The 144179-nt window shown below is 38.6% G+C and overlaps 8 protein-coding genes and 1 non-coding gene across 11 annotated transcripts in view; 3 read left to right on the plus strand and 6 right to left on the minus strand.

Annotated features, from left to right (window-relative positions):
• The first annotated feature begins 4866 nt into the window (after positions 1-4866).
• LOC122641841 lies at positions 4867-15384 on the plus strand. The gene is made up of 8 exons (XM_043835144.1): positions 4867-5440; positions 6081-6449; positions 6549-6808; positions 8016-8157; positions 8422-8793; positions 8952-9083; positions 12525-12653; positions 12766-15384. Exons 1-8 carry the CDS (start codon positions 5297-5299, stop codon positions 15094-15096), a joined length of 3879 nt encoding a protein of 1292 aa, XP_043691079.1. The 5' UTR covers positions 4867-5296; the 3' UTR covers positions 15097-15384.
• A 6372-nt stretch (positions 15385-21756) lies between these two features.
• LOC122643858 (DNA (cytosine-5)-methyltransferase 1-like) lies at positions 21757-38958 on the plus strand. The gene is made up of 19 exons (XM_043837430.1): positions 21757-22053; positions 22854-22961; positions 23047-23166; positions 23281-23380; positions 23508-23689; positions 24151-24216; positions 24315-24563; positions 27425-27483; positions 27600-27666; positions 27832-28161; positions 28234-28302; positions 28383-28469; positions 28570-28657; positions 31573-31703; positions 31807-31911; positions 32016-32059; positions 32146-32215; positions 32345-32448; positions 38735-38958. The coding sequence occupies exons 1-19, from the start codon at positions 21757-21759 to the stop codon at positions 38925-38927; spliced, it is 2469 nt and encodes an 822-aa protein (XP_043693365.1). The 3' UTR covers positions 38928-38958.
• A 3237-nt stretch (positions 38959-42195) lies between these two features.
• LOC122641844 (troponin C, isoallergen Bla g 6.0301-like) lies at positions 42196-63580 on the minus strand. Its single transcript, XM_043835150.1, has 2 exons — positions 63567-63580; positions 42196-42599 (listed from the first exon to the last, which is right to left on the minus strand). Exon 2 carries the CDS (start codon positions 42589-42591, stop codon positions 42196-42198), a length of 396 nt encoding a protein of 131 aa, XP_043691085.1. The 5' UTR covers positions 42592-42599; positions 63567-63580.
• Positions 63581-63598: 18 nt separating this feature from the next.
• LOC122641842 lies at positions 63599-94178 on the minus strand. Of its 2 annotated transcripts, none has more exons than XM_043835145.1 (12): positions 93866-94178; positions 93223-93751; positions 85588-85847; positions 75381-75534; positions 74395-74504; positions 74189-74276; positions 70902-71237; positions 70731-70805; positions 69900-70606; positions 69577-69694; positions 68942-69121; positions 63599-63839 (listed from the first exon to the last, which is right to left on the minus strand). In XM_043835145.1, exons 2-12 carry the CDS (start codon positions 93388-93390, stop codon positions 63663-63665), a joined length of 2373 nt encoding a protein of 790 aa, XP_043691080.1. In that variant the 5' UTR covers positions 93391-93751; positions 93866-94178; the 3' UTR covers positions 63599-63662. The 2 variants fall into 2 exon arrangements, with proteins under 2 accessions (XP_043691080.1, XP_043691081.1); XM_043835146.1 differs by having other exon boundaries at positions 63600-63839; positions 69577-69685; positions 93866-94163.
• On the plus strand, positions 75775-75862 carry TRNAS-GCU. The gene has a single exon. It is a non-coding gene; the product is annotated as a tRNA-Ser (tRNA).
• A 7339-nt stretch (positions 94179-101517) lies between the features above and the next one.
• LOC122642813 (zinc finger protein 8-like) lies at positions 101518-107086 on the minus strand. The gene is made up of 2 exons (XM_043836414.1): positions 107049-107086; positions 101518-102302 (listed from the first exon to the last, which is right to left on the minus strand). The coding sequence occupies exon 2, from the start codon at positions 102281-102283 to the stop codon at positions 101546-101548; it is 738 nt and encodes a 245-aa protein (XP_043692349.1). The 5' UTR covers positions 102284-102302; positions 107049-107086; the 3' UTR covers positions 101518-101545.
• A 14034-nt stretch (positions 107087-121120) lies between these two features.
• Positions 121121-137564, minus strand: LOC122642508. Of its 2 annotated transcripts, none has more exons than XM_043836007.1 (6): positions 137374-137564; positions 137226-137276; positions 132506-132557; positions 132364-132434; positions 132152-132197; positions 121121-121448 (listed from the first exon to the last, which is right to left on the minus strand). In XM_043836007.1, the coding sequence occupies exons 1-6, from the start codon at positions 137497-137499 to the stop codon at positions 121306-121308; spliced, it is 489 nt and encodes a 162-aa protein (XP_043691942.1). In that variant the 5' UTR covers positions 137500-137564; the 3' UTR covers positions 121121-121305. The 2 variants fall into 2 exon arrangements, with proteins under 2 accessions (XP_043691942.1, XP_043691943.1); XM_043836008.1 differs by having other exon boundaries at positions 132376-132434; positions 137374-137560.
• Positions 137565-141316: 3752 nt separating this feature from the next.
• On the minus strand, positions 141317-141918 carry LOC122642503 (dirigent protein 22-like). The gene has a single exon (XM_043836001.1). It carries the CDS (start codon positions 141902-141904, stop codon positions 141317-141319), a length of 588 nt encoding a protein of 195 aa, XP_043691936.1. The 5' UTR covers positions 141905-141918.
• A 2052-nt stretch (positions 141919-143970) lies between these two features.
• LOC122642507 (dirigent protein 22-like) overlaps positions 143971-144179 on the minus strand; it is a 593-nt gene continuing 384 nt past the window's right edge. The window contains exon 1 of the mRNA XM_043836005.1: positions 143971-144179. This exon is cut by the window's right edge and continues 384 nt beyond it. Coding sequence (XP_043691940.1) covers positions 144003-144179 — 177 coding nt within the window. The 3' untranslated portion in view covers positions 143971-144002.

Here is a 144179-nt window from a genome sequence, read left to right on the forward strand (position 1 = left end):
TCTCGGTTCGATTTTTGGATGTATATAACCCCCTAGCCCCTACCCCCACCTCCTTTTCTCTTCACTTTCCATTCCTCGGATCCTCAGCTCCATCCATTTGACTGATATCGTACAAATTAAAGCCATGAGTTTGGTGGCTTGCTGTGTTAAGTGAACTCTCCATTCTTTAGATTATTTTATCAAAAAAAAAGTTTCAGGCAGAAAATTGACAAATGGTTTGGTTTCTTAAAGAAAAAAAACCTGCAACTCATCTTCCCCAATCGATTTGGGGAAGATGAGTTGCAGGTGGTTTTTTTTTTTTTTTCTTCTTCTTGAAGGGCCATTTTTGTCACTTTACCTTTTTTTTTTTAACAGTGTTAGCCATAAACTGACGGAATGGGTTTATTTGTTACCGTTTGTAAACCTTAGGGGGGTACATATAATTTTCCAAAACTGGGGGGTAAAATCATCCTTTCGTCAAACCTCAGGGGTGGTACGTGTAAATCACCCAAAAATAAAATCCATGTTTTCACTTTTTTTTCAGATTTTATCCTTTTGCCGAATTTGGATCAGATGAATCGCCTGGTTTGAATTAGAATTTAAGAATCAGAATCCAATTGGGTGAGTCGTTTAATTTTAAATGGAATCGGCGAAGTCAATCTTGATTCCAACCGATTCCTAAAGACCTATTTTGTGTCAATCATAAAGGTATAATTTTAATTTTTTTGGAATTGGAGAGCTTTAATAGGGGCTACCGGGCTAGGGGATGGGGATAGGCCCCAAGGTGGTTTGAGCCATGGTTCGTAATCTTGGATCGGATTGGCCGATATCGGTCAGATTAGATCAGTAATGGTGAAGGCCGATCCCGATATTTGACCGATACAGAAAGGTTTGATTGGATCGTTCCTTGGATTGGCCAACTCAGTTGGATCGACCGATCCGATTGAACGGTTTTTTTTTTTTTCAAGGTTTTTAAGTTTATTTTTAATTTTTTATATTATCTAGACCGATCCTGACCGGTTTGAACCGATCCGAAAAGGTTTTGGCAATAATCGATACCGAGTCCGATACTTGGGTTTTAAACCTAGGTTTGAACTCATGACCTCTTATTTGAGGATGGATCTTTATTGTACTGGGGGGCGGTCAAGTGCCATCATGCGGCTGGGGCACCACCCATGTGTGCACGGTGGGGCCCATCTGTGCACACATGGCAAGGCCTCCGCCGCATGATGCATTTTGACCGCCCCCAATACTCGGGGCTTATAATTTTCCATTTGAGGAGCTGGTCTTATGCCAACTAAGCTGACCCTTTTGGGGTAAGTAATGGAAAAATATCACCTCAATTTGCCTGTCCGTCAATTCCCTCTAATAAAGGGAGGTGGACCCCACCTCAGGTAGTGTGTTCGGACTGGGGGAAAAGTAGTCATTTCTACCCCTATTACATGGAATTGAGGAAATTGAAGGACAGACAAATTGAGGGGAAAAAGATCCGGTAAGTCATAAGTCATTTTTTATCTTATTGATTAGAGGATGAACTTCCCTCCTCCCATCACGCATGCTCAGCGGAGAGTTCAGAGAACGAGGTTGGGGTTAGTTTGGTCATACCAAGGCTATATAATAAGGATGTTCAGACCGTTACCAAACGCAGCCTTAGTCAATCCTTCGTTCTCTACTATTGGAAGTTAATGTCTTTCATCAAAATGTCAACATCGTGATGCACGATAACGACAGACCCTCTATTTTACGGTTTTACCCCTTTATTTTGACCATTCAAATAGACAAAATGGCTCGTATCTATCATCACAGTTGTAAAACCAAGGTGTCACGTTACCACACAATGAACCAATGTTAATTTATGTGGACCCACATGCTATGGTAAATTCGGCTGCATACATACCAGTTTTTTTTTAAGGGTAAAAATATAGTTATCGATTACCACCAAGGTTTTACTTGCGGGTACCCGTATCCGTCTCAGCGAATATCAATGCTGACAATGATATGTATGAATTGCATTGGTTTGTGTCGCCCTGTTAAATACATTTTTTATGTTTCTTTGCTAACGGATTGGTAAACCTCAAGGATTGTTGAAGTCATAACATCTTTTTTTTTTTGGTAAACAAGTCGTTACATCTTAATTGTGTGGTGTTAGTCTTGGCCAGCTGAACTATTACCTTAGGATGGTTGGTTGTCGTGTATATCGTTTTTAATCAACTATATCTCTCCATTTAGGTAGGACCCATCTCATCTATCAGTCGCATGATATCCATGTATCCACAATATGTCGTTTTTTTTTGGTTATGGGGGCCCATAAGCTTTTGAATTTAGCTCGACTCCAAGGAGCCCAACACGCCACGGTGTTGCCAGTCGTTGAGTTGTGTCGCACACATCCCTAGATGTGCGTCCAGATGTGTGCAGCTCAGCTTGACTGTTGGATGCCCCTTGGCAACACCCTGGGTGCTAGTCTCCCTGTAGACGATCCTGATCCTAGGCTTTTAGGGGTGATGTCCCACATGAAGGAAGGGTGGCCATGGTGTGGGGAGTAACAGAATGTAGACATCCGATTTGGGGTGGGGAGTCAAACATGTGACTTCTCATTGGACTTAGACCAGCTATTGCATTGGCAGCCACCACTTCCAAGAGATGCTTCCCCACAATATTTCATTGAATACATACAACATGGTCTAACACTTGCATCTTTATCTCTCTTCTTTTTCTCTACATGAAATGACCTTGTTGTTCTCCTTTGTATGATTACATTTTATCCTTTGTATAATTACATTTTGTTGCTCCTCAGTGGTATGTTGTTTTAGAAAAACTTTTCTTTAGATCATTAATCTCAAATGATCCTTAACTTGATTGATACATAATTTTTACCATTTGATGGATAGGGCCATCTTTGGTTGTGTGACAGGTCAAACATTGTGGCGCATCCTAATGGTAAAATTTACAAAAATTCTGTTTTGTGTATTTGACACATGGCAAAATCCAATTAGCTTGACTATATCAATGTGGATGATGTGGATTATTTTTTATTTTTTTTGGGTTAAAGGATGATGTGGATTTTGTGGAGTCTTCTTTTGATGCTACGTAAGCATGATATATAATTTTACTTTTACAAAGTTTTAGTAGGTTGGAACCAGTGCATTGGTGGATCCCACCTCGAATTAAAATCCGACGATTACACAAGGCGGTCTCACGTAAGATAAGCCTGGGCAATTTTGAGCCTAAACGTTTATCTTGACTTGACTAGTATATGCCGGCATCGCACGACGCTTACTTGGGCCACACCGCCACGGCAGTAAAAGCTAGAAACCACGGGGCAACAACCGGCTGTCGCTATGTCGGCCGCACCATAAAGGATGGGTTTGGAAACTGGGGGCTGAGCCCGAACCGCTCAAACCGCAATTTCAATTTGTGTTGTGGGTGTAGGGTAACAAAGAATAATGCCTGGGTTCGTCGTAAGGTGCTCTAGTCGTGGCGAGAACTGGAGGGTCCAGCCCAGCAAAAACAGGGGGTATAGTCATTTTATAGGAACCCACCCACTTGTGAAATGATCAAAAAACCCCTTGTTTTGCTAGGTTGGACCCTCCAACTCCCGCCACGGTTGGAGGAGAGCCAAATTCCCTTCTCCCTTCACCCAATGAAATGATCCCTGCCCTCTTTCGAGATCGGGCTCCTCTCCTGCGACACCAGCGGCCAGGGAGTGCCCAAGGATGCATCCAATGGCACTAGGCTATTGGGCACACATCCTTTGCGGAGCCCAACATGCATCCCAATGTACCAAGGAGCTCAACAACGTTGTATGCCTCCTTAGGCACTGGGCTCGTAGGAGAGGAGCCAAAACCGCTATTTTGTACAATTTCTATGGATTTATTAATGCACGATATTGGATTGGGTGCCGACCATCTAAAAAATTGATGCAGTATTGATACGGATCGACATGTATTAGACAATTTGCCTTTGATTTTCATAAAAACTGAGGGGTTTTTTTTTTTAACTTTACCCTTAGTCTGTATAGTTCCATCAATATATGGCTTCAGTCTGTGCTTATATTGATATGAATCGTCTAATACAGTTGATCCAATACCAGTACCTCAAACCAGGAAAATTATCCTCTCCAATTCCCTAAAGCTCAACAATTTGGTAGTGTTAGGTGGAGATGCCAACATGTGGTAGCTCGGCCATCCAACGGTTCGAGCTCATTGACTATGTTGAGCTTGGCCTGTTTGATGCCTAGCCTATCAGGTGTCATCATCTCCACCTAACACTGCCGCACAACCGAGCTTTAGGAATTGGAGAAGATAATAATCCCTCAAACCATGCCTCCACCCATGCGCCTATACCTTCCACGAGGACATGCAACAGAGCTTTTCACAAAAAAAAAGAAGAAGATGTAACAGAGCTTTAGCGGAATTTTTATCTCTTCCAATTCTGACACCCTCAAATTCCCTACAATCCCTCACATAGGAGCTGAAATGACCACCTACCCACTGCCTGAACACAGGGTAGGTGGTCATTTCAGCTCCTATGTGACGGATTGTAGGGAATTGGAGGGTATCAAAATTGGAGGTGATAATGATCCAGCTTTAGCGTGGGACTGTGGGAGAATGGAAATAATCCTTCCTACAGCATTGTGTATTAAATTTGTTGTATCTGTAATTTTTACTGTTATTCTATATATGTATAAAAATGCTCTCAAATGACAAATGTCATCGTTTCATACTTTAAGAGGACAGAAAGTTCATGCTCCCACCAATCGTATTTTGGTAAGTACATATTATTTATTGTATTTTCCCGTTTAGTTAGTTTACCCTTGTATGTCTATGTAATTTTTATACTAGTTTATAAAGAGAAAAGAGAGCAGAGAGGACCTCTGTTTTAGCTTTTAACCGTGCGCCCATGATAGGGGGCGATCGCTGTTGAGGCTGAAGATCCCTCTCTCGCTCGCTCGCTCGCTAGACAACAATACAAATAAACAAAGCAACAAATCTCAGCAACAAAGCCTCCTCCGCAGCCTTCCTTGTCTCCCCAAAATCTCAAAATTTACCAGCTCACTCCGGTCTTCCAAAACGTCCAGTCTAACGACGAATACCAATTACGAAACAACAGATTCATCTCCCGATCGATTCAATTTTGATTGAACAGGTATCGTATGCGATATCTATCATGTAATCGCGCGTGCCTTCGCCATTTTGATGTCGGATTTGCATCGGTAGAACGGTTTCCCGATCGGATTTCGATATGTATCGGACGGTGAATCCGGTGGAGTTGAAGGAGGGATGGAACAAATGAGGCAAAGATCTTCCAGAGCCTGAAGATGCCCGGTCTAGCGCAGAAGAATGTTCAATTCAGCAATGCTTCATCTACGTTATATTCGTCGACATGCTTCGCCGGATCGGTATCGGCAAACGGAATCTGGTCCAAGCATGGCGGCGAAGTCACCTTCAATCAGCTGCAGAAGGTACTATTAATTTATTCAAAATACTTTTGATCATCGGAATTGTTGCTTCAATTTAATTCCGATTAGTTTTAGTTTATTGTATTGGTCTAGTTGTGAATTAAGGTGGAACGCTTGAGAGTATCGAATTGGATCCTAAGCTTCAAATAACAAACCGAGTTTTTGGCGTGTTTGTTTGCATGATGATCATCTGAAAGAGTGTTTTTAATTAGATTTCTGAGTTTTTGATTCATCAGATCCAGTTTTCATTTACATGCACGCATTACGAGCTTCTGCGGTTTCACTTCTCCGGCGATGCGATAAAAAGCTTTACTGGAGAGCAGGGGATGCAATCATACGTTACTCCTATATTCGTCTACTCCTCTATTGCTAATAGCGGTCCCGGCAGTTGCAAAACCTTCCGCTCCCTTCTTCCTTATTTCGTTCCTCTTTCCTTATAATCAACAATTCCACATGATAACTTTGCAGCTGCAATTAGGATTGGAAATGACAAGTCTTTAACGATTAAACAAACAGCTAATCTAGAAGAACTAGTGTTCACTGCCTTCCTCTTCCATCTTTAAATTAATTGTTAACTTACGGAACACACCGATTCTACTTTGTAGTTGTAACTGACAATTCATTCTCTATACCTGCGATGTAGTTCTGGAGTGAGCTGACACCTCAAGCCCGCCAGGAGCTCCTGAGGATTGATAAGCAGACACTTTTTGAGCAAGCTCGCAAGAACCTTTACTGCTCTAGATGCAATGGGTTGCTGCTGGAAGGTTTTTCGCAGATTGTCGTGTATGGGAAATCTTTGCAGCAGGAAGGTACAGCTGGGTACCAGCCCAGTAACAGAGGAACCTTGATAAACCAGAATGATAGTGGGAGCAATATAATGCCTTCGAGCTGTCAAGATGATATTCAAGACCCAGCTGTTCACCCTTGGGGAGGTCTGGCTGCAACAAGAGATGGGCTATTGACACTTTTGGATTGTTTTCTGGGAGCCAAATCGCTCAAGGCAATCCAAAATGTAAGTGTAGCAAATCTTGATCATGCCATTATATACCTGTTTTGTATGACTGTTGGTCTTTTTGATTGGGATTGTCCTTCTTACTGTCCTTTATTTCAGGTCTTTGACAGTGCACGTGCAAGAGAACGGGAGCGTGAATTGCTCTATCCTGATGCCTGTGGAGGTGGAGGTCGAGGATGGATAAGCCAAGGAGCGGCCAGTTATGGTAGAGGGCATGGAATGCGGGAAACATGTGCTCTCCATACTGCCAGACTTTCTTGTGACACACTGTTGGATTTCTGGTCTGCCTTAGGGGATGAAACTCGGCAGTCTCTTCTACGCATGAAGGAAGAGGATTTTATAGAGAGGCTCATGTACAGGTGGGCTTTTGGTTCGTTATTTAATTGTTTCTCATTTAGTTTTTCATGTCAACGAAGGTGTTGTAATGAGAAATACATGTGACAGGCAGTGGGTTTTAGAAAAATGTGGAGTTTTGCTATATAGGTCTGACAAGATGTCTTCCTCTTGGGCTTTAAAATCTTTACCATTTAGAGGACTTCAAGGTTAAACAGCAACTGGTATCCAAAAAGAGTACACAATACCTAACATGCTCTAATGGATGATTTTTGTTGTAAAAAGATTTGGATAATAGAACAATTAAGCAAAAGTACAGTTTAATAATTTATCCATTTAGGTTCCAGAGAAACCTATCTGGCTTTTGCTACATTTTAAAAGAAAAAGTACATCAACTTCCTCCACCCCCAACCCAAAAAATAAATAAATAATTAGTCGTTTTTACGTTTTTCTTACCGTCATTGATCACATACTACTGATTTACTTTCTGAATCAAAGCATCAACCAAGGTAAGGAATGGAACTTTCTTGGACTTCTACCTTTTTCTTTTTCAATTAAGTTTTGGACCAATTAACATTGAGCTTCTAAATTTGGTTTATTGCCAATTCTATGGATGATCATGTATGTAATTTGTATTTACTTACTAGAGAAAGCTTTGTATTATGAGTTGAAAAGTGTCAAGAGTCCCGCTGTTAGAAACTGTATGCAAAATTTTCTTGTTCTATCGCACCTTTTTTTTAATGTATTATGGGAATAAGAACTAAATTTTTGGTGATGAGCAAATTCCTTGAAATATGGGATTGTTGGACCATTATGTATGATTTTAGAACAACTCATGGTGTTGTGGTACTTCTTCGTAGATCAAATTACTAGCTTTTGTAGCTAGGAATGCATTAATAGAGTCAGGTTCCTCCCCCCCCCCCCCCCCACATGCATGAGAAGGAAGAGAAAGGGTTCTTTTATCTCTGGTGGCAAGAGGTTAAATACACTGATCTTTAATCTCTTGTAGCAAGAGTTTAAATACAGTGATAACTCCCTAACAATCTCAAACTTTTGTTGTGGTGAACACCAGTAGTTCATTTGGGACATCAGACTCCCTCCCCATCTATGATTATTTTGACTTCCTTGACTGGAACATTTGGTGTTTTTATGTTTTGTAGTGCACACCAGTAGTTAATTTTGTTTCATTGTAGAATGTTTAACGGTCTTAAGAATCCTATGTTCATGTCACAGGTTTGACAGCAAGAGGTTTTGCAGAGATTGCAGAAGGAATGTTATTCGCGAGTTCAAGGAGCTGAAGGAGCTGAAGCGCATGCGGAAGGAACCTCGCTGTACCAGTTGGTTTTGTGTGGCTGATACAGCCTTCCAATATGAGGTGCTTTCAATAGAAATTTTTTGCAACAAACTTTTTCCTTCCTACATTGCCATCCGTAGTGGGAGGTGTTTCCTTTTCCTGTTGCTACTTTTTTGCCTTTCCAGGAAAAAAAACTTTTTTAACTCTTATATTTACGAAATTTAATTTTTTTTAACTACTTGGTTGTGGAATTTGATTTGTTATTGAGGCACTTCTTGGAATGGTAAGCTTTAGTCTTGATGTTCTGACCAGTGTGACCTGAAGTCATGCTTTAATGTTTGACAGGTATCTGATGACACTGTTCAAGCTGATTGGTGCCAATCCTTCATAGACACTGTTGGAACATACCATCACTTTGAATGGGCTCTTGGAACTGGGGAAGGAAAATCTGACATTTTAGAGTTCGAAGATGTTGGCATGAATGGAAGTGTTCAAGTGAATGGCCTGGACCTTGGTGGTTTGAGTGCATGTTTTATTACATTGAGGGCTTGGAAACTAGATGGACGTTGCACTGAACTTTCTGTAAAAGCCCATGCACTGAACGGTCAACTATGTGTCCATCGCAGGCTAGTAGTTGGGGATGGATTTGTGACAATAACAAAAGGAGAAAGTATCAGAAGGTTTTTTGAGCATGCTGAAGAAGCTGAAGAAGAAGAGGTAAATTCTAGGACTTCAATGATTGATTTACTATTACTATTGGTTTAACTTATGACCAAGTTTTCTGTTTCTTTTTTAAAATGCTGCTCTCTTTAAATACAGTTTTACTCTTTTGACCATTATTCTTTTATTATGGATGTTATCGTTTATACATGCAGGATGATGATTCCATGGATAAGGATGGAAATGAGATGGATGGAGAAAGCTCCCGTCCTCAAAAGCATGCGAAGAGTCCAGAACTAGCTCGAGAATTTCTTCTAGATGCTGCTACTGTTATATTTAAAGAACAGGTATGTTTTCTTATACTGAGCAGTGTCATACTTGATCCTTCTTGATGTATCAAATAAAATCATATTATTCTTTTTTCTTTCTTTTTTTTTTGGGGGGGGGGGGTGAATAAAGAATTCATTACCAAAGAAGGGAAAAATAAAAGGGGCCCCAAAAAGGGGAAGAGAGCAAATTACAAGAAGACTAAAAACAAACAAAACACTACCGAACCATCAATTGGGAAAGACAGATGGCTGCAGTAATGATAAGGACAAACCCCATGAGACAACAATAATTCTGTTCCTTGGGGAGTAGGAAACAATCTGAGGAGGAACCAGGGAGAGCTTGGAGCTAACATCAAAAGAGATGGACTTCCAAATCTTATCAAAGGATCGGGAGTTGGAGGACCATCTGTGGAGATTCCGCTCCATCCAAATATGATTGATAGCAGCACTAAATTCAAGTTTGCCAACATCATCACAAATAGATTTCTTGGCGAAAATCATACCCACCCAAATCCATTGTCTTGCAAGAGGGAGAATTCTTCTATTACTTGGCCAACATTTCCCCAAGACTCTTTTCCGGACTGCAGAGGAGAAGGACAGGCAGAAAAAAAAAAAAGAATACATCAATACGTTCTTTACGTGTTGCACTATGGAGAAGAGTTTCATTAATATCTTTACGTGTTGCACTATGAAGGACCTGATTCTCTAGTGCCTCCCATTCCTAAATTATGTCTGTATACATCAATACATTGAAGTCAATAAAGTAAGTTTTCTCGTTGACTTAATCAACTGTATTTAAGTCCAATTCCAACTTGGAGCAAATTATGTTCTGCCTTTCCAATCTGCTTAGGCACGTCCTAACAGTGAAAATGGCTTGGTAGCTTTCATGCTTTTTTCATCAATAAATATTTTCAAAATTTCCATAATTATTGTTTTTCATATACTGGTCAAGAAGAATAACTTTGAATGGTTACTAAGTCAATATTCTTGAAGGGGTTAAACAATTATACAATTTGTGCTCATAAGGCAATGGAACTATACACTCAATCCAAAAATATTTACCTGATATCTAAACCTTGTTTGAATTTTGACATGTCAAAAATGGATTACTTGCTATTTTCTATGAGTTCAATCCAAGTGAGACTTAAGTGGAAATGAATCCCTTTTGAAACAACTATCTACCATACTGGCAACATAAACAGTCCTGAAGCCAGTAATGGTGGCACCAACAACAAGTAGGAGTGATCTTTTTGAGGGCATCTTTTTCCCTGTCTCCTTGATCAGCATCTATTTCCTGATGATTGATCTGAAGCTTTAATAAAAGTGCATCTTATTTTAACCTGTTTAAAAACATATGACTGGCCTTGTGGTACCATCAATCCTTGGTACTCGGTCTGGCAGTTAAAATTGGTCATAAACCCGATAGAGAGAGAGAAAGAGAGATCTGGCCAGCAACCATTGCTTTTCCTATGCTAATAGCTATTTGGGGGGGGGGGGGGAGAGAACAGTGAAACCAGTTGATCCCCCTCCCCAGCACCCAAAAACAAAAGCTATCAATTGCTTGCTTTCATCACTCTGTGTGACTTGTTGTGGTTGTGCTGTAAGGAAATCCCCTCACCAAGTCTGTAATGTAGTCCTAGATAGGTAGGAGACCTACTAGGAGCCAAACAACAGAATCAAATAACAAAAGGGGCTGCTGGTTCAAATGGACAACACTAGGATTTAGGTCAATTCCTAAGGTTTAGGTTGGATATTAGGAAAGGGGTTTATAAGGTATTAATGGGCAGGTCTAGGGGGTCAATATGGTATAAAAAGGTTAGGGTTTAGATGAGTTTTGAAATTCTGCAATTTTGGGCAGAATTGAATTTTAGGGTTTTGGGTTTGGGTTTTAATGGAACAAGGAGATGAAGGGGTTAGAGTGGGAGTTTGGGCCTGAAACTTGGATCGAGTGTCATCAATGATGTAAGGGATGTATGCTGAAAGTTTGGTTTGAAACTGATGGTTAGATTCGAAGTTATGGAGGTTTCCTAGTAGAAGTAGGAGAGAGGGGTAAAACTGTAATTTCAGACAATCGGCTGGGTGGATGGTGCTGAAATTTGAATCGAATCTCTCTTAGGGTTTGAGGAAGACTCGATCAAATTTTTAGCAGCTTCTAATGGTTAGATTTGGCTGGGCAGAATTCTCACGAAAATCACCTTGTATGTGACCTTCTAGAAGGAAGAAGAATAGTTGCAGAATTTCTTATTTGTTGCAGGTCTTTAATGGCAGCAGCTTTGAAGATGAACAATGGAGTCTCCCGATCTTCACGATGCAAGGAGATAAGTAGCAACCCTCCCGATCTTCACGATGCAAGGAGTCGATTGGAGATCCACCAATCCCTTCCACCTTGAGATCCACAAGGATATACACTCACAAAGAGCAGCAGCAACAATGGTAGCAAGCATAAAGCTAATTTTTATTAACCAAATTCGTCTTCAATGCTGGCCTCCTTTACAAACTTATATAGAAGACTCAAAACTAGACTTAGACACTAAAAAGGAATGGCCTAACCCAATCCTTAACCTATTAGCTAACTTAAACTGACTAGGAAACTGAAATAGACTCAAAATAGAGTCCTAATCCAGCCCAACTAAACAACTAAAAGAAAAACTAATAAAATCACTTAAATTGAACCATTGGTTGAACCGGTTCAATTTAAAACACCAAATAAAAAGCTAAGTATGGAAATAAAACTAAGTATGGGAGCTAATCCCGTATGCAACCTATTTACCCATATTTTAGGCCCATAAAAGTGGCCTATTACATTAGAAACCCATGGGATCAAAGGCCCAACATGTATGTAACCCAACCCTAGGCCTATTTCTAAATAAATAAGCCCTATTTGGTGATGACTCTGCATCAGTCTGCCATGCTAGAAAATTCTCATTCAATTCTTGGTTAGCTTTGAGTTTCAAGGAACTCTTTGAACACCAGGCTTTTGGATTGGCATAGGGCAGATCATGCCAAGCTTTGGAACCGTCCATTGATGGAATTCACTGTCAATGAGATGAGAACCATGATGAGTGGAACCTTGGGGGAAGGTGGACCAGATTTCAGCCATTTTTGAAATGATCATAAACCTCTTTCTTGATACACTTCATTGTCATACGATTCCTAGCTTTGTGTGTGGTAAACCAGAGACAGTCCATCAATGGTAAAAAAAAGTACATTGATGGGAGTTACATTTTTTCTTGGTTGCTCAATGGCTTATGAAGATGGTCTTGCTCATCAATGGAAAGGACAAAAAATGTTCTACCATTTCTTTTTCAATGGGTGTGCTGACTGAAAGTCTTATAACCATTTATAAAATGACTTGTTTCTGAAATGCCATGTCATAGGTTTACTTTGTTGCTGACTTGTCAATTCTATTTATCCATGTTTGACGTGTAAATAATTAATTCTGGAGTGTGCCCTTTTCAGGTAGAAAAGGCTTTTAGAGAAGGAACAGCCCGTCAAAATGCCCATAGTATATTTGTTTGTCTCGCCCTAAAATTGCTGGAAGAGCGTGTTCATGTTGCATGCAAAGAACTCATCACCTTAGAAAAACAGGTACTTTATACTCTGTATTTTAAGAAAATATTTGCTTTTGGAATTTAAGTGTCAGCAAAAATCCTCTACATTTCCTTATAAATCCTTGCCTGATGCCCATTTGTCTCTACAGATCAAGCTTCTGGAAGAAGAAGAGAAAGAAAAGCGTGAAGAAGAAGAGCGCAAGGAGAGAAGGAGAACAAAAGAAAGAGAGAAAAAGTTGAGAAGGAAAGAGAGATTAAAAGGGAAAGAAAGGGATAGAGAAAAAAAGTGTGATGAATCAAAGCAAACTCCCTTAAGGCCTGATATTTGTACAGAAGAACAATCGCCAGGTGGTAAGGAGGAGTTGAGTAATACTATCAATTCAGGCGATTCCATAGGTGATGCTGGAGATAGTTCAAAAGCTGAGTCTCTTCAAGATATCCAAGATGAACAGTTCTCAAATGGGTCTGTGGCTTTGACAATGCAGAACCATAAAGAGGATAGCGTATGGCACATGTGTAACACTTTGGATGGGGAAGTCTGTGTAAGGGATAGTAATGGTTTATTTACAATTGAGCAATCAAAATCTTCTCGGCGGAAGCTGAGACTCAGGAAAGAATTTCAGTCAGATCCGGCTTCCAAATGGTGCGATAAACGCCGAACTCCAATTACCAGTGTCAATGCGCCTTTTCTTGATGAATCTGGCCCTAGATTACATTTTGCATATGCGGAAAATCCTTCCAGGGGCAGCAATGGGAATAGACAAACAAGAAAAAATCCTGTAAAGTCCGACAACAGAAATTGTGTCCTCAAGTCTGGTGAAAAGTATCAATGCTCCAACAACAGGATGCGTGATAGATATGACTTCCATTCCTGCGCCTGTAACCAAAATAATGGCTACAGATCAAAGGATGGCCCACATGTTTCTGTCATCAGATCGTGCCGGGAAGTCAAAACTGTGATCAAGTCAGATTCTGCATCAGATATATCTAGGCCTTTCTATCGCAGTACCAAGTACAATAATGGGTGTTTCATACCGGATAATTGTGGAATCCTGAAAAGCAAGGTCATGTCAGGCAATGTCACTTCAAGTAGAGATTTTTTACATACAAAGAAAGTCTGGGAACCTTTGGAATCACGGAAAAAGTACCCTCACAGTAATTCAGATTCTGATGTTACCTTGGGAGCTACTTACAAGGTTGATGAAAATGAGGAAGGTAGATGTAATGGAGTTGGGACTTTGCCACAACAATCTGATAACTCTCTGGGGTCACCCAGTGAGCTAATTTCATCTGAACAATCTGTAAATTCTGGAAAATCTGATGGTTTGAAGTACCAAAGTCCAAAGGATGACACTGGGAATGAATCACAAAACGCCAGCCAGGGCGTAGAGAAAGGCTGCCAAAATGGATTTGATTTAGGAGACAAATCTCCTTATTACTCAAAGGATGCTGCTTCCAGCTCGGATAATTGCTCTTCATGTCTTAGTGAGGGTGACAGCAGTTCGGCTTCTTCAAGCACTCAAAATGTGGAATCTTTGTCAACATCAGATTCAGAAGATGCCAGCCAACAGTCAGAGGGAAGAGATTCTTCAACATGTGGTCAGAATGGTTTTCTTAAATGCCAGGATATGGTAGTAGAAAACAAGCAGAATGCTAATGGTAGGGAATCTATTTCAAGCGTGACAATTCCAGGATTTCCAGTGTCTACCTGCACAGTAAGAGGTAGTTTTCCAGAGGATCCACCAGTAAAACATGCTTATAATCCTAATAGTGGGAGAATCACCACTGATATCGGTTCTCAGCAGCACTGTATGCTTCCACCAATCCATAACCAGAGCCTACATTTCCCTGTGTTCCCAGCACCTTCAACAATGGGGTACTACCATCAACATCCAGCTTCTTGGTCATCAGCTCCTGCAAATGGGTTTCTTCCATTTTCCCAACCTAACCGCTACCTCTTCACGAGTCCTCTTGGGTATGGCCTATCAGCAAACCGACCCTCACACTTCTGTATGCAGTACAGTCCTCTACAACCTTTAACAACCCCTGTACCTAATGTTGGCCAAATTCCAGTGTACAAACCTGTGAACAGTGGCAATGGTTTTACCTCAAAGGACCAAAAGGGAGTAACCAAGTTAGCTGATACAGTGGTAAGGGAATGCCCTCTTGAGAGGACAGCTCCAAATGGCCGGGCTCCACCAGAAGCGCCATCACTTGGGGAAGATGGACACTGTGAGCACGCTGCTAAATTGCCTAATGATAGCACAAACTTCTCATTGTTCCATTTCGGTGGGCCAATAGCTGTGGCAACAGGACATGATTCTGATCCTGTGTCTTTGAAAGAGGGAACATTAGGGGATTTTCCTCCAAATTCACCCGCAGATCCTGCTCAATTTGATAGTTGCACCAAGAAAGAGAGAACTGTTGAAGAATACAGCTTGTTTGCAGCAAGTAATGGAACAAGGTTTTCATTTTTCTGACACAGTATTGAGAAGGTGCAAGGAGGAGGCTGTAGAGAATTTGGTCCCCGTTTCTTTCTTCAGTTTTTTTAAAAAAAAATTGAGGTTGTAATTCTGTAGACAATAATCTTCCTTGAGAATCCCAAAGTTAGCATATATTCTATTCCGTTCACTGTCATTTCAATTGCCTTATTTGTTTTTCCCCATGTAGAGAAATATTACGAGAGTGGTACACTGCTTGAAGGTTTTTCTGTATGAGGTAAGCTTTTTACTACTACTGAAGATATTATTTGAGTGGTTTTCTGTTCATATGAACTCAAGAACCGTTTTCTCTACAAAACTTCTCATTTGAGGACAATAATTATTATTATGTTGTAATTTGCTTAATTGAAAGAAAGCAGATTTGGGTGCACTCATTTGTTTAGATACTTGGGATGAAGTAACTTAAGTTCTTTTGAGCATTTTTCTTTTTTATTTCCTTTTCTGTATATTAGCTGTATGACTGCAGCTAATAAAGTATCTTAAGTTCTTTTGAGCGTCTTTCTTTTTATTTCCTTTTCTGTTTATTAGCGGTATGACTGCAGCTAATAAAGTAACTTAAGTTCTTTTGAGGGTCTTTCTTTTTATTTCCTTTTCTGTTTATTAGCGGTGTGACTGCAGCTTCCTAAAGCTAATCAAACTAGTGGTATAAAGTTGATACAACTCGCTTCTTGTTGTTTTTTTACTCAAGGTTTTTTATAAATTGAGATACCGGCTGATAACTGGCCAGGTTAGCTGATCTGTATTTAGATGGCTGGACACCGATACTGTATCTTAATATGATGTTTTTTGTGCTTAATTGTTCCATATGTCTAGTGACTGTTATCTTGACCTGAAACTATTATTATTCTAATGCAGGTCTAGTCCAAAAATTGGTCCTGTTTTAATTGCTGTTAATTCTTTGGGTTTTATTTGTAATGAACTGAATTATAAGATCCAAAAGTGGGAGTCTGAAGGGTGTAAAAAAATAGCTATTTAATTAGTAGTAACATCCATAAGGCAATGTAGTTGGCTTTAGCTTAGTCATTAAAAGAGTACTATTTTGGTTAAGTGTGTGAGGCCTAAATTATTTAGCAGACTTAAGCTTCAACAATTCTAATTAGTTAAGTATTTTAGAATTTTTGTTAGTTTAATCTAGCTTCCTAAGAGTTTTAGATTTAGTAAACTTTCTTTTGTTGTAACCACCCCAACGATGATAGTAATTTAATGGAATACAGAATTTGGATTTTAGTTGGTAGCCAGGAGAGGGCTTCCTCTTTCCTTCCCCCTCTCCCTTGTCCTTTTCAGTCCCATAACTGTCCCCGTCTCTTCTCTTTCTTTCTCCAATGCAGGCTACTGAAAATTATCAGGAAATAGTTTAGATTTGGGCCTGTGGAGCAGCTGATCTAATTTCTGATTCCTTGACTTGAATCTAGGATTGGTTGGCTGCATTAAATGCTTACCTCAGTCATTGTGTATGTGAGTCTCCTTCCCAGCTTTTTTTTCTCCCTTTTTATATAATATATGATATAGACAGTTAAGTAGTTAGAACAACCCACCAGAGGGAAAAACAGCTCAAAGAGCTTACCCCTGGTAGGAAATTTTTCACCAAGTACATAGTGAAGTATGAAGCTTTGTGAGCATATATCTATAACAGTTTCAGCCCTAAGTGAGTCATCATTCTTTTTGGTTCATGGATTTGAACAATAGAAGGCAACTCTGACTCGTGAAGTCCTGCCATGGAACATTCCCCCCCCCCCCTCCCCCTTGGATGCAATTTCCTTTCACACACCATGAAGAGGGTATTCCTTCACTGTATGCGTTAATCGGGGAGGGATGACGATCATAATGAGGGTAGGGGCAATTTCAAACTTTCGTCCTATTGGGGATTTAGTGAACTGTCAGATTGTTGGTTTTCCTTCATCCACAGTGGAGGAAGATGTTCTCCAAGTCAAATATCTAGGTTTTAGTAATCCACTCAATCAAATCCAAGACCATTGAAACATTGTGATATTAGTGTTCATTGGATGAGGTAACCCATCAGGGTCTTGAAAAATAGGATCCGATCAGTTGGATCAGTCAATCCCCTTCCAAAAGCTAGGATTAAGGCATATTTAGGCCAATTCTTACTGATTCCTCACCAAGCTTGACTGATTCTCATCCAGATCAGATTGAATCAGAATCAGACAGGATGAATCCAGATCTCAAATTCAGGTTTTAAACTTTGGGTGGGACACAACATTTCTCCCAAAGATGAATATCTCTAACACTCCATCGTATCCCTTTTCAGCAACTCTCTCTCTCTACCCCTCCAAGCCCAAGATGGGCATCCCCCAACCTTAGCTCGTTTAGTCAGTTTGACTATATAGAGACCCTTGATGACTTGGTCCCAAAGTAAGGAAGGAGTATAAAGAAGCCTTTAACACAGTTTAGCCAACAAGGCCTTCTTTTGAATTTGAAGATCCTTAAAACAGATTTCACCCATATCCTTCCCTTCGGTCATTTTGCTCCAGATATTACTGATGGTTTTATCCTCGAGATCAACAGACATCAGCTAGGGTGAACTCCTTGGATCTGACAAATTTCATCGGCAAAATGAAATATTTTAACTTCCCCTTAGCTTCATCACAATTGAAAATGTCCATGGCCTTCCTTTTTGTTGAATCATTGAGGTGTTCCTCCATTTTATCATCTTAGAAGGAAAAGGAGATAAGCTGGTTAATGTTGAAACCAATTCTCTTAATTTCCAGGCCCTTGATAGCACAAATATTGAGTTAGTGCATGGGACTCAAGACCTCTTGGTGAGTTTGGGCATGAAGCGCACCACAGCTCACCAACTGCGCTAGGCAGCTGTTGTTGTATCTTTTATGTTTTAACAATTCATGTATTAATATGGACCCTTCCATGGCAGTAGATTTTTTGAAGTTTTATTTTGTCACTTGATGAACTCCATTTGTACTGAAGCTTGACATGTGAATATGGAGCTTTTGGACCTACTTGTCCATGAAATTTCATCCATATATGACTTGACACATTATAGAAAATTTGTAGAGAGTATAAATCCTCTTTGTAGATCTGGAATTAGAAATCAAATGTGGGCCTCCAATGCATAGTCTTGCCAACCAAACTTGCAAACTAGGTTAGACTGGTTATTGCCCCCTCCCTCCATTTTGGCTTATTATAATAAGAAAGTTAAATTTTCAGTTAACTGTATTATTGTCACAAGGGTCTGTTATTTTTTTTAAACATCATAAGACATATATTCTGCCATGTTGATAGAGAATTTATTTATATTGATCGTTGGATAGAAAGTACATAGTCCAAATTAGTCACGTGTCAGATTTTTTTTTTGGTACCGGCCACATTTCAAATTTCATGGTATAATTCAATCAATTACTCCACATATATTGTCATGCATTCTGTTTATGTCTATGCATGTGAACCAATACTTTAGCTATTATTGTGCATTGTCTCAACTTCGAACCAAAATAGAAGACTTTGATCGGGAAAACCATGAAAATTAACGGCTCAAGTCAGTCTTGTCACCAGCGTCTGTAACGTTTTCTTGGAAATCACAAGACACCTTTGAGCCGTCCATTTTAATGGGGTTTCCTATCTAAATCATTTATTTAGAATTGGGAGATAACATAATAATGACTTTGTACTGGTACTTTAGTTATTACTTTCCATTATCTCAATTATAAACAAGAATAGACTACTTAGATAGGAAAACCGATGAAAATAAAAAATATGAGTCTATCTTGTCACAATTGTCTGTAGCATTATCGAAAATCAAAAGACACATTTGAACTGTCCGTTTTCATGGGCTTTCCTATTTAAATCATATGTTTAGAGTTGAGAGAATGCACAGTAATAATTGTAATATCGATACACATGCATGGACATACACGAGATGCATGCTAACGTGTATGAATCTATTTGATGAAATTATATATATATATTTTTTTGTAGAATTTGATGAAATTATACTTAAAAATTTAATACATGGCTAATTTATCTTTGTCCTCTCTATCCAACGGTTGGAATTGACACACCATCAATTCAAAGAAGTATAAAACGTGTATTATGAAGTTGAAGGTACTGAGTTCGACTCCTCCTCCCCCCTTGGGGCCACCCGCTTGAGAGGAAACTCCCTAGTGAACATGGAGCCCTAGTATCTCCCGGTTCATATGTGTTGCGGGGTCATACACGAGCCCTGTGGGATTTAGTCGACCAAAGGCCAGATACCTCCTGTAATAAAATAAAAAAAATATATGGGTATTATGATGTTTGGAAAAATAATATACCCTTGTGACATTAGGATTTTACCTTAATAAGATAGTTATAATCCAATGCTTTGATCTTAAAGATGGCATAAGATCATAGAGAAAAAAAATATCACATGGTACATTTTGCAATCTTGTCTCCCTCTTAGGTTTTGAATTGTTAGATTATTTATATAGAGGCTCATGCTTCCTTATTGTTCCATTCCTTTATTCTTTTAAACGAAAAAGTCCTATTTTTCTTATCCAACGGCCAAATTTCAAACACTGAGCAAGATCGCATGAGCCAGGCTTTGATTGAGCACTTGAGCCCGGGCCTAGGCCCTAGGCCTGGCCTTAAGGTGCTACCTTTGCTTTGGTACTTGTGTTAGCCAATTCAAATTACAAAAATATTACCGTTGGCCAGTGATCCACCTCGATCCATTAAAAACTTCATTTTTTTTGGGTTATATATGGAATATGGAATTTGGAATTACATTTTTAGAAAAGGATTTTCTTCCAACTAATAAAATATGAGGAAAAAGATCTTTGTCTGAGAGTGTGCCCTACGCCAACAATTCCATATATCTACCTCTCTCATTCTTAAATTAGGGGGGCAAATATGTCTTTTTATATGGGGAGGAGAGAGATACGCTCATGGGAGTGCTGGCATAGACCACACTCCCGTACAGAAAACTGTTTCCCTAAAATTTAATAAGTGAAGTATAACAATCTATTACTTATCAAATGGCAATACGTGAATCTATCCATGTGATAGGAATTAGACAAGCATCTTATTGGTACAATTTCAGTTTAAAATAAGTAGAGGAAGTAGTTAAATATGTAATTTTTTATTTTTTATTCATCTTGATAGGTGTACTATTACTTTGAATGAGAGTTTGAACAACTTCCTTACTTACTTTCGACTAGAATTTAGGCATTGATATGTATGTCGAGTCTTTTATTACATGGACTAACTCGTGTAAATTACCCACTTTGGTTGCAATAAATTGTTCCGATTTGGTTTTGTTACCCTTAGCCTAGACCAGCCTCGAATCGATCAATTGATGGAATTTAGGGTTTTCTATACAATAATCAGATGAATCAGGTTGGTCGAAATCTAGACCAACCTTGGCTGATCTGATCCCGATACTTGAAATCATAAATCTACCTCAAATCCTCAATCAAGGATGTAACAAGGTTACTAATTTAGTGAGACCGTCATCAGTTCCTCGCAAGTGGGTTTGCTTAATGTGATCATGTCCATATATAACAACAATAACATACTCATCCTTATCCCAACTTAATGGGGCTGGCTATATGGATCAAAACAAAACAAAATAGGGAAAGATGGGACAAAGAGGGATGGAAAAAAAATATGAGAAAATAAAAATCGAAAATGACAAATAAAAGAAAAAGAATAAAAGGAATAATGAAAAATTAAAATAAGAGAAAAGAGACACACCCTAGCAAGTTAGGAGGATCTCAACTATGGGGTCTGGTACATGGATCCTTGCTATTTAATTGGCTCTATTCGCGGTCATACTTGATACAAGACCTAAACAATGCGAGTGTTTCCTAACAATTTCTCCTATGGTCATTTTAGGTCGGTCTATAGCTCTTTTAGTTCATTCAGTTGAGAACTTGAGATCATATCTCTCCTCCTTACTGAGGTGTCCCTAGATGAAATTATTTACACTATCAACACTGGTATCAGTCCGATATACAATAAAAACACCAATTTTTTGTTAAAAAAAGGATTTTTGTAACATATCGACAGATCTGTATCATTCAATTGAGATCATGTCTCTCCTCCTTATTGAGGCATTACTAAAAGGATTTATTTCACATTATCAACACTGGTATCGGTCCCTGGTGATACCGTATCAGGCCGATATAAAATCAAAACACCAATTTTTCATTTAAAAAAAAGATTTTTGTAACATATCGGCAGATCTGTATCAATCAGGTGTTAGTATCGGCCATGGCCAATACTCACACGAATCAGCTTATACAACCGAGCCAAAATTGATACCGAGACCACGGTCCCTAATAACGCAGGTGTGAGGTTCAATCCCGATCTAACGGTCCTTTGTGTCACCCCTTTGTGAGGGTCCACCACATAATCTCTATCCGAATCCGAATCCACAACGAATTAACTCAACCATTAACTAGATATTAGCTGAAGTCACTTATGGACCGGACTCGGAGCGGAATTTAATCCAGTTAATAAATTCCAAAAATTCCGCTTTCCCGCCCACCACTCCCCCCCACCTGCAAGACTATCGACTCCGCTACTATTTATTGAGCTCTCTCTTACAGAAACTCTTTCACGACTCTCTCTCTGCTGCGCCTCCTAGCATCTCTCTCTGCAAATCCCTAATCTCTGTCGTCGGACTAAATGTCGTCGATCGGAATGCGGCGGGCTAGGTCGAAGACTAAGACAGCACCGGTGAAGCCCACGGTGGATGAAACTTGTGACGATTCAGAGAATAGTCCAATCGATATGGAGCTGTCAGATGACGAGAATTATGCAGAGAAGCAGAAGGCGCAGGAGGAGGAAGCGATCTCTTCCGGAGCTTCTCGTCCAGTAAAGAAAGCAAAGAAAGATGTGTCGAGTGGTGAAAGCCGCTTATACGGAAAACCTGTTCCAGAGACGGAAGCTCGAGATCTTTGGCCTCACAGATACAAAGATGCGGTTAGAGAAGACAATCTCATCGCATACTTATTTTTTTTTGTATATTTTCCCTATTTCACATTTTCTTCTGCGACTTAGAAGATTCTGACTTAGCTTGGTTACTTTTTCTTTATTAGTTTTTTTTTTTTTTTCATTGCTTACCTTTATTCCCGACCTTTGTTTTCCTCAGAAGAACCAAAAAGGGAAGAAGGGCGGTGGATCAAGACCTTCTACAAGGTCAAGCCATGATTATAGTTGATTTATGTTCTATTATATTTTTCTACCCATTCTCTATCCTTTTTTTTTCTCCATTTCTCTGTTTTAATGTTCTCAACATACATGAGTACTTAATCTGATTTTATTTCATTATTCGATTGTCTCAGTAACGACAAGGAAGAAGAGGTTCTAGTTGTACGATGTCATTACAGGCAGGCCGAGGTCGATGGAATCATGTACAACCTCAACGACGATGCATATATTAAAGTGAGTTAGCCCACCAATCTTAAGTGGCTTTAAAACAGCGTTGTCCCCTTGTTAGGATTTCGCAACAATAAATCACAAACCTATTCCTCACTAGAGTTTCACTTGACTGAGAAATAGTCTAATATTCTATCCCTATAGTATTTATGCAAGAGGTGCGCCCAGTTAAAAGAGATAGTCCCCGAACAGGGCATGAATAAATGGACTTGTTTGGATTGTTTTATATAGAACTTCTGATCCAAGAGTCATTCTAGTGTTGTTTCTGTTCCGTCCGTCCTACGTCAAACTTGCATTAACAAGAAGATTTGTTGGTTTGTGTTTCTCTGGTATCCTCAATTTAGGGCGATGACGAAGGGCCTGATTACATTGGTAGAATTGTTGAATTGTTTGAAACTGAAGACAGAAAACCATATTTTACCGCCCAATGGTTTTTCAAAGCCGAAGATACTGTAAGTCTAAAATTTTAATTTGCCAAGTTTGATATACATAGATTTTTCTGTTTAACAAGTTTGTGATATTCTGAATGGTTTTTAGGTCATCAATGATCATGCCAGTCTAATTGACAATAAGCGGGTTTTCTATTCTGAAATGAGGGACGACAACCCACTTGACTGTATTGTTTCTAAGCTAAGAATTGTACAAGTTAGTCCAGATGTATGGCTCTTGTCTATTATAATTTATTTATGCTTTCCTGTTTTTTTTTTTTTTTGGAATCATTCAGCGCACAAATTTATTCTGTAATCATGCTAATTGTACTTGGGTAAACAGATAACGATGGGGAAAATAGAGAGAACCTTGCCTCCCTGTGACTTTTATTATGATATGTCGTACTCGATGGCTTATTCAACATTTGCAAACATATCCACAGGCATGCTCTACTCCTGATGAACTAGTAGATTATCACAACCTATGTTTTACTTGTTTGTATATCCAATTTGTGAGTGAATGCGCATGAGGTGCTTCTGTTCTCACCAGACAAATTTGACTTCATGCAGAAAATTCAAAAGCCAGTACTGAAACATCGTCAACAATTTCTACCGATACCAGTTTAGATGGTACAACAGATGAATGCAAGTCTGATGCTGAGATGACATTACTAGATTTATATTCTGGCTGTGGTGCCATGTCAACTGGTTTATGCCTTGGTGCTAACTTGTCAGGAGTAAACCTTGTTACTGTAAGTTGCTTCCACTTATTTCGTTTGAGTTTTAACTGTATGTTTATTTATTTTTATCTTTTGGATTGTCTAATTTGACGTCTCTACAGGTGTATTTACTATTTAGAACTTGTCACCTTTTAATTGCCCTTGTCTTATTCCCAAAAGCTTTTAAAGCAGAGGTATAAAATATGTAAAAGTGACGTGTCATTATCTCATTATAAAAAGTGTTATTGTTATACACATTTTGAGTACACACGTGAAATGATAGTTTTTACCCTCATTGAAAAAATTGTCTCATACTAGAAGTGTAAAAAAAAAGTAAGCTTACACATTACACACCTTAAGGGGTGTCAATAAGAAAATCCCATTATCTTTCTATATCATTCTATTCTATGTTACTCGGGTTCGTCAGGAATCTTACCTTTGTCTGACACATTGCTTTTATTTATTTGCAAATGCACATGGTTTTGAACTAGCAGAAATGGGCCGTTGATTTTAATGAATTTGCTTGTGAAAGCCTGAAGTTGAACCACCCTGAAACTGAGGTACAATTTTGCTGCTGCGCTGTCCTTATCTTTCTGCATTTGTGTCAACAAGCATACCCATCATGGAGATTGGTATGTCTAAATTGTTTAGTTTTCAGGTGCGGAATGAAACTGCAAAAGACTTTTTGGAATTGCTGAAGGAATGGGAAAAGCTATGCAAGAACTTCTCTTTGTTTGGAAAAGAAAAAGTACCAATTTCCAAAGATGATGAAGATGAAGTTGAAGATGAAGACGAAGATGAAGAAGATACGTCCACGAATCATGAAGAAGACTTTGAAGTGGGAAGGTTGCTTGGCATTTGCTTTGGTGACCCAAATAAAATCAAGAAACGTGGATTATATTTCAGGGTATATGCTTTTGATCCAACTGAATTTGATTTTGCATAACTCTAATTTATTATGGTGTATTGCTTATTTCTGTTTGTGTCTATAACTAGAGCTTTTATGTTCTTTTCTTGCTTCTTTTCCCTACATGTACGAAAATTTGGGGCCTTAATCTTCAAACAAATTAAGCATTATTGAATTACATTCGTCGTTTACCAAAAAAAAAAGAAAAGAATTACATTCGTCATAAATGTTTGACATGATGATCAGAATTTTGGATCCCACATTTATGGGTCCCACTGAAGTGATAGATGGGCCCCTCAAGCATTACAAAATTATGATTTTTCTCTTAATATTACCCCCATTGTATGGGCTATACATATTAAATGCTCAATATTTCTTCTTGCTTGATTTTGAGAATCTTGTGGATCTAGTTTATAATGGATCTTGCCCTTCCTAGACATATTAACCACACTTGGAATCTTGTACAAATTCCCTTTGAGTGATAGTAGTTACATGAGCAAGAAACTTATTTGGCAATGAAAAATATTTTGTTAAAGAATACAAACAAATGCAAATAAGTGATAAATAAGGATGGTATGGTTGTTTGGGAATGATTATATCCACAATATTTGTATAGGAATTTGATAACTCATCCACTTCTATAAACTCATCTCATCTCCTTGATGGTATTAACTCTTAATTTCTAGGAAATCGAGTAAGAAAAATGAAGATAAGCCTATTTTGGACTTGAAGAATGTTGGATCTTAATTATTTAAATTTTGATTTTGCTATGGCCCAATACATTTCTGTAGATTTTACTTAATTGCATGGTTGACGTTTTAAAGGCCTAATTTTAGCATTTTTTTTTTTGTATCTGTTGTATTATTATCTTTTTAAAACGATTATAATATTTTAGAGAAGTTACAACAATTTGTACTTGAGTCTAATGGAACACTTGTGTCACATATGTACCTTTTTTTTTTTTTTTTTTGAAAAATGGGTATTAAAAAATATTCCCTTTTTTCAATGCACAAATTGTATGTAAGTCATGTATGATTTTGTTTTACTGTAAGTTTTTTTTGTGTTATTTATGCATTTAATATTCAAATCTCATTGAGAATAGTCCTTAATTTTGATACTTCCCTTTTTTGGTAAAGAAATGCTCTAAATCTCCTTAAATTGTTTCAAATCCCTTTGAATATGGAGAAAATTGTGCTATTATTTCACTATAAGGTCAAATTTTGTGTTGAATTTTTTTTCTTCCCATATTTGGCTAAAAAGTTTATAGTAGGGTTTTTTCGTTTTTATGTGAATTCCTTATTTGATTTATAAGAAGCAAACTCTTTTAAAAATAGTCAAAACATGATATTTTTTCTATAAGCAATGTAGTCTTTTAGTCATTTTTAACGGATTTAGTCTAAAAGTTTGAAAAATTTCTTGAAGTTTACCCTCGCTTTGTGTGAAATATTGAATTTTTAGCACTGGTCAGAAAATGTTATTTCATGGTTTTGAAAAACCAATTTTACGGGGCTGTGATTTTTAAAGTGGGGTATTGAGCTTGCCATCAAAGTAGATAACTGGATGCGACTTATTGAAGTATAGATTAGATTCTTGGACTGCCTTGAAGAATGAGGATTAAAATCAGTGAGTATGAAATCATAATGGCAAGATAGCAAACCAAAAGATTGTGGCTTGGCCCCATGGTTTTGAGGTTTGATTGTGGGTTAACGGATTCTGTATTCATTACCAATATTGCTGTTGCTGGAGTATTACTAATTATTTTTTGGGAAAAAGTTCTCTGCCCGGGAGTGTGGTCTACGTCAGCACTCCCATGAGTCTATCTCTCTCCTCTTTATGTGAAAAGACCTCTGCCCCCTTGTTTTAAGGAGGAGAGAGATAGACACATGGGAGTGCTGGCGTAGGCCACACTCCCGTACAGAAAACTGCTTCCCTTATTTTTTTTAGGTGTTAGATCTATCAAGTTGTTAGTAGAAATAATATTTTTTGTTCCGTCTGGGGGAGACAAATTCAATTAACAGATATTGATGTTGTCGCTTAACCATTATGAATGATAAGGACGTGTGTGATATTCAGCGCTTTCTCATTAATACTCAGAGCATTATGTATCATTGACCCTATTATAGTCTACAATTGCCAAACATAATGGAAATTAAAACTCTAAATGCGGACAACCTTTGCAAGCAGGGAGTATACTTAAGACAGAAAATAAAACGTCTTTGATTATTAGTACCTAATAAATGTTCATACCAATATCTACCTTTGTCACCCAAAATTTTAATTCAAGTTATTTAATTTAAAGGGAAGAGAATGCTGGCAGCCTGCACAGCGTACGCTAGTGCTTCTTTGAAATTATAAATCTGTCCCCTATTGTGGGAGGAGAGGATAGATACAGGGAAACACTAGCATACACACTATACAGCCGGACAGGGAACTCAATCTTTAATTTAAATTCATCAAGTGTTGGTGCATATAAAACTCCGCTACTCACAAATTCATAAAAATGGCCGTACCCAGTGCACAAGGCTCCTGCGTTTAGCAGGGTCTGGGGAGGGTCAAATGTACACAACCTTACCCCTATCTCCAGCACTTGAACCCGTGACCAAGCGTTCAGCAAGTGAGCACTTGACCAACGCACCAAGCATGACCTTCACTACTCAGAAATTCATAGAAAGAGAATTTGTCTTTAACTTAAAACTTATAATTGATGAACTTTCAGAGATGCTTTTGGCTAGGATTAGGATATCTAATGTTTTAGTTTGCCTTTTCTTTATGCTTTTGTGTTACCTTTTGGGTTAAACAACTATGGTACATCAACTTCCATTTCATCATCATCTATTTTTTTGTGCTTGGATTTAACTTAGGTTCGATGGAAGGGCTATGGACCAAGTGAGGACACATGGGAGCCTATTGAAGGGCTTAGGTAAGCTACTTGTTTTGGATTTGTTATGCTGTTTATTTCTTTCAAATCTCTTTGCATTTTTTTTTCTTTCTTGAACTTGAGATATATTAACATGCTATCGTTATATTTGTTTGCAGCAATTGCCAAGAACGAATAAAAGACTTTGTGACTAATGGTGTCAAATCAAAAATCTTACCGCTTCCTGTAAGTTTGTTTTAGGCTGTTAATATATTATTAATGTAATTTTGCTTTGTCTAGTCTTTTGTTTGAATTGTTATATAATGGCACATCTTTCTTTGGTTTATAAATGAGCCCTTGTTTTCTCTTATTTGTTTTTGTTTATCATTTTTATTTTGTTTTGTTATTTAGGGTGATGTTGATGTCATATGTGGAGGGCCTCCTTGCCAAGGCATTAGTGGGTTTAATCGTTTTAGAAACAAGGATAATCCTTTGGCGGACTCCAAAAACCACCAATTGGTTATATTTATGGACATTGTCAACTTTTTGGAACCCAAGTTTGTTTTGATGGAAAATGTAGTTGACATTTTGAAGTTTGCTGGTGGTTTTCTTGGAAAATATGCCGTTGGTCGTCTTGTTGCTATGAATTATCAGGCAAGGTTGGGAATGATGGTAGCTGGCTGCTATGGGCTTCCTCAGTTCCGCATGCGTGTATTCTTATGGGGTGCTCGTCGTAGTGAGGCAAGTAGTTATAATTATGTGAATGAATTATGTAAGGATATTTTTTTTTATTTGTTAGGTTTATTCTTGCAGAAGTTGCCTCAATACCCATTGCCAACCCATGAAGTTGTTGTTAGAGGAAACTGCCCAACCAATTTTGAGGTGCGAGGCTTTACATAGTTAATGTTTCAATTTTCCATATCTAGTTTTTTGTTTCTGAAGTTTTTTTGTTCTCAATACAGCAAAATGTTGTTGCATATGATGAGCAAAACCCTTGCAAACTAGAAAAAGCACTTCATCTAGAGGATGCCATTTCTGACCTTCCCTCAGTGAGATTGTCTTTCTTTTTTTTTTTAAAATATTGTGCTTTATAGTTTAAATAAATTGGTTTGATATTGTTTTGATAGCCTACATTGTTGATGTTGTCAGGTACCTAATGATGAAACTCGAGATGAAATGCCATATGGGAAGGCCCCTAAAACAGATTTTCAGCGCTACATAAGATTAAGTCGAAACGGTACGTTTATTAGTAATGGGCTTCTAACCGACAAGTAGGACTGTTGGTTACTATTTGTACAACAATATAGAATGTTCAATAACCACAATTATAGGGCTTGGATACCAGCAATTCAAGAGTAAGGCTACAACAGTAGTAATTTTTCCCCGAAGATAGCAGCAATCTGACTACAGGATTGACAATTAGAGCAGATGAAAAATAATTAGTAATTTGCTGGCAGGAATGGTAACTAAAGATAACACAGATGCTAGGGTAGAATACCCTCAACTGTGATCAAATGTGGGTCTTTGACGCAATAGGAGAACCTTAAACTATCACTGCCATCTGATAAGCAGATTGCAGATTACAAACCCAAACCAAAAATAGCAACTAGTTACTAGATAATAAATTTACTGCAATCCGCCAAACGAAGCGGCAAGGTTTAAAGTATCAATTTTTGGTATTGTATCATAAAGGTGATTTTAAAAGACATTGTATCATATTGAAGAAACGTAAGATGCTCTAAAGATACACATGGAAATGTTTAGAATACATGAAAATCACATTTTTGAAAGCATAAAACAATATAAGTAATATATAAAATGTATCATGTATAAAGAGGAGATCAAAGTACGATGAGACAAGTGCATTCAATTGATTATGTATGAAGGGTGAAGTTTCTTAATTGTACTAATAAAAAAAATGTCATTTCCAGTTTGGGGAATATTTAGGGTTTATACACACTTCATTGCAAAAAAAATAAATCCTAGTTTGATGCAGTTGGGATTGCCCTCAGCTGATACCGATCCAATCCAGGTGATTCCGTCGATCTGAGACCGATTCCTTGGACCATGGACTAGATGTGGCTGAGACTAGTATCAAAGGAGGGATCCAATTGGGAGACTTTGGTCTCAAAACACCAAGCAAAGCTGTCAGCCAGACCAGGAGTTAGGAGTGTTTGAAGCTTGCCACAGTAGAAATCCAACAGGCAATGCTGAAGGTATGACAGTGGCCTTCAAGTTGTTAAACAGTATTAAACAACAACAAGAATAGCGTTGAATGGATGAACTGATTCTTACCTTATTAGGCTCTTATAGTGGTATTGAAAATAGAAATTAGGAGAGAAGTGGAGAAGAAAGAGGATATGAACAAGTCCTCTCAGCTATGTCCTTGGTTAGTCTCTCACTATTCATTAACCGCAAAGGAATCTTACCTCTCAGCTGCATCCCACACCAAACCATGGCTCAAAAATCCAAGCTTTATTTATGTACTCAAAATCGTGGGTGTAGGCACACTGCCTTTATAATCAAGGTTTGAAAACTCGTTTCATTTCACTGTTTCTGTCAGACTGAGAGGAGCGAAATACTGAAATTTTGGCAAATTTTCGCCGAAACAATGTATTTTGTTCATGAGTTGTGCTTGCCATTTCCTCGGGGGGGGGGGAGCTGAAATAGACAGTACGTTTTATAGATTGTAATAAGCGAAATATCGGAACAAAATGGTCAAAATGATCGAAATTTCGGTGAAACAGTTTAATTTTTAGACCAAAATAAGCAAAATATCAAAATGATTGGAATTCCGGTGAAATAGTGCTTATTTCATTTTGCATCCTATTTCGTCTCGGGCATGTTGGATCTACTGAAATATTCGAAAATTAGGCGAGTTTTTGATATATGTTTATAATTATAGATTCTTGTAGCACTCTTACAAAAAATAGGAAGTAAATTAAAAGAGGCACACACATGTAGTTGGATGTCTTGTACAATAAGAAAAATAAAAAAAAGATAGTCCAAGATCTAAGTAGTATTTACTTAGAACTGAAAATAGAAACTACTTAAAACCACCCCACAATTCTAGTTTTTATTGACCAGTCAACACCCAGACCATGGGCTTGGTTTGGTCTGAACCAAGGGTCCAGTTGAAGAGTCATGGTCTGTTTCTTCATAGGCCTGCAATGCAGCTATTGTGCTTGCTCTAATGCTTGTACAATAATTCGTCTTCTGTTCTAATTATTTTTTCCCCGGTTTATTTTTATTTTTCTAAAAGGTTGTTTTGTTAGATAAACAAAAGTTGCTGTTACTCTTTATGTAATTGTAATTGTATTGTGAGTGCTGTGAGATGGGGCTGTAGATTGATGAGTGGCAATATTGGGATGGTAGAGTTAGAAATGCATTTAAAGCAAGTTGATATTGTCAACAAAGAATTCCTCAACGAATAAAAGCTGCTTGTTCCAATGGGAGTAATAAAGTGAAATCTTAGTACCACTAATATAAACAGAGCTGACTCCTAATAGGGATGAAATAATTATTATCTCAATTCGACCAGGGAAAGGAGTATTCAAATCTAATTTATCTAATTTATAATGAAAAAGAAATAGGAGAAACATTAGAAAAGAAAATACTACTAGTTCCAGATTTTGAAATTGCAGGATGATTGGGTTACCAGTGTTGGACAGTGCTCATCCACTGAAAATAGATGTAGACCTATCATCTCAGTATTTAAGATAATAACGATTCCAAACAGATTCTTGCATTCCAAGTCTGGTTTCCAGAGTTAAGTGCTCATTCAGTAAACATAGATACACCAATCATTTCAGCATACAAAATAATAATGTGAGGTGCAGGGTGCCACAGTCGAAACTGAGGGTAAATCCCAATACTGACTAAAAACAATTGTAGATGAGTAGGTACTGGAAGCAACCATGGTTTTGGTTCTCTTTCAAAATCAACTATTTTGGGGATGTGGATATGTTTTCTATTATTAGATTAATAGCCATTGGTCATTCACTGAAGTTTTTTTTTCTTTTTTGCCATTTGTTCTCACTTTTTTTTGGGGGGGATAAATGCCATTTGTTCTCATGAGGTGGCATACATGTTGAGTTGAGAGCAGTTCAATTTATTTTGTGTGGCTATGTTCTGACTATAGTTTGGTTACAGAGTTGATGGGTGCTGCTAGTACTGGCCAAGAGGCACCAAGCACATTGCAAAAGGCCTTGCTATTTGATCATCGTCCTTTAAAATTGAATGATGATGATTATCAACGGGTTTGCCATATTCCAAAGCATAAGGTTTATTTTAATAGCTGAGACATATTCATGTGCTTTTTTCTCTACGAATCATTGTAGATTTTGATCTACTTTTTTGGCAATTAAATGCTTTTACTGGTCTCAGGGTGCAAATTTTAGGGATCTTCCTGGTGTGTTGGTTCGTCCGGATAAGAAAGTTGAGTGGGACCCATCTGTTGAAAGGGTGTATCTACCTTCAGGAAAGCCATTGGTAATAGTCACTTCCAGTTCTGCTGTCAGCTTCTTGGTTTTTTTTTTTTTTTTTTTTTTTTCTTTTCTTTTCCTCTTGATACCTTAACAATAAATGTACTGTAGGTACCTGATTATGCAATGACTTTTGTGAGTGGCTCATCATCTAAGTAAGAGTTGTTTTTTCTTTTTGTAAAATATTTTTCATGTTTTAAAATTCCTTGTAGTCTTTTGATATTGGTTAAATATTATCTAGGCCATTTGGTCGATTGTGGTGGGATGAAATTGTGTCAACAGTTGTCACGAGGGCCGAACCACACAATCAGGTCATCTTCTTGTTCTACACATTCTGTTTCTGATGCAGTTGTTGTGTCCTACTATTCCTTTCCATGATTTATCTATTTATAGCTGTATTATTGGCATGCGATTGACTTTCACTTTGGATTTTTAAGCAGGTATTGTTGCACCCACAGCAAGACAGAGTGCTAACAATTCGTGAAAATGCACGTCTGCAAGGGTTCCCAGACTACCACAAGCTTTGTGGACCTATCAAAGAAAGGTAACATTGTCAGAGGTTTATATGACTGGCTTACAATTCAACCATGTCGATCCCTATTGCCACCAAGAGAAAGGAACCTCTTAGTTTTCTATGATATTTAGTTGGTCCTTATTGGATACTTAGTTTCTTTTGAGAGTTGATATAAGTTTAAGCTTTATTTTATCAATGATAGCTTGATAGGAGTTCGATTTTGTGAGGCTTATTTAGTCCATGTTAGTGGCTCAGACTATATAAAGTTTTGTAGAGTGGCCAATAAAAGATCGTATGTTGTACAATCAATTTATTTTCTTCAAGCTATATGTATATATAGCAAGTTAGTAAATGCATAGCAAAATTAGTTATACTTTGGTTGGATTTTAGAATGATTGGGTTGTATGTTAAAAGACCCAGGTGGGTTCATAATGGTGGCGGCATAAAAACCCTGACCCTATTTAAGGATTTTGGGCTAAATTGAGGGTGAGGAAAATAGGATAGACTAGGCGGTAGAGCTGTTAGGGCAGCAGGATCAGGTCTGGAACAAGGTTTCAAGTTTCAGTTAAATTTCGTAAATATCACTGAAATATTATAGAATCTGAAATGAAACCTTAGTCAAAATGAAGAGAATAATACCATAAACGAAATGACCGAAACATTGTAACTTTTTGGCTGTTTTGGCGAAACGTTACATAGCTGCAATATAAATTCTAAACTTTGACAAAAATTTTGACGAATTTTGTTCCAAGAGTTACTGGGAGTTGTTGAAATCTTAAATGTTGGCCAAAACCATTTGTTTTACTTTTGTATCATATTTTTTTGGTCAATCTGAAGGTTGCACTTAAAGATTTGAACAAGATTCGGGTAAACTTTTTCAAAATTTGAAGACGAAGGTAAACCCCCAAATAACTTCAATTTTCGCCCCAAATTTCTTGCGTGTAGAGCATGGAAAAACATGTCGGTCGAAACAATATCCTTGGTTTTGATCAGGTTTCGATTGAATCAGTCTATATTTCACAAGTTTCGACTTGAACACCTATATTCACTAATCCTCATCGAAACTTGAGAAAACCTGGCTCAAAACCAGGACATGCACTTATTTATGCCAAATACCCCATATTTGAATTCAATAAAAGTAGTGATGCAGCTCCAAGAAGGAAGAAGAAGAAGAAGAGGCCCTGAACTTAGGGTTTGAATAGGGAGCCGTAGGTTAGGAATTATATTTTTCCATACTAAGTTTATTTTTCTGTTTTTAGATTGAACCGGGTTAGAATTGGTTGCATCCAATTGGTTCAATTGGTCCAATTTAAGTGAAGTGTTCCTATTGGTCAATAGGTCCTTATATCCTATTGGTTAACATGGGATCTACTTTAAATTAGTTAATTTTAAGTTAGATTCTCTTATTTTAAGTTAGTAGGGGTAGTTAGGACATTTAACTGTGTTAAATTATAAATTTGATTGTAATTAGATCCCTTCCACGATTTTAAGTGAGGAGGAAGTTAGATTTATGTTAGGAATTGGCCTTTGGCCCTCTTTTATAAATAAAGCAAACCGTGGGAGGCTCCCCCACAGAATTTGAATTTAAAAACACAGATTTCGTGGCTGCTATTGCTGCTGTTCCTTGCTCCCCTGTGAGTGTGTGCATCCTTGTGGACTTCAAGGTGGAAGGATGGGTGGATTCCTGCGACTCCATACGCTGTGACGGCTGGGAGGATCTCTCTCTGAAGGTGGTTTCATCCTTCATCCCTCAAGCTGCTGCTGGTGGAATCCTGTGGTAAGTTGAGTGTAATTTCTGTTTTATCTTTCCTTCTCCTTCCCCATTTAATCCTTTAATGTTCTGTTTTAATTGCATAAACCTTAGTACTCTAATTTCTGTCCAGCCATATCCTATCATCAAAATCCCTTCAAAATTCAGACATAGCATCCTTATCCCAACCCTTTCACTCGATCCAGCTTTGGGCTTGATCAGATCTGTTCAAACCCTAAAATCCCCCAACTCCATTAAACCCCAAAACCCTAAAATTCCAGATTCAGCACTTCTAACCATCAAGACCCTCTCATATTTGGATCGAACCTTCCCTTCCTTGTTTGGTAAACTCGATCCCAAGCCCAGCCCCCAGATCCCACTTTAAACCCTAATTTCAATAGTTTTCCTAATTTCTAAAACCCGAAACCCTAACCCTAATTCTGCAGGAATTTTAAATTGAACCAAATCTTATTTTTTTTATATCATAAGTCCCCTAGACCTATTGATCATTACCCTATATTACTTTCATCCATAACCCTAGCCTAAACCCTAGATTTGCCCAAAACAGCCCCAAACAGTAGACTTGATCGGAACCTGATTTCACTTGGCTCCTAGTAGGATTATCTCCTATTCTAAGACTACATTAAGTAGTTAAAATATCAAATTCCAAAAGGATAATTAGTCAACCGCCCACTTCAAGAACAAAAATTGGATTTTTCGACGGAAGATACAATTTTCAACTTTTAAATGCTAGGGGTTTTTTCAAATTTAAAAGTTCCATAAATCTTAATATGGTAAAATATTGCTAAAAACCAAAAGTGCGGTAAAATATTCATTTATTTGATATTTAAAAAAAATATTTTCATTAGAGTGACTTTAAACGGCATTTGTGCACACCAAATGAGGTTTGACCGAAACATAACACTTCATTATAAATCAGACTTAAGCAATTTTGGATTTGTTTGAAAGTTTTCCAACAAAGCTTGGAACCCGTTCTTCTAACACAACTCTGTCTTCTACTTTAGGTACCTCTTTCTGGTTTATTGATTCTGGTGCTTCTAATCACATGACATTTAATCTTGCTATTTTCTCGGATTTTATTCCCATAACACACACTCACACACACACACTCCTTCAATACATACTGCTTATGGCAATGTTTTGAATGTCAATCATCTTGGTAACATTCAAGCATTTGCTAGCATATCTATTCCCTTTGTTCATCTTGTTCTTAAGCTGTCTATAAATCTCCTCTCTGTTGGTCAATTATGTGACCTTGGCTATTAGGTTATGTTCTCTTCTTTTGGTTGTGTTGTGCATGATCTGTCAACTGAACCACAGTGAGAACATGCTATAACGTGGGGCTTTTTTTGAACTTCAAATATTGCATGTTCCTCAAACTATACATCAAGTCATTTCCACCACCTCTCTATCTTCTACCTTTCGCATTCTCGTTTGGATCATGTTTCCCAATTTTGACTTCAACATATCATTTCTACTGGAAATCTTGGGTTTGTCATCTTTGAAAAACTAAACTATGTAGGGCTTGCTAATCATTCATTCTTGCCATTCACTCGTAATACTATATCTTCTGCTCTTTGGATCTCATACATTTTAATACTTGGGCTCCTGCTCTAGAAGCAATTATGGGGTGGTTCTCTTTACTATGTCATTTTTGTGGAAGATTACTTGAGGTATACATGGATATATTTATTGACCTACTGTTTTGAATATTTATGTCTACTAACAAAATTTCCAATGGTTAAAACTTAGTTTTGCAAAAATATTGGGTTTTTAGATTAGATTCAAGGGGGGGGGGGGGGATAACTCCAAAACAATCACAAGGATTTACTCCTAAGTCATGGCACCTTAGCCCAACTCTCTTGTCTTGAAACACCGAAACACTCTAACAAAATGGTGTTGCCGAGCGTAAACATTATTGAAACTACTTGTGCATTACTCTTGTCATTCGTTGTTCCAAAAAAGATTTTTTCTGGGGTGGGGGGTGGGTGGGTTATGTCATCAATAGGATTTCTTCGTCTGAAACTAACAGTCTATCTCCTTTTGAATGATTATTTGGTGTTGTTCTTGGCTACTTTGAACTTCATATTTTTGGGTTTACTTGTTTTGTCCTTCCACAATGTGAATATGACACTCTCTGCTCTACACGAAGGTCATCAATGCTATGATCCCATTGCTAAGAAGTTACATATTTCTTGTCTTGTTGTCTTTTGGGAAGATAAACCATTTTACACTCTTCCTAAGTATCCTTATGATTCCTCATCTGCTAGAGAGCTCATTTGACATTTTTTCTGATGAAAGTCCCCCCTCTCTCCTTTATCCCTACCCCTAATCCTATTGATCCTAGTCATCACATTCTTGTATGACCCCATGAGCATGCTCCAATTGAAGTCTCACTTGATCCCCCATATGAGTCGGTCCCCACTGAGAATGTTCCAATGGCAGACTTCATGGTTTTCACTGAGAATGCTGAGTCTACTTCTGGTTTCTCTTGATGTTATCCAGTGCGAACAAGAGAAAAGTTAGCTAAACTTCATGATTTTCATTGTTATATTTTTTTGCTATCTGTGCACTTTATGAACCCACATCATTCAGAGAAGCCTCTTCCCACCCTTTATGGCAACAAGCCATGTCAGATGAACTAGCCGCCTTGCATAAACAACACACATGGGACTTAGTACCCAATATCGCTTGGGAAAAGGGCTAAGAAGCAAATGAGTGCAAAAGGTAAAGACCAAAAAAGATGGAACTGTTGAACGGTACAAAGCCAAATTAGTTGCCAAGGGTTACAATAAAGAATATGGTATTGATTATGAAAAACTTTGCTCCAGTTGCGAGAATGACTACTGTTTGATTATTGATTGCCATAGCATTTGTTTGCAATTGGTTTTTTCATCAAATGGATGTTAAAAATGCTTTACTCAATGGTGATCTTCAAGAAATCCACATAGAACCTCCTCTATCGTATTCGTGGAGCACTTTATGGTCTTAAACAAGCTCCACCGGCATGGTTTGCAAAATTCAGCTATACGATTCTCACTCTTAATTTTTCCTTAAGCTTAAATGATTCCGCATTCTTCCTTTGACAAATGAGTAAAGACATTGTTTTAATACTTATGTATGTCGATGACATGATTATCACTGGTGATGATTTTGAGGGTATTCAAACTCTTAAAAACATTTCTTCTTCAAGAAGTTGAGATAAAGATCAAGGTTATCTCAGATATTTGTTGGGGATTGAAGTTCATCATCAGTTGGTTATGCTCTGTCTCAAGCTAAGTATGCCTCTGATTTCCTCTCTAAAGTTGGACTTTCTGATAGTAAGACTGTTGAGACTCCTCTAGAACACAATGTCAAACTTCGTCCCACTAATGGAGAACCTCACTAGAATCTTGAACTTTATTACACATCGATGGGAAGCCTAGTCTATCTCACAATCACTCGGCCTGATATCATTTATGTTCATGTAGTCAGTCAATTTATGGTTGCTCCTTGGTTTGTTTATTATACTGTTGTGCTTTGCATTCTTCGATACATAGAAGGCACCTTATTTCAAGAAGTCCTTCAGGCCTCTTCATCTCTTGAGCTTAGCGCAAATTCTGATGTTGATTGGGTTGGTGATGTTACTGATCGTTGCTCAACTATATGTTTTTGTATATTTTTGGGTGATTCTCTCATCTCATGGCATAGCAAAATGCAATCCCTTGTATCATGCACTTGCCAACATCACATCTAAGATTATCTAGCAAAGAGGACTCTTTCGTGACATGGGTATCCCCTTGATTGCTTCAACTCCACTTTTTTGTGACAATAAAAATGCCATCCAGACGAGTCACAATGAAGTCTTTCATCAAAGAGCAAAGCATGTCAAAATTGATTGTCATTTTGTTTGTTAACGCACAATCCATCTGCCACACGTATCCTCTACATATCAACTTGCTGATGTTCTTAGCAAGACTCACCTTTGATTCTTGCATCCAAACTTCAAATGGTTTCTCATTCACCATCTTGAGTTTGAACAGGGGGGTGTTATGGTATATAGTAGGTGCTGATGCACAGGCCAAATTTGACAATTTGCATAGTATTATTTTATTGATTACTGCTTTTGTACATGACAACACTCTTGTATGTATAACCTATCAGTCATGAATGAAAAATCAAGCAGAGTTTCACAAGTTCACACATCCAAACATTGTTTGAATCCTAGTTACAAAATCCTGAATTCTTATCCTGGATTGAGAATCTTGGATTGCATACCAAGTACCCCCCTCAGTTCTAATTCCCAGGCTAGAGGCAAACCAACATTGGTTCTGAGATATCGCAGGAGAAGATGCTGTATCATAGAGATTGAAGTAGTACATTCTTAACCTTACTGTTTCTATTGTATACCTTATACTTATTGCTTGTGCCATTTCACGAAGGAATTGTTGCCCGTTTGTCTTTGCTCTTTCCTTTACGTGGTGACTATTCAGTTTTTTGGTGTGACTTTATTGTGCTAGTGTCGAACTATAATTCTTACAGGTTCTTATTTCAAATTTAATTCAGATATAAACAAGTAGGGAATGCTGTTGCTGTCCCAGTTGCTCGGGCTTTAGGGTATGCATTGGGCCTAGCATACCAAGGAAACACAGATGAACGACCCACACTCACCCTACCACCCAAATTTCCAAACCTTCTTCAGCGGGTGTCATCATCAATTGAAATTAATGACTCTAATTGTTCAAGTAAGGATGAATAATTTTAAAGATGGGCCCTTCTTTGTGAACTTGTTCTTTATCAAAACTATATTCTCAATTTTTTTTTGGTATTTATAGATTCAACTTTATGAAACTGCAAGTACAAATAATATTCTTATTGCTGTTTTTGCTGTTTAACAACTGAATACTTTCTTCTATCCCTATCTCTGCAAACACACGCACACAATCACATAAAAAGAAGAAAGAAATAGAATAAATGCTTAACACTTTCTTATTCTTAGCCATGGCAAGTTTTGATTGGGTTACCAGAAACAAGGTGTTGGACTGGACATGTCTTGCATTGCTTGCCCTTTTACTGTATGTTTATTTTACCTGAAAAAAAGATTTTTGATTTGGATTTTTCAGTTGAACATTAGTCCCCCCCCCCCCCCTTTTTTTTTTTATGTGTAAATTGTATAGTTGGTATTTAGGTTTAAGCACTGATCAAGCCAACACTCAAATGCTTAGAAATTGATCTAGAGAAAATCGATTGCATACTTCAGTATCTACTCTGTAAAGGGAGACACTTGGGTGCCTTGGCAAAGCGTTTTGGCACTCATCAGTTAACATGCCCTCCTAATATGCAGGGATCAAGGTTGAGAATATCTGGTCCCTTGTGCAGAGATTTGTAGTGTTCTCATCATTCGGAATTGACAAAGTTGGAAAACAAGGAGTTTTCACCAAACATCCTTTGTTTAACTGGGAGTTGAGGAAACTAGGGACTTCAGTGTTTAGAAAGCAAGCCCCTCAAATTTGGAGCTCAAACTGTCAAACGATAAGACTTTGGAAAGGATAACCCTGCACAAACCACAATGATATAAGCTGGGATTTCAAAGGGCACAACTATTATGCACCTAATTCCCCACTGCTGCCAAGTATTGGGTCAACAGTTGAAATTGGGTAATTCGGGTGTCTTGTTTAGTTCAAACATTGACATGGCTAAGCACCATGAAGTGGCCAATTCTATGGGGGTTGAAAGTGGTACCTATCGATGTTTGGGATCCCCTCTTCTTATGCTATGTTAATGTTTATGATTTCCCTCCTTTATTTGTAATCTGTTCAACCAGCTTATTCGAAGGTTCTTGCGATAAAATGATTTACTGGATTAAATGGCAAAGTACTTGCAAAAGCATTAATAAAGTAGGACTAAATTTAGAGACTTTGAGTGACTTAACCTTGCACTCTTCGGAAATGTTAAAGGCTTATAGAGAATAAGGGAGTACTATGGGTTCAGATTTACAAGGATGCATGGATTCTCACTCTTGGCAAAGGAACATTAGAATTAGTGAAGTCACTGACCTCAGTCACCCCCACCCACTTTCTTCGAATACTGGAAGGGACCAAGATCCACGAGATCTGACCCTCCAATTGGACTGAAAGGGTTTTTGTCTTCCTATAGTGGGATTAATGATGACATTCACCATTCCAAAAGTCCAATTGTAACATCAAACCACCTTGAGGAAGTGAATCTCTTTTCACCTGGTGGCGGATGAAGAGATTTCTTTTTTTTTTTGTGTTCTCTTGGTAGGTGTTCCATTTTGCCTCTCTAACCTTGTATCCCTGTTGAGATGAGCTCTGTCATTCATAGAGCTGGGGGCCCACGTTTTGGTTTTTATTGTTTAATCTCTGACAAAATTGAAGTTCTATAAAATCCAACTTTTGCTGCAGTGTTGATTGTTGAGATTATATATTGCCCAGACTAAGGGTGTTAATCGGTTCGGTTTAGATTCAGCCGTTTAATTAAACGGTTTCAAATTTAAAACCATAACTGAACCATTTATAAAATGGTTTCACGGTTTTGATTTTAAATACTTCGGTAAACGATTTTTATTTGTTTTTGGCACATTTATGTACATTTAAGAGTGTTAAATGGTTCGGTTCAAATCGTTTAACTAAATAACCTCAATTTTGAAACCGTAGCCGAACCATTTATTAAATGGTTTCACGGTTTCGGTTTAAATGGTACGATTCGATTTTGGTAAACGGTTTCAATTTAATTTTGACACCCTTAGTCCAGAGTGACTTCTAATGGAACTCAAGAAATGTTTTGAAATGGTTTTATTGATATACTTGTTCTATTTTCAAATCGTTAGATTCTAGGAGGCTCAGCTGTCATATGTTCTTGGTTTAGCATTGGATGCCCTGCTAACCATTTTTGGTGTGTGTTTAGTTGGTTACTTGGGTTTTAGCCTTAGGCATCTAGAATTTTAGGCTACGTTTGGTATGCATTCTTAGTTTGCATTCTAGGTCGATTTTGCATTATCGAATAGTATAAATAGTTGTTTTTATCGTCTGCGAATGCAAAATCGACTTGGAATGCATACCAAACACAATGCTAGTTTATTCGTTGCATTCCAGATCAAATAGACAAGAATTCCAAATCAGGGGGACGAAATGACCATTGCCTTTTTTTCTTATAGGTTTTTTTACTATTATTTATAATTTTTTTTTGGAAAAGAGATCTCTACCTAGGCCTGTAGAGCATGTACGCATGCAAGCACAGCCTTGGACAGGATTTCTGCATTTCCATGGATGCATCACGGTACTTTCGCATGCTTCTGTGTCTAGGCATAGGAACCACCCGGGCCACGTGACTAGGTAGCGTTTTTTCCCCCTTATTTTGTTTTTAAACAAAATTTTAATTTTCACAATATGGATTGCGTTTTCTTCTCTAGATGTTATTAGTTCTAAGGTGGAAATTTTGTCGCTAATCTTACATGACGAGTGAAATCCTTTACATGCCCCCTTGGAAAACAATAGTAGGGCTCAAATTCTGTGTCCTTTGTTTAATGTTTCGAAACCCATTCACTCCAAATTGTTTATAGAAGTTAAATATGAAAAGAGAGAGGAATGGGTGTGTCAGATGGGTATACCGGATTCTAACACCGTTTGTGTTTATCTCTCTTCCATCCTTTGCAATGATTATATTACCCTTCAAATGGACAAAAAGAGATGGACACATGGACACATCAGGTGCTAACAGCTGTTTGGCGTTAAGCAGTTTTGTTTGATGATGTGGATACATCAGCCGTAGAGGGCTGGATTTTAGCTCAAGCTCTATTCAACATTTTTCAAGATTCACAAGGAATTTTTTTGTGTTTCAATTTAATTAGCTTGCTGAAATTGACAAACTAACTAATACATAACAAACTTCTCCAAAGAATCAAGCGCTCATAAGATTATTAATTACCTCTCTCCTCCATCTCTCCCCACAAAAAAAGGAACCCGGCCCTCATAGCTAGATTTTAAGAAATTGGGGGGGGGGGGGGTTTATCTCTTTTTAGCTAATTCGTGCTGAGCAGCCCTCATGAGGAAACTATCATTCTCCAGGGCCACTTGCAGAGGAATGTCGCCGATCCCACGGGCCATGGCAAGCAAGATTTCCTTCATTTCGGATTGAAACTCATCACGATCGACGGTTCCACTACGATCAGCATCAAACTTGTCGAAGATAATATCGTAGAGGCCTTTGATCTCCTCCTCGGTCCCCAAATCGTTCCCTAGTGACAATAGGCAATTAAATCCTTTACTAAGCTCCGAGCGTGATAGGACTCCATCTCCATCGGTGTCAAGATTCATGAACTGCTCGTTCACGCATTTATCGAAGGCTTCTTTGTCTTGGACGAATTCCGTCAATGTTGGGCCACTGATCACGATTACGCTCATTTTCTCAACTCTAAAACTACCCTCTTCTATTGGGGGCCGAGGGGGAGAGAGAGAGAGAGAGAGAGGGAGAGTAAGAGTAACAAAAAAAAAAATCTAATTCAGTTTATTTTGATGTTTCAGCTTACATCTCTATGACTCTGCTTATATAGGGGTTTGGTCTCTCTAATATTAGTGGGGCTTGGGCGTATTGGCTATTTGGCTGGTTAGAAATTTGCAAGGTATCTATACTTTCTTTTTTAAGTGTGCCATTTGGCATCTTTTGAACCAATAATTTGATTCTTTCTATGGCACATTAGTTTCCCTCCAAAGAAAAAGAGGGGGAAATCTAATGCCCTCTGAAGTTGTATGCGGTGCATATGCCATTGCTTTAACTAGTTGGGTACTTTTGATTAAAATAGAAAACAATGAAACTCATATGGCATATTGTAAATGTCAATGCTTTGAGGATCTCTTTCCTTCATCCACTTGATTGGTTTTGAAGAGTAACTATGACCAATTTAGTAGGAGGAGATGTGGTGGGTGTGATTTTAGTATATACTAAAAATTTTCCCTTACCGTGGGTAAAGGAAACCCCAGAGCAACATAGTCATAAACATTCTTTTCGGATGAAAAGTTTGAAAATGTACTTATTCTCGTTATGATCCTAATAGAATTTTAAAATATTGATTTTTTAATAAAAGTTTATTATGGGGTTGTGTCATTTTCAATTAGATACATAAATGATCATCAACAGATATGATTATTTGAAGACTTGTTTGACTAGTCAACAAATATCTTTTATTCAAAATTATGGATTTTGGACATGTATTTTGGAAACACCCTTGATGGTGTCTTTTCTTTTTGCATTTTATAGAGAAGAGGTTGAATCTATTTCTCTTACAATTTATTGGCAATCTGGATTTTGGTTATCCATTGGTTTTCTTTACTATTATTTTGTGTCCAATTGAACACAATTCTAAAGTCTCCTGACGTAGCTGGGTAAATGAGTGCAATGACTACTAGAAGGACCTGTGGGGGTGTTTTTATCTTGGATGTTGATTTGCAAGAGCATGGTTTGCATCATTGGGGTGTCCAACGTCTTAAGGAGAGTGACTGGTGGCAAAATTCCACCTTTCCGTTTCCTTAAGTTTCTCTATACATTTTCAAGTTTGTAACACTGTATATGGTGCTTAAGTTTGTCATCATCAACCTCGGTTTTTATCTATGATTCATATAAGTATTCTATTCTCCTTGTTACATGCGTTAATATGTATGCTCTGGATTTCTATATTAAAAAAAAAAGAATATTTATGTTCTGGATAGAAGTTTCAAACAGACCTACTCCCTTTAATCCCACAATGAAGGAATACTTCCTTGGCCATGGCTGAAGGGAAACTATCTCGTTAGCATATATATCGTCTTTTTATGTGGAACATGTAACTGAACCCTATAAAAAGACCTTCTTATGTGACAATGCAAAGAGACTTTGATTTTCTCATTGACCTGTTTGTTTTTTTTTTTTCCTTCAGGTGTTGTGAATGCCACTTTCAGAACCGACCCTCTTACCTTGCACGTCCTCAATAACTGTTACATGGCAATTTAGATGGGGTTAAAATTTTATGCAGAAGTAGACTCGAGGTCTCCAACACTTACGTCAAGTTATAGCCTGATCCGAGGTGCCCATCCAAGTACTAAACAAAGCATTGAAAAAAAATAAATTCTAGGAGTACCAAGAGGGTGTACAGGACTATCAATAGACAAATGGACATGTATGTGAGGGTATATTGAATTTGAGTCTCAAAAAATTTGACATGTTAGGGAGGAGATAGCTGAAGAAATTAAAAATCGAAAAACCAAATCACATAAAGCGAAACACACCTCAAAACCGGAGAAATGAATAAATTTAGAAAAGGGACGAGATTACAAGAGAGAAAAATAAAGGTTGGGTTTATGGTACCGAAACATTTTTCTCCCCCCAACCCCCCAAATCTAGTATTGCTTAGATTGGATTGACATGTTATTTTCTTTAGGATCAAGTTTCCCTTCACCTATGGAAGGAAGAATTAGGGATGTCAAAAGCTGGCCTGCACTGATTAGGTTTGATTAAGCTTGATGCGCATCAGACCTACAACAAATTGGAAAAGAAATATTAACGACTTTAGATTTGTGAGAGTTTCCTTCATCCAGAAAAGAAACAAAAAAAAACTCTCTTCATTTATAGTAAGGATCTAGTTTTTATGTAGGAGTATATATGTATATGATCATCCTTTTCAACCGTTAGATGAGGTACGTGAGAATATATTATTATAAATACAACCTTATACATACACAACCGTACATCAAACCTTTTGCCTTTTAGCGTTTATAGCAAAGTCATTTCATCAATCACGGCAAGCATTTTTTGGTACCAACACAGAGTGATGGTTCTGTCCTTTTTTGGTCCAAAATATGGAGGACCGGAGGATTTATCACATGCCATCATGTGCCAGCATAGATGAGAGATGAATCTCCATCTTTTTCTCACTTGGTTTTACTTCTAAAAAATATTCCCTTGCCATGAAAACGGACAAACCCAAAAGCTCAAGAAAACATGAAATAATTGTGGATGACATACAAAGTCTCAAACCAAAAACCCAGTTATCTTCCCTTTTCCCCTTTGATCAGTAGCTCTCTCTCTCTCTCTACTCTTTCTGCAATTTCTTTTTCATTTTTTTTTCCCTCTTTCTTCTAAACACACCTTATTAACTTACTCATGGCTTCAGGCACCAAAACAAACATTTCAAGTTGGGGATTATCAGAGAAGAGAGTAGTGATGGTAGTAATGGTACTCCTAGTTTGTGGGTTGTTGTGGGGTGTTGTGTACGATGCGATAATGGTTCCTGCAGCGGAGCATATGAAGCGCCTTCTCATGGTCTCACCTCTGCTTTTAGTGTTTGTAATTCACTGGCTCTCCACTGTGCCGCCGGCAAGTCGTCTCAGCATTCCAGTGCCAGGGTCCGAGCCAAGTGCCATTCACCGAGCTGGAGGATCTCCTTGGGGTGTGGCTTTCCTACTTCTTCTCCTTTGCTTTCTCATCTCTTACCAACCTTCCTTCTATCGTGTGATCAGCCTCTAAAGTGTATGTTCCGTAACTGTTGTTAGTGGATCAAAGCAAGATGGAATGCTAGCATTAATATTGCTCTCTTGTGTACTAAAGTTAAGTTAGTCACTAATGCAAACCCCTAGCTATTTCATAATTCTTCTGGCCTCTTTTTTTTTGTTTGTTGATATATCAAAAAAAGACATATTGAAACTGCATATATGAACTACAAAGCTTCCAAAGACATGCAACCTTCCAAACCCATAAACTTCCTTAATAATCACTTGAAATCATCAATAGAAACTATAGGATGGTCCAACCCAAAATCTGAAATTTCCAGGCATTAAGTGGAGAGAGCCTCCAAGTATATGAAGGTACCAAGGACCTTAACAAACTGATGTACGTGTAATTATAGGTCTCTAACTCTCAACATCTCAACACTCTCTCTCATGTATAGTTCTTCGACATACTTGGCACTACTGGTGGACAAGCAATTTAGGAAGGTTTAACCTAAAACCTTAAAATGTTAAGTGGAGAGAATTCTATGTAATTATAGCTCTATATTTCCCAACGTCTTAATTAACACTCCCCCTCATGTGTTGGTGCTACAGGTGCACAGACAAATTAAGAAGGTTTAACCCAAACCTTAAGGCTTTAAGTGGAGAGAATTACTTAAGTATATATGATGTTGTATGTGTCTCAAATTCTTATACCTGTTTTGAAGATTGACCCGCTCCGATGTTTTTGGTGGCGACCCAAATGAGATTTTTTTTGAGGGTTCTGTGATGGTAGTGGAGGGTTTGGTACAACCCAAACTGATGGATAGACCCGTTTGAAGGAGTATTTATATGTTTTACCCGTCTTGTTGTGTAAGCAATTGAAACAAGATAAAAAAAAGGGATTTTCGAGTTAGGGTTTCAGGAGAGAGTTCTTGCTGCCGTTTTGGGTGTTTTTGAGAGATCTCCAATGTAATCTTCCTCCATTTACATAATGAATTCATCTTCAGCTTCGCTCATGGACATAACACATCATATTGGTTTGAACCACGTTAAATCTCTGCATCATCTTATTTGTTCGCTTTATTTTTGTTTATTCATGTTTCATGGTGTTTTTGTTAACATATGAAGGCACCAATGACCTGAATACGAATACACCGACATGTAACTATAGCTCTATAAATCTCAACATCTCAACAGAAACTACTGCTCATAATATGCTCTCTGGATACATACTCAAACTACTCAGGCCTTGAATACGATCAATCCATCAACCGAGAAATAATTCTATTTCTCTAAAAAAAAAATAATATGTATAATGGTTGGCAATGAAAGGTCAAGTAAATTGTGGATACAGTACCAAAGGTGGCATCATTTTCTGCAAAATCTCTCTCTCTCTCTCTCCTTCTCTCCTGTGTGTCTGCAGAGCAGATTGTGTATTAAAATTTTGGACTTGGGTAGTCTCTTATTGTCTTAACGAAGAGGACAGAACATAGCTAGGTTGCAGAGCCTGTGACCCTCTTTTCAATTACGTTTTCTTACCCTTTCTTTCTCATGTTGTAGTGTTTCAAGATTTTGGTTTCGTATTTTATTTTTCCAAGAAACGTTGTGATTATTCGGGTTTGTAGTGTGTGCTCTGGCATGCACCATGGCCTATTGGTTGGCTTCTTCTTCTTGCATACGTGGACGGTCCCCACTACTCGGATCAGTGTTCTGAACTAATGGAGAAAAGTCGACCTTGAATAATGGAACTCTGCCTGCCAGGAGAGGTCCCATTATCAATTCAGAGTTTCCTTAATTTTGAGTGACTTTATAAGCACTTCTGAATTTAGGGAGTAAGGATTTCTCTGTCCACCTTATAAATTTTAGTTTAGGGGATCTCATTGTGAGGTCCAACAAGACCTTATCCTTTTCATCTCACTTTTATTGTCTTTATTGTTTGAGTTTGTGGAGAGGGTGGGCCTCGACACAACGGTAAGGTTGCTCTATTACGATTTATTTGTCAAATCTTGAGTTCGAGTCAATTCAAATCAATGACAGTACAATCAATGGTAGGTACTATATATTTACATTTGCATTTTGTATTACTTTGATGGCCCCATTTTCCCCTTCATTTATTGTGAAGAGAGGATGATCTCTTCACCAATGGTGATGTGACGTTATTATTAAACTCTAGGTTCATCATTAACTCCAACCCCTCGATCCAAAATTCCCTTCTTTAGTTTAATCAAAGGGTCAGATGTGTAGATGAAGAGAGATTCATGGGTGGAGAGAAACTCGGTTCCTTTTCTGAATATAGGATTCAGCCTACACAGTAAATTGGTCCTGCATTCATACACGGGTGATTCTTGCCTTGCGTCTCTCTCTGGATGTTCCTTTATGAAGAGACTGATCACCCACCCATTGTGTATGCTTCACATACAATTAGGTAATGACATCTTTCTCATTTACTGTCATTATTAAAAGGGCATATATAGAAAAGCAAAAGAATAGATGTCATCACCTAATGTACATGAAGTAAGAGTAGATGATCTAGACTTTGTTATGGCCTTTGCTTCCTCCTTATACTGTATGGTACAGTATTTGATATGCATTTTAGGTCGATTTCGCATTCTCAAAAACAGTTATTTTTATCATCAGAGAATGCTTAATCGACTTGGAATGCACATCAAACACTGCCAAAAGTCTTTCATGCATTCTTGTCCAGTAAAATATAACATAGGATTCTATTTGGCTGATTGATTGGTAACACCTTTTGAGATAGTTTTGTTTTTCTTTCTAGCTACTAGTATCCAATGTTTCACATGATAGAGACTGTCGCATATATGTACCACAGAGCAAGTGGCTAATGACTTCATCCCTCCCTTATTCTCCCTAATATTCTTTTTTCCCTTTCGTTTTCTTTCTCATGATAAAAGGCAAAACTTTCTTACAAAGTAAAGAAAAAGGACCAAAGCAAGAAAGAGAGCCTCATTTGGTTTCAAATATTGATATTGTATTGGTTGATTCTGTATCAATAAAATGATTCTTTATAAGGGCAAAGTTCCAATTTCCAAATCCAAAGTCCAAACAAGCAAGAACATGTTATAGAATTGGATCTTGATTGTGATTTGATATATAGAAACTTGAAGGAAAACCTAGGCCTAGGTGGGGGCAAAGAGGAATCAGAATCTAGAGGTTTTTAACTTATTGTTAGATCTGGACCCTCCTACCATTCATCCTGAAATATTAAACTTCCCAATGGCAACTGCAACATGTGAGTTAGTATGGTTTCGTTCGCTCCTCCAAGATCTTGGGGTCATCCTCTCTTCCCCTATGCGGCTCTTTTGTGACAATCAAGCTGCTCTACACATAGTCGTAAATGCGGTTTATCATGAGTGCACCAAGCACATAGAAATCAATTGCCACGTGGTTCGCAAGCGCATTCAATTCGGCTGCCTAACTACTGCTCATGTCCCCTCTCGCATGCAACTTGCCGATATTTTTACAAAGGCTTTGGGACGTGAAGCGTTTCATGTCTTAATGTCCAAGTTGGGCGTTCGTGATCTCCACGCTCCAACTTGAGGGGGAGATTAGTCGGACTCAATAGAAGGAGTCCAATTCTCGCCAAGTCTTCCATATTCCTTACCATTTTTGTATTTCACATTCATATCACATGTGATAATAAAATTATGGAAACTATATCACATGCGATATGAATGAATTCTTCTCTTGGTCTCCAAGTCTCCAATCTAATATTTCTTCTTCATTTATAATCTTGTACATATTACTATTGAAGTCTAATAAAATAATTGCTGAGTATTCAACTCATATTCCCATATTTTACATGGAGGTTTCTAACCTATTGTTAGATCTGGACCCTCCTACCATTCATCCTGAAATATTAAACTTCCCAATGCTTAAATTGAGGGAAGAAAGGACAAACGATTTCACTCTACTTTACAAAATCAACACATAACACCAAAATTTTGAAGCCCTATCAGAGGAGTCTCCCAAAGTCCAAAAAACTAACTACTACAAATTATTTATTTACTAAAAAGGCAAGATCACCCACCCCCACATCTTAACCTTCATGACCATTACACTCATCAGCCATCATCATAATAGAGGAAACCACCATTTTTCATGGAAGTAAGACTGATATGAGATCATGAACAAGAGGAAGATCAAGGGAGCTCCAACACCCCATGGGAAGTTCCTCCAGCCCTGTTCAGTGAATCTTTCTCTGGTAATGGGATCAGGGAAGGAACCCTTCTTCTGTTTTCGCTGGAAAGCCAGTGAACCACAAGCAACAACAACAGAGGAGACACCATCAACACCAGCTTGAGCTGATCCATCAAGTTCTCAAACATGGACTCGTAGTTGATATACCATGATAAACCCATTAACATAAACAGTATAACTAGGAAGAACCACAGGTGCAGAGGTAGAGAGGGCCACTAAGGGTTAGAGGAAGAGTAGTAACCTCCAACCATATCTTCTGTGTGATCTTGACTCTTGAGGAGTTTATGAAACTACAGAGACCAGAGATCTGAAGAAACTGTAGTAGATCTTTTCTAGAATGGATTGAAAAATATAGTGAAGATTGGTTGCTTATATAGTGGGTTCTATCTGGTTTGTCTATTAGGGTTCCTTGGGAAAATTCTTAAGGGTAGTAATTTTAAGAATGTTACCCTTGAATCCTTGATATAAAGGCTAAGCAAAGCAGAGGAGAGTCTTCTATGGATATAGAGCTTAATTGGGTATTGGATCACCCATACCTCTGTCACGATCCGATCCCAAGTCAACTTGACTTGACTATATGGGCAAGGATTCTCCAAGTTTAGGCAAAACAGGAGGGAGTCACGTATTGGAGTGTTGAACACTCAATGCAGATGGCAGTGTTTATATGTTGGTTGTCATTGTTGTCAACACAGTGCATGTGTGTTATTCTTGTCAACACAGTGCATTTTGGTACAATGGCAATCTAGGACAGTTACAAAGGTCAGGATAGTTCAGGCTTCATTCTGGATGAGTTGGCAGCCTTCTGGTAGTGAAAACAATGTTCCCAGCATCCCCAGTAGTTCTTATAATGTTCACAGTGGCACTGACACCATTACAAGGGTTAGGCAATGTACATAGACGCCCCACAGGATTGGAAGTCATACAAGGGTATTTTTGTCATTTTAGGCATGGACAACATTATAGGGATTTTTGTAATTTTACAAAATACAAATGGCCTAGATAGGTGACAGCGAGAATCCAGAGGTATTTTGGTTATTATGTCAGTCACAGAGGTCTATAGAGTGTTGACACAGCTCACAAGGGCATTTTGATCATTTGACGGTGATGTGGCATGTTGGTAGTGATGCTAGAGCTCGGACCTATGTGACAGCACGGGCATTCCGTTGCAGATTTATACAGTGTCTTATAGCCTTCGGCAACATTGGGTGAAGATCTTATGCCTTGGGAATTGTGATTTTATAGGTTTACACGAAGGCAGCCTGTTTGAGGGCATTTTTGAAAGTCCAGATGGAATTTTTGGAAGTAGATAAAAACTGAATAAGTGTAGTTATTCGAGTCAGTGTTCTGGTGCATTTGGTTTCACGTGGTTTCAATGTCGGACGGAGGAGATATTGCAATTTCCGTATGGTCGCGCCGAAAAAGAAACTAAGTGGAAGAGGTTTTTTCAATTATGGGGAGAATTCTGGAAGATTTGATTGATTTTGGATATGTGAAGTGATAGTTCGTCTCGTCATGAGCATGATGCCGCAAACCACGTCTAAAAATTCGATCGAACAAATAAGTTATGGCCTAGATTCTGGTTGGTCGGGTGTATAAAAGGAGTGATACAGATTTCATATATGGAATCCAAATTCAAGTGACTGAGAAGAAACCACGTTGGCTGAATCCATTATGGAGGCGGAATTTGTAGGGCGCTTGAGACAAGTCATACACTGAGGGAAAGATTTCCCCGCAAGAGCTATGGATGGTTCTGTAGAAGAAATAGTACATTGCTGCTTAATAGTAGAACTGCCTGATTGGGTGTAACACGTAGACGGTGGACGCCATCAATGATTTTGATCACAAAAACAAAAATAGTTCAATGTTTAAAATTTGAAATTCATGGTCGGATTTAATCTAAACACTTACACCCCTGTGGTCCATGATTACATGCTCCGCCAATGTAAGATACACTGCACGAGAGATTCTATTTTACTATATTTCATGGCTCTAGGCGGTGTGAGAAGGAGAGATTACGATCGAACGACTTTAACTTTTTACCAGCTTCATCGACAAGATGAATGACTTAGATATTGTTGTACCTGATTAACCAATCAGAGCGCAAAGCGTAGTCTGATTACATCATGACTCGAGGATTTGGATCTGACGGCAGATATCGAGCCCAATTTGCTTTGGATTGTTGACACGTTCTGACACGATCTCACGAACTTTATTTAAGGTATACCTTGGGATCTCGATCCAACAGTCCTCAAGACTCGCACCACTGGGGCGGTGTACCACACTTGAGAGAATAAAAATTCCATATTGGATATATGGGGCAAATCCCAATTTCTTGACTATATTTTCAATCTATTTTGATAAATGGAGAAATCAGCCTTACTTGTGATTCTAAAATCCAACAATGACCCTCTTTAATAGCGGTTGTTAAATGTGCCAAGTAGAGGAATAAGACAAGGAGACCCCCTTTCCCCAGTCTTATTCATTATTTGTGCTCAAGCTCTTAGTAGTATTATCAACCAAGAGGAAGCTCAAGGTAATATTCATGGAATCAAAGTTCGAAATTGAACTCAACCTTTATCCCACCTTCTTTTCGTCGATGATTGCCTACTATTTTCAAAAGTTCGGCTTCAAGAAATCCACAATTTGAAGGAGTGTGTTGAGGTCTATTGCAAGGCAAGTGGCCAGGCGTTAAATACAAGCAAATCAGATTTGTGCTTTAGCCCAAACACCCCTTCAAAAATCAAAAGATGGTTCTCGAGAATTTTGAAGATGAAGTATGGGGAAGGACCTACAAAATATCTTGGGCTTCCAACTACTGTAGGGGTTAACAAGGCAGCTCTCTTCCATTAAATTACAAATAGAGCTAGCAAGAAGATGTGTGGTTGGTCAAAGAAGTTCCTCACTCATGCTGGCCGAGAGGTCCTATTGAAGTCTACCATACTGCCTAGTACAAATTTCGCTGGCATGCATTTTAAACTCCCCAAATCTACCCATGACCGAATTAACAAAGAAGCTATGCATTTCTACTGGGGAGGAAGCCATGAGAACTCAAAGACTGTGGATATCTTGGAACAAGCTATGCCATTTGAAGGAGAGAGGAGGATTGGGGTTTAGAGATCAGGCGCTGCACAACAAAGCTCTGCTGTCCAAAGCAGCCTGGAGCCTTTTTAGTACTCCCCAATCGAAGTGGGCTCAGTTTATGAAGAAGATATACTACCCAAACTGTGATTTCTTAGAGGCATCACTTGGAAGTAACCCATCGTGGGCTTGGCGAAGTATAATTGAAGGCAGGAAGGTCATCAAGATGGGGTTAATTTGGAGAATAGGTAAGGGTGACAGTATAAATGTGTGGGAAGATAAGTGGCTTCCAGCTCTTTCGAACTACAGAATTCGATCCCCATGTCCTACAAATTCCCCTATTAAGTGGGTTTCAGACCTGATCGATAAGGACAATATGAAGTGGAAAATTGATCTTGTGGATTCTTTATTTGATTTAGAGGAAGCAAAGGCCATTAAAGGAACCCGTCTATCGTTATTTCCAAAGGAAGATGAGCAAATTTGGGGGGCAGCCAACAATGGTAGATACTCAGTAAAATCAGCTTACCACTCCATTTGTAACGAAAGAGATTCAAAGAATAGGTCCGATAGTGGTTCGGAAACAAGTGTGGGCTTGTCAATCCTTACCAAAAATCCGGTATTTTCTTTGGACAGCTTGTGCAGGAGGCCTAGCTACAGGAGAAGCCTTCGCTTGGAGAAACTTCAATTTGGACCCTCAGTGTCATAGATGTGGTGAGAAGTTAGAATCTATAGAGCATATTCTCTTTCAATGCTCTTTCTCAAAGGCGGTTTGGTTTGGTTGCCCGCTGACAATTCGAATTCCAAACGATTACAATCTTCCCATTGCCAGTTGGATTGAATCATGGATTTACATCAAAGGAGTAGAGAACAAGGAGCGAAAACATGTCTTTAGTATTTGCAGCTTTATTGCTTGGACCTTATGATTAGCAAGAAATGATGGCACGTTTGGAAGAAGGCTTTGGTCTCCTTAGGAAGTAATACAAGTTGCCACTACAGGTTGCCTTGAATACAATCAGGCTCAGAGCTCTACAAAGCCGAATCAGCCTCAGGGAGTTTCTGTTCCAGCTGCTGCCTCGACCACTTGGAGACCTCCTCTTCCTCCTTTCTGTAGGCTGAATAGTGATGCTTCTCGAAACCCAGCAAAGGAGAAGCAAGGTATTGGGGTTATCATTTGGAATCATGAAGGCAGTCCCATCTTTGCTAAATCAGAGGTTGAGTTTTTCGATAGCAGTGGAGAGGGAGAAGCTCTGGCGATCAGGATCGGCATGCTCGAAGCCCTTGCCATGGGACTCGATTACCTTGAGGTGGAGTCAGACAGTAAAGCAACCATTGACCTGATCCTTACTCCTGGAAAAATTGGGACTTTGGCTGAGCAGGCCATTATTTCAGATATCCTATTTCTTGCCCCTTACTTTCTCGATTGTAAATTTTCGTTTATTCCTAGGGAGGCAAACTTTGTTGCCGATGCCCTAGCCAGGAAGGCCTTGTCTATGCAGAGTATGACAGTATGGCCGTTGTCCAATCCCTGGTTGAGAGAGATTTGTATTCCTCCATCCAGGAGTTCTTCTCCTGCTTCTGAATAAATTCATATTTACCAAAAAAAAAAATGTGCCTCGAATTCATGTACACATTTTGGGTGTTTTGAGAGATATCTACATTGTAATTTTTTTTTCCCATTACATAGTGAGACATCTTTAGCTTCGTCTGTGGAGGTAGCACATCGTATTGGTGTGTGAACCACGTTAAATCTCTGTGTCATCTTGCTCTGTCTTTGTTTATGTTTGTGTTTTGCTTGGTGTTTGTTCTAACAATGGTTTTTTTATAACTGGCCATTGTGCCTGTGTATATATATGATGTAGTTCTCTATGACATTTAAAATAGGGGCACGCAAAATGACCGCCACACCCTTAGTCATTTATGGGGTTCCAAGGAGGTGTGGTGGTCATTTCACACGCCCCTGTATCAGGGCGCAGGGCAACGTACGTTGCGACGGGTTGGTTTTTTCTTTCCCTTGAAAAAAAAAAAGGTTCTTTATACCATGACAGTTTTCCTTCACCCTCGGTGAATAAGGAATCCCCTCACCACTGCCATTGGTCCGTCAAATTGTTTAATCCCATAAAATGTGTTCCTCTTATAGGATGTTTGGATCTAAGTGAATCATGGTAGCTTTGGCCTAGCTTGTGATATGCTTTGATCTCCTCTGCCACGTGTTGCCTGCCCATTGGTGGGTGGTTTTTAAGCATATCAATACGTACTAAAAGTTTCTATCTTTTAATCCTTGAGGTTTTCCTCTAGCTTATATTACAAATTTTTTTAAAACTTTTTGGAATGGAGGAAATTAAAATTACTAAATAAAAAAATAATTCTCATTCTAAGAGTTTGTTTTAGTCATTTGAAACTGAAAGGGAAATATATTAAATAGAGAAGCCGAGATAAGTAGGCACACAGTTGGCTTACATTGGCATCATATACACCACAGAGAGAGAAAGGGAGCCGTTGGGTGTCAGCTTGTCCACGTTGACGTATTCGTTTATTGACCGTTTTTGTGCGTTTCGAAGGCGAAACAGCCCACCGAAGTTTTGAGATTTAAATTTAAAAATTGAATTTTAGCATAATTTTTGAATTTTGAATTTCAACACTTTTTTTTTTTTGTTTTGAATTTTGAATTGTATTTTGACCTATTATATATGGTCTCTTTAGAATTTATAATCTTAAACTTGAAATCTATTGGAAATTTGATATTTTCGTCCTTATTTTTTACTTTATGGATTCAAGGGTCGTTTGTGCTAGAAGGATATTTAGCCCACCTATCTTCTACTACGTCATGAGAGAAACCGTGAGGTGGCATATATTATGTAAGCGCGTGCCTAGCGTTCTTGCTATATTCAATGAATCCTGTCTAAGTACGTAGTGTCACAGAATTACACTTCCACATCATAGTTTACCATTTAAGTACAAAGTAAAGAGATTTTTTATATGTAGAGAAGGTATAAATGGATATGAAAATCATTTCAGAGTCTAATTTAATTGAATACCCGCCAGTATATTAGCATACGCGTACATGTGAGTCTATGCATGCCTACAGTTCTACGAGCAATATGGTACACTCTCAATGGTTCTTAAATTTCAAATCTCTATTTTGCCACTTGATAGATTTATGTTTGTACTAAAATTTATATGTGATCAAGAGCCGTTGGGGTTTATTTATCCACTTAATTACATTTAGCTAATCTCAATTAGTCTGCAACTTCAATGTATAGGTATTAAAAGTGTAACTTCAATGTATAGATATTAAAAGTTTCCATCTTTTAATCCTCTAGGTTTTCCCCTTGCCTATTTTACGATGTTTCATTTTTTCACTTATTGTAAAGGAGGAAATTAAAATTATTAAATAAAAAAATAATTCTCATTCTAAGAATTTGTTTTAGTTAGTTGAAACTGAAAGGGAAATATATTCAACAGAGAAGCCGAGATAAATAGGCACACAGTTGGCTTGCATTGGCATCATATACACCACGGAGAGAGAAAGGGAGCCGTTGGGTGTCAGTTTGTCCACGTTGACATATGCGTTTATTGGCTGTTTTTGTGTGTTTCGATGGTGAAACAGCCCATCGAAGTTTTGAAGTTTAAAAATTTGAATTTTGGCATAATTTTTGAGTTTTGAATTTTAGCATTATTTTTTTTGAATTTTGCCTCTTTTACGGTGTTTCATTTTTTCACTTATTGTATTGGAGGAAATTAAAATTATTAAATAAAAAAAAATTCTCTTAGTAAGTGTGTTTGTTTCCTATTGGTGTGCCCCCTACTATCTTACGTGTATTTTAATCAATTGAAACTGAATGAGAAATATATACAACGGAGAGGTGAGAGAGCTAGACAGGCAGACAACTGGCTTACCTTGACATCATATCTGCCACAGAGACAAAAAGAGAGTCATTGGGTATTAATTTGTCGATAGGGATCCACATCATCAATGAGAGGAATTGAAGTGAGAGATATTGCGAGAGGGCATATATTGGGAAACCACGTGCCCCTTTTTTTCGCTATAGAAATGAGAGGAATGTAATCTCTTAAAATCACACCTTCACATCACACTTTCCTGACCCTAGAAAAAAAAATCTAGATATGAAAATCATTCAATTCAATTGGAAATTTGAATGATTCTGTTCTAGTATATCCTCATTATGTTTTAACCTAATAAAGCTTCAAATTTTCATTATAATTTTTTTTACCAAAAAGATAAAAAATTTCATGTTATAAAAAGCACTCATTGGGTGGGGCATTGAGACCCACCACCCTCCTTGTTTTCTTTGGGTCTGTGATTTGGTTCTGCTGGCTGTCTATTCTTTAGCTCCTCCTTCACCTTCTTTCTCTTTCATTGCTATTGTATTTGATCATCATGGAGAGTGGTGACCCAAAGAGTGGCTCTAGCTCAACAAACTTCCAGGCTCAATCTAGTGGGAATCCTGTTGCTAGGGCTAGATTGAACCCAAGGTACCCATATAGGGCTCCATCTCAGATGGGTAGATTTGATTCTTCACAGGCTAGGAGTGTGCATCAGATGACTCAGTTGATGGGTAGCTTTGAATCTTCTCCTGCTCTGATGTTGAACCCTAGGTACCCATATAGGGCTCCAACTCAGTCCCACCAAGAATTTGGTCATGGGCCCATAGGGAGGGCTGGACATATCACTCCTCCATTTCACCATTCTGGTCCTCAAAGGTTCAACCCGTATGGTTTTGGGTTTGTTCATGATCGTGCTTCTCGTTCTTCCACAAGTCTTGCACCTCCCCAGTGGTTCAGATCTCCTCGCCCGTACAATTTGCGATCGAACCGTCGGGATCATCAGCCGAGAAACAGGACTGAAACATCCCTGATCAGGTCTCCGATCAGGCCGATGGGACCATCTAGACCGACTTCTGTTGGATCTGAACCACCATATGTACTGCCTGTTGTTGGACCTGAACCATCTCAGGCCCGGCCAGATATTTCCATGCAGGGACGTGATGGGTTCATGCCTGAACGTGGGTTTTCTGAAAAACAAATGCCAGAAAATGACAATCACGGCAACGGTCATCCTAAGCAATCTGAGGAGGCGGGTACGGTTCGGTTCTCACCAGTCTGTGATCTGGTTCCTTTTGTTGGACCTGAACCATCCCAGGCCCGGCCCGTTTTCACAGATAATGCCATGCAGGGTGGAGATGGGTTCATGCCTGAAGGTGTGCCTGAAGGAAAACAAACGCTAGAAGGTGATAACTCCAATTTGGATCCTCTATGGCCGGGCAGCCGAGTAACCATTGTGCGGCCTGACACAGGTAGGGGCGAAATGACCACCTTACCCACACAGGCATGCGGTCATCCTATGCATCCTGCGGAGGATGCGGGTACGGTTCAGGGCTCACCAGACGACCCATTAACGGAGCTAAAGTTGGGAATTGGAGATGTCAAACCATCCATTCCTTCTTCGAATGCTATCAAAAAAGATCCAAACTTAGGTAGTGATGAAAATGAAAATGAAGAAGACATTCCAAAGGGCATAGACTTGACTTTGAGGCTGTAACAAGAACTTAATTAGATTGGGAAGACTTCTTTCTTTCATTCATGTTTCAGCTTGATAATTTTTTAAAAAAAAATAAAAATTCAATAATTTGGAGCATGTGAGTCCTCAAATAGAATTTGTATTCTATGTTAAATTTTAGGGGCGCTGTTTTCTGTGCCGCAGCACAGCCTGCATCCAGGCACATGGGGGTGGGCACAATGACCACCTTGCCCCTCTGCACAGGCTGCCCATGTGCCTAGGCGCAGGCTGCGCTGCAACATAGAGAACATTCTCCCTAAATTTTATTTTTAATTTTTGAATAAATTATTCTAACCTTTGACTTTTCTGACAATTCGATGAACCTCCCATGCATTTCTGACAATTACTCAAACCTCCCCTAACGTTTCTGACAATTCAGTCAAAACACTTGATTAAAGGATTGAAGTTTTCTTTCCAATCTATCTACACTAGCATTCCTAGGCAAGAAGAAATACCAGTGGTACCTAACAGGAAGTGAATACACAACTTCTCATATTATTTTGAGGAAGGAGAACACTACCAACTGGGCGTGTGCGGTACGTTGCCCCTCCGCCTAGACATTGGGGTATGTGAAATCTACTTTTCCATGAAGTGCGAGTGTTATTTTCTAACTGTTACTCTGCCCGAAGTCTGAGTAGCAAAAACCCCTATTCACAATAAGATGAAAGTGAGCCGACCATCGGTCTCTACCTGAGCCGGGAGACAACCAACATTTCGTGTTTTCCGTATTTTTGCGTGCATGTATATTTTCTTATTTCTCCCCATTTTTTAGCACAATGTAGATAATTATGTTTCGATTTTTCTAGGGGAAAATCCAGTTTAATTGAGCGAGACAGGATGCTGATACCTTCCCATCCTTGTAACTTGACCGCTTACCCAGACTCCCTGACTAAACCATTTGGAATCAGGTAGCCCTTTCACTTATCCTAGATAGGGCTACCACTCATTGGGTCTTAGGCCCAAATCCTAAGTGATGACTCCATTTATTTTGATGCATAAAGCAAGATCCCGAAAATGAAAAACCCCCTCGTTGTCAAGGGACCCCGAAAACCGAAGGCGGACCGCGGTACCCACAATAGGTATTAAAAGTTTCCATCTTTTAATCCTCGAGATTTTCCTCTTGCCTATTACACGATGTTTCATTTTTAAATTTTTGTATAAGGAGGAAATTAAAATTATTAAATAAAGAAATAATTCTCTTTTTAAGTGTATTTGTTTAATATTGGTATGCCACCTAGTAGCTTACGTGTGTTTTAATCAATCGAAATTGAAAGGGAAATATATACAATGGAGAGGCATACAACTGGCTTACCTTGACATCATTTATGCCACAGAGAGAGAAAGAGAACCAATGGGTATTAATTTGTCGATAAGAGCCACATCATCAATGAGAGGAGGTGAGAGAAACCGTGATGTGGCATATATTGTACAAGCGTGTGCCCGCCTTTTTCTCTATAGTCAATGAATCTTGTCTAGGTATATATTTAGTGTCACAAAATTACACCTCCATATCGCAGTTTACTGAGCCTAGAGTGACTTAAGTTACCATTCTATGTACAAAGTAATGAGATTTCTTACATGTAGTGAAGGCATAGATATGAAAATCATTTTAGTCTAATTCAATCAAATACTCATCTATATATTGACATATGTGTGCATGTGTGTCTATGCATGTCTATGGTACTCCGAGTACTAGTGTACACTCTCAACGATTCTTAATTTTCCAATCTCAGTTTGACACTTGGTAGATTTATTTGTGTACCAAAATGTACATGAGATTTACGATGTTTATTTCTAGCTAGCTTCACTTTTTGTATAAAGAGGGAATTAAAATTAATAAAAGGAAATTCTTTTTAAGTGTATTTGTTTACTATTGGTATGCCACCTAGTAGCTTACATATATGTGTTTTAATCATTTGAAACTGGAAGGGAAATATATACAACGGAGAGAGATCATAGGTGGCACACAACTGGCTTATCTTGACATCATATACGCCATAGAGAGAGAAAGAGAATCTGTGGGTATTAGTTTGACGATAAGAGCCATATCATCAAAGAGAGGAGGGTGAGAGAAATCGTGACGTGGCATATATTACACAAGCGCGTGCCCGCCTTTTTCGATATATGCAATGAAAATTTGGAAATGAAAATCATTCCATTCAATTAGATATTTAAATAATTCTTTTCTATTATATATATCTCATTCCTATCTCATTGGGTGGTATTGAGACTCACCACGTACCCTCCTTGTTTTCTTTGTGCCTGTGATTTGGTTGTACGTGCTGGTTGTCTATTAATCTGTAACTCCTCCTTCTCCTTCTTTTTCGATCTTCATTAATGCTATTGTATTTGTTCATTATTCATGGATCGAGTTTGAACCAAAGACTGGCTCTAGCTCAACAAACTTCCGAGCTCAACTAACTGAGAATCATGAACCATCCCAGGCCCGCCCGGCCAGATATTGCCATGCAGGAACGTGATGGCCGGTTCATGCCTGAACGTGGGTTTTCTGGAAAACAAATTATTGCCAGAAGATTATCACAATCTCCACTGCAACGGTCATCCTACGTACGCATCCTAAGGAGGAGGCGGGTACGGTTCGGTGCTCACCAGTCCGTGATCCGGATCCTTTTGTTGGACCCGAACCATTCCAGGCCCGACCCGTTTTCACAGATAATGCCATGCAGGGAGGAGATGAGTTGATGTCTGAAAGTGGGTTTTCTGGAAAGCAAACGCTAGAGAAGACTCCTTTTCCCTTCTTTTATTCATGTTTGGGCTCTCTCTCTCTCTCTCTCTCTCTCTTTTGTTTCTCAATAATTGGGAACATGTACGTTCTCATATAGACTATTAAATTTCATTTTTAATTTTTCGATCGGTTGGAGAATGAGTCTGTATACCATGAAAACATTTAATTAAAGGATTGAAATTTTCGTTCCAATCTGTCTACTCTACCATTCCTAGTCAAGAAGAAATTCCAATGGTACCTAACAAGAGGTGGATACACAATTTCTTATATTATTTTGATAAAGGTGAATGAAAAAAGTTTTTCTTTACCCGCACGAGGAAAGGGTTCGGTCACCATCTAGGGTCCTGTAACATCCTCCTTTTATGAATGGCCGAATATACCTTCCAACTTTTATGTGATACCCTCTCCCACCCATCTGAAAGCCACGGTCAAGGGATTTCTCTTCACCATGACTTAACGAAATGCCAAATACTAACTTTTGTGACAGTTTAAATGGGTTTTGTTTAAGGGGGAGTTGGTGGGGGGGGGGGGGGTTTAAGGTGGGAAGGACGGAGACTAGAACACCAGACCTCCGACGTCGTAGGACTAGACCATAGCTAGCAGCGCCCATTGAGCTACAAGCTCATTTCCAGGCCGATAATAGATCAAAAAAGTTTTTTTTTTAAACAAAAATCTAGGTTCAAGTAGTCGCCTTGGAACCATGAAAAAGCAAGGATGCTTACGCCTTGACAACTATGTTTAATTCTATGTTTAAGTAATCAGCCATATAAGTTTCCTTAACAAGGATTATCAAAGTTGTAGAAATGGAGTAAACCTCTTCCCTTATGGGTTACAAATATCTCCTTAGTATTTTCAAAAATACCCCTTTTAATCAGAGCAGAATTTCATTTCGACGCTTGCGATTACGTTTCACCCTACCATTTGATGGTAAAAAATTGATACGATTACAAGATTCCATGTTAGTTAAATTCTGGTTTGTTTTTGATGATTTGTAAGGAATATGATGAAATACATGGTATCAGACGATCAAATTGGATTTTCGGTTCTTTGGAGAGGGACTCATCTGATGGTGAGTACGTATTGATCTTTAATTATTACATGCATTTGTATAATTATTAGGTATGGATCACAGGAAATGAGTGTTTATGGCAAAACAAGGTATAGTGAAGCCTAAATTGTGTTTGGAGGATGATTTGCCTTTGTAACCAGCTTTTCCTACAGTTTTAGGGCTTGTGGCCTCATTAATTTGGCTTTTGGTCTTGTGATTATTATTTTTCCAATGAAAGAACATTTACTATATTAATGTTGAAAATTGAAATAGACACTAAAGGAGTAGAGTAGATGATCATCGTCTGAAGAGAAAGGACTCAACGACTCAATGTGGCTCCTCCTAAGTCCTAACAATGAACCAGAGACACTGAAACAATAGAACAAGCATTAAAATCAGAACAGGCTTCTTGAATTTTCAACAGGATAAGAAAAACGACGAAAAGGTCATTATGCATATGAATCTACATGAAGAGTGTCAACCAAGCTCTTACAAATTGCAGTCTGTTCAAACTTCAGTATTTTGCAGCTTCAATTTCCTGGCCTGCAACAATGTTTCACACAGTATGAGCTTCCAGTTCAAGTGTGCTGCTCCTGTAGAACTTTAGCCCCATGGAAACAAAATTTTCTGTGAAGTGATGATCTGATAAACCAAGTTGCTGCAGGCTTCCCCCCCTCCAAACCTCCCCCCCCCCCCCCCCCCAAAAAAAAAAAAAAAAAAAAAAAAAAGGCATAGCAAACAGTGAAAGTCTAAGGTCTAAAAGTCATTAGCCCACTTTGTTCAATGTATTGAGTGAATACATTTTAAAATGTTTGGCTGCTGTGAGAAAATTGGAGGGAGGGAGTGAACAAAAATGATAAAGTTTCTTGTGAATTGTGATATTTCAACACCCACACCTACTCCCCCACCACACGCACACAAAACTTCATTTTGTTCCCTCCTAGTTCTTTAGAAGTTTAAAAATAGCTCAAAAACATAAAAGTTTTTAACTCAATGCCCTACAACTATCTGACCAAAAAATGCCCCATAACTAACATAACCACCAACACCCCTCCCCACCCCCCCAAAAAAGAAAAAAGAAAAAAGAAAAAAGAAAAAAGAAAAAAAAAGGTACTAACATAAACAATGGGTCATGAATATGGCCATCCACTGGTGTCATTGACCATTCGCTAGATGGTCATACCGGATGCTCAGATTGCTGCTGCTGGGATCCAAGGAGCTGCTAACGGCTGGCCCTCACTTCCCCCTTAAGTTGGGGGCAGGGGGATAGGTATCAACACTCTGTCTTTTGGATTGATAGTTTGCTATTCCATCTGCTGCTAGTACCTTCTTACATCGATGCCTTAAGCAGTTACAGATGAGCTCATCTCACTTAGAATGCGACAGTATGTATTGTAATCAGTTGTGTTTCTGAAGCCAGGAATGAAATCTGAGAAGAACCTCAAGACTGCTGCTAGATGTTGCAAGTCATTGGAAGCAAATGCTGCTTGGAGAAATAATGAAGGCCGGATGGTAATCACCTGTAAATCCACGAATGCTTATGTCACAAGTTATTTCAAAATCATAGATGGCATGGTCTCACAACCATGTATTGAAGGAAGCGGAATGACAAAGTGCGTGCACAGAAATAAGAAGAAAACAGTGATGACACCCATGGAAGATGAATTGAAACAGAGAACAAGACAATGATTTATGTTTTCTCCAGTTTGTACATCACACTCTTAGATCTGTTTCATCAGGGATTGTCATGGATGAGGAAACTGTCTCAGGTTTGCATACAGTTATTCTGAGACTGAGGTCAATGGGGGCGGGGGGGATACTGGGAGCTTGCTGAGTGCCTTGAGGCTATATTTGGAAGCCAAGCAAAGAAAAGAAAAAAAATCAATTTATTCTGAAAAAAGAAGCTTTTCTATTCTTTTCTTGGTTCCAAACATAGCCTAAATGTATATTGGGGGCACTTGCTTAGTTGCTAGTTGGGGCTTCTCCCCAACTAAGGTGAACCATATGGTAAATGGATCAGAGCGCCCATAATCAAACCAATGCCACCTTAACCTGTATGCCTTTCTTTCTCTTAGCATATATAAAAATTCTAATTTTTTTGACGCATTAATTCTCAAAACCAGATCCTATACAAACCACATAGATGCCTAAAATGTATCCTAGTGAATGGGTCAATAACTCTCTCTCTCTCTCTCTCGTACAAACACACACACATTGTGGATTGGGAGTCTGGAAGCTCCAAAAATGCGAGCTGAATAGTAAAAAGAAAGACCTGATATAAACAGGCATTATGATGAAAGGATTAATTTGGATTGTTCAATCTGTGGAGCCAAATCAGAACAAAGAAGAATAATTACAAAATATATACCAGCTTCTTTGTCCAGAATAACAAGATTCCCACTTTATGAGCTTTGATAAAGTTAGAACTAATAAAGGAAGTAATCAGCTACACACCCCCCCCCCCCCAAAAAAAAAGAAAAAAAAGAAGAAGAAGATAAAAAGAAAGATCAATCAATTTATCTTTTAATTACCTTTTGAATTCTGTCCTGTTGATGCAATCCAGGGTTCCAAGACCCGGCTCGGATCGCTTATGGGCCCACTGAATCAATTAGATTACCCAAATGAAAGATATATGGGCAATGTTGTAATTTTCTATACACTTGGGACACTCAAGAATGAAGTGAAGAGGTTCAGGGATGTAACAATAATTAAGAATTTAAGATTGTAAAGAAAATACAAATCTGGTATTAAAATCCAGACGGGGGATAACTTAAAAGGAAGTTCAAAGAACAGGGGTTTTGTGTAATCGAGAGTTCTGTTCTTACAAGAAAACAAGAAGACTTAATATCTTCTTCTACCTCTTGATTTCAAGAGGCTCACCACTTATGGTAGAGCTCGAGAACAGAATTTCAATAGCAGCCCTCTAATTTCTAATCAGAATGGTCTGTAAATCAATCAATGGGATCGCCTGGACCTAATGGGTTGATTCAAACATGGAATAGCATTTATAGATAGGAATGGAGAGGCTTCGACTGGGACCAGTTCAACACAATCACAAGACATGGCAGGTTGAAAAGATGCAACAGTAGAGAGATTTGTAAAGACCAGGAATCATGGGTTTGAATCTTTTTTGGGAGGGGAATGATCTCCCACAGTTTCAGGTCTTTTGGGCTTAGGATCAAAGAGTCATATCAACTCGTTCCAACCCACGGTAATGCAAATAGCAGAAAAGAGCATCATTGAACCAGAAAAAAAAAAAATAAAGAGTAGGAAGAACTAAGGCAGAAACATGGTGCAACAGAATATTAAAGAAGGGAATCGGACCTGGGAAAGAGACGAGAGGAGGAAAAGATGACAGATAGAATTCAGAGGAGAGAGAGGAAAGGGAGAGAGCGCACTCACAATAGGTAAGCCGCATATAAACCCATCCTTCAAATTCAATTCAATTAAAATCTGTGTTTTGAATTGAGTTACAAGTTACAACCATATTTATAAAACAAAATTAAAAGTTCCCTTATTGTACTCTAAGACTAAAATAGAAAGAAAATCTAACTCTGCCTCATAAGGGAATTAAACTCTACCACTACCTAGCCTATTAAAACTATAACAGAGGATTACAAGATAAATATAAATAATTAAATTAAAATATCCTACTGGACCCAAAAAGCAATTGGACGCAGTTCATCTCCATCTGGGTTTCCCAACAGGTTTGGTCCGGTCCAAGAAATTGCTCCTGCATCACCTGTTACTTTAAGCCTCTTATTTGAATTCTTAGTTTCTCTTATCAGCAGTTCTATATTAAAAAATATCTATTTTCTTTTTTCATTTCTGTTCCCTATTTATTCAAGTAGATCCCAGCAAGCTGTCCCAAACTTCCCAAATTAGGGTTTAGTACTTTAGTTTGCTCCCAGTACTATGATTCAACCCCAAACCCATGGTATCTAACTTTCCAGCACCCCTGGTAGTGTGAGGTCCGGAACCATATTGAATACAGCACAATCCAGCTAGGTAGGTGATGCAGAATGATCACCAAATAGGGCTTCTTTCTTTAGAAATAGGCCTAGGGTTGGGTTATATCCATGTTGGGCCTTTGTTCCCAAGGGTTTTTTATGTAATAGGCCACTTTAATGAGCCTAAACTAGGGGTACTTAGGTTGCATACGGGATTAGCCCAATACTTAGTTATTTTTATGTTTTTAGATTGAACCGGTTTAGATTTGGTTGCATCCAATTGGTTCAATGGGTCTAATTTAAGTGAAATGTTCCTATTGGCTAATAGGTTCTTATATCCTATTGGTTAGTATGGAATCTTCACTTAAGTTAATTGTTCTAAGTTAGATTCTTTTACTTTAAGTTAGTAGGGGTAGTTAAGTCATTACACTGTTTTAAGTAATTAATTAGACTTACACCTCTTCCTTCCATGTTTTTGTGAAGGAGAGGTATTTAATTTGTAGTAGGAATTGACCTATGGCCTTATTATAAATATAAGAGATCGTGGGAGGCTCCCCCACAGTTGAAATTTGAATTAAAAGACTGTTTTCTATTGCTGGCCGACTGCTGCTGTTGTTCTGCTCCTTTGAGTGTTTGCATCCTTGTGGGTACATCAAGGTGGAAGGGTGGGTGGAATCCTGCGACTCCTTACGCCGTGACGGCTGGGAGGGTCTCTCTTCGAAGGTGATTTCATCCTTCATCCCTTAACTTGCTGCCGGTGGAATCCTATAGTAAGTTGAGATTTAAATTTCTGTTTTTAGTTTCCTTCCCTCCCCCATTCGATCCCTCTTGTTTTTCTATTTGAATTTCCAAAACCCTAGATCATCTAGGCATTATCCAGCCATCATCCTACCTCTGTTTTACACCAAAATCAGAGCACAGCCTTCCCATACCATCTCCCCCACTCGACCAGACTTGCTGCCCATTCTGTCCAGCCAAACCCTAAAATCCCTCTTATCCTTTAAACCCTAAAAAGCCCTAATTTTCTGCTGGGACATATTCAGCCATCAGAAAACCTCCCTGCTGCAGCCGAACCTTCCCCCTAGTCCCTCTAACACTCGACCTTAAGCCCTGCCCCTGAATCCTACTGTAAACCCTAGTTTTGGCTATTTTCCTAATTTTAAAAACCCGAAACCCTAACCCTAAATCTGCAGAATTTTGAAACCTAACCAAATCCAGATATTTTTATACCATAATGACCCTCTAAACCTGTAGATTAAAACCCTATAAACCCCATTCCCAAATTCCCATCCTAAACCCTAATTTTGCCGTAAAACAGCCCCTAATCAGCCCTAAACAGCAGGCTTAACCAGAGCTTGATTCTACCTGGCTCCTACTAGGATTATTTCCTATTCTAGGACTACATTAGTAGGTATCCATCGAATTGGGTAAAATGTCTGTTTTAGTTGTTTGGAAAGCCATTTCCAAGTCTAACTGTTAATTGCAAGCATGTAGCAACTACTATAATCTGAAATATTTTGTCGGGTGCAGGTAGCCAGGTACAATTCATTTGAGGACAATAGGAAATTGGTGGATGCTTTGGAACAACTTTTTTGCTTCTGAAGAAGTGATGGAGATGATTGTCATATCATTTCAATGTTGATTTAATTGGTGGGGAAAAGATGTAGCGGATCTTGTTGCAATTCTGGCTTCAGGGGACCTGCACATGCCTTTTGCTAGCTAAGGCATGAAATTGATCAACTGTAAGCCATCAGATCCAGCCTGTCTTATCCTTCATATTGATGGATCAGTAAAAAACAGTGTGTTTACAGACTGCTGGACCGGACAGTTGGACTGTTCAGACCATCGACCTTTTCAGAGGGACCCATCCATTCCAATGTGGTACCAGAGGGGAGTTGGGAACTGTTGAACAATCAAAAACTGCCTTGTCCAAAAGGTCAGATCATCCACAATGTTTGAACTGGTTCATCAAACCATCAGACTGGTATATACTTTATTAAAAAAGTTGAAAGTAAACTACGCTAGAGAGGAGACTCAAACCCTCAACACCACATTTAGAGCAAGCCGATATGCACTATAACAAGGCTCATTTCATTATTCATAGTATCAAATGTATTATTTGTAACAAAAATAAATATGTTAAACTTCTTGAGATTAGACTGTTCAGACCATCAGGCCAGACAGTTAGATTGCCAAACTGCCAACTTTTTGCCTCAATGATCTGACACCCAGTCGATTTTTACAAACATGGATAAACAACGGCATCTGAGGCTTTGGATGGACAGAGATGGGATTTGTTTCCTAGTACAAGATGCAATTGCAAAGAATCAAGGAATCATGTTTATTCAGACTCAATGAATACTGTGAATTGCCACAATGGAAGGATCCTGTGGTCTAGGAAAGCATATGGATTTACAATGGACATCCAAATAGATCACTGCAATTGAGGATATCTTTTCTCTGTATCCATGCAGAGAAACAAGGCTGCAGGTTCTTGTCATGGCACTTTAACAGAAGCCAATCATTTTGCCCACGACATCCCAAGGAATCTCTTGTATGTTATAGAGGAGGATGCTTGGGTAGTAGTCATTATAAAGGAGGATTGTTGTCATAGTTCTTGTGATATATAAGACGATATACTTTCTGAAAGGATTTTTTCTATTAAGAATTACCTGGTTTTTTCGTGCATAACGTAGGGCTTCAAGATAATATCCATCTTGCAATAGAAGCAACACATAGTCATGATGCAACGAGAGCTGTCTCAGCATATCCATACCGAACTTCCTTGTCTGGATATTATGGCGACCTGACTCTAATAGTTGTAATGCAACTTCTTTTGAGGGCTCAAGGATCTGCATGAAGAAAAAATAAAATACGGTTCCTTCAGCACATGTACACATGCTTAGAAATAGAAGGTAACTCTTCCTTCTACAAGGACTCAATACAAGCTCAAACTCAAAGGTTGAACAATAAGTAGCAGAAGCAATGGTAGTAGTACTAATAATGTTAATACTACTATTGCTAATAGTTATAATAACAATACCAATAATAACGCCAACAACAATAATATATAATAGCAAGAAACAATAATACTAACAACATAGGCAACAAACAATGAAAATAACGATAACTGTAAATACTGAATAAACACATCATATGTATGTACATGATTTTAAATAACGTAGTTTCCTCATAAAATACCACTTGCAAATTGAAATGGAAAATGGAAATAACACCATGCTTACGAATTTATAATAATGAACTATGCCAACAGGAAAGATTGTGGCAGCTAAGTTAACAAATGGACCTTGTTTATGATGAACAACCCAAGTTCCACATAGTGCTCACTGCGGGCTAGCAATTGTACGGTCAAGACATTCAGATTTGGATGAACTTTGAGTTTTTCCAAGGCAGCACTGCAATTAGAGAAGAAGGTTAAGGTTTCATGGGATGAAAGAAAATATGGCTACATGCAGCCTCAAAAAATGTAATTTGAAATTTTTACCATTAGAACTGGTCATTGTAGCATGCAAATTTAACCATCATGTACCTTAAATGTTTCCCTAGCACTCTTCTGAAGTAGATTACATAAAAGTCGGGCATCAATCAAGGAAATACTAGATAGCATACCTGCGGAAGTACTCAACAATAATAGCAACCAAGTAACAAGGATCTCCTGCTATCTCTTCCTCTACAGGAGCAAAGACAAAACTGTACATCTCATCAGGTGAAATTGCTGGAGAAGCAACTTGTGACTCCTGCTGCCCAGAAACATCAGAGTTCAATGGATTGCCTCTGGGACCAAGCACTTGAGGCTTTCCTGAACTGCTGCCCACACCAGAAGAAGTTTCAGCCCCCATACCTTCTTTAGTTTCCACACACTGAAGATTGTTGGATTGGGTCTTTTCAAGAGGCTTTCCTGAACTGCTCTTCATTATTTCTGAACCAACATTCTCCTCAGAGTCTGAAACCAGTGAAGTTGATGTTCTATCTACAGTCAAACCTGTGGTAAGATCCCGAGATCCATTTTCCACATCTCCAGTCCTGGATTGTTGAGGTTCCCCATCCACTCCACTTGCAGTTGCGGATTCATGCATCGATTTTCCATTTCTTGCAATTCTAGTCAGAGAGCCATCTCCGGTTCTAGAGTTATATGCATGCTGTATTCCAGAAGTGGAAGTAGTCTCACCACCCACTGTCTTCCCAAGGAGTGAACTTCCTGTTTTAATTGAATGAGAGTAAGAGGTGACTAGCACATCAATTGCTCTAGCAACCATGGGTACCGGTCTCCGTTCTAGAATTATAGTGCAAGTAATCGCCAAGGATAATTGCTTAGCCTGCAATGTAAATCAAATGGCTTATAGCATCAGTCTAGGTGCTATAACTAACATTTTGTGCACCAGATAGATTAAGTAAATTTAAAAAGCAGTGCTAATGCGGTTCATAATATAAGAACATCACCTTACTGGCTTCCAGTCTACGGCGCTGCAAGAATTCTAGAACAGAGGGCACTTCTGAGTTACTGGCAGCAATAGCCTACAAGGAAAAAATGTATACAATTCTACTTCATAAATTCATGGAGTACACCTTAGTAACTAAAAAAAATAACTAGCAAGTAGGAACAATGCTTACCTCTAAGTCCAAATGAATCCTCCACAAAGTACCATGAGCAGCATCACATATAAGGTCAGGAATGAGAAAAGTCCACTCATCTCCATAGATGATACCTTCATGATCACTCATTTCACTTACCTCTACATGGACTGTATCCCTACTATTTAATCGAGAGGAGGAAGTATTAGCCCTTGGAAAACCCCTCAGTAGGAGAGGAAGTGGAGCAGATATTGGTGCCCAGGAATCTGCAAATATGTCATACAAAATAACAACTTTGGCATCCACTTGATGGACAGATAGTACATTATCAACCACACTGACTGCAATCTTGCTCGAATAAATTGGCAAAGAACCCTGAAATGCGAACAAACATGTCCTCAAATGAAAAAAAATACATCCCGGTAGGAGATAATGAGAAGGAATACAGTATTCTCTGAGAAGTCAATGAAGAAACAAATAAGCTTCACTAGAAATACAAACAAAAGATTAATTTCTACTACTTAGTACTCAAACAGTAAAGCAACAGATAGCAAGGAACAATGATAAAACAAGTTCTTCAACAGAACATAAGCGAGGAATGAATCTTAGTTCCTTATGAAAAGAGCAACAACATTAATAGCAAACAGCAAACAAAGTGAATCTTCTGAGTGAGGTGTTTTGTTATTAAGCTTAGTGCCAATGATTTATGTATGCGAGTATTTATATGGGAAAGCATGTTGTTGTTGTTGTTGTCAATTTCTGTTGCTGTTGTTGTTTTTTATAAGTAGTCGTAAGACATCATAAATCAGACAGACTGAAGTAGTGAGTAAGCAGAAACACCAATCCAACTGTTATAGAGTCAACAATACCATTGACAATCATAATTTAGATTTCTAAGAATATCCAAAGTTCAGCAGAATTGAATGACATATTTATCACCAAACTGACAAAAAGAGCTAAATAGAAGTTTGCTTTGAAAACTTTCCAACAAGTCCAAGATTGCTTAAATCTGATTTATATTGAAGGAATTATGTACCAGTCAAACTTAATTTGGTGTGCGCGAATGCTGTCAAAATCCCTCTGAATGAAAATATTTTTTTTGGACATCAAAACAAATGAATATCTTACCGCACTTTTGGTTTTAAGCAATGCTTTACCATATTAAGATTTATGGAGTTTTTTAGATTTGAGAAAAACCCCAGCATTAGAAAGTTGAAAAATGCACCTATTGTCGAAAATCCAGTTTTTGTTCTTGAACTGGGGGGTTGAATTTTTATCCTTTTGGAATTTTATTTTTTAACTATTTTTATTGGATTCAAATAGGGGGGTATTTGCTTATTTATGAATAATATCTTAAGTAAACACAAATATTTACTTAAATAATATTAGGCATAAATAAGTGTCTATCCTAGTTTCTGGCATAAGTGTCTGTATACCAAGGTTTGCATATATAGGTGTCTGTATACCAAGATTTTCCACTGAGATGACCAAAACCATGAGATCTCGCCAGATTTTGGAACTAATATGCTTGATTTAGGGTCGAACTCGACCTGAGATCTCGCCAAGGATCTCGTCTCGATCTCTCAAAATAGCGAGATATTCGTTGAGATCTCGCGAGTTCTTGTTCTATGCTTGGTATACAAGTTCATGTATAATTGTAAATTAACTAGATGGTGAGTGTTTGAAATGCATGCTACGTTATGACTATGAATTTCCACAAGAATGAATGTTATGAGATTATGTTTTATTTATAATTTCCTAATGAGAATGAATGCATTTGAATGATGAACTCATGAAAGTTTTAATGTTTAAAATGTTAGACAAATACCTGTGACTACTGTCCCCTTTCCAGTAGGGGGTAAAGTACTGGATGAGGTCTATATCTCTTTAGCTGGAGCCTGTTCATAGATGATCCAGTGAGATTTTAATCTAGAGCCTGTTCATTCAGGTGATCTAGCGAGAGTTAAAACTAGAGTTTGTTTGGACGAGTGATCTAACATGATTTAATTGGAGCTTGTTCACAGGTGATCCAACAAGGTTTGAACTAGAGTCTGTTCACGCAGGTGATCTAGAGAGGTATAATCTGGAGCTTGTTCAGAGGTGATCTAGCGAGTTTTGAACTAGAGCCTGTTCGCATAGGTGATCTAGAAAGGTTTAATCTAGAGCTCATTCCGACAAGTGATCTAGCGAGATGACCTCAACAAGTGTGTGCACACTCGGTAGTTCACAATGGCCATGACCTTACCTAGTTAAATGAATAAATAATGTTATGTTGATTTATTTAATACTTATTCTTTTATTATCCTAATTTATGCATGAATGAAATGTACTTAGCACCCCACTGGGCCCATGCTCACCCAAATTAAGCTGACTTTTTACAAATGACGAGGTGTACACGGCAGATGATGTTGGAGGGGAAGACTTATCGTGATGTGTGTTCCTTATGTGATCTTTTGTTGTATATAGCTCTGGTTCAAGAATCTTTTTGTATAGTTATGTGGTTATGTAATGGGGACAATCTAGCAGTTTTCTTCTAATCAATATTTTGTAAGGATAACTGTAAGTGATTAGTAACACTCGTTTTGGTAAGGTAATGGACTGTAGTTATATTATTTCACTCTAGCCACCTGTGTATTTAGCAAATGGAAAAGAATAAATTAATGCAACGCTTCCGTAGTGTTTTATGTTAATGCTTCTGCATGTGTTTAAGTGTATGATCTGGGACATTATTTGTTTGTTTAAATTTATACGGAACTTTTGTGACCCCGTGTAGTCAACTATTTAAGGTCGGGACCTATCTTTCATGATCGGGTCCGGGTCGTTACAAAGTGCGAGGAGTTTGTGTTGTGTGTTGTTGTGCTCTCTATCCTGTGCCCCTTGGTGTCATGTGGTGGCGACGCCACGTGAAGAGCCATGTGTGTGTGTGCGTGTGTGTGCGCGTGTGTCGGCCGACATGTGCGGGGCTTCTCAAGACCTATCTGGACTACAAGAATTCAAACAATCACCCATCTGTCAACAACTCCTCAAGGGGGGAAGGAAAATGCTCCCGATCAATTGAGCATGGGGAGTGGTGTTGTTTTTTTTTTTTAAAGGTTGGGGGGGGGGGTTGTTTTGATATACATTGTTGTGGTCCTTACCTAACAGTTCGAGCTTTTGGGGTAAGCGTTTGTAACAATCTATACGTCTTTACATGACTAAGTAAAATTTCACTCAGGTAACCTATAAGTGAAGGGGAAATTTGGAAGAGAGCAGCTAATGGAGGCACGTCTTTCTGCTGTTGATACATCGAGGAAAAAAAAGAAAGAAGAGCACAAAACATGATTTACCTGTTGTACAATGGCATCCCGGTAAAACCTATACAAGTGCAGTAGCATTGCAGTCCTATCACCTTGCAAACAGTATATCCTACCATACCTGTAAATAATGATACATATTTAGAAAAATATAAATGAAATTCCGTGCTACAAAAACAAATCCTGTTCTGGTGAAATGTAATTTTCTTAGCAAGAAAGAAGCAACAGAAAAAACTAACATTGTAACAATATGAACATCTTCCGCAAGTAGGACAGGTTTCTCGTTTGCCTCTGCTTTTGCCATTGCCATCTCAAACCTTGGCAAGCGAATAATTCCCCCAGATGAAAACTGAAAACAAAGAGTGACAAGAGAGTTAAAATAGTACAAGAATATGAGTGGGAATGATCTTGTATATTATCTAAGAACATGAGTGTGACTCATTGTCTATATCTAAGGCTAAGATACGAAGAAATGCACCAGAACTTTGTTAGAGAAACAGAAAAGTAATGAATATCAACAGCTGCTAAAGAGTAATTAGATATAAATATTGGACAAAACTTGAAGTTACCAAATAGATCCAGTTGATAGAAATATGAAGTAAATGTCTATTCAAGTCATTGACCAATATAGAGGCAGCATACCGATGTGTTAGTCTGTTAGACTGTTAGGGAAGTATTGTAACATTGTGTGATTTTTAAACTGTGTTTGCAGGAAAAAAAGAGATCAGTACAAGTAATAGAGTACGTGCATCAGCAAAATTACTTTTTTGCATAGGATGCTGTAAATTAAAGGTAGAAATGGTCCTGTTCAAGATACAGTATCAGAGACTGGATTGGTTGCCTCCAGGCCCAATATGGATCAGACTATCCGGCCTGATATCAGCCTATCTTTGAGGAAGACCAGCTAGATTGGATACCACCAATCCCAATACATACAGGCCGATCCGATTCTGAATTTTGAAACCTTGGTTTTCTGAGCTTTTTGGTGCTATGAATGATCACAAGTTAAAAGCCAACCATGGCCCAAAACTAAAGCAGTATATTAGCATTTGGACAGAAATTTTAGGAGCTGGCTGACATGAATTCAACTGCCATGTTTTACATTAACCATTATAAATTAATGCAGTATTTGTTGAGTACTAAAAAACATCAAACAATACGAAACCTAACCAACAGTGATCCCTAACTTTTAAACCCTTAATGTAATCGACATTGGTGGATCTACCTGATATCCAGTGAAAGACTTGCACTGCATTCCAGAGGCAAGAAGAACCAGCCGACTTTCGTGTGTGTAAATATACCAGCTCACAGTCAATCTTTTTGTCTCAACCAATCGGAGTGCCTTCAGCTCAGGTTCATATGCAAACAGATCCAAACCACTGTATTGAATTTCATATCAATGAAATGAAAATTTGAAACAAGGCATAAGTTAGTGAGGGCAAAGAACATCAGACTAAATCATCTATATTAAATATATTAAAATGAAATTAAATAGATTAATTAATAAATATTGAAATTAATAATGATGATAATATAATTAATTTTTAAAACTTTTATTATGTATTAGTCTTTACTTCATGTGTAACTGTAACATAGTAAGTCGAATTCTTTTTCAATTAGGAGAGATGGCTGAGTGGACGAAAGCGGCGGATTGCTAATCCGTTGTACTAGTTATTCGTACCGAGGGTTCCAATCCCTCTCTTTCTGTTTTCTTTAATGACTTGAGATTTTTTCTTTTGAATTAAAAAAATAAAATAAAGTAATTTTTTGCTATTCTCTCAATTCCAATAAAATGAAACTGGGTCTAGTATGAACTGGTGATCAGAAGATATATGGATAGAACTTATAGCGGGGTCTCGAAAAACAAGTAATTTCTGCTGGGCCTTTACCTTTTGTAGGTTCATTAGGGTTCTTATTGGTTGAAACTTCCAGTTATCTTGGTAGGAATCTGATATCCTTATTTCCATCTCAGCAAATGATTTTTTTTCCACAAGGGATTGTGATGTCTGTTTATGGTATGAATATATATATATATATATATAAATAACAGGGAAGTGAACAGCATCTGAAAGTTTTCCGTAAAGTGTGAGGCATGGGTTGAAGGAGAAAGAGAATACTCAAGATGCTCTGATGGCTCACACTTGAAGAAAAAGCTGAAACATCCAGGTCTATTTAACTTTAAACAGTACGCTCTTAATGATAACTATATCATGTCTCCCGTAAAGTATTCTCACAATTAACACTCAATGTTCTTACACTCAATGTTCTTTAACTGTTCTACTTTAATAAATCTATCTGGTAAAGCATTATCTTTGCACATTAATTCAAAAGAATAAAATGAGAGAGGGTTCTCTGAGAGAGCGGCATACGGGTGTTGCTCTGACGGGCATTGCTTCTGGTTCAATCCATATCTCTTCTCCTGCTTTGTCTGCCTGCTGCTCTGCCCCTCCCCCCTCGAATGGATTGATCCGCTGCCCCTCCAATAGTGATGGAACAGTTTCATGAATAGGGGTCAGGGAGGTCATTTCATGTGAGGAGGAGAGAGAGGGCGCTACCGCACCCTCTGCAGTTTGATCAGAGAACCTTTTCCCATAAAATATTCTCAGACTCTATGACAGATTTGAACTAATTAAGGAAAACCCTGTCTTCCAGAATAACACAAGGCAGAACATACTCTCTGCCCATGATACAACAAAACAGTGTAAATTTAGCATCAAGCACTACTTCTAGACAGAAACCTGCAGAGTATCCATATTGTAGTGGAAGTGGGAAATTGACCAAGTTTTTTTTTTTTTTTTGGGGGGGGGGGGGTGTTCTTTCGTGTCACTACGCCTAGTGAAAAAATTCACTTCACTATGACTTTCTTACCCCCACTTTTCACTCATGTTATTCAATATATGAAGGGTTTATATAGTACTTTCACAAACTAATAATACTTCACTATGACTTTCTTACCCCTATTTTTCACTCATGTTATTCAATATATGAAGGTTTTATATAGTACTTTCAAAAACTAATAATACTTCACTATGACTTTCTTACCCCTACTTTTCACTCATGTTATTCAATATATGAAGGGTTTATATAGTAATTTCACAAACTAATAATACTTTACCAAATCTTCACCCCAGCTCCTGTTCTCCTCCCCCTCCCTTAATGTGTCTCCCCCACTTCATTCTTCAATCCATCAATGGAGAAGAACTACATCATGAAAACCCTCAATTAATCACCGTTGCCTTCCTTGCACCAAGTCTATGTAGCAAGCGGTGGTAGAGGTGAGCATTCGAAGCAGAGACAGGTGAGCATCAACAGTGGTGAACGAACTTGGGCATAGTGGAACCAGCACTCGTGTTCCAAATAAGCGCTGTCTTCCTTGCTCCAAGTCCAAGTAGCGAACTGTTCCTACAACCCAAACCCACTCTGTTTTCACTTCTCAGCGTATACCAACTCTGCCCCCTTATTCTCTCCTTGATTCCCTATTTATTTGCCATGACTTGTGCGAGGCAGTCAACGTGGAGGAGAGCCAATGCTAGTGGTAATCTCTGATAAGATCAGAGGATGCTGCAGGGAATGGAGGTGTGAGAGGGCTTTCCAGCCAGGCTGCTCATGACGGGGGAGGGGGCGCAGCAGGTGGCAAGGGAGGGGGTAATCTGACATCCGAAACCACCGAACACATGCTTGTAACCTGGCACAGGGCATCCTGATCCACCGCATCTCTCTGCAACTTCACCAGTATCAGAACCGTTAGGGCGTGCCAAGCAACACTACACAACCCACCAGCAACTGGCACAACACTCCACCGTGGCCAGAGCTAGCTCTGGATCGCACTTCTCGAATCGGGCAGCCAGTCAAGGCTCACGGAAGCTCTATTTTTTCATTATTCTCTCTTCTCTAGATACAGGGGGAGGGGCGTGAGATGCAGAGGGCAGGGGCGACAAAGGGAAAGGGGGCTGTGGCTACAGGGAGAAAGTATCAGAGAGATAGAGAGAGGGAACTGTAGAGTTCTCCCTACAAGATTCTGTTAGGGGTTAATTAACAGATTTTAACCTTTCATCTCCACTCACCAAAATGATTCAAAAGGGTAAATAAAAATATAATGAAGTGATCTACTTCACTCTTCATAGTGACATGTAGGAGGACCCCCTTTGTTTTGGATAGGTAGGCGGTAGGACGTGAGTTGAACTCATGACCCCTTAATTGTGAGGTGTTGGTCTTTCCCAATTGAGAACCCCCCTTGGGGTTGACCAAGTTAACATTGATTTAACACATGTGGCCATATGACAAGGCCTTTGCAGAATATACGATGTTGTGTTCACCATACACACGAGGGCAGGCCTTGGTGCAATGGTCTCTGTTGAAAACTAGGGGTATTTTAGTCTTATATTTTGGGTTTTTGGGGTTTTCTGTTATTTTACATCAGTTCTGTCCTTAGTTTGTAAGGTTGTAATAAGTAAGGGGTTAGGGGTAATTTCATATATCCCTAACTACCTTACTTTCTATTTTGTCTAAATTTATTATATATTGAGAGGCAGCCTGCGTGAAGGTAATTCTAATTTACCTATTGCAGGCTGCTCTCCGCTCTTGCGGCAACTTCTTCTCCCTCTCTTTCTTCTTCTTCTTTCATCTTTCTTCCTTCATCCCTGATGTGATTAGTTTAATTCTGATTTGCAACATGGTATCAGAGCTATACTAATCAATCAAGGGTTCTTCAATCCCTTTCTTCTGGTTTTCTCCTTCAGTTTCCAGTTTTTTTTTTTTTGGTGTGCAGCCACCGATTGCTGCTCTGGTTTGCTATGGATTAAAGTCTCCTTATTAATGAATGGAGGGCTGTTTTTGATCTCTCTCGATGGAGTTTGGTTACTGATGGGAAGACAACCTTGAAGAATCGATCAGAAATTATTCCTGCTGAATGTTTTTTTCTCTTTGGATGGTGATGGTTCCTATTATCACTGGGTGCTAATGGCATGTGGTTCCTATGCCAATCTTGTTCTTTATGATCTTCTTTAAGGTGGTTTTCATGCTGGTTTGAAGATTCTATCAACTTCTCTCTCTGTTCTTCATATTGGAGAAATCGATCTCAACTGCTGTTTTGCTCTCCATATCAATTTTGGTTTCTTTTTTTGGTGAGAATCGATTGTTGCTGCTGGCTGTGTGACTGGAGGATTCTGTGGTTGCCACTCTTCTGATCTAGTGACCTCCTTATGTTATTCTTCGAGGATTTGCTATCTTGGTGATGTTCTTCCCCAAATCCTTTTAGTTATTTCCTGCACTTGCTGGCTTGCTCTGTGTGGTTATTGTTTGACTTCTGTTGCAACCTTCTTTGCTCCTGAATTGGTATAAGTTGCTGCTGTCCATATTATTTGTGTGGTTGGTGCTCACCTACTGCTGGGTCATCATTCCTGCAATTTTTTTTGCACCTGATTTGTAATTGTTGCTGCTGTTTACTGCTTCTGTCAATATTATTTGTTTATTATGGGTGACTCTAAGTCTACTACTACTACCTCTGCTGTTCCACCTTCTTCTGATAATGTGAATGTGACAATTACCTCCATCAAGCTCAAGGGGAGCTCGAATTATTTGTTATGGGCACAGGCTGTGAAAGTGTATATCATGGGCAAGGACAAGCTTCAATATATTACATCTGATCCACCTTCCTCCAGTGACAGCAATTACAGTGAATGGAAAAAGGAGAATGCCATCACTCTCATCTGGCTATGGGAATAGAATGGAACCAGAAATAGCCGCCAACGTTATGTTTCACACTACGACCAAAGGTGTTTGGGATGATCTGCAAGATACTTCTTCTCAGGATAAAAGTATGAACCGTGTATACGATTTGTATGAAAAACTGTTCCAGCTCCAGCAATCTTCTAAGTCTCTCCAAGAGTACTATTGTTCTTTTAAGGGCCTGGTTGAGGAGTTGAATGTATTTCAGCCTCTTACTACTGATATTGACAAATTAAAAGCCCAACGTAATGAGTTCTTTGTCTCCAAATTTCTTGCTGGGTTAAATTCTGATCTGAAGGCTGTGAAGGGCTGATACCTTCTCTTGTCTTTTTATTTTATTTTATTTTTTACCCCGAATATTATCTGGGACCCGGGGTGGCCCCTAGGCTTTTATTAGAAAAATTCAATACTTGGAAAAAACATGGGGGGGACATAGCCCGCCTTACCCCAGACCCAACGGTACTCAGCAGCACTCTCACTCATTACAACCAAGAGAATCCCTTCCCCTACAAAAGGAAAATAGACAAAACAAAGCTAACCTATTGCCGGAAAACCGGCAGGCCCGCCTTATCCTCTCTGACAATCCTAGAAAGGTCAGAGGGGCGCTCCCCAGTAGTGAGAAACTCACTATTACATTTCATCTCGCAGACCCTATTAGCTAGGAAATCTGCCGCACGATTGCTTTCTCTAAAGGAAAAAGCCATGGTCGCCCCTAAAGCATCCACAAGACGGAGAACCTCGTCAAACCAGTACCAACAACACCACACCTTACAGGCTTTTGAAGTAATAAACTGCACAATGGACTTGGAGTCCGAGCTAACGTGGCAGCCAGCAAAGCCCCTAACCGCACAAACCCGAAGCCCATCTAAGACCGCCCTCATTTCTGCTTCAGTATTAGTACATAGCCCATAGAAATTTGAGAAAGCCATCACCAAACTTCCCTCCTGATTTCGAATAATTCCACCACCACCACTCAGCCCCGGATTGCTTTTACTGGCACCATCTACATTAACTTTCACACCTATGAACGGGGGTTTCCAGTACACAGGGCGTGGAACCCTACAGATGGGAGGGGGGGAACGTAAATTCAAAACCTGAAGCGCCAACCCCTCCTTCATACTAGAGACTGCAGAAGGGAAAGTCGGAAACGGGATCTCTTGGATCCAACGAACAATCTTAGCACTGATCATGTTAGCCGATCTCCCCCCATTACCATGCCTCCTATTGTTCCTTTCCTTCCACAATTCCCAGACTATGAAGGATGGGACAATCCCTCTAAGAAAGCAGAACACGTTCTTAAAGGTCCCAAAGACTGCCAAGGCTGATTCCTCCCCAAGGCTGATTCCTCCCCTAAGGATAACTCTGCTTTTACTGCTGGTCGTGGTCGTGGAAGAGGCCGTGGTACAGGGGGAGGTCATAGTGGTGGTGGTCGTAGTACTGGTGGTCTGTCAGGTGATCGCTCTACTCAACGGTGCACTCATTGTGGTAAATCTGGTCATACTGTTGACTATTGTTGGGATAAGCATGGTAAACCAGATTGGGCAACCCAATCAGCCAATCATGCAGTATCTGATGGGAATGTTGATATTGTGACCACTGGTGTTTCTCGATCAGGTTCTACTACAGGTGGCAGTTCGTCTAGCACTACTCATCGTTACGAGCTTTCTCAGATATTACGGAGGTTACAAACTCTTGAGGCATCCAGTAGCGCATCCTCCATACCTTCCTCTTCCGCTGCTACCGTTGCTCATGCAGGTGCATCTGCTTTCTTCTCCACTACTTCTCCCTGGATTATTGACTCTGGAGCTTCTGCTCATATGAGCTACCTTGTTTACGTCCTTTTCGAATAACTCGGATTCTTCATCTGTCATATTAGCAAATGGGTCTGCTGCTCCTGTTACTGGATCTGGTAAAGTCACTCCTACCTCTTCTATTAGTCTTTCCTCTGTGTTGCATGTTACTCAATTTCCATTAAGTCTTCTTTCTGTTAGTCAGCTTACCAAAACTTTACACTGTTCTGTGACATTTTTTCCTACTCATTGTGTTTTTCAGGATCTTCACACGAGGAAGACGATTGGTGGAGGGCATAAAAAGGATGGGCTGTACTATCTTACCTGTGGTGCTGCTACTTCCTCCGTTGCTGCTGCGTCTGTTGGTGGGGTGACTCCCTTCCAATGGCATTGTCGTTTGGGTCATTTATCTTTAGCTATGTTACAATTATTATTTTCGTCTTTTAAGTCTATGTCTAGGATAGAGTGTGAAGCCTGCGAGTTGGGGAAACACCACCGTGTGTCTTTCCCTTCTCGATCTGTGGCTCGTAGTTCGTCTTTATTTGCTTTAGTCCATTCGGACATCTGGGGTCCTTGTCGTGTCAAGAATAAACGTGGTTTTATGTATTTTGTCACATTCGTGGACGATCATTCCCGTCTTACCTGGTTGTATCTCCTGAAGGATCGTTCCGAGTTTTTATCTGTATTCCAAGAATTTTATAATGAAATAAAAACTCAGTTTGGTGTGTCTGTTAAAGTTTTTCGTTCTGATAATGCATTGGAATATGCACAAAATGCAATTTCTGATTTTTGTATTGCCCGTGGCATGATTCATTAGACTAGTTGTTCCTATACTCCACAACAAAATGGAGTGGCTGAACGCAAAAATAGGCATCTTCTTGAGGTAGCTAGTGCTATCATGTTCCATATGCATGTCCCAAAGCTTTTTTGGTGTGAGAGTGTGTTGACTGCGTGTTATTTGATTAATCGCATGCCTTCTTCTATTCTTGCCGATAGGTCCCCTTTTTCCATCGTTTTTCCAGGCATTCCCGCTTTCGCTTTACCCCCTCGTGTTTTTGGATGTGTGTGCTTTGTGCAGAATTTACATGTCTCCACTGACAAGTTTGCACCTAGGTCTACCAAGTGTATTTTCCTAGGTTATTCTCGTACCCAAAAAGGGTACTAGTGTTATGACCCTGTCTCTTCCAGATATTTTGTGAGTGCTGATGTCACCTTCTTTGAGGGGGGTTCTTACTTTTCTCAGTCTTCGTTGTCCTCTGAGGACTAGTGGCATCCTGTTGTGCCACCTCCTATTCCTACCTTAGTACCGTTTTCCCCTCCTTTGCAGGTGTATCAGCGTCGGGAGAAGACAGCAGCTCCGTGTGAGATTCCTACTGTTCCAGTGGTTTCACCCCCTCCACTTGCGTCCTCCTCCGGTGAAGCTCCGTCTACTTCCTCATCTGATAACTTACCTGTTGCCTTGCGGAAAGGTACACGTTCCTGTACACAGAAGTCTAATGTTGTGTACCCCATTGACAAGTTTGTTTCCTTATCTCATCTGCCGCCTTTGGTCCATAATTTTGCCTTGTCGTTATCCTCTTCTATTGTGCCTAAAAGTCACACTGACGCTCTTCGTCTTCCTGGTTGGAAGGATGCCATGGATGCCCTGTTGACCCGTAACACCTGGACTCTTGTTGATTTGCCACCTGGTAAGGACCTTGTCAAGTGTCGCTAGGTTTACACTATTAAGTATCTTCTTGATGGTTCTGTTGAGCGGCTCAAAGCCCGTCTGGTTGCCAAGGGATATACCCAGACTTATGGAGTTGATTATTTTGAGACGTTCTCTCCCGTTGCCCAGCTGAATTCGGTGCGCTTACTTATTTCCTTGGCGGTGAATTTTGATTGGCCATTATATCAGCTTGACATTAAAAATGCCTTTTTGAATGGTGACTTGCAAGCGGAAGTTTATATGGAGCAACCTCCGGGGTATGTTGCTTAGGGGGAGGATCGTACATGGGTTTGTAAGCTACGGAAGGCTATCTATGGTCTCAAACAGTCGCCTAGAGCGTGGTTTGAGAAATTCAGTGCTACGGTGATGTTTTGTGGCTTTTCACAGTGTTATTCCAACCACTCGGTGTTTGTCCGCCGTCGGGATGGTAAGGTGGTTGTCTTGGTCGTCTATGTAGACGATATTATTATTTCTGGTGATGATGAGGCTGGTATTGCAGAGGTAAAAGCATATTTACAGCAGCATTTTCAGACCAAGGATCTAGGTAATCTTCACTATTTTCTTGGCATTGAAGTTGTGAGAAGTAGGAAAGGTGTCAGTTTATCTCAAAGGAAATATGTATTGGACCTTCTGTCTGACATTGGCATGCTTGCTTCAAAGCCAGTGGATGTTCCTATGGATCCTCATCAGAAGTTTGGGGTAGATGATGGTGATCTCCTTAAAGACGTGCACCAGTACAGAAGTTTGGTTGGGAAGCTAATCTATCTTACAGTTACCAGACCAGACATTTCCTTTGCAGTGGGTGTCCTTAGTTAGTTTATGCAGTCTCCTCGGAAGGCTCATTGGGATGGAGTTGTTTGTGTTCTTCGCTATTTGAAGGGTGCTCCTGGTAAAGGGTTGATTTATCGCCCTCATAGGCATATGGAACTTGTTGCTTTTTCAGATGCTGACTGGGCTGGTTCGGCCAGTGATTGTCGTTCGACTACAGGGTATTGTACTTTTGTTGGGGGTAATCTGGTTACGTGGCGTAGTAAGAAACAGACTACAATTGCCAGGTCGAGTGCTGAAGCAGAATACAGAGCTATGGCTCATACTACTGCATAGTTGATGTGGCTCAGGTCTCTTCTTCTTGACATGGGTTTATCTGTGTCGGTGCCTATAAAGATGTACTGTGATAATCAGGCAGCCATATACATTACGAGCAATCCGGTCTATCATGAACGGACCAAACATATTGAAGTGGACTGTTACTTTGTTCGAGATGCTGTGTCAAAAAAACTTGTTGAGACCCCATTCGTTTCATCCTCGAATCAGCCAGCAGATATGTTCACCAAGTCACTTTTTGCTCCCAGTTTTCGCACTTGTTGTAACAAGCTGAGCATGGGAGACCTCTATGCTCCAGCTTGAGGGGGAGTGTTGAAAACTAGGGGTATTTAAGTCTTATATTTTGGGTTTTTGGGGTTTTCTGTTATTTTACATCAGTTCTGTCCTTAGTTTGTAAGGTTGTAATAAGTAAGGGGTTAGGGGTAATTTCATATCCCTAACTACCATACTTTCTATTTTGTCTAAATTTATTATATATTGAGAGGCAGCCTGCGTGAAGGTAATTCTAATTTGCCAATTGCAGGCTGCTCTCCTCTCTTGCGGCAACTTCTTCTCCCTCTCTTTCTTCATCTTCTTTCATCTTTCTTCCTTCACCCCTGATGTGATTAGTTTAATTCTGATTTGCAACAGTCTCCATTGTGACCTAGTGGTCGCAGGTTCGAGTCTGGAAACAGCCTCTCCGCAAAGCGGGGGTAAGGCTGCATACATTATGACCCTTTTTGTTTACCACACACACAAACAAAAGAGGTTGTAGCTTTTCATTCATTTACTTCAGAATCCAGATATCGCAGTGGCCTCCCATATAAAGACTATAGAAAACTCATTATTTAAACAGATAATTGAATGAATCAGAACAGAAAGAATGGAAGATAAGAAAATCAAGATGCAATGTAAAAGAGAGGCATCAACAGCAAATAGATTTTTAACACTTCCATCTTCCAACAGATCAGATTGTGAAATAAAAAGCAAAAATCACCATCAAATAATGTTGGACCTAACAGCTTGGACCAAATTCCACTTATGCTTTTACATTTGATAAATTGAAGTTGCTTTAACTGCATATAAAACAGCACCCTGATTGGTGTTTTTTTTGTAGCACATACCTTGTCTTCACAAATATAACATCACAGGATGGGCAATCTGTCCAAAAGAATCCCAGTATGCTCTCAGATTCTGATTTAGTCTTATGGACAAAAGCCTCCCCAGTATCTCTTATCCTGAACTCAATCTCAAGATTAGATCGTTGAATTCCAATAATCTTCTCATCTAGTGAATATCGAATAGAAATTACTGGCCCTTCACCTATTGAATCTGGTGTAGGAGCATCGAACAGAGCAAGTGGAACAGTTTTCCATGCAAAAACCTGAAGGACAAGAAGAAGAACCAATAAAAGGGACTTCATAAGACATAGTTCAAGAAGGAAAATAGACTAAAAATTCATATACTTTATATTCATCCCTCATTTATTGCTTCCGTACCTTCCTAAGGTCAATTTTTTTGTCGGACACAAATTCAAATATTGGCATGTACTGAACTGATGCGTATAGGTTACTGACCCAACACAATATCAGCAATCATAAGAAGTCCATCAGACCATCACCAGCTTTTCTAAGTCTGGTAATGATCCATACCCAACTATGAGGTACTCATCATGAGGATTTTCTTCATCATTTTTTGTTCATTCATAAACTACAAGACATCTTCCTTTTTTACTCAAATGTGCTCTTATGCATGAATGTTAAAAAAAAAAAAAAAGGATAAGAGGGTTCATGCATTGAAAACTTGATCCCAAGAGACTTAAGCAATCCACATTCCTTGAATGAAACAGAAACAGGATAATTTTTTTTATTTTTTATTTTTACTTTAAACAATTCATTCTTGTTAAATAGAGTTGAACATTCATATGGCTCACCCCATTTAGTTATAATAAGACTTCGTTGCGTTGAGTTGAATCTATCCATTCTTGCAATTGAATTTACTGTTTAATATATCATGGATACAGATTCATGATTCATTGCCAAATCCATGGATCTAAAGTCATCTTAGGAGATCTATGTAACAAGGACACTTCATTTCTTCAGAACCCTGCCATGTAGGAAACCTTGTGTTGGTGCCAGTGTCAGGCACTGCAGTTCTGTTTTCCATAATGCTTATTTATGATTTCACAACATTTTTGTACTAACTCAGTGATGGGGATCCAAAATCTAAGAAAGATAAGAAGAAGAAAAGAGTTCAATTTTCAGAAGCCTAGCATATATGGACAATAATTAGGTTTTATGCTTACGAGGCTGGCTTGAGAAACATTTTTTGGGGTTGGTGATGAGGTTAAAAGGGTTTTTTTATATGTTGGGGTAAGTAAGAAGTTATGTTTTGTCGAAGTTGTAATACAAATAATGAGAAAAATCTCACTGAACATGAGGCGTTTCCTATGCACACACATGTAGGATCTTTTTATTATTTTTTCTCTTTCCTCAAAAATATGAATAAAAAAGACCCATGTGTGTAGGTGTAGGAAACACCTCATGTTCAGAGAACCCTTTCCCATAAACAATTATACGTAAGTTTATTAGCCATACACAGTGGTTTTGGGTTATAGGGACTTTCTATACATGGGCTTTTAAGGGGCTAAATACAGTTTCTTTGCTCGTAGAGTTTTACAAGTGCCACAGATATTAAGGTTTAAGTGTAGGACTAGAGCTTTCTAGCAATCTTGCTTAAATCCGATCTATATTGAACTGGTCTATTGCTTCTGGATTTTTGGTGCTATTAATTCAGCATTGTTACCTCCTATTTAGAGGTCTTTATACTGTTAATTGGTGATCCCTTTGTTTGGGTAGTTTTTTCCTATCGATTTGAAGCCAGTATATAGAAGTGCTCTCTACTGCCTATCAAGTGTTCGATTTTTTTTCCTGCTGGTTGTTGCGACCTATTTTTTGCTTCTCCATCAGTTTTCTTCTCCTTCTATCGATTTGCGAGGTTTCTAAAACCCTGTATAAATAATCGGTAGAACTGTTTGGGGTTGCTTTGTGCTTGGTTTCCTGCTGCCTTGTGTTTCTGGTTTTGTTGTCTAATGCGTGACGACAAGTCCAAGTCAGCTTCTGTTGTTCCAGTTACTTCTTCTGAGAATGTGAATGTTACTATTACCTCTATCAAGCTCAAGGGGAGCTCGAATTATTTGTTATGGTCCCAAGCAGTCAGAGTATATATTATTGCCAGGAAGAATCTCAAATATATTACCATTGATCCTCCTGCGTCTGATTCTAGTGGTTACGAAGATTGGATGCAAGAGAATGCAGTAATTCTGATATGGTTGTGGAACAGCATAGAACCCGATATTGCTGCGAATGTGATGTTTCACACCACTGCTAAGGGTGTCTGGGACGATCTAAAGGACACCTATTTTCAGGAGAAGAACATGAACCGTGTATATGATTTATATGAGAAACTGTTTCAGCTCCTGCAATCTAATAAGTCTCTTCAAGAGTATTACTGTTCCTTTAAGGGTTTAATTGAGGAGTTGAATGTCTTTCAGCCCCTTACTACCGACATTAAGAAGTTGAAAGCTCAGCGTAATGAATTCTTTGTTTCCAAGTTCCTGGCTGGGTTAAGTTCTGATCTGAAGGCCATGAAGGGCCATTTACCCTTGCTGGCAAGACAGTCCCTACTCTACACATTCTCCCACCTTCAGCGTATATCTTCCCCTGCAAAGAATGAGTCCTCTCCCAAAGAAAGTTCTGAATTTACTACTGGTCATGGTCGAGGCCGTGGCCGTAGCTCAGGGGGAGGTCGTAGTGGTGGTGGTCGAGGTTCTGGTGGTTCTTCTGGTGATAGACCTCCTCGTAAGTGTACTCATTGTGGCAAAAATGGTCACACCGTTGATTATTGTTGGGATAAGCATGGTAAACCAGATTGAGTCACTCAATCGGCCAATCATGCAGTGACAGATGGTGGTAATGATGGTACTTCTACTGGTGATTCTCTACAAAGTCCAATACCAGGTGGTAGCTCTACTACAACCTCTCACAATGATGGTCTATCTCAGATATTACGGTGATTACACAAAACCTGGAGGCATCCAAGTCTACATCCACTGGACAAACTCCGCTCTCTACTACTTTGGTTCATTCAGGTACGCCCGCCTTTTTTTCCACTACTACTCCATCTTGGATCATTGACTTTGGAGCTTCTGCTCATATGATTGGTGAGGTCATCTTTGTTTACATCATTTTCCCACACTAATCTATCTTCATCTGTTATCCTTGCTAATGGCTCATCTGCCCCGGTGCCTGGGCATGGTACTGTATCTCCCACTTCCTGCAGTAATCTTTCCTCTGTCTTGCATGTTTCTCAATTACCATTGAATCTTCTTTCTGTGAGTCAACTAACTAAAGCATTACATTGTTCAGTGACTTTTTTCCCTACTCATTGTGTTTTTTCAGGATCTTCAAACGAGGAAGACGATTGGTAGCAGGAGTGAAAAAGACGGATTATACTATCTTGACTGTGGTGCTGCTACTTCTGCTGCTGCTTCTATTGGTGGCATGACCCCTTTTCAATGGCATTGTCGGTTAGGTCATTTGTCCTTAGCTAGGTTAAAATATTGTTTCCCTCTTTTAAGTCTTTGTCTAGGATAGAGTGTGAAGCTTGTTAGTTGGGAAAGCATCACCGTGCTTCTTTTCCCTCTCGCTCTGTGGCTCGTAGTTCATCTTTATATTCTTTGGTCCATTCGGATATTTGGGTTCCTTGTCGTGTGCAGAATAAGAGTGGGTTCATGTACTTTGTTTCGTTTGTGGACGATTATTCTCGCCATACATAGTTATAACTTGTACCTCTTGAAGGATTGTTCCGAATTTCTCTCTGTATTCCAAAATTTTTATAATGAAATGAAAACACAGTTTGGCATGACTAATAAAATTTTACGGTTTGATAATTCTTTGAAGTATGCCCAAAATGAAATTTCTGATTTTTGTGTAGCTCCTGGTATGATTCATCAAACTAGTTGTTCGTACACCCCGCAACAAAATGGGGTGGCCGAACGCAAGAATAGACATTTCCTTGAGGTTGCACGTACTATGATGTTGCATATGCATGTTTCAAAGCAATTTTGGTGTGAAGGGGTGCTAACTGCATGTTATTTGATTAATCGCACGCTCTCATCTGTTATTGCCGACAAGTCCCCATTCTCTATTGTTTTTCCTGGTCAACCTGTTTTTCGGTTACCTCCTCGTGTTTTTGGATGTGTCTGTTTTGTCCAAAATTTGCATGTTACCACTCACAATTGTCTCCTCGGTCTACTAAATGTATTTTTCTTGGTTACTCAAGTACCCAGAAGGGGTATAAGTGTTATGACTCTGTAGCCCATAGGTATTTTCTTAGTGCCGATGTCACCTTCTTTGAGGGGAGTTCTTATTTTCCGCCATCTCCTATAGTCCCTGTGGATGATTGGCATGTGGTTGACCCTCCTCCAATTCCTGTCTTAGTTCCCTTCTCTCCTCCACCAACTAAGGTCCATCAGCAGCGAGAAAGAGCAGTCCAGCAAGAGGAGATTCCACCAACTCCAACCGTTTTACCACTTCCACCAGACTCTTCCTCTGATGACTTGTCGGTCGCCTTGTGCAAAGGTACTCGTTCTTGCATCCAAAAGTCCAATGTTGTGTATTCTATTGATAAATATGTTTCCATTTCCCACTTACCTTCGTCTATTCGCCATTTTGCCTTGTCTTTATCTGCTACCACCACACCCAAACATTACACTGAGACTCTTCGTCTTCCTAGTTGGAAAACGGCCATGGATGTGGAAATGTTAAGGACCTTGTTAGGTATCACTGGGTTTACATTATCAAATACCTTCCTGATGGATCTGTTGAATGGCTTAAAGCCCGTTTGGTTCTCAAGGGGTATACTCAGACTTATGGTGTTTACTATTTTAAGACATTCTCCCTAGTTGCTCAGCTTAACTTTGTTCGTGTACTTATTTTATTGGCTGTTAACTTTGATTGACCACTGTATCAGTTGGACATTAAAAATGCTTTTTTGTATGGTGATCTTCATGAGGAGGTTTATATGGAGCAACCTCCAGGGTATGTTGCTCAGGGGGAGAACAGTACTCGGGTGTGCAAATTGCAGAAGGCAATTTATGGTCTCAAACAGTCGCCCAGAGCATGGTTTGAGAAGTTCAATACTACTGTGGTGTCGTATGGGTTCTCACAGTGCTACTTTGATCATTCTGTGTTTGTTCGTCATCATGATGGCAAGTTGGTTGTCTTGGTTGTTTATATGAATGACATTATTGTCTTAGGTGATGATATGGCAAGTATTACAGAGGTAAAGACCTATTTACAGCAGCACTTTCGGACCAAGGATCTAGGTGACCTCTACTATTTCCTTGGCATTGAGGTTGTGAGGAGTAAGAAAGGTATCAGCTTATCCCAGAGGAAGTATGTTTTAGATCTTTTATCTGACACTGGCATTGTTTGCGTCAAAGCCAGTAGATATTCCTATGGATCCTCATCAGAAGTTTAGAGTAGATGATGGTGGTCCTCTCAAGGATGTGCACCAGTATAAGAGTTTAATTGGGAAGCTGATCTACCTTACTGTTATCAGACCAGACATTTCTTTCGCTGTGGGAGTTTTTAGTCAGTTCATGCAGGCTCCGCAGAAAGCCCATTGGGATGTTGCTATCCGCATTCTTCGTTACTTAAAGGGTGCTCCGGATAGAGGATTAATTTATCGCCCCAATCAGTATATGGATCTGGTTGTGTATTCCGATGTTGATTGGGCTGGCTCTGCAGGTGGTCGTCATTCCACCACAGGTTATTGTACATTTGTTGGTGGCAATCTAGTGTCGTGGCGTAGTAAGAAGCATACTACTATTGCAAGATCCAATGCTAAGGCTGAGTACAGAGGTATGGCTCATACTGCGACTGAATTAATGTGGCTCAGGCCTCTCCTTCTTGAGATGGGTTTCCCTGTGCCCACGTCAATGAAGATGTATTGCGATAACCAGGCAACCATATACATTGCAAGTAACCCTGTCTACCATGAGCGGACCAAACACATTGAGGTGGATTGTCACTGTTCGTATGCATTCATGAAAAAGCTGGTTGAGACTTCCTTTGTGTCGTCTTCAGATCAGCTAGCTGATGTGTTCACCAAGTCCTTCTTTGCCCCTAGTTTTTGCATCTGTTGTGGTAAGCTGAGCATGGGTGACCTTTATGCTCCAGCTTGAGGGGGAGTGTTGAGAAATAGGGGTAAAGTGGTCATATATTTTTGGGTTTTGGGCTTTTATGTAATTTTCATTCTCTCTTGTCCTTAATTAGGCTGTAATAAGTAAGGAGTTAAGGTTAATATTATAAACCCCTAACTACCTTACTTTTTTTTTTTTTTTTTTTGGATTTTAATTATAATATAAGTAAAGGAGCCTGCGATCAGTTTATCTATTGCAGGCTGCCTCTTCTCTTCTTGCGGCAACTTCTTCCTCTCTTCTTCTTCTCTTGACTTGTTTATCCAGATTCTGGTTCGTAATAGCTCTAAATGAAAATATTTATTAAGATATCAAAAGAAATAATTATTTTACCGAATTTTTGGTTTTTAGCAATGTTTTACCCTATTAAGATTTATGAAATTTTAAAATTTGAGAAAAACCCCAGCATTAGAAAGTAGAAAATTTCACTGAAGAACCAGTTTTTGTTATTGAATTGGGGGGTTGCCTTTTTCTTCATTTGGAATTGATTTTCTAACTATTTTATTGGATTCAAATGGGGGGTATTTGCTTATTTATGAATAGTGTCTTAAATAAATGAAATAACAAATATAAAAACATTTGCTTAAATGATATTTGGCATAAATAAGGTGGTTCAACCAGGTTCAGGTCGAAACTCCCAGGTTTCGTCAAGTTTCAATGGGGATAAGTGAATTTATATGGGTGGTTCAGGTTGAAACTTGAGAAAGTACCGAAATATGGCTGAAACATGTCAACACCTGTCGAAACCAGGTACAAATTGGTACTGCATATCAGTTTCATCTCAGTTTCTTGCGAAACTGAGATTTAGAACCATGATCCTAACCATTGGACAACCATTTGTTTCTAAACCCTTTATAATAGAAGGGAAAATCTTGTTGTAACCAAGGTTGGTGAAAAAGAAGTTGTACCTTACTTTTTTGTCCCTTTTAGTATAACACACTTTTTCAATGAGGGTAAAATCCTGTCATTTCACATGTGAACTTGTAAAGCGTGCAAGACAATGACAAATCTTGATAGTGACATAATGGTAAATATTTTTTTATCATTGACTTAAAGAAGTTTTGTGAATAAGACAGACAGGAGGCAATCAAAAGGTCATAACTTCTTATTTACCACTTTGGTGACAACAAGAACCATCCATAATAGAATACTTTGTCATTAAACCTTCATCCAACATCACAACACCTTACTTCTAACTTCAGCCTATTCCAATAATCTGCCACCATTTCATCTAAAAACCCTAATATTTGCTTTACTTCTACAGATTTCTGTACCTAAACAGCAAGCATTCTTTCTCCTGATTTCATTATATCCAAGTGGTATTCTAAGATAATTTAGAGCATGATTTCATTCCTGGAAGCAACCAAAGGGGAGCTGCAGTAATACTTTTCTTCATCTATTACAAGGTTCAGTGCAATCATGAAGATGCACCAAAAATACAAGCATATTTGTTTACTCATCTATTGTACTTCTCAATCCAAATTTAGGTTAATACCTGATCAGATGTGACAGAGAGTAGTAACTTATTCCCATCATCATAGAATAGACCTCTTGATCCAGGAATGCTGCATCTTACAGGTGGATGCCGAATGTAAACATGTGAAAGAGCACCACATCCACTTAACCCGACACTTGGTTGAGCACCTGATGCCTTTCCCAACATGGCAGAACTTGGCAATAATAGAACTTGGCAGAATCTAGTAAATACTATTGTAGTTGGCCCTTGAATGCTGGCTATGAGCTTTAAGGGAAGAACAGCAGTATGAAGTTCAGTGCATGTCTCAATAGTAAAAGCTGGAAGCTCCTCAACCTTAAACCTGCCCTTTAGGCACTAAATACAGCAGAAAGAAATCTCATCCACAAAATTTGATGTCGACAAAGAATGCATAGATTGAGAATACAGCACTGTTCTCATTCTTCTGATTTTCTTCACTCCTGGCTTTACTAATAGAGGCTGTGGAGATATGGCTGCTTCTACAGACCGTGGAAAGAGGTTGGATTCAACCTTAAAACTTCCCTCTCAGCTGTTACGCAACAGAATATTTTAACATCAAGATAACTTAACAACAGATACATAAATTAATAAATATTCTTTTACAGAGAGTATAATCTGTTCCATATCAATAAGAAAGCAGTACCGTATTTTGCATGCATGTTTTTAGGGCAAGAAATTCCTTTAAACACATATCACATTCAACCTGTGGAACTTTTCCAGCAACGCAACTCCCATATTCTTGCGCCTACAGAATTGGTAATGGTATCATAATTGAAGCAACATGATATACGGGCATCAAGCAGATCATATTCACTTTGCAGAAGAGCTTAGTAATTGCTGCAAACAAAAATTAAATATCCAAAAAAAAATGTAATTTTTTTGTTGTTGTATGGCTTTTATTATCTTTGCCTTTTATTCTGCTTTATCGGCATTGAGAATCATGATGCTTTAAGGAAAAATTCTCCCAACAGTTTAAAGTTCCCTTATTGAGGCACAGAATTTGAAATCAAAGCAGTAGACTACTTAATCCCAGCACCCACTCCCACCACCCCAACACACACACAAAAAGCAGAACTACTTAAGATTAATGCAAGCATTAACATAAATCTTTGTCACTATATTGTGGGAATTTACAAAATCATAAACACAAATGGTAGAAAAATCTAACTGCAATTTATAAGATATCAAGAAGTCTTTACACTACTTTACCTTTTTAAAAAGAAATCTATAATCATAAAAAAGGTCTGATTTTGCCAAATTTTAAAGATAGTAACAAGATAGGAATTCCATATACAAAAATGTATCATTTTCTTTACTCGTGGTCAGAACATCAAGTTACAGAAACCACGGAAATTGACACCAGTTTGAGATCGAAACTCAAAATTAATCTAAGTCCAATAATGATCCGAAGCATCAGAAGTGCGATGAAAAATCTCAATCAGAAAGTTCATTATATAATCCAACTAATGGTTAGGAGAGATACAGAACTGACCAAAAACAGAAAACAAGAAAAACAAGAGATAGGGTTTTTTGGGAATTTACTGATAAAATAGCTTCATACAATCTTGCATGATGCAATGATCAATGGAATGCATCAAGACATATATTATCTACGTTTCTATCTCTGTAATCTAACAATTTAATCATTCTGTTGTCACTGACGGAAATTATAAGAAAAAATAGAACCAGTCAATTTGTGACTTTCGATAATAATCTGAATTAAAACAAACAATTAAAAGAAAAGGATCGTTTAAGATATGAGATAGATAAAGATTGGGGGAGACGTACCTAGGAAATGAATCATTAATTGATTGTATGAGGCTATGAGCGAAGAAGAAAGGAGGACTGAAGGAGAAGTTGCGGCAGTCTAATTTCACAGCACCATGCGCTCTGGTTTCAAAACTACCTAACGGTCAAGTCTCCTTCAGGCCTTCAACCCACTCCGTGTTTCTCGCGGGCGGTGCAATATCTGGGAGTTTCTGGGATCAGTGTATTACGGTAGCACAGTCGCTTTTTTTTTTTTTTTTTGGGAAAATTACATGATTAGTTACTTTTGGGTTTTCATTTATAAAATTGGCCACCCTATGTTTGAGTTAATAAAAAATAGACAAAAACAAGTTTAGTTTTACAAAACTAGACAAAACAGTGACTTTCCTTCCTTCCTCGGCCATTTTCCTCTGAAAAAATTTTTTTTTTTTTTCTCTGTTACTTGGGGTATCAGAGAATGGCAGTGGCTGGGACAAGGGTAGGGTTGCAAGGAACAGAGGATACCTGGGCGAGAAGGCAATGACAGGGGTAAAAATGTCTAAAAAAATAAATGTGGGCAGAAGAGACACTATTTTGTCCAATTTTGTAAACCTTAACTTGTTTTTGTCTATTTTTGTTAACTCAAACATAGGGTGGACAGTTTTATAAATGAAAACCCAAAAGTAGTTAATCATGTAATTTTCCCTTTTTTTTTCGGTAGAACGGGTAGCACAGTCGATGAGATTATATGAATTGTAAGCACATCATTAGCATTTCATTACCAAAACAAAACAACAACAAAAAAAAAGGAAATTGCAACAAATTTTTTTTTTTTTCTTTCGGAATTAGGGGTGTCAACTGTCAACCGGTAGGGCCCATCCAGGCCTAATTTGTGAGTTGGGCTCACGTTCACGTACGTGACCATTCTTAGATGGGCTCTCCTCCATGTGGATCCCACAGAGTGGATTCCATCTGAACGGCTGTGAACCGTGATCCTATCTCGAATTTGTTTCCACTAAGTTCCGCATCATTTTCACCATTTTAGGTAATCATGTCTACTGTTAGTAAAAATGTTGTTTTAAATGTGTTTCCGTTCTTTATCATTTTAAATGAGTTTAAACTTTTGTTTGAAAAAAAAAAAAAAGCAAAGGACAAGCGACAAACATTCCCATTTTAAAACAGATTTAAAACACGCAGTCATTTTTTTTTGGAACGCTTTTTATACAATATTGCTTATCATCTGCGCTAACTTGCTTAACTGATCATATGTCTTTTCTCCTGAAAAGATTTCTAAAGCAATGACTCCCAATTCTAACTGAACATGCATCACTCCATGAGTGTGTTGGCTATGTTCACAACAATGAACCCATAGCCAAACCTCATTATTCAACAAGAATTTGAACAACATGGTGTCATGGTGTATGAATTGAGAATTGATATTGGATGATATTAGATGACATATCTTGAAACTTTCAATGGGTTGTGTAATATATATGGATTTATTTTGGATATTGATGAACCCAAATTCACACCCACCAATCGGTGGTCGTCACGTGCCCCCCGTCCAAGGAGGTGGACCAAAACCGAGCCAACGGCGGACCAACCGCGGGTTCGCCCCACATGGCCCGCTTTGAGCCCGGACCAAACAACCACCCTCCAGGGACCTGGACCAAGATACTACCATCGTCCCCAATATGAGGTACACTATCACCTAGACTCTGTATCACTGTTATAGACAAGACTTCTACCACCTTTAGGACTCTACACCATCCTCCATCAATCACACAATCCAAGACGGACACAAACACTTTACATTTATCTATTGGAAATACTATTCCTATCAGGACACTACCTCCCCGTAGAGAAGCAACCAACCATGGAAGACCCCTGACACTCCTGGACTCTATCTGCAAGGGGATTATTCGCCATCAATTAGGACTCTCCGCACCGTGATACTCCATTATAAAAAGGAAGGTATGTTACTCCATCAGGCATCGGAGAGTCCTAGGCACCACACTGGTTCTCCTTTGTCACTCAGGGTCTTTTGCAGGTTACGGCACTCAAAGGACCATCGGACGATTTCCTGACGCAACAGATATTACAATTGTTTTGAACATTTGAAGCAGGTATTCATTCAAGTAAAAATTCCTCAATTTATATGAGAATAGTGTCCTTTTTCTTTGAAACATACACATTTAAAACATGTACTATTCAGATTCTGTTTTTGACAGTTTTCTATTTTGACTGTTCATCTGCAATTTTTTATTGTTTAAAACCCGTACCATCCATTTCCGTTTGTTTGTCGTTCCTATTTTTGTTAACAATAATCATGCCTCGTAGATGAGGGTATGGACACATTTCTCTTTAGTTTGTATTTTTTTTTTTCTTTTTGATTTTTTTCAATGCCCCCCCTCAAATTGCCCATATGTACAAATGCACCCCTACTTTCCAAACTTTGTAACACTCTAGTCTAGTCCGTTAGTCTGGGACATTAGATGTTAGTTTCAGAGAATCTAATGATCAAAATGCCCTTATGATAAAAACCCACCAAAATAAAGAGTAAAGTGACCAAATTGCCCTCATCTTCCCCAAATCGTTTAGGGTTTGAAATTTAAAATCAAATAAAACATAAAATCATCCAAAAAAGGTAAGAAATCGAGAAAAAAAGACTAAAGGTAAAAAATCGAGGAGAAAGTTTTCCCATATTGTAGGAAAAGAATTCACCTAAAATCCTAGGGTCATTACTACTCCTCCCTACTCTCCGAAATACATTTCACCGTGGGTGAAAGAAAATTGCCTCCTAAAAACGAAGAACTTGTAAACCTATATAATCAAAAACACCAGCAATGATCATATACTCAATAATACTACTTGTAATAATTAATGATAATCTCTTCAACTCTCAAGTCCTCCCAATCCAGATTTATGACTTGGAAGCTAGACTTAAGTAAGGCTTATGATAGAATTGAATGGCCTTTTTCTAGAATAAGTCCTCCTCAAATTTGGGTTTTCCTCTCTCTGTGAGTCCATTGGGTTATGCCAATGGAATTTTTCTCGTCTCAGGTTCCCGCCCATGTCAGGTTCGTAGGTTCCTCTCATAGGGAGGGCGGAAATGACGACCTCACCCCACCCGGGTAGCGTGTTTGGCTAGCGGGTGAGGTCGTCATTTCCGATCTCCTATGAGAGGAACCTACGAACCTGACCGGGCAGGGAACTTGAGAGGAGTCAAGTCCTATGCAATGTGTTTACTATAGTTAATTTCCTACCACATTAAAATCAATGACTCTATTGTTGGTAAGATCAAGCCTCATCGTTGTATTAGATAGGATTTCCCTCTCAGCCCTTATCTATTCATATTGTGTCAATATTTGGATTCTCTACTCACCTTTTGAATGTTGGACGCTCCCTGACCAACTACTAATGGATTATTCATTCAAAGGATGTAGGCTGGCTATAGGCCTGAGTTCGCCCTAAGTTCAAGGAAGGACAACCCATCTCAAGCCCAACTGAGCCTCAGGTTTGAGATTGCCAAGGCCACGCCCAATTCAATTGAAAATAAGCCCATAGCCCAACTTGGGTTTCTTCGGAATTTGCAGACTGTGGCAATAAAATGAAGAAAATAAAAACCTACATATTTATTTCAGATTCATGTAACTAATTTTGGATTTCTAAGAAACACATTAATGGTATGTTTGCTTGGAAGTGAAGTGTGTGGAAACGAATCTGGATCAGCTACCCACATGGGACGGGTGGGGACAAATCTGACCACTCCATGAAGGTGTGGGTCCCACATCCTAGAGGCGGATCCCACACCCCATGGAGTGGTCAGATCTGTCCCCACCCGTCCCCATGTGGGTAGCAGATCTGAACACAACCAAAAAGTGTAGTAAAATAAACTTCCCCTCCCCCCCCCCCCCTCTTTTTACTTACAAGCATATGCCCCATTGAAATTTCCTTCTTTTTTTTTTGCACTTAGTTTTGATTTTATCAATTAAGATTTTGATTCTATTTCACTTTCACTTCACTCCAATTTAATCAAGCCAAAATGAATGAAAAACGAAGAAGGAAACGGCTGCTGCATTTGGTATGCATTCTAGGTCAATAATGTATTCCAAGAAATTATACCAAATGCAACTGTATTTTCAAGATTCCATTATATGACTCCAAATGCTTTCAAAGTATTAACTGTATAATGCATTCTCTTTAACCACAATTTAGAGTCGAGATCTTCAAGGTGTGACGTGCCTGGGACCCACCAAATGTTGAAGTTGAGAAGATAAGATGACAAATATATGTTAAATAAATAAAGGGTCAATATCCCTTAAGATCATGGATAGAAGACTAAGGCTGAGTTTGATATGATTTTTTGGAATACATTATCGGCATAGAAAATACATTCTTTCATTCTAAGAATACACACCAAATGTAACCAAATGTTATGTTTGACACGTATTCTTAGAATGCATTCTTGGTCGATAATTCATTCCTTCTAGTCTTTAGTGCCGACTGCCGACTGCCGAGGACACATCTTTTTCAAGGTTAGTTTTTTGGTAGCTAGTTTTCAAGCCTTTGAAAGCGTTGGTACTTGTATCATTGGTGTAGTGAAAGATGTGTTTGGATAAGAGACAGAAAGAAGTGACCAATCCCCTTCATAGTTCTTACCAAGAAAGCCCATGAGTTAATGAAAGCAGACTTCTCCCACTGAGTCCACCACTTCCTAATTTTGGATGATGAGTCCATATCGGAGCCACACGATTTTCATTCAACTCAGCTGTCAATTAATTGGCCTAATTCCCAAACAATAAAAAAGATAAAAAAGAAAAGAGAGGGAGATCGTTGCCAAGCTGCGTGGTCATGCACCAATGCAAGGCCAATGAGAGTGTCCGAAGCATTCAATAGGGGTGGGATTTTTATTTCAAAGGAGGATGATGCTCATTTCATCCTTCCTGTGTCTGTCTGTGTGCACACAGCCTTCTTTCCCACATACCTAGGTGCTCTCAATTATATGGATATGGGGGGAGGGGGTTCCATAATTCTACTGTAAGAGGGAATTTGTAAGCTACACTAACAAGGGTCTGGAGAATGGTACCATTCGTATGAGGTTCACATGGTCAGAGAGAGAGAGAGAGAGAGAGAGTTATGCCTCCCACTTTCTTTTATTTTTTGAGGGGGGGGAGTTCAGAAAGCCAGAAACAACTGGAAAACTCCCAAAAAACAAGCGCCCAAATGACTTATACAAGAATAGGACCAAGGGACACTCTCTAGATATTAGCATCCATGAACCAGCTCAAGCAACAACAACTTGGTAATCTACGAGCTCATAGCAACCAAAATATTAAGTGATCGTAAGCATAGATACCCCTCATTTGTGCATCAATCTGAAATTTCGAGGACAGTTCTTACCTTTGAAGCAGATTGAACGACATATGCTTCCTTTTCACATAGATTAAAAAAACACATAAGGGAAAAACTTCCCCATAACAATAGAATGCAATTATCCTCAAATTGTTTATTTATTTATTATTTTCTCTTTCTTGTTCTAAATATGTGGGCCACATGTGGATGATACCTATTTTAGGATAACCACTGGTGTGACGAGCAGATTCCTTCCCACACTAACATTGAGAGAGAGGAACCTTTTCCCAAAAGAATTAAAAAAAAAAAAAATTACATAAAAATAAACTTCTCTAGTAGCCTAAAAAATATCAATTTTTTTTTCTTTCCAATCTACATTCCTCCATTTTTTGGTTTTTTTTTTGAGGAAAAAAAAAAAAATACATATTTGGTTTTTGCAGTAAATATTGAACTTCAGAAGCCCCATTAAAATACCCATATACCCCCTTCATTCCTCTAAGTTGTGTGAGGGAAGCTTGTATTCATTGATAGGAGGTAAAAGAGAATATAAATTTAAAGTGGAGCAAGCTATGGTAACTGAAACTGTCCTGTAAAAATCAGTTTCTTTCTGCATTGAGCAGAACATCGAACACTAGAAGATTTTTATTAGCAATAGATGCTACTGTACCCATCATCTAATAATCTTTTCTCTTTTTTCTGTTTCATTTAATCAGACCCACCATCCCCATCATCCCATTTCAGTCTGGCTCTTCAATTCATTAATTTCATAACATGTACACTTCTCATACCTTTAAACGCAGTTAATTATACTCTCACCAAGTTGTGAAATACTTAAATTCTTCCCATTTTAGTGCAGCTTCCAGAGATCATTTTTGTACCCTTACTCTTCACTGATCTTGCTCTTGTCAAGAACAATGCACATTAAGGAAGTTTTATAATTACCCATAAAGGAAATTTCAGAATTCCCATTTTTGGAGAGAAAGAGAGAGAGAGAGAGAGAGAGAGAGAGGCAGAGAGAGGAGTTGCAGAGTTGCACTTACAGATATAGGTTTCTTTCTATAGAGAGCTTGCATTGCAAATAAGAATAAGTTAATATATTCATAGTAAAATACTGTAGTAAGAGGGTACTTCGATTAATTAACATCAAATGATGGGAATAGTGCAAAACCTGCATATGAATTTTTTTTGTTTTTTTGGGGGGATTAAAAGAGGAAAAACAAAATTACAGGTGCAGATCCAAACTCACATGGTCATGTACGTTTGGCTTCTTGTTCTCAAACACTTGTAGGTCGTGTGAACTAGGCCCTCCCATGTTTGTTGTCTTTGAGTCATCGTCGCCGGCGAACAACGGCAACAAAAGCCGGTCTCTGTCACAAGTTGGTGTACTTTGAACTGCTGGGATTGATCTCCACATGGCTAAAGGGCTACCATTAATCGGTGGTTGATGTTGTTGAAGTCCGGCATGACTTCTATAGAATCTAGTAGCAGCTGTAGTGTTGTTACTAGTACCCATCATCATGTGTGAGTTGAAACTAGTATTATTGTTCCAAGAAGGGTAAGCAAGTGTCGGCGGTCGGTAATTAACGAGGCCGTACATATGACCTTCGGTGATGGAATTGAGTGCCATGGTTGACTGAAGGTGAGCGCGTTTGGCGTGTTGCCGTTCACGTTTGTGTGCGTTTTGGTGACCACCGAGAGCTTGTGATGTGGGGAAGTTACGACAGCAGTAATGACACTCGAATTTGCGACCAGTACTGTCGCTGGTGTTGTTGTTGTTTTCGTTGTCTTTCGCTTCATCGGTTGCGGTTGTTTCGACGGAATCGGACTCGTCGTCGCCACCGAATTCGATGCCGAAGAGACGAATGCCCTTTTCTTTAACTGGAGCAGGTCGTATGAAGGGAAGTTGAGAGAAGGAGTCGACGTTCATGAAGTCATGAGTTTCTCTTTCTGCCTTCTCCATGAGAGAGAGAGAGAGAGAGGGAGGGAGGGGGTTTAGTTGTTGTAAGATATCTATCTTTTCTTTCTTTCTATCTATCTAGTTATGGTGGAGGAGTGAGTGAGTCACCATGGGAGAGGGAGAGAAGAAGAAAAAGAGGGAGGAGAAGGAAATTAAGCACAAGGGAGAAGAAGAAGAAGAAAGAAGGGGCGGGTGGGTTCTTTTTGGGGATGGGGAATTGTGTTGGGACCTACAAAAAGGGTGTGGAGGGGATCTCTGGTCCATGGACAAACTCGTGCAGACCCATCGATCTGAGATCTGAGAGTAAGGTCTGACAAAGCAAGGAAACCAATGCTTGTGTCTGGTGATTGATGAGGAGTCCTGAGAGGCTTTGAGCTTGTCAAAGTACCACCATATTATATCATATCTCTCTCTCTCTCTCTCTCTCGTAAAACCCAGCTTCTAATACTTTCTTTGCAAATAACCCCTGGGTCAACCCTTTTTTTTTTTTTTTTTTGTTGAAACCTGGGTCAACGAAATCATAGGTAATTTGAGATGCATCACGGAATAATAAGGTGCTGCAATAGCCACCCTACCCCTGCCCACACACTCTGCCCGGGTGGGATTCACACCCCCCTTATTACTGGAGGAGGTAATTTTACGATGCATCACTAGAAACTGTACTTCTCTCTCTCTCTCTCTCTCTCTCTCTCTCTCACACACATAGTAATGATAAAAATTTTGCTAGGGTGAGTCTTGAGGTGGGTTATTTTGGGTAAAAAAAATGCCAAAGGTTAGGATCGATTCCAAACTCATCCCTCCCAAAATCCAACATAGGCAGGACCAACACTGAGTGATGACCTTTTCTTTATGATCTTCAACTTGCAATATTTTCTTGCTAGTACACCATAGAGATCAGAGTAAATGGTAAATAGTGAATGTCAACAAAATTATGTATGATTTATGGCATAATCATTGGAGGGCAGACCTCGGTGGAATGGTAAGATTATTCCATTGTGACTTTGTGGTCATTTACGTAAGTTGAGAAACAGTCATCCACGAAGAGGGATTAAGGCTGCGTACATTATAGCTCTTCCCAAACCCCACACTATTGGGAGCCTCATGCACTAGGTACACTCTTTTTTATTTATGACATATTCATTCTCCTTAAGAGGTAATTTGAATAGATAAGAATAACTTGGGGATTTAAAATCTACACATGGAAATTAGCAATAAACATTGTTCATGCTTCTTGAAGTGCCTCATACTTGAAATTAAATGCACAAAAGATTAAAATGATATTGAGAAATATTTGTATATTGTCAATGGTTAGTATTGGGATTTCATTACGATGGTGCGTAGGATAAGGAAGATTGAAGCAACTGAGCAAGCCACCCACTCTCTCTCTCTCTCTCTCTCTGTCTATCAATCTCTGCATGTACGTGTATCCATCAGTCAACACCACGGTTGTAAGTTGTAAGAGTGAGAAAGAAATGACGAACTTTGTTGCTCTCTTTCTCTCATTCTCTCTCATCAGGTCAGGTACTAGTAGTAGTTGGTTCTAGTTCTTTATAGCTGTTGGCTGTTTATATCTCTGTTGCAGGGATTCTGCAAAGTGGTCCTGAAGACGTTAACCAGAATACACGAATGGAGAAGAGCTTGAGATACATATATAATCATCTCAACTCACGTTTGGGTAACAAGTTACGTAGATTCTTTCTTCTGTTTTTTCCCTCATCTTTTTGTTTGTTTTTACCATAATGACGTACAAGTCCCTCCTCCTCCCTCTTATATTAATAGGAGGGATCCATATCTTCTACCGCGCAGGCTACCCGTCTTGTCGTGTTGCGCAGACACAAGGTGGCACACATTGACCACTTTATCCCTGTCCGAGCGCCTTGCCTGAGCGGGGGTAAGGCGGTCATAGCACGTGACCCTGTGTCTGTGTAGCACAGGCAGGACAGGGCAGCGCGCCGTAGAAGATCTATGTTGTAACAGGAGAGGGGGGGGGGATAATTTATATCCTAAAAACTTTCTTCTCGTGTTTCTGGGAGACTATCTATAATCAAATTTGATTCAATCTCCAAATATATATATATATATATTTATTATGTGGATTCGAATCAAATTCATTCGATAATATCCAAGTTATAATTAAAAAAAATAATACGAAGTACTAAAAATAATTGTTTTCATTTGATGGAAATGTAAATAATATATTGGGAAACTATAGATATAAGGAAGGTTAGTGAATAAATTGCTAACAATTTTACAAGGTGACAATTTATTGCCACATAGCTGATTTTCGATAGAGGCCACTAGTTTTGCTAGAGGACCCCACAATCATCTCACAAGTGAAACTTTAGCCCGACATCAGTATGAGAGAAATAATAAGAAGGAAAATAGGTGTGAGGTCTGGGGCTGCCGGAGACTCTACCGGCTCCCCTCTCTTTTTTCTGATGGGGCCTCTCTAGCCATTGGAGATGCACTGCCACTCCCATGTAGGATTGAGCTCCTCTCCCGCGCAGGACGATGTCCAGCGCACATCGTTCGAATGGGGAGGCCTCGATCCATACGCCACTGCATTGGGATGCATGCAGCGGTATGGATCGAAGCTCCCCAACCGCACGATGTGCGCTGGACACCGTCCGGCGTACAAGTGTGCTGGAGAGGAGCCGGATCCTCCCATGTAGCAACTTGCAAATATGGCTCAAAACTCTAAACATTTCATAACTTTCAATTGATAATACTATGCAGTTATAAATATAGGTAATTAGTGGTATTTTGCTACTTTGGATGAATATTTGATATATATAGCATACTCATTTAAGGTTGAAATTTGTCCAATGTGATCTTCTATCATAAGTTCACAATTTAATAACAATAATTTATTATTATTATTATTATTATTATTATTATTATTATTATTGTTGTTGTTGTTGTTGTTGTTGTTGTGGATGTGGCATTCATGAAATGATGGTTAGTAAGAAATCAATACAATACATGACTCATGTATAGTAAGTGCATAAATAATTATCTATCATCTTAAATATTTTAATTGGTTTCGGAAATCGATACAATATCGGATTAGTATTGGTATGGATTGGCCGTATCGAACAAATTTACCCTTTATTCTCATTTAAAAATGTGGTTTTCTGACTATTTTACCCATTGTCCATCAATACGGTATTGACATCATATTGGGATCGATCACTTGCAAAATCGATATGTATCGCCCGATACAGGTGATACGATAATGATACCTCAAACCATGAAAACAGATACATCAATATCTGAATTTGGCCATGAATCCATTGTATGATAACATCAAATTAATGAGAAGCTCATTCATGTAGACCATAAAATACTATCTCAAGGACAATGTCAGCCCTTTAAATCAACTTCATTTTTTTTGGTAAGTTTTAAATAAACTTCACACAAATTTTTATTTATTTTTGGTAAATCAAGACCCATTTATTGATTTGTATGTATGTATGTGTACTTCATTTTACAATACCCAAGTGGCAATTATTGGTCTGAAAAGTAGCTGCTTCTCACCTGTGAAAGGGTAGAATCAGTAAGTATGGTTATGACAAAAAATAAAACAATGTCGTTACTAGCTACGTACAGAGAGACTCAGAGTAGTACGTGTACAATGGTGGAGGGGCTCACATATGTTCATTGAAAAGAAAAAAAGGACATATTCGTCATAATCAGAAATAAAGAGTACATACTTGTCAAAGGAAAGTTCTCTTCTTTCACTTTCTCCCAAGGACTTACCCAGTTCTCTACCTCACTTTTCATTTTTACAGTTCCTAAGGCCTAAAAGCTCTCATTTCTTTCCATTTGAAGCAGAGAGAGAGAGAGAGAGATGCTTTCTTCTATGTCTTTAGTATTTGATGATGAGATTTCTGTTACTTTTAATGGGCTTTTTCTGGATATCAGTAGATTGGCATGGGTTTTAGCTGAAATAGAAATTTAATGATATATGGAAGAGTGTCTGCAACACAGACTACTTTATTCGTCCATGCTTGACCCGTTTTGCAATTATTCCCGGCCTTAACTGAACACAACCTCATAATTCTACCTTTCTTTGCCATTGCAAGACAAGTCGCTATCTTTAGTGTCCCCTCCCATCTAACACCCCTCAACAGTTAAACACACACACACACACACCTTGTATTGGTATTTGGGCTGGGACTTGGGGGTGATGAATGATGATCACCTTGGGCTCATCATTCTGCTGCCTCAATTCTAGGTGTCGATTTGGAATCCAGAAGGGTATTAAGAAAAATATCAAAATCTAAGAGGGTATTTGTGAATCCAAAGGGAAAAGGGATTATTCCAAGTTTACGCCTGCAATTGGGGACTGCAGGAGCATGGCCGAGTTGTACGCTATCCGTAGCGGCCTAAGCGGTGCACAAATAAGACGCAGTGCAATGATTGCCTTAATCCCACTTGGGAAAGGCGTTTGGGCAGAGATAAGACGGTTATTGAGTCACGACCTGTTTGTGTGCCGCTCAGACCGCTACAGGTAGCGTGCCGTAGAAGATCTAGATTGTCAGTCCATTTGCCCAGTTCTTATTTTTTTTTATTTTTAATTAATTGAATATAATGGAAGTACCTAATGGGGTTACACCTAAATGGACCCCACACAACATGTCCTAACACCCACATGATGACATCTTCCAAACCCTAATACCAACAGCAACAACACCACCAACAACAGCCACCCCTAATTCATGCAAACACTCTTTACCATTAAAGTCACATAAGGTTAGAGAGGGAAAGAGAGAGAGAGAGAGAGAGAGAGAGAGAGAGAGAGAGAGAGAGAAGAGAGGGGACCATGAGTGGGGATATCACAGTGTCACATTGAATTCAATTGAACTGAACCACTTTGGGATACTACTCCTGAATGTCTTGTTCTCACCCACTAATAAATGGTCACCATCTTAAGAAACCCTAGTTCTCTAGTATGGGTGTTTGGCCTGGCTTGGCTCAGCATGGCATCATTCAGCTTCCAGATGCCGCGTTGGCCAGACCATTCCTCCGGTTGAAGGGAAGGGAAGAGTCATTGTCTCATCCTTCCTCTCCCATCTCTCTTTCCCATTAGGTGGCTAGAGTGTGACATTGCCTCTCGAACTCCTGTCGTGGGGCTAAGTCGCCGTACCTCCAATACCCTTTCGCGGTGCTGAAACACGAAGTCCTGATGAGTGGACGACATGGGTTGATGTAGATGCTGGAAGATAAAAAGGGTTTTGCGGCCATTCCTCTTGTTTCCTTTTTCACATATTTATTTTTTTTTGTTTTGTTTAAAGGAGATGTATACTTGACACAAGGGAACACAATAGAGATATATAATGTGGAATTAACCTAACCATGCAAATTTGGAACGTTAACACAAGGTTTTATGTCCCACCAGCCCACCCAAGTCAAACCGTTTTGGGTCGACCAAAACCAATTGAATAAAACTAGACCAAACCGAACCCTTATCGGTGGTTTTGTAGTAGGGTTTTTGGAGACCGGTAAAAAACCAAATTGGGACCGAATCAGACATAATAAGATCCTCCGATCAGGAATTCAGGATCGTGATCCTCCTCTGCTGCGGGTATCGACCTGGATCGGCTGTATCGAACAAAAATACCCCTGAATTTTCTTTTAAAAAAAGTTTTCTGACCATTTTACCCCTTGTCTGTATTGTGCTACCGATATGGTATCGGCACGATATCAGTATCAACAACTAGCAAAACCAATACGTATCGCCTGATACAAACGATACGATATCGATACTTAGAACCATGCTTACAAGTACCTTAATAGAAGGACAGATCGACCTTATCATCAATTATAGATACAACCCAAATGAAACCATCAGGTCATATATCAAGTCATGTAACTCATGAAAATGACTAAGACCAACAACACATGAAGGGAGGTTTAATGAAGGATTTTTCCACAGATGCCTCTTTAAACTCATAAAGGGCTCATGATGGTCTTCTCTAATGGTGTTCTTGTCTAAATTCTTAATTAAACTCAGAGCACGGGAGGATCACAATTATAAATTTGAAAAAATTCAAAAAAAAAAAAAAAGGGGAGGGGAGGGGGGGGGGGGGTTTAAGTCTGCCCTTTTCAGATGTCGTTGGAGTATGAAAGAAAGAGGCAAGTTTTGGAGTATGTAATATATATCCTTGGACCCCCTCCTTTTTATGTTAGGGTTCTTTGATGGATATGAACTGAACTGACATTATCAATTATTATCATGGACGATTTGTCTCTTTTGTCAAATTTGACCTCATCTCCATGTGAAATGAACCACATTATTCGTCCATGGAAAACCTCTATATCTTTGATTAATACATATATAAGACAAGATTTAGTTTTTCTATTTCTGCAACTCACCTCCTTCCCCAAAGTGGAACTCATGAGAATATATATAAACTCTCTGCGTTTATAAGTGGAAACAACAAAACCATATACCAGGATATCAGATTTAGCCTTTACTTTCAATTTGAGGTTTTGAGTGGCTGAGAATAAAAGTGCAATGGCTACCACATAAAAGATTCTGATTTTTTTTTCTTCCTATGAACCCATAGATGGTTACCGTATGTCCGTACCCAACAAAAGAAAAAGTGTATAGTTTCCTTTGAGTTACTTTTACATTCATTACATCAATCTGTTCAACAGTTCTGCAGCTAAATGAGGAGACTGTACGAATTATTTTGAGCTGTAAAAGGTAATTAAAATGATTTCTAAATCCATGCATGGTATATGCTTAAGAATTTTAACTTCGAAAAAAAAAGAAGGTAGAGTTTAATTTCTTGATTGAGGAGGCTAAATTGGGAGAGTATATATGCTAGCTTGAGATGGATGGAGAGCATGGTTTGAGGTATCGGTATTGGTATCGGATCTGTCAATCTGGCCGATTCGTATCAATATCGATGGAGATCAATACTGATCCCGTACTGGTGGATAAGTATGAATGGGTAAAAATGGAGAAAAAAACTAATCTTTTATATGAAAACAGAGCCGATCCAGATTGGTATCGGCTCTAATTTTTGGTTGAAAACAAAGCTGATCCAGATTGATACAGTCGATCCAGATTGGTATCGAAACTACTAAAACCCTGATGGAGAATGTTATTAAGATATAAACCATGGTTTCAGAAACTACGCTGGGCATTGAGTCATGTTGAGACATTGGGAGTTATATATAAAATTTTACAATAGTTATCTGGGACTTTGGATGTGTCTTCATATATTATGTCGTTATCTCCACCGGGGATGTGTATAACAATGTTCCAATATATATATATATGAATAAATTTGGAGCAGAACTTGTATGTGATGTCTAGTCTATTTTTGTACTTTTTGGAATGAACCGAGTAAAAAAAACACATTTATTGAAAATTGAAACACAAATTCATAATAAAACCAGCCCAATAAACCTGAGTCTCTCCCTCTACCCACTAACACCACCACCACCTCTTTCATTGATACCACTACCACCACTTTTGTTAATTTGCATTTTATATATGTTTTTCGTTCTATTTCAATGACAAATAAAGTTTTTTCTCAATCTTACCATACAACATTTTTTTGTATAAAAATATCCAAATTAACAAAAACACAAAAAAGTATTTTTGACTCTACTAATTTGGAGTAGAAAAGTTGTCATACATAGCTATAATAACTTAAGTTTTTCAGTTGGACCACAAAGTTGTATATTTCATGGGTTATCCCATTTTATTTAACATGGTATTAGACTCGTCCTCCTTAAGTTTTCTGTCCATCTGTAGAGCTAGATATACTCACATCAGTTATCCAGAACCTTGAATGCATGTGTCTTCGTATACCATTGGACTATTCCACTTTATTTAACAGACTTTTTTTTTTTTGGGGGGGGGGGGGGGTAGTATGATGATGAAGAATACGAATGGTGAATATGATGATGACAACCTCACAAATAGGGTTTCTTTGTTACATACATACATTAATGAAAAAATAAGGGACAAAGCTCAGGAACCTCAGACAGTACCATTTGGCCAATGCTACAACTTTAACACAGTGGATATTATTGCACTGTTGGTAAAAAGTGGGACAGCACATTTGTGCTGAAGTTGCACCTTTGTTAGTGCTTTTGCATTGCTCAAAAGAAAACCTGGTACCATGTGAAATTGCACTGATGCCAATGATACCATAGTTGATGTAGTCCAAATAGTGTTATTGAATAGGTAGGAGAAGTTCCTAGAACTATAACTAGAATTAATCAACATTAAAGCTTAAGCCCTTCTTACAAGGTTATTAATCCCCCCCCCCCCCCAAAAAAAAAGAGGGCTTTCTTGCAAGGTTGGAACTGTAGAAGATAATTACCAGTCCATTTCATCAAATGAGGTAAAACTTTCATTTTAATAGAAGCATTAGAAGTTTGCTAATCATCCTGAGAAGAAGAAGGAAAACTGACAAGTTTACTTAATTAACATTAACTTCTACCTGTCCAATACAGAAAGATCCTTTTTCATTAATTATTCCTAATGAAGAAAAAGTGAAAGGGAGAAGGAACAAAGATTATTAGAAAAAGAAGCTAAAAGGAGAATAGAGTGGGAGGAAAGACAAGCTAATGTAGCTTAGTTATAAATCCATATCAAAATCTTTTTATTGAGAACTTGGCAATGAATATGATCCATATAAAATGTGTTTTTATAAAGTGATATGTGAGGAGCTAGCATTTACATCTGCAATTAATCTTCTTATAGCTAGTGAGACACATCTGCAAATGATGGAAGCTTGATTTCACTCCTTGACTTCATAGCTCTAACTTAAATTTAATTTATGGTAAATGAATTTTGGTTGTTTGGCATTTATTATAAATGGGTTTCTTCTTAACATAAGAACATACTAATTATGTACTAATTAGAGGAGTAAGTTTGATAAACTTTTGGTAGAAAACATTTTTGTACACTTAATTATTGGAAGATTACATGTCAGGTGATTGATTACTCTAAAGCAAATTTAGGTTTAAATGTTTTTTTTTAAAGAAAAAAGGTCCTTATACCTTGCTTTTGAATACTTGTTATAGTTGAGTAACTATTAGAATGTGTACCTCATTACATGGACATAAAGATGCAAAGAAGTAGAAGACTTTTGATGGGTCACTTTCTTCATTCAAGCAAGCAATCTTTTTGGTTAATGTGGTTTTGATCATTGAAATGAGAAGGATTTTAGTGCTTTTTTTGTGTGAATCAAAACTCACACTCATCCTCCCAGGTTTCCAAGTGTTTGACATTGATGAGATACCTTTAGAATAGTATTTGAAAGTTAGGTGTGGTTTAACGACCTTCACATGAATGATATGTTCCCCCCAATTACTTCAATCACTACCAAATGGTCCACATTTTTCATTAAGGATGTTGACATGTGACTCCTTAAAGGTTTAAATTCTAAGAGGATATTATGTAAATTAGCTTTAGCTTCTAACTTCGATCGTCACGTACAGACCAAGAATACTATGTATATCTCCTTATATTAATTTTGATTGTTACTTTTTTTTTTATAAAAAAAAAAAAAGAAGAAGATAGATATACATAAAAAAAAAACAAAATAATTAACCCTCACAATAGAGAACCATTTGATCCGTAGAATGGTACCAGAGTTTAAATTTGTGGATTGGATATCGTCAAATGGTATCAGAGTAAGTTATCCGTATATCAATTATGTGAAAACCCATGAACAAAAAACCATGGTAATTAAGTAGTTTTCTTTTCTAGCCCAAATTTCACCATTATAAACACAACAATTTATTTGGTTCCTTCACAATTTTTCACAATTTTACCCTAATGAGAACTGAAAAGTCATTCCTCCAAAAACCATGGTAAGTAGGTTTCTTTTCTTAGCATGATACATGAGTGAAGTGATGTGACACTCCTTTAATGCTGCAGCTGTTGTTCATTGGTGTACTAGTTCAAGTAGCCCCCACATATGGGAAGAGTGAGAGAGAGTTGTCCAATGCATGCACACTTTGGTAGGCCATGGTCCATACTTCCTAACAAAAGCTCAAGTCTGATGAGCTCTTTGAATTGGCTTAATAAGGTGGTCCCAAACAAGTACTCTCTCATGTCTAGTGTTTGTTGTCTTATTTTGGACTACATTCTCCATATACACAACTCCTCTTCCTTAGCTTGGACTCTTTCTTGCTTTCTTTGGTGACCTTATATTATACACCCTTTTGATGGGCAGTATATATATATATATATATTATAAGTAGTTGATGATGGAAAGGATTTGAAACACCCAAAAGGTAGAGATGCCAAGTTACCAAAAATGAGAATCCAGTTTTAGTATATAAACTTAAACTAGATAAGGAAATCTTAAGAAATATACAGAATTCTATGTTTGACAATAATGTGTCCCGGGCCACACTTGTTTTCTTGTGTGTTCAAGTGGGTAATGATTTTAATTGGGAGCCACAAGTGTCATGTTGTAGATCTCTCAGTTGTGCCATCCAAATATTAATTAAGGAATGCCTTTTAATCACAATTTAAGGAAGGAAGAGGGTGGTGGGGTTAAGAAGTTAAGTGCTAAGGGTCTTTGATTTCATTGTCTTGTGGTTGAGCCGTATCATCAGTAGCATTAACTTTTTTGGTTCTCTCTCTCAGCATGGTTCTAACAATCCGTACATCATATCCGTATTGTTAGAGGCCCGATACCAATATGGATTAGGTGTATCCGAACATGCCCGATACTGGCCTGACAAGGACACCGATATCAATACTTATAACTTTCGGTTTAGTTTAGATAGAACATGTGGAAACCAAAATCGAATCAAAGCTGAATAGGAGCTTGTTTTCCAAATCAGAATCGAAACACCACAATTCGGTTTCAGCTTTATTTTTTGTCGGTTTCTTAATTATTTGGTACCATATTGGGTTCACTTTTTACAATTTCACTAAATAAAAAAAAATCTTATTTTTTAGGATTATAATCCTCTAATTTTTTTTTTTAAATATTAAAAAAGAATAGAACTAATCATCCACATTGATTAAAGCATCAAAAGAACTATGAGTTATTCGGTTTGAACAGAACAGTTTCAGCCATGAAATTGAATTTGAATCGAGAAAATATTCCAGAATTATTATCCAAAACCAAACCGATTTGTTTCAGTTTGGTTTTAAACGGCACCAGCTAGTTTTGGTTTTGATTCTAAATTGACAATCTTACCCCTCTTCCCACCACCAAAAAAAAAAAAAGTTTCCCTTAGATGGTCCTTGATTTTTTTTATTTTTTTTTGGAGACAGGAGGGGTATCCGACTTTAGGCCGACTAAATCCCCCCCTGGGCTCATACATGACCCCCACATCACGCACAAACCGGGAGTTTCTAGACCCTAGATGGTCCTTGATTTTCTTATCTAATGGAGCAATGATGTGGGCGTCCTAGATGAAAATTATTGATCTGATCAGAGCAAAGTGTCTACATTAGAAAGTCTTAGACCCACATTATTGCATTTTAGGGAAAGGTTTTCTGAGCCGTTGGGAGAGGCTATGCTAGAACCATATCTCTATCCCTCTCCTCCTCACATGAAATGACCTTGTTGGCTTCCTATGTATGACACTATTCTGCCTTACCTCATTGGTACACTCCTCTATGTCGTTTAGAGAACCTTCTCCCATTTAACTATTACCCTTGTAGCTGCCAATAATAAACTTTTCAATTATTTTTCAAAGTTATAGCACATTGATTGAGATGAAACTCATAATATGTGAACAATGACTTTTGCTACCTCAATGTACCTTCTGGCCCATAATGATTTGAGCCCAACATTGCTCAAAGAAATCGTATAATGAAAAATGATTGTTTTGCATTGAGGTGACTTGTGTGCTCAAATATTATCAAAATTGGCTGAAACTTTCAGAATAACTGTTTTTTATCATTTTAATTCGAACCTGGTTTTTGGTGTAAGTACGAGGTAATTTGGCCCTTATTTCATCAAAATACTTGTTTTGCAAGATCCCCACTTTGAGTATAATTTTGGCTATGTTATCGGCCAATTTGTGATTGTTATCTAAATCATTTGAGAGCATCTAAAAAAACCTTTCCGATGATATATGACTCGTCAAAATTTGACAGTTAGATCTTCTAAAATCAAAGTCGATAAAATAATTTTTTTCCAAGTAAAAACACTTTTTCTGGGCTAACCAAAGGCTGCCACGTGGAAAAGCTTTGGTGTTACCACCAGAAGAGACCTGACGGTGCTGTCAGGCCCTCTCCTGGTGGTCCTACATTTTTTATAATGCCCAAAATGCCCTTTTTTCTCCCCTTCAACCTCATTCCAAACACATCTCAGACAGGAATCGTTCTCCTCCAATTTGTTGCTCGCTCCAATTCCTCCAATTCCTCACATAGGAACTGAAATGATCACCCTACCCCTTGCCCGAACACACTGCCCAAGGTGGGGTAGGGTGGTCATTTTTGCTCCTATATGAGGAATTGGAGGAAATTGGAGCGGGTAGCGAATTGGAGGTGATAGCCCATTTTTCTTCAGAGATTCTAGACAATCAAGGGAGTCTTCTGAAACCCCCTATGAGAGAAAAGCCTTAGAAATACCAAAAATAGAAAACTTCCCAAAATACCCTAAGAACCAGAATTCCATCTGGATCACATCGGTAGCGTCGGGGAATTGAATCAGCAAGTACCCTTTGGCCAAAACAAGTATTTTCTCTCTCCTCCCTATTCTAATTATTTTATTTAATTAAATTTAGATATCTATATTAGATAAGTACCATGATTAGGAATTTTACCTTATTCAGGAGTTGTTTTAGGATTTAACTGAGCTACGTTATGAACTGATCCCTAGTAAAGACACATACATAGCTTGAAGAAGTTATGTTCAAGTTCAATCTCCCCTATGTATATATTTTTATTTCCCCCAATTCATGCCTGCAATATCCATTTTGTTTAGCTTCATTATGATAATCTATACTGTGCTTATATTAATTTACATGTTTTCCGATATGCATTATTGTTATTTGGTCTAGATACTTGTTAGACTAGGTTATATTTATTTATTTCATAATACATGCTAGTGTATATATATATATTTTTTTTGGTTGCCTTAAAACATATTCTCTCACCGTTAAAGACTTTTTTTTTTTTGTTTTTTTGGTAGACTATTATTTAAAACACCAAAATTAATGAAGAACCTTGATACAATCACTTCAAATATGAATAAATTGTCGGTGTCTATTGCCGTACATATATGATTCCCTTTAGATGACATTGTTGATTACCATCCTCACGTACAAGTCATAAACAATGGAATGGAGAGTGAGAGAGAGAGAGAGTTAATTCATTGAGCAGTAATAGCACAGGAAAATGAATGTCTTGCGAGACCACACAAATATGACAATGATGAAACACACCCACAAGGCAACAACCGTCCTTAGACCCTGAGAAGTTTCGAGTTAAAAACATTTTTTTTTACAGTTCTATAAAGAAGCTTTGGAAGGCACCCTAACAATAATAAAAGACTTAATGTTGGACTCTCGGTAATCTCTCTCTCTCTCTCTCTCTCTCTCTCTCTCTCTCTCTGTAAAAGATATGATTTTGGATTATAGTCTCACATTGGTCTGGTAGTGTGCTCTGGGTGCAGGGATCCCGTGGTTCAAAGTCTAAATTTAAGGGTGGAGAGCTTCTTTTAAGATCATAAATTCAACAATTGTATAGTGTGAGATGAAACCCTATTCCAAGTTATGGAACTTCACTACATCAACTCCCCCCTGTTTTGGAAAGCTATAGTTAAAAGGAAGCTTCCATTGATTGAAATATATGAAACCAATGTGATATGGAGTATAGACCTTTCAGTAATGCTTAATTGTATATGTAATTATTGTTATTGGTGAAGTCTGATCTCAAACCAAAAAGTGTTTGTGGTGGTTCTTCGGTGCATCGTTTCATCTTCGAAACACTCTAAAATGATAAAAAAAAGTGCATACATCAGTGTTGCATGCGTTGACTCCTGTACAGCTCGTCGAGAGCTTCGTTTGATATGTATTTCGACCTGTTTTGGTTTAGTTTCGAATTGAGAGATCGCGGAGAGAGTACTGTATTTTACTTCACAAATTAGTGGATTCATACTATCGTTAGGTCATAGGATGTAGCCTTCCTTCTTAGGAATGAACCACATAAATCTATCTTGTGCATGTATGTGTGTGTGTGTGTGTTTTTCTCTTTGTATTTTTTTCTGCAATTCGTCATGTTGGGTATTGTTTTCTTAACAACTATAAACCCACATACAGTTACAAAAAAAAATACAAATATAAGGGCCAGGTAGCAATAACATTTCAGCAAATACAGATTATATGTGGGGTCGTGGTAGAGATTTTCTTTCCCATTTTTAAGGTCCCCAACAAGTTATGATCAAGGGCGGGCCCACAAACCAAAGCATTTAATAGAAGAAAGATATGGGACTCTCTGTGGTGCAAAAGAAGAAAGGAAAGGACGCAAGCAAGGATTACACACCCATTTATCATTAGAGAGTTTTTTAGGACCACGTTCACTTTCAACTTCAATTTGACAAAAGAGAAAGGGCTCACTGCTTAAACCTGCGCAGAATTTAAGAAACGTCGGCCCACCCACCCCTCAATAGCCTTGCAAAACGAGGTAAGATGGTTTTTTTAAGATTTGAAACCACTGGTTCTCAATGGGTTATTGCTAACGTGCACTCTGGGGTTGTAAATGTCAAATAAATCATTAGAGTTGGGTTTATATTTGTCTTGCATTCTGCAGTGGTCAATATAATTATTAGGGTCGGTGTTCTTTGTGGTTGACATTGACCCCTCCGTGCGTGAGGCTGATGAGAGTATGTACGTTCATTGATATTATGACGGCAGGATTGGCATAGGGGGTGGGGTGGTCATTTCGCCCCAGTGTGTCTGGCATGGACGATACATTCTCCCAGATATACAACTCCTAATTATTATTATTATTTTTTTTATGAGAATAAGAAAAAACATATATTAATAAGATGGTAAATTAGTCCAGATTTCAGCAACATAGGGTACATTAGTAGCAGAAGTATGTTGAGGTAAAGATCTAAACCAAGTTAAGAGAAGGGGATCCATCAAAGGTTTGAACAAAATGTCTTCGGAACGATCCAAAATCTCCAAAAAATATTTCAGCACTTCAAAGGGCCAAGGAGAACAGGATGGAGTTGGAAGAAGTCCAGGTAGCGTCGTGTTGAAGCACCAAACTTCTTTAAGCTTCAAACCTCTCGATTTAGTCGAATCAAGGCCGTTGAGAATAGCAAACAGCTTAGGTTCCAGTTCATGATTGATTTTAATCTAACCTGCATTCAACAAAATGAATTTGCCATCTAACAAAATGCCAAAAGTCTATCTAGAACAGCCTATATCTATGGAATCAAGCCCTGCGCATAACAAAATAGGAAAATCTAAAGTAGGTAAATGAACCCTAAGAAGAACATGCATAACCTTATTATTAGATAACACAATACGAATTAACAGAGGGGAGGGGACAATATGGAAGTCCTTCATCCAAAGTTCAATCCTCTTTAACACATTGAAAGGATGGGGTTTAACAGAACAGAACACATAATTGTTTCTACAATTCCAAATAAAATAACAAGTTATAATAAAAGTAGAAAAAAAACCAGACAAGAGAGGGTTTATCAAGCTTGCGACTCAAAAAAGTAGAAATGCAAAATTGTCTCAGAGATGGAAATGAGATGAACTCTATCCTCAGACCCAAAGGACCGGCTATCCAGATATGTTTAACCTAGTCACAAGATAGGAGTAAATGCCAGAGGGTCTCATTACAAGTGCCATAGAAAGCACAAGTGGGGTCGATCTGAGTCCATTTCGAAATAGTATCCTTAATTGGAATCCCTGCATTTAATACACGCTAGAAAAAAATTTTAAATTTAAGATGAAGATTGAGTTTTCAAAAAAATTTCCACCAAACGGTTAAAGAAACATCATAAGAAGAGGAACAAGAAAGGAAATTAGCCGCCCTTTTAGTGTTAAAACGCCCATCTCTAGCAAGAGTGCACCACCAAGAGTCAGGGGAATTAGAGCACGGGATATTAAGGATATGAAGGAGATAAGAGGGGACAAAGTTCCTAAGAATCTCCGGATTCCAACAATTATTGGAAATAAACAGACTAACTCTTTTAGGGTAAGTTCTCTGAGATTCCCCAATTTTGTTAGTGTGGACAGGATCCACGGATCAGTCCTAATTATTATTGGACTTATATATGTTTAGGTCAGATTTTAGATCAATTACTGGTATAGGAATAAAATTGTAGTTATGTGATAATTAGGGTTTTTTATATATTGTTTTTATAGGAAAACCTAAGACAAAAAAAAAAAAGAGATTACATTGTGAGATGGAGAGTGGTATAAAGAGTTTCTCTGAATTAATTAAAACTCATTAGTTCTCTTAAGTGAATGTAAGTAATCTGTGCTGAACCACATTAAATTCTCCGTGTTGCTTGTGGTTGTTTGTTCGGTTCTTCCTCGTGATTTCATATTCATCTCCAATTATTAGAGCTATGCTTGAATTTCCTCGTTTGAATCAAGGTTACTAAACTCAGAATCAGGATCAGGTTCAGCCAAATTTAGATTCAATTGGACTCGGCTAGAATTGGTTGGGAATCAATCTGAACCTTAGAAACCCTATCGGATCCGCTGTATCCATCAGATTCGTATAGATATTGGCTGTAATGGTAAAAAATGATTGATTTTTTAATTTTTGATCCCTTCGAACCCGATATGCCGGCCACTATCGTATCAGCATCCGTGGAGATCGATACCAATGCGATACCAATGCCGTGCTGTAAAACCCAGGGCTCGGTTTGATTCGGATCAATTCAACCGATTCGATCCTTGACGGAGTAATGTGAAAACATATGCAACTATATATATATTTTATTTTATTTTATTTTATTTTATTTTTTTGGGGGGTAAACAACATATGCAACTAGATAAGGATAGTGAAATACTGGGAAGGATCCTCCCCCACCTCATACACAGTTAATCAACGATTGAGATCCATCCATCAATCCATCAATCAATCAAAAGGGTCCTCTTTGATATGAGAAGTCATTTCAATCTTTGGGTTGACCCCACTTGATGGTAGCAAGCATCAGATTGGAGACCTGCAAAATAGATTAATTGGCATAGAATAGAACAACCTCTTCTTCTCCTGGGTCCATTTCTTCTTTCAGTCAAAAATCAATACTGATATCTCATATCATGCTCTCCACAAAAGAGTCTAGAGGAGGAGTGTTTCTGCAAATCAAATGAATGTGTAATATAGAGCCACCCACATCACCCATCATAATCAATGAAAATCATGTTAACAGGGTGGTGAACCCCACATGGTTCACTTCTACATTAATTTCAACCATTCCATCTGTTTCCATTCACATTTTTCAAGAAACTGTTTGGTGATGACACAATCACACAATGATCCTCCCCCAAAGAAATAAAAAATAAGGAGTGAGTTTCCCTTCACCCATGGTGAATGTGAATGGGTTCCCACAACACCGTGGTAAGAGTGGGAAATCTCCCACCACACCAATGGTAGTGTGGGGAATGGAATGGTATAATCCACATGGAACCTCACATGGTAGAGATAAAATAGTAAAAATCCATATGAAAGAGCAACAACAGTACACTAGCAATGTGGGGAACTTTTTCCATAGAACAAATTATAAAACTGATTTTTTTTCCTTTCACTGCAATTTCTAAACACCTAGAAGGTTGGAGCAAGGCCCTCTGCATACTAGAGAAATAACAGAGAAACTAGAATTCAATTTGCCAATTTTTCTCTCTGGAGATAAAATTGAATATTAATTTGTTGAGACAAGTAGTTAAAGCTTCAACTCCATTAGATACATTTCATTAACCAATTCAACTCCCTTGGATATGATTCATTAACTAGTTGATGGTACTGCAGTGCCAATAAAGATCAGAGTTCAGCCCAGCCAAAGTCATACATCACTTACAAATGATTAGCATGTCCTTGTTTATAACAAACTTATTAGTAGTTACAATTCAGTGTCTCAAATTAATGTGGACTTGCAATCCTTGTGATATTTGATTTTTCCATTTACAGAAAACATAGTTGGTGAATGATTTTCCTTTTTCTTTGATAGATATAGTTGATGAATGACTCATTTCCAACATTGGATTCTAATGTACTGCACCCTTACCTACTCTTTTAAAATTGGGTTGTTGGTATCATGTACATGAGGTTCATAAACCCCAAAGGATACTACACAGTTTGATAATCTAAACCTCCCTTTATTGATGACTCCTTCAATATTCAAGTTTGCAAATCAGTTAGGTGCCTGTCGGCTCTTGAACTCAAACTGGTGGTACCACTGAGACTGGAACTTCATGGCACTTCCTTTGTGACCTAATAACTTTTGTGATGCCTTGGCTTTGTAACAAGGACACTGATCAGTGAATGTGCATTGTCTTTTCAATTTATCCTTGGAGAAAAAAAACATTATGGGCATTTTATTTTCAAATTTCAGTGCGAAATAACTGTTTGGCTATCCATGATTTGAGCAAATATTAAGACTGGGAGCCATGACCAGGGGGGGAGAGAGAGAGATTTCATATAATAGCCAAGTTACAAGCTGTAAAAGAACAAATAGAACCATTGGTTTCATATAATCGCCAAGTTACAAGGTGTAAAAGAACAAATAGAACCATTGGTTTATTACTCATATAATAGACCAAGTTACACGGTGTAAAATATCAAATATTTCCATTGGTTTGTGTAATAACAGCTCAAGGTGTTACTATCATATATGCAAAGTGAACCTTACAGAGAATTCTCAACTTAAGCTAAAATATTGCATCAAAGAAATTGAACAAGAAGATGCAAGTTTAATTTACAGTCATTCACAGCTTTATCACTGAACTTCATCATTTGACAGCCTCATAATCTCAAACCAGAAATATGAGATTGTTCACAAACTGAAAGTAAGAGGCTAATCAGACTTGAGTAAACCTACAAGGGATCACCTTGATCTTTGATTTAGATTGCGAGCAATGTGTGCTTCTTCAATATACCTGGTAAGGTGAGATATTGCATAATGTGAGGCACTTGAGGCAGCATAATAAGATGTCACTGAGAGCTGCGCAAATTTTGGAACTGCATAACCTACAAATACCAAAACGTTCCTCATTTCAATTAATTTCGTTTATAAAGGAGGTTTGTCATAAAAGTAAGTGATCCAGATATGTATCATTCAACTCATATAATTGTGGAACAAAGTGTAAAACTAAGGAGACTGTGAATGGACCTCCACTTGTGAAAATAATCCCCCATAAAACCCACTTTATTAAGACCAAATTTGCCCCTCCAACACATTGACCATGTGAGGATCAATATATATATTCTGTCACATCATTCTCAACAATCAATGACCAGGGAGAAGTGGTGAGAAAAGATATGGATGTCTTGGATTGAACAACGAATACGACCTAATATAGAGTTGATAGGAAAATGTGAACTCATGTAGCTGACCCTCTTTTAATTTCGCTTATAATGGAGGGTTGTCATAAAAGTAAGTGATCCAGTTATGTATCATTCAACTCATATAATCGTAGAACAAAGTGTAAAACTAAGGAGACTGAATGGACCTCCACTTGTGAAAATAATCCCCCATACAACCCACTAACTGCACTTTATTAAGACTAAATTTGCCCCTCCAACACATTGACCATGTGAGGATCAATATATATTCTGTCACATCATTCTCAACAGTCAATGACCAGGGAGAAGTGGTGAGAAAAGATATGGATGTCTTTGATTGAACAACGAATACGACCTAATATAGAGTTGATAGGAAATTGTGGATTCATGTAGCTGACCCTCTTTTAGTTGGGATCAAGGTTCAAAATCTCGTGAAATTTCGGCGATATTTCGCCAAATTTCGTATATCTCGAGCTGTCCGAGATACGATACCAATCCGAAATGGAAAAATACCATATTTCGACGATATCTCGTGAGATATCGACGATAAATATCGTGGACTCACGATATATCGCGAGATATTGAAAAAGTCACTAAAAGTGTCACGTGCAATATTTCGGAAATTTCGGTCATCTCGTTTCTGAAATTTCTGAAATCTCGGTAATTTCGGTAATCTCGTTTCGAAAATTTCGAAAATCTCGGTATTTTTGGCATTTTACACCCACAGAAAAATACCATATTTCGACGAAATTTCGATATCTCGGAAATTTCGGTCAGGCCGAAACACCGAAACGAAACGAGATTTAGTACCATGTCTTGGGATAAGGCCTTGTTGAGCTTATTTAAATCTTGATTTCAAGATTCAATAATCTCTCAAGAGGCCAATCTAAACCCTAGTTCTTGAGAGTTGGAACCTATTAGGACCCAAGAACTCCAAGTTGATCTTGTAGGGTTAGAAATCCCACACAGGTATCAGGAGAGGCACAACAAACTTCAACCAACTAGATGGTGAACAGTAGTAGTAAAAGAATGAGGGTCTGGAAAAGGAACCAAATTAGAAGTGCAGGATTTTCATTGGAACTGTAACTAAAATTAGTTCATTACTGGACACAAAATAGAAATTCCCTTTACCTGGAATGGATTAACTGAGATCGAGAAGATTAACTTTATTTAGTACAAGAATGAGGGTCTGGAAAAGGAGCAAGGATTTTCATTGGAACTGTAACTAAGATTAGTTCTTTACTGAACACAAAATAGAAATTCCTTTTACCTGGAATATCTTAACTGAGATCGAGAAGATTAACTTTATTTCCAGTCCGATAAAGGGAGAGCAAAAGTATGGTCAATAAGAGTACAAGACAAAAGGAAGTGAACCCAAGGAACGGCTTAGTTACATTACACTCGGGAATTTGAAGGTGATGCTTACAATATATTGGCTAATGACTCAACAAAACAGGGGGATATTCATTCCAGGATTTGTTAGAGGTAATGTCCAAAAACCATCCACTCTTTCCCATACTCTATCCTCCATTATATTTTAATTTTCTGAATACATCACACTATTAATCTGCCCTGCCCCCCACCCCACCCCCAAAAAAAAAATTCTTCGGACCCCAAGTAGCGACTAGGAAGTCCATCCACATCTTGACTGCTGAAGCAGGAAAGCACTTTGATGGAAGAATACAAAGTTTTACTATTACCTAACTTATCCTGACTTAATAGGATGAGAAAGTTATGGTTGTTATGTGTACCGGTGCATTAAGGCAATAAATTTATTCAGATCTTTCTGAAGCAGGACTCTTACCATGTATCATGCCATATTGCCCAACAGAATGAGGCAGATTGAAAAGATCAGCATTCCAGCAGAATAATGTTGAAGCAGGAGATGCTGACAGTAAGTCTAGTACTACACAACTGACTGAAGAACGCAAGTGAAGAAAAAAGAGTTCTGAAGTATGGAAGCACAGTACATCATTCTTTTGAGTGTCATGATCACAGTTTTCTAGTTAAAGAGGATAAAAGGGCAGAGAAAGTACTAGACAAACAAGAATCATGACCAGACTAATGTTGCATTTGACTTTCCAGTGTCTGTGGTCTATTTGGGAGGAGAGAAATCAGATATTTAAGGTCTCGTAATATGGCCCACACAAGGTGCTACAACTGATCATGATGAGGACAGCTTGCTGGGCTACTACTTTGGAGGCTTTCCAGGGCATTCCTATGGATTACTTCATGAGGCAGTGACATTTGATTGCTTTTTCTAGGGGGATCCCACCAAAGGTTCAGCATCTTTGGGACTCCACTAATTAAACCACGTCGTCTTATCCCTACTTTGTTGCTTGTTAGTTGTTAGAGAACTAACTATTGTTAATAAAGGCATCAGATTTTATCCACACACTTGTGTAACACAGAGGCCAAGGTTCCCTCGAAGAGCCTTAATCTTATATTTCTGCTACTCTTTTCCTTTTATCTCTCCTACAAGATAGGTAAACGGACTGACTCCATACCAAAGTGGTACCAGAGCCTCAGTATGGATCAGCGGGTTGAGAAACTAGAGCTTGATGTTGGCTCTCTTGTGAGTGGGCAGAACCAAATTATGGAGAAATTATCTGAGCTTTTTGAGTGGTTACCCATTTGAGAGGTTGGGGAAATTTCTTCAGCTCCAAGAGGTGGTACGGGTGGTAGAACGGGATCCAATGGTGGTACGCGCATACGGGCTCACATCCCTCATTCACACCAAGGCTCGTCAAGCTGGACTTCCCTCGCTACAATGGCGGTGACGATACGACCAGTTGGGTGTGTCGTACTGAACAATTCTTCCAATTTCATGATACTTCTGAGGATGATAGGGTGGCGTTACCATCATTTCACCTTGAGGGAGAGGCGCAATTGTGGTACCAACTACTCCGACAGGAGTCGGGAACCGTCTCATGGAAGGATTTTTGTTTCAGTCTGCACTCTCGTTTTGGACCCTCACAGTTCCAAGATTTTTTGGAGATTTAATTAAACTCCAACAGACTGGGTCTGTGTGAGATTACCAGTCCCAATTTGAGAAACTCTTATCCAAGGTGGGCTCACTACCACAGGATAGACAAGTCAGTTGTTTTGTCGCTGGCTTAAAAACTAGCATAGGGGCTGATGTGCTAGCTGGACGCTCCGACTCATTATCTGCCGCAATCGGATTGGCTCGAGTATTTGAAGCTCGTAATTTATCCCAACAGCAAGCTGTACCGCTAGAGTCCAAAAAGAATGTTCTATCTTCTAGCGAAGGGGTATCCAACCATCCATTGCTTCCTGTCAGGCGTATGACCCCTGCGGAGCTACAAGAACGACAGTCCAAGGGCTTATGTTACAACTGCAATAAAAAATATAGCCCTCGCCATCGATGCAAAACATTATTTTTGATTGAGGCTTGTGGTGAAGAAGATGATGATGACGTTTTTATGGAGGAGGACGAGCTCATCAATGAGACGGTGGGAGAGGTACCTGAAATATCGCTCCATGCGATTTCTGGAACTCGAACACCAGAAACGATGCGAGTCAAGGGGGTCATTGGACACATGGTCGCGACTGTATTAGTGGATTCGGGTAGCACTCACAATTTCATGAGTGAGTTAATGGCTAAGAAGGTGGGTCTACAACCTGTGATGGGAGCTAGATTTGAGGTGGAAGTTGCTTCTGGTGAGAAGTTGTCGACCCAGGTAAGTGCACTAATGTGAAATTAAATTTTCAAGGTGTGCCTATTTTTTTGGATTTTTATTTACTTCCATTAGAAGGGTATGATGTGGTGCTGGGTACCCAGTGGTTGAGAACACTAGGACCCATTCTGTGGGATTTTTCAAAATTACAGATGAACTTTAAGGTGGATAACAAAGAGGTTACTCTTCAAGGCTTATTGGTTCCTGATGATAAGGTGGTTGGGGAGTTAAAGCTCAATCAGCTTGTGAGAAAGAGACAGCAAGGCATTGCTATGGGACCCCCATGCCCACTTTCAAAAGTTTCAAATTCAGCCCCTAATACGGCTAACAAGAATCCAAAATTGTTGCAACTCCTCAAGAAATTTCAGGACGTGTTTGAAGAACCTTCAGGACTTTCACCGCCATGTATTCAAGACCATAAAATTCCCTTGGTCCCAGGGAGTGCTCCTGTGTGTGTCAAGCCTTACCAGTATCCTCAATTCCTCATTACCAGAAGGTTGAGATTGAACGACTCGTAACGGAGATGCTTTCCTCAGGAATAATCCGCCCCAGTAATAGCCCATACTCATCGCCAGTGATCTTAGTAAAGAAGCATGATGGATCTTGGAGCTTTTGTGTGGATTATTGCGCTATCAACAAAATCACCATTAAAGACAAGTATCCAATTCCTATGATCAATGAATTATTGGACGAATTATATGGTGCAAAATTCTATTCGAAGCTCGATTTACACTCCGGATATCATCAAATCAGGGTTCATCCTTCAGCTATGTCGAAGACGGCTTTTCGAACTCATTAGGGGCATTATGAGTTCATGGTGATGCCCAACAACGATGGCTGTACAAACTCATGGGATTTGACTTCATCATTGAATATAAAAAAGGGAAAGACACTATTGTAGCATATGCTTTGTCAAGAAGAGAAGAAATAGGGGAATTGGTGGCTAATTCTCATCCTCTACCTAATTGGGTGGAAACAATTAAGGAGGAGGTGAATACTATTCCTAACTTAAAGGAATTAGTTCTGCGTATTTTAGATGGGGAAGCCGTTGAGCCTTGGAGATACACAGATGGGATTATTTTCTTTAAGGACAGAATTTACATTGCTGAAAATTCCGACTTAATTCCTGATATTATTGGCCAGCTGCACATCAGTACTCATGAGGGCTTTCAAAAGACACTTCACTGGGTTCATTCGAACTTTTATTGGAAAGGAATGAGGTGAGGCATAAAGGAATACATTGCTGGGTGTGATGTTTGTCAGTGCAATAAGGCTGAACATGTGGCACCAGCCGGATTGTTACAACCATTGCCGATTCAGCAACAAAATAGGGATAAGACAACGTGGTTTAACAATCCACTTAACAAACCCATGCTAACACTACCCAATAGACTCGGTGTTCTTTGACCACTTCAACATAGCCGTTGCAGGCTCTTATTTCCCAACTTAACAGATACGTAACAGTGAGTTGCAAACATTATTCAGGTTGACACCAAAGTGTGGTAACCATTTTTATAATTTGGAGATGGATGAAGATAGTGAAACCATCATCGTCACTAAGGTGGTGGACCAATTGGGGTTGCATATATATCCATGCAGGTGGGATGGACAACCAACAATACAAATCAGATGAAGTTTATTTTAAGCAAGTAGGTAGATCTGGTATGATACAGTTTCATTGATGGCAGTTGATAATTTATTGGTCATGCTTTGGTTGTCCAGGAAGAGAGAGGATGTGTTTGAGAAAACCTACACTTTCCAACATTTAAGCCTTTAAGGTAAAACTAGTACCCAAAGAGGGATATATATATAATGGTTATCTTGCTAGATAAGAGATTGAGACATGTTCAAGAAGCATGATGCAGTATAACCATTTTCATCAAAGCTATGTTTGGTTAGACGTAAAAGAAGTAAAAGCAAAGACTAGTGTTCGCACTTTCCAAGAACTGCATTCTTTTCTCTTCTTAATTTTCCACCCAAAAGGAGAAGGAAAATGAAGGATTAGTTAAAGTTCCCAAAATTTTCCATCCAATCCCTAATCTTGGGTTAGAATGGTCAATTGGCATCTTGGGCCAACATGGACCACTGGGGTCTCCAACCACCGACATTATCTAGAAGAGATCAACCTATGGGAGTCTCCTCCAACCACCGACATTATCTAGAAGAGATCAACCTATGGGGGCGTCCTCCAACCACCGACATCTCTTTTAAGCGGCTCTCCCCCACCCAGAAGGGGTTCTTCTCGGGTATCCCTTCAAATGAAGAAATTGTCCTTGCCATTAAAAGTCACAAGGCTCAAAAGGCCCCGGGTACTTATGGGTTCAATATGGGGTTTTTCCTCTCGGCCTGAGATATCATTAAAGATGATTTGATGAGTATGCTCCGTAGCTTTTTCTTTCATCTTGACAAGATTTGTGGAATTAACCACTCTTTCATTTGCCTCATCCCAAAAATTAAGGATGCTGCCACAGTCTCAGCTTTTCGTCTCATTTCCCTCAATAACCTTCTCTACAAATTTATTGCAAAAGTGTTTGCCAATAAATTGAAGAGGGTATTGCATGATATTGTCAATATTAACCAAACTACCTTTATCCCTAGGAAGAATATTGAGGACACCATCCTCCTTAGCCAAGAAATCGCTAGAGGCTTTCATAGAAAATCTCAACCTCTCTCTACATTGCTTAAGTTGGATATCGGAAGGCTTTCAACACTATCAAATGAGAGTACATAAAGAGTACTCTGGAGTCTATGGATTTTCCCCCTTGTTTTACCCATTGGGTCCTCAAATGTATCTCCACTACTCATATTTCCATCCTAGTTAATGGTACACCGGTTGGTTACTTTGAGTCCTCCGTGGGGGTTCACCAAGGGTGTCCTCTTTCTCCCCTCATTTTACAATTGCCATGGAAGGGTTGTCCAAGAGTCTTCTCCGCATGGTTGAGACGAATTCTCTAAAACCCTTAGGGAAGTTTAGGGTTATGAATCTCACCCACCTTATATTTGCTGTAAACATGATGATTTTCTCAAAAGCCCAGTCGGAATCCAAGGTCTCTATAATGGCTTATTCAAAAGTTTTCTGGGATTTATGGGCTTAAAATCAATCCCCTCAAGTCGGTCATCTACATTGCGGGGGTTTTTTATGCCAAGAGGGAGAGAATTCGAGCAACTGCTTCCCTTGGGTAATCTCCTGGTCAAATATTTAGGTTTGCCCTTGATTGCCTCAAAGCTTACTGTGCACCGTTGTATGCCCATCCTTGACAGGCTTCGTAAGAGGCTCCAGCTTTGGAAGAGCAGGCTGCTTTCTTATGCTGGTAAATTGGAACTGATCAGGTCAGTCATGCAAGCATTATATTTATCTTGGACAGGTGTCTTTGGGACCCCCAAATCCATCATTAAAAAAAATTTGAATCTTTGACGTGCTCCTTTCTGTGGAAAGTCCAAGAAAGTTCAAAACATAGTTCAAGAACTCGTCGAGATCTCGGTAATATCTCGATTTTTTCAAAAACCAAGATCAGATTGAAGGCGAAATGGGGAAATACAGTGTCTCGGCCGAGATCTCGGTCATCTCAGTGGGAAACCTTGGTATACAGATACTTATTCTTGCAAACCTTGGTATACAAACACTTATTTATACCAGAAAATAGGACAGATACTTACTTATGCCAGAAACCAGGGCAGGCACTTTATTTATGCCTAATAAAGCTTTCAAACAAATCCAAGATTGCTTAAATCTGATTTATATTGAAGGAGTTATATTTCGATCAAACCTAAATTGGTGTGCATGACTGCCATCAAAATCGTTCTGAATGAAAATATTTTTTTAGACATCAAAACAAATGAATATTTTACCGAACTTTTAGTTTTTAGCAATGTTCTACCATATTAAGATTTATGGAATTTTTTATTTGAGAAAAACCTCAACATTTAAAAGTTGAAAATTGCACCTACCGTCGAAAATCTAGTTTTTGCTCTTGACCTGGGCTATTGACCTTTTATCCTTTTGGAATTTTATTTTTTAACTAGTTTTCTTGGATTCAAATAGGGGGTGTTTGTGTATTTATGAATAATATCTAAAGTAAATGAAATAACAAATATAAAAAACAATTACTTAAATGATATTAGAAATAAATAAAGTGCATGTCCTGGTTTTTTGCATAAATAAGTATCTGTCCTAGTTTCCCACTAAGACAAACTCCTATTTGGACTTTGTTTTTGCAAAATCTGATGGTGTCATTGTGTTTAAATGGTCTAGAATAGGCTGAGTACCAAGTTTCAGGCCCAAACTAGGTCTAAAACCCACCGAAACCAGCCTTCATATTAAAAAAAAAATGCACCAACTCGCCGAGATCTCAACCCGACTCGGTTTTTTGGCTGGGCGAAACCAGTACCGAAACCGGGTTCTTGAACCTTGGTTCAAAATTCTTACACATGTGCAGTTGGGAATATGTCTGTCTCCCAAAAGATGAGGGACATCTTGGTATTAGGAGAGTTATTGAGATGAACAAGGCTACTTTGATCAAGCTACTTTAGAAAGTTGCAACAAAAGAGGATTCTATCAAGGTGGAGTGGATTTATTCTAGGCTACTCAAAAAAGAGAGACCCTTTGGACTGTCTAGTTCTCTTCGGACTCTTCCTGGTCATGGAGAAAGATGCTTCAATTGAGGCCTCTGGTGATAGATTGTATCAAATCCTATATTGATGATGGGGAGGGCACTCTTCTTTGGTTGGATTCATGGCATCCCAAGGGTGTTCTCATATCTTGTTTCGAGGACTGCATCCGGTACGATGCTGGATCAAATAGGTTCGCAAAAGTTCCCACCATTCTTTGGGAGGGTGTTTGGAATCCGGAACCCTACGTCCCCTGCCCTCTCAAAAGCCTAGGCTGATCTTCACCTTGTCCATAACAGACCCAGGGGCAGGGGGGCCCTGTATTATTTGGGGGAAGAGTTTCATCTCTAGAAATAGTTTCATTGCTTGGAGGTTCCTCAACTCAACCCTTTCAACTCAATTCTTCCTTATCCATATATCAATTTGTATTCCCAACTGCTGCCTCTATTGGAGTGCTGAAGAAGACATCAATCATCTCTTCTTCAGATGCCCTTTTTTCGAAAGTTGTCTAGGAGGGTATTCTTGTAAAGTGTTGGCCTTCCTCTTGTCAGAGTCTGCCCTTTTTCAGGGAGTGGGGGTGGGAGCTTTCTCATTTTAAAGGGAAGTCTGTCTATGATTCTATTGGCAAACTGGCATTTTGTGCTACCATTTATCATATTTGTTGGGATAGGAACATAAGGAGATGGGAAAATTTGTCGGCACCTATCAGCAAATATGGTCCCCTATCAGCTTTGAGGTTCATCAGAAGGCTCTCACAATCCTTGTCCCTTGTAAGAAGAGTAAGAGAAATAGGTTGATTGCTTCCACCAGGGATGTCCCCCTGCATTTTATTACCCTCCGCCCCTAGTGTTCACTTTATTGGTTTAGGGGTAGTTGGTACGTGATCTTTGGTTTGTGGTTTATGGATTGTTGGTCTTTTAGTTCCTCCTTCGAGTCTTGTTTCATTATCGATTCTTATTTTTTAGCCCTGTATTTTGCTTGATCTTTTTGTTGCTGATCTTTCATGTGTGATGTAATATCTTTCCCCTTTGGGTTTAATAAATTTTCTATCCACCCAAAAAAAACAAAAAGGTGGAAACAATATTTATGGGGGAGTGGTTAAGCATCAAGACCTACTTCCTATCTAGTAAGTATTAATCTGAGACTTCTGATCACATTATAATAGAAAAATTAAAATCCCATCATAGGTTGTAACTACAAGTATTTCAACAATACAAAATTCAGAACAGGTTGGAGATATAATCATTGGAAAGGTAATTGATGCTCAAATGACACAGATCATGTTAAACATGTGAGTTTTTTAACCCTAAAAAATTGGCCCAAAGAAAAGACAAAATAAATAGAATAGAAATATAGTTTTGATGTCAGAAAGAAAAATAAAGACGGCTAAAATTAAGAATAAGACTAATAATTGACAACCCAAAGCTAACACAAACAATACTAAAATTCATTAGGTTCAGGTTTAACCCAAGACAACAATATTTACGCAACTATAGCCAAAATACCATTGGGTTTTTTTTCTTTATCAAAATATAAACATAAAAACTTTAAAAAATAAAGAAAGAAAAGAGGACACTTGATTGAGATGTGCATTTGAAAGGACCACACTTATGGGGTTTTTATTTTCAATTTTATTTATTTTATAATTTTAGGTGGGAAACCAATGAAATTGGTAGTTGGTAATCTGGGGAGATATTCAAGCAAAAAAAAATCTGAGATAGGTAAAGAAATGCCCCCTTTAGTAGAAAACCTCCATTAAGAAATGAAGATAGATATAATTATGAAGACACAAAATCTCATAATACATGTGATAGAAGTAACTTTATTTGCAATCAAAATGTAACAAACAAACAATACAGGCCTCCCTCTAACAGAAGTGTAATAAGCTAATCATATGCAGCGTATTATAATCTAGTAGGTTATACAAGAGAATAACATGAAATATCATAAAAAAGGGATTCTTGTAAAATAAGCTAAAGAAGCTGTGCAACTGCATACAGACTACATGTACCTACTACATAGTCATCCACTCAAATGACATGAAAAAATCAGGACAATCCCATAAAATGAAAAATGACATACCTCCAAATGCAGCACTGGCACCTGAAAACAATAGCAATGGAGGAAGCTGTTGATAAAGAAGACAACATTAGTGTAATTAAAAAAAAAAAGACAATAAAAGTAGAAAAGCTTACAGAAGTATATGCATGCAATGCTACACAAAGAAATCATAAGGCTGCATTTATTATCTTTTCTAAAGGAATAGAAAATGCACAGAGGTATATCAGGTATACAAGAGATGATACCCCAATAAGAAAAGGAAGCCACTTGGGTCCCTTCACATGTTTCTGGACAAATGGAATTCCTGCAATGAACAATTTTCATTAGAAAAGACTCCCTATAAAAAAAATTTGGAAAAAGGTCATGTAATTATACCTGTATTGAAGCCATGGACTGCACTAAGCATTGCACCAGCACCTGTGCCAGCCTATTCAATGGATAGTTCAGTAAATCAATAACAGGATTGCAGCAGTCTACTCAGAAAGCAATAACTCATTGAGCATGTTCAAGTAATATATTTCTACAAACTTCGATTGCAGCCATTTCAGTGGGTGCATCCATCACCATGGAAACGTCCAAAAGATAGGCCCAAAACGTAAAATTCTACGGATCAGAAGATCCCAAGATTTTCCAGGTATAGTAGCACCTACTAAATTATAGAGCACAATCTATAAAAAATTCAATAACAAAGGGGCAAAGATTTGATGGTTAGGATTGTACATTTAATTAAAATTTTGGGTAGTAACCGTAATTGATGAGTCCTGAATGATGGGACTGTGCTCTATAATTTAGTAAGTGTTACATTTAACACATGTTAAATGTTCCTGTTCCAAAGGAATTTGAATTCGTTCCTCCTATACTATAGTAGGTTGCTAATGGCTACTGTTTTAAGTAATAGTGTCCTGGAAGACTGGATTACCCATCAAGAAAACCACATGCCGTAGATATGTATGAAAGATTAGGGTGTCTAAAGTAAAAGAAGCTTTTCAGGAGGATGAAGGTAGGTGAGGAACTAGGCCCAAATGAGGTCCCAAGAGAAGTATGGAAAAGCTTAGGAATCTGTGGTTTATCTTGGCTAACCAAACTGTATAATAAGAATATAAGATTATGAGCACAAGGAAAATGTCAAATGAATGAAGGAGAAGCATTATGGTTCCAATTTACAAAAATAAAGGTGATATTCAGAGCTGCAATAACAATAGAGGCATAAAACTAATGAGTCATACTATGAAATTATGCAAGAGGGTTATTAAAACCCACCTAAGACAAGAAACTACTTATGGAGAACCAATCTGGTTTTATGCCAAGAAGATCCACGACAGAAGCTATTTACTTACTTAGGAGACTCATGGAAAGATTTAGAGATTGCAAGAGGGATCTCCATATGGTCTTTATTGACCTATGAAAATCTTATGATAAACCCCCTAAAGAGTTAATCTGGTAGTACTAAAGGAGAAGTGTTTCAAGTAAATATGTGGACATAATTAAAATATATATGATTCGTGTTGTGACTAGTGAAAGAAGTGTGGGGGTCAAGGTAGTTAATTCCTAATTAAAACTGGGTTACATCAAGGATCAGCTTTAAGCCCTTATTTGTTTGCGTTTATCACAAATGATTTAACTAGAGACATTTAAGATGAGGTTCCATGATGTATGTTTTTTGTTGATGATTTTGTTTTGGTGGATGAGACAACAGCAAGGTGATGTAGATCCAAGCCTCCTCGAATTGAAGAAGCCACCCTAAACCTAGGGTTATAGTAGGAGCCTTAGTATAGCCTATACTTAGTTTATTTCAGTTATACTTAGTTTTATTTTCTGTTTTGTAATTGAACCGGCTCAAGGTTGCAACCAATTAGAGCCGGTTCAATTACAAAACAAAAAATAAAACTAAGTATAACTGAAATAAACTAAGTATAGGCTATACTAAGGCTCCTACTATAACCCTAGGTTTAGGGTGGCTTCTTCAATTCAAGGAGGCTTAGATCTACATCACAAGGATTAATGCCAAGTTGGAATTATGGAGATCAACCTTGGAATCAAAAGGTTTTAAGATAAATATAATGAAGACGGAGTACATTGTGTGTAACTTTAGTTACAGTAGGTCGGATAATGAGGTGGTGAAAATTGACGAGACAGAGATTCCGCAAAGTGATTATGTTAGGTATCTAGACTCAATCATAAATGAAAAAGGTGATATAGAGGATGATGTTTCATAGAGAATTAAAATAGGATGGATGAAGTGGAGAGGTGCGTCTGGAGTTTGTGTGATTGACGTATTCCTTTATAACTTAAGGAAAATTTTATAAGACAGTCATATGACCGGCTATGATGTATGGTGCGGATTATTGGGAAGTTAAGAAGCATTATGTAGATAAACTTAGTGTAGCAGAGATGAGGATGTTGAGATGGATGTGTGGCAAAACTAGGAATGTTCATATTAAAGCTGATTAAGGAGTAGTAATGTAGTCCTAGGTAGGAGTAATCCCACTAGGAACCAAGGTAGTAGGATCTCTTAACAAGGCTGGCCGATTGGGATAGCTTAGGCTAATTAGGGCAAAATTAGGGTTATGGTTAGGGTTTCGACTTAGGGTTTTATTTGATAATGATGTGCAGAATTTTATGAGTCTAATGGTATAAGTTGGATCAAATTTGGTTGAGGTTGGAATTCTAGGGTTTTGGGTAGGATGCCTTATGAAAATGGACTGTTTGTAAGATCTAGGGTTTAGGGGCAGATTTTAGGAAAGAGGTTTATAGGGTATTAATGGGCAGGTCTAAGGGGTTATTTTGGTATAAAGAAGTTAGGGTTTGGATGAGTTACAAAATTCTACAATTTAGGGCAGAATTGGATTTAGGGTTTTAGGGTTCTAATGGATCTATGGATTAATGGAAGGGGTGATAATAGGAGTAGATGGAGCTTAGGTTAAAGGATTAGAAGAAGAAGGTTAAATGCTGAATTAATAAACTACTTACTTGAAAGATTAAATCTTCAATGGTAGCAGCTTTGAAGAACTAGAAGAAGGACCTCCCGATCTACAAGATGCAAGGAGTCAATCGGAGTCCACCAATCCCTTCACCTTGATATTACCCACAAGGTAGCCTTGATATTACTCACAAGGTTCACTCAACAGAGCAGAGCGAGAGCGACTATGGCAGCAAACAAAAGCTTTTTCATTAATCAAATTCGTGTACAATGCTGGCCTCCCTTACAAACTTATATAGAAGACTCAAAAATAGACTTAGACACTAAAAAGGAATGGCCTAACCTTATCCCTAACCTATTAGGCAACTTAAACTGACTAGGAAACTCAAATAGACTCAAAATAGAGTCCTAATGACTTAAAACAACTTAAACTACTTAAAATAAAGAAGATTCCCTAGTAGCCAATAGGATATAAGAACCTCTTAGCCAATAGGATCACTTCACTTAAATTAGACCAATTGAACCAATTGGATGTAACCAATTTAAACCGGTTCAATTAAAAACACAAAATAAAAACTAAGTATTGGGCTAATCCCGTATGCAACCTATATACCCCTATTTCAGGCCCACTAAAGTGGCCTAATACATAGAAAACCCTTGGGATCAAAGGCCCAACATGTATGTAACTCAACCCTAGACTTATTCCCAATGAAACAAGCCTTATTTGATGATGAATCTGCATCAAGTAGCTCCGATACATGATAAGATACGAGAAAGTCGTTTGAGGTGACATTCCATGTTCAATGGAGGCCTTTGGATGCTACAATACGGAGGAGTGATTTGATTTAAAATGAAGGAACTAAAAGAGCCAAGGGCAAACCTAAAATGAAAAATTTTATAAGACAATTATACGACCGGCTATGATGTATGAAGCGGATTATTGGGCAGTTAAGAAGCATTATGTAGATAAACTCAATGAAGCAGAGATGAGGATGTTGAGATGGATGTGTGGCAAAACTAAGAATGATCATATTAAAGCTTATTAAGGAGTAGCTCTGATACATGATAAAATACGAGAAAGTTGTTTGAGGTGGCATTGCCATGTTCAATGGAGGCCTTTGGATGCTCCAATACGGAGGAGTGGTTTGATTTAGAATGAAGGAACTAAAAGAGAGCAAAGGGCAAACCTAAAATGATCCTAGGAGAAATGGTGAGGAAAGACATGCATAGCTTAGGCCTTGTATCAAGTATAACCTCAAACAGAGTTGAATGTAGGATATGGATCCATGTAGCCAACCTCATTTAGTTGGGATAAGGCTGAGTTGTTGTTGTAGGAACATTTAACACAAACCAGCAACTTATTTCTCTTTTCTTTTTCTTGTCCTCTTGAACATTAGAAAATTTCTTTTTCTTTGATCATTATTTTAAACGCTAATACAGCCATCATTGTGATGAGAACTATTCACTGTATTTCATCTATATCTAAACTATTGTGCCTATACTACTGGGGGAACTCAATTTCCTAATTTGAAGGGTGAAGCCAAACTCAGATCATACAAAAGTCCTCAGACTATGCCTTATAGAAATAGAGATTAAAAAAAAAAAAAACAAAACTGATCCAAAAAATTGAAATACTTAAAACACCATCAACATAGAGACAAGTACTCCTGTTTAAGACCACCCAACTCCCCCCCCCCCCAAAAAAAAAGAAAGATGTTTCATTCCTCTTCCATCTTCTCCTCTCATGTTTCTCTACATCCCTCATCTCTCATTCAGTTGAATCTCTTTTGTTATTTTTTTCTCAAAAAAAAAATTATATTTAGCATGAGTGTTCGAAAAACAATTAAGAGAAACAAATTACGGAATTCTCTTCAAGTATGGTGATATGGTCAGCAAACAGAGGAGCAAGCATTTACTGGATGACGTTGCTGAGTTTGTAGGACAGTATCCAGTGGCTTCGTAATTGTAACAGACAAACTGAATTTGTAATGCCAAGTTAGCAGCACAGTTGAGTTTGGGAAAGCGTCATAGCACAAAGAGGCTCCATCATCGAAGTGGGTATGCATAATTCTATACCGTTATTCAATAATGAACAAAAAGAACGTATCAATGTATTTATATCTACCTGTCCATCTATCTATGTTTATCGAATTCATACAAGAATCGAGAACATACCACGGCAGTCGCATCGTGTAAAACAGAAGTGATGTTCCACTCTCCTTTTTCCTGCCACAATGTGAATGAAGATTCAGAATAAATGCTCTAAGAAGAATTTCATCGAACAGTTAGGTTGCGGATGAGTTAAGTTAAGGAGGACAATTACCAGACGAGGGTTTAAGAGGGAGAGACAACGAGGGCAGCGAGCGGATCCAAGGCCAGGGTTTATGGTGGGGTCGTGGTAGAGGTTACCAGACCTGAGTTTCTGCTCATATACCTCCCTCGTCCCCATCGCATCAACTTCTCTCTGTTAGGATCCGCTAGGAACGAGTAACGAGCGCCCGCACAAGACAACAGAAATATACATTACGATGCGTGCACGTTAGGGTATCAATTTAGAACCGAAACCTAACTGCCCATTTATAAGTGTATAATCGAATCGAACAAATTCGGTTAATTTTTATGGGCTCATGTTCTGTGTGTCGCACCGCAGGCTGCGCCCAGACACATGGGCCTGCCACTTAAGGGGGCAGGGTGGTCATTGGAATCGTTATCGTCTACGGTTTCCTGACCGGTGCGGTTCCCTAGTGTTTCTCACAAGAGGGGGGTGGGACCTACACGAGGCACCTGACAGAACACTCTGCCTAGGTGGGGTCCACCCTCCTCTTGTGAAAGGCACTGGGGAACAACACCGGTTAGGGAACCGTATAAGATAAAAATTGGTGGTCATTGTGCTCACCACCATGTGTCTGAGCGCAGCCTGCACCCCTAACGTAGAGAACATTCTCCCAATTTTTATTTTGGGAAAAAAGTAAATTTTCATTTGATTTGATTCAGTTCAGATTTCTCACCCAAAAAAAAAATTTCGGTTCAATTTTATACTGAAAATATAATTGTTTGAACCAAACTAAATAAAGTGTAACCCATTTAAACCGAAACAAACTTAAATCATACTAAACCCTGTATTCGTGTGTTTTTATTGAGTTATGTGAAATTACCTAATATGGGTTTCTTTGTTAAGTTATGCAAAAAATATTGAAAGATACGAAAATTGACATTGTGAGACTGTATCTTCACGGGGCTGTAATATCTTACTCAACCTTATTTGTTTCAGTAGGTTATTTCCTCTTAAACCGTATTATCGAGATCTTGTATGGATCAAAGGAAACCAAACATTATTTTACTGAAATTGTAACCATCTGACGTTGACCAAATACATACATGATATCATTGAACGTTAGCCATAATTTTTTCTTTTTGGGTGCAAACTTCAGTCATAAGGAGTAATATCATTTTTGCCCCTTATAGTATGAAGAAGTTTGTCCCTATATGTATGAAAGAAGGTAACTCCGTCTAGTTGTAGTCTTAGTATAATCAACCATGGTTAGACATCAACCATGGTTAGACAAAACAAAACCCTTTAGGTAATATCCAAAAATTATGCTAGAACAAGAAGATTGCACATGTAGTATTGTATTTGAACCAATTTTTGAAAAATTGGATTGGAACGACTTAAGGCCGATCCAGACCGGATCAATCCTGTACAAAAACTAGGATTTAGGATTTTATTTGCCGATTTCTACCAGTTCTGGACCGATTCTGGTCGACTTTGATCTAGATCGAAATCGACCGAGACTGATCCAGATCCAAATTCTTGTTCTAGAACTTGGATTTGAAAATATACAAACAAAAGAGGTGAGTAAGCACCTCCATGGTGGGATACACACACAAGAAAGAAAGAAAGAAAGAGAGAGAGAGAGAGAGAGAGAGAGAGAGAGATGAGTAACTAATAAATCCTCAAGTGATTATTGTAGTTAATGAGGTTTACATATTCACAAGTGCCCAAAGCATAGAGTGAGAACAAGAATGGTACAAGCGCCTCAAAAGTAAATATAATCTTAAGTTGAGAGTCACCTCAGAGTGTGTATATATGTTTAGGGTGCAATTTGTTATCACCAAAGTGAAGAATTAAAAGAAATTGTAGCCTTCTTTTAATATGTCTCTTGTCTTAAGTTATTTAATGCAAGAGTAAAAAATGAATTTTAAAAAAAATGAAAGTTATTTAATTCAATATTTATGTGAAATAATTAGATGTACCTCCATTGAGAAAAAATGTTTTATGTTAAAATGGTAAAAAAATAAAGTTACAAATTTTTTTTCTACCGACATTGGTTACAACAAGATTTTCCCATATGTATATATAAATGACATATACATGGGCTCACTCTTAGTTCCAATAATTAAGATTTATCCTGTTACAATTGTTCAAAGTTGAAATTTTATTTTATTATAAGCATTCTCTTATCTTCTCTTAATCCATATATAGAGTGGTTTTTCTTTAGAGCACGCTTTTCAACTAATTGAATTTGAGACTTGAATGACCATGAAATCGAGGATGGAGAGTGGGAGCAACACCGGTTAAGTTGCGTTATCGTAACCATCGGGTTGTAGATTTGAAACATGAAAACAATCTCTTCGCAAAAGTGGAAGTATGAGTGTACATTTGCCCCTCCCAGACCCTATAGTAGCAGGAGCTTCGTGCATTGAGACGTTCTCAAAGTGGGAGCAGCACCTAATGAGAAGGAAACTTGTAATAAAATTAGCAAATAGCCCAAATCCTTTTGGAACGTGGAATTAGGCCTTACATTTGGGATTTAAAATGTGTCAGGCCATGCATAGACAATAAAATAGGCAAACTATTATTGTCATTAGATAGATAGAAGAATAATTAGATATAGACATAGAATAGATAAATCCAAATGTCACAAGATATCTATTCTATCAGGTGGACAAATATGTGTCCATTCCACTAGTTGGATAGAAATGACATAGGGGGTGAAATGACCGCCCTACCCCCATGAAAGATGGAAATGATCGTCCGCCTGATGCTTCCATGCATGCTCCCATTGGCATAAAATATAAAAAAAAATTGTACAAATTTGTGTTGTGAGTACATTTGATTGGGCCGGGGGGGGGGGGGGGAGTTGAACCTGCATCCTCTATCTGGACTTAGGTCAAGGCTCTATTGCAATGGTAGCCACCACCATGCCAAGAGGTGCTGTCCCTTTTGAAAAATTCATGTAGATGTTTTTGGTTGAGCACTTTATTTTTTTCAATGTGAAAATGTGATTTGATAATTTTGACCATTGAATAGACAGGAAATGATTTGAATCAATCATTTGTAAAATTTCATACTCAAATTCATTGAATTACTCCTTATAATGGCATTAGCTAGCCTCCCGTGTATGCCCATATCTCGATCACTTTGGTACTTTGTACACCACCTTTACTGTCCTGAATTTTCACTATTCTATTTTTTCATTTGACAAAATTCGTTTGGCTTGAACCTTGATAGTTGAGTTGAGGACTTTGGATATCGATCTGATATCGATACCAATACCTCAAACCATGCTACCATGTATATCAATGAATGATCAACCATCATGATTTTTTTTTCTCTTTTGTTAGGAAGAATCAACCATAATGATTTTATTATTATTATTTTTTTTTGTAAGAAAAAGTTTATGCATTATAACGTGATCAACGCAAGGTATTCGAATTTATATAATTCTAATAGCAAAGGAGTGGAATTGGATCATGATGTCCTATATGCAACAGACAAGACTCTCCGGCCGGGGAGTCAATCGGATCTAGATCCTCTATTGCCGAGCTGCCCGGCAAGACCATATTGCCCAGACGCGGTGCTGCACGCAATGACCGCCTTACCCCCACTAGGGCAAGGCGTTTGGGCAGGGATCAGATGGACATTACGTACAACACCATGTCTGGGAAGCTCGGCAGTAGTTCATCCAAATTGGAGTCAATCACATTGTTATTCTCCCTGGGAATGTAATGGAGAGAGCAAGATTGAAATTAGAGAGTAAGATCCTACCATAATGATAGGGGAGGAAGAATTGAACAAAAGTCACCCAACAAATTCGATAGGGAATTCCATCAATAATAAGATAAGGACTCTACCAAACAAAATAAAAAATCAATAAGATTAGCGGTTCAGTTCATATATAATTCCATAATATCCTAAGGCATGCAAAACCTCTCTCTCTCTCTACTCTGCGGTGGTGATTGGTGAATGGCGATGGTAATATCTATCAATAATGCATTACATAAACATTGTACTCAACAACGGCATCGCGAGTGGTAAAGTTGACGCTATGAGTCTTGAGCTGAACATATCCCCTAGCAAACCGGAAAAGCCCACTCCCTCCAATCACCGGCATCTCCCTTACCGCCGAGACAATCGTATTCCTCCCCAGTATTGTGATGGTGCTCCCATTGTACTTCCCTTCCACGAAAGCAAAATTCATGGCCATCAATAACCCAATTTCTTGCTGCGAAGCAGATGCGTAGAATCCTTGAGCTCTCCCAACCAGTTTCGAACTCATAGCTGGCCCTTCCGTTAATGGGTCATCAATCATAAACATGAAACCGAAACCCGTCGACGATGAGTTCGCTGGGGCTCCGGCCACTCTGACGGCAGTAGGGTTGCGACCGCTGAGGATGTCGTGCCAGTAGAAGCGGAAGTGGCTGAGCTTTTCTCTCTTAAGCCCTAGTGATCTCCGACTTAGGGTTTTGGCAAAGCTGCCGGAGATTGGGACGGTTTGGAAGAGGAGAATGGTGATGGTAATGGAGAGAATGATGAAGGGGTGAGCTAGTTTGGGAGATGGTGATCCTCCCATTGGAGCCCAAAACAGAAGTTAACTTGATTTGGGTTTGGACTTTTAATGCCTATCAGCTGTTTGTGAATTTGAATGTTGATAAATCAAGGGAGTGGAGTGGTTCTAGTGATGCAAGTTTGAAGGCAGAGGCAGGTATGGATCATGGAAAGTGGACACATGGAGAGCTGGAAGTGATAAGACGTGAAGCTGAGTGTTTGGCTCTTTTTGTTTTTCTGATTGCTTCGACAGGACAAAAGCATCTGCACTTTTCTCTCTTTCCAACCTGGAATTGATTTTGATGGCTTTTATTTCCCCAGCTTTAGAGGGGTTTCTTGTCGGGACCATAAGTGGTGGGGAGAAAGGTTTCAGCACCGACTACTAAGACTTGTTTCTTCAATTTTTGGATGGAAATAGTTGGTGAACGACTTGCCATTTGAGATATTTTTATAGGGTGGGGCACAGGCTGCACCCAGACACATGAGATAGGCATAATGACTATTCTACCCCTTTGAGTGGCATGCCCATATGTCTGGGCGCAACCTGTGCTACGGCACAGAGAACATGAACCCTTTTTATAGACTCAATCTATGATTTAAAAACACAGAATTGGTATTCGGATCAGCTAATTGGATCGAAATTGACTTACATAGGCCCTAGAAGCGGTGGGTAGATCCATAACCCTAGTTTATTCTGAGGAAATAGAAAAACCAGCCTCAAAATATACATGAATGCACCATGAGAATGAGTATGGATCATCTGTAAGTACGTGCAGGTGAACGTACATGTGAGAGGTAACCACTTGTCCTTTTTGTTTTCATTAATACTCCTTCTTCCATTATAAATGGCAAAAATGGGATATGTGGTGGTTACCTCTCACACGTACGTGCAGGTGAATGTACATGTGAAAGGTAACCACTTGTCCTTTTTGTTTTCATTAATACCCCTCCTCTTGTAAATGGCAAAAAATGGGATTGGTGGTTACCTCTCTACATACATGTAGGTAAACCCATTAATACCCCTCCTCCTCTTCCTTGTAAATGGTAAAAATTGGACAGGTGGTTACCTCTCAGAATTCGGTTCCTCTGCACGTACCAACAGATGAACGCACATGTGAGAGCCAACCACCTATCCTATTTTTGCCATTTACAAGGGGAGGAGGGGGTTTTAAGGAAACAAAATTAAACTGTGATTGGCTCTGAGATGTACGTTCACCTGTTGGTAGCAGATGATCCATTCTCTACCTCTCACACATACATGCACCTTTTTTCAGGTGCATGTATGTGTAGAGGATTTTGACTCCGAATGAGAATCACATAGCAATCACAGGACGGAATTTGCTGCTATACTCATAGTAGGAATGTTCCTGCTACCCTGCTGGCAATCAAGTAAATAGGATCTTAAAGGGTATTTTAGAAAATACTAAAACCCAGGAAGGTATTTATGAACCCAAAAGGGAAGTGAATTATTCCATTTCCTTGGCTGCCAGCAAGGTAGTAGGAATAAAAGTAAAAATATATAAATAAATAAAAAAGAAGGTAAGTTTGTCAGCACCAAGTATTTTCATAGTTGTTTTATCAAAAATAAAAAAAAAAGAATTTTCATAACTGTACATAGGGCCTTAATTTTTTTTTATTTTTGGGTCCAATCCTAAAAAGTTAGGGCCTTAAGAGTTAAGTAAATCTTTGCCCCCTTGAGTTCCTTGCTCGGACCAGTTCTCCAATGCCTGTAATAAGGGGATAATGACCACCCTACTCCTAATCGAACAATCTGCCTGGGTGGAGTCCATCCCCCTTATTGCGGAACTGGGGCGGGTAGGAAATTAGGGGAGATAATTTTGGGAGTTAAGTATGGTTTTCTCACACACTTTTGAGAGCACTAGAACTCTAGAAGGGACTTACATGATCAACTTAAAGAAGGAAAGGGTGATGATCTCCCTAGCTAGGTCAAAAGTAAAGGGTGTCACATCCATTTGATTAATAGTCGATTCACCGAGGGCCACCTTTAATATCAATCCAAAAGATTTAAAGTATTTCATTTTACAATCTATATATAAGCTCCCCTCTAGAAAAGCTGAGAGAGAGAGAGAGAGAGAGCTTACAAAGCAAATTAAATACACGAATTAATAATGGTAAACATAGATATTATACACAACGGTAGCATCTCCAGTTGTAGGATCGAATTTATGAGTCCTAACCTTTGCAAATCCCCGAGCGAATCGGAAAACTCCACTCCCTCCGATCACCGGCATCTCTCTCTCCTTCGAAAACACTGTGTTTCTCCCTAGAATTGTTACTGT

Source organism: Telopea speciosissima, chromosome 10 (assembly GCF_018873765.1).
Source record: "Telopea speciosissima isolate NSW1024214 ecotype Mountain lineage chromosome 10, Tspe_v1, whole genome shotgun sequence".
Lineage (NCBI taxonomy): Eukaryota > Viridiplantae > Streptophyta > Magnoliopsida > Proteales > Proteaceae > Telopea > Telopea speciosissima.

Coding starts and splice junctions, on each gene's coding strand:
- LOC122642503 (XM_043836001.1), bottom strand. CDS start 141,904: ATGGGAGGATCACCATCTCCCAAACTAGCTCACCCCTTCATCATTCTC.
- LOC122641842 (XM_043835145.1), bottom strand. CDS start 93,390: ATGTTGGGAAAGGCATCAGGTGCTCAACCAAGTGTCGGGTTAAGTGGA. Junction 74,505..75,380: donor AGTCTTTCACTGGATATCAG/GTAGATCCACCA, acceptor CTTTGTTTTCAG/TTTTCATCTGGGGGAATTAT. Junction 74,277..74,394: donor GATGTTCATATTGTTACAAT/GTTAGTTTTTTC, acceptor CATTATTTACAG/GTATGGTAGGATATACTGTT.
- LOC122642508 (XM_043836007.1), bottom strand. CDS start 137,499: ATGGGGACGAGGGAGGTATATGAGCAGAAACTCAGGTCTGGTAACCTC. Junction 132,558..137,225: donor TACACGATGCGACTGCCGTG/GTATGTTCTCGA, acceptor TCCATTGAATAG/GCTGGCACAGGTGCTGGTGC. Junction 132,435..132,505: donor AGTCCATGGCTTCAATACAG/GTATAATTACAT, acceptor TGTTCATTGCAG/GAATTCCATTTGTCCAGAAA.
- LOC122643858 (XM_043837430.1), top strand. CDS start 21,757: ATGTCGTCGATCGGAATGCGGCGGGCTAGGTCGAAGACTAAGACAGCA. Junction 23,167..23,280: donor TTGTACAAGTTAGTCCAGAT/GTATGGCTCTTG, acceptor TTGGGTAAACAG/ATAACGATGGGGAAAATAGA. Junction 23,690..24,150: donor CAGGAGTAAACCTTGTTACT/GTAAGTTGCTTC, acceptor TTGAACTAGCAG/AAATGGGCCGTTGATTTTAA.
- LOC122642813 (XM_043836414.1), bottom strand. CDS start 102,283: ATGGAGAAGGCAGAAAGAGAAACTCATGACTTCATGAACGTCGACTCC.
- LOC122641841 (XM_043835144.1), top strand. CDS start 5,297: ATGCCCGGTCTAGCGCAGAAGAATGTTCAATTCAGCAATGCTTCATCT. Junction 5,441..6,080: donor CCTTCAATCAGCTGCAGAAG/GTACTATTAATT, acceptor CCTGCGATGTAG/TTCTGGAGTGAGCTGACACC. Junction 6,809..8,015: donor ATAGAGAGGCTCATGTACAG/GTGGGCTTTTGG, acceptor TTCATGTCACAG/GTTTGACAGCAAGAGGTTTT.
- LOC122641844 (XM_043835150.1), bottom strand. CDS start 42,591: ATGAGCGTAATCGTGATCAGTGGCCCAACATTGACGGAATTCGTCCAA.